General features: G+C 36.7%; 7 protein-coding genes across 8 annotated transcripts; 3 read left to right on the top strand and 4 right to left on the bottom strand.

The window, feature by feature from the left end:
* Nucleotides 1–63,006: 63,006 nt before the first annotated feature.
* Nucleotides 63,007–83,900, bottom strand: LOC6561798 (zinc transporter 2). 2 transcript variants are annotated; one of them, XM_001987948.3, is made up of 8 exons: nucleotides 83,791–83,900; nucleotides 82,695–82,840; nucleotides 78,486–78,596; nucleotides 77,476–77,596; nucleotides 73,606–73,785; nucleotides 65,269–65,785; nucleotides 63,981–64,128; nucleotides 63,007–63,607 (listed from the first exon to the last, which is right to left on the bottom strand). In XM_001987948.3, exons 1-8 carry the CDS (start codon nucleotides 83,820–83,822, stop codon nucleotides 63,462–63,464), a joined length of 1,401 nt encoding a protein of 466 aa, XP_001987984.1. In that variant the 5' UTR covers nucleotides 83,823–83,900; the 3' UTR covers nucleotides 63,007–63,461. The 2 variants fall into 2 exon arrangements, with proteins under 2 accessions (XP_001987984.1, XP_032592242.1); XM_032736351.2 differs by lacking the exons at nucleotides 82,695–82,840; nucleotides 83,791–83,900 and adding an exon at nucleotides 82,232–82,542.
* A 451-nt stretch (nucleotides 83,901–84,351) lies between these two features.
* Nucleotides 84,352–85,464, bottom strand: LOC6561799 (ATP synthase mitochondrial F1 complex assembly factor 2). Its single transcript, XM_001987949.2, has 4 exons — nucleotides 85,303–85,464; nucleotides 84,918–85,225; nucleotides 84,674–84,854; nucleotides 84,352–84,618 (listed from the first exon to the last, which is right to left on the bottom strand). The coding sequence occupies exons 1-4, from the start codon at nucleotides 85,400–85,402 to the stop codon at nucleotides 84,368–84,370; spliced, it is 840 nt and encodes a 279-aa protein (XP_001987985.1). The 5' UTR covers nucleotides 85,403–85,464; the 3' UTR covers nucleotides 84,352–84,367.
* Nucleotides 85,465–86,097: 633 nt separating this feature from the next.
* LOC6561751 lies at nucleotides 86,098–87,322 on the bottom strand. Its single transcript, XM_001987950.3, has 2 exons — nucleotides 87,032–87,322; nucleotides 86,098–86,974 (listed from the first exon to the last, which is right to left on the bottom strand). The coding sequence occupies exons 1-2, from the start codon at nucleotides 87,274–87,276 to the stop codon at nucleotides 86,266–86,268; spliced, it is 954 nt and encodes a 317-aa protein (XP_001987986.1). The 5' UTR covers nucleotides 87,277–87,322; the 3' UTR covers nucleotides 86,098–86,265.
* Nucleotides 87,323–87,652: 330 nt separating this feature from the next.
* LOC6561849 (myb-like protein AA) lies at nucleotides 87,653–89,953 on the top strand. The gene is made up of 2 exons (XM_001987951.2): nucleotides 87,653–88,399; nucleotides 88,463–89,953. The coding sequence occupies exons 1-2, from the start codon at nucleotides 88,041–88,043 to the stop codon at nucleotides 89,652–89,654; spliced, it is 1,551 nt and encodes a 516-aa protein (XP_001987987.1). The 5' UTR covers nucleotides 87,653–88,040; the 3' UTR covers nucleotides 89,655–89,953.
* A 782-nt stretch (nucleotides 89,954–90,735) lies between these two features.
* Nucleotides 90,736–95,774, top strand: LOC6561850 (venom dipeptidyl peptidase 4). The gene is made up of 6 exons (XM_001987952.3): nucleotides 90,736–90,924; nucleotides 92,950–93,044; nucleotides 93,244–94,160; nucleotides 94,470–95,212; nucleotides 95,277–95,488; nucleotides 95,553–95,774. Exons 1-6 carry the CDS (start codon nucleotides 90,756–90,758, stop codon nucleotides 95,658–95,660), a joined length of 2,244 nt encoding a protein of 747 aa, XP_001987988.1. The 5' UTR covers nucleotides 90,736–90,755; the 3' UTR covers nucleotides 95,661–95,774.
* An 8,334-nt stretch (nucleotides 95,775–104,108) lies between these two features.
* Nucleotides 104,109–105,098, bottom strand: LOC6562276 (proteasome subunit alpha type-1). Its single transcript, XM_001987953.2, has one exon. It carries the CDS (start codon nucleotides 104,998–105,000, stop codon nucleotides 104,230–104,232), a length of 771 nt encoding a protein of 256 aa, XP_001987989.1. The 5' UTR covers nucleotides 105,001–105,098; the 3' UTR covers nucleotides 104,109–104,229.
* An 8,261-nt stretch (nucleotides 105,099–113,359) lies between these two features.
* On the top strand, nucleotides 113,360–113,894 carry LOC6562277. Its single transcript, XM_001987954.1, has 2 exons — nucleotides 113,360–113,380; nucleotides 113,448–113,894. The coding sequence occupies exons 1-2, from the start codon at nucleotides 113,360–113,362 to the stop codon at nucleotides 113,892–113,894; spliced, it is 468 nt and encodes a 155-aa protein (XP_001987990.1).
* The last annotated feature ends 599 nt before the right edge of the window (nucleotides 113,895–114,493 follow it).

The raw sequence follows: 114,493 nt of genomic DNA, 5'->3' as shown, positions 1-114,493 counted from the left end.
TGCTTGGGCGTATTCAGTAAAAGTCATTATTTTATTTTATTATTTATGGATTTGATGCTTTTTAGTTAATCATCAGCTCATGTGTCTGGTCAAATGATATTTAGCTTTGCTCAGCAAAATCAATATCAATCTTCAATTGCCGTCTGGCACTTTTGCTGATTGTTTTTCATTATGTTGATGGTGACAAATCGAATCTGCCTCTTGCAACATTTGGGCTGACCATGTAAAACCAAATGATACATCACACAGTTCACTGGGTGGCTGAGCTTCTGTGTGCGTGTGTATGTGTCTCTTCTTCTTGCCTTATTGTCTTATCAACATTTATGCACCTTCAAATTTATTTCTGCTCAAACACACATACACAAACGCACAAAGTCAGTCAGTCAGTCAGTCAGTCTGTCCGGGCAGGAAGAACGGTCGAGAGTTACGCCAGAAAAGATAAATATGTCGTAAAAGTTTTTTATTTGCGTTTTATTTTTGATACAACAAATGACTAACTTGTTGGCTGACAGTCAGATAGACAAACAGACAAACAAACAGTCAGTCAGTCAGACCTTATACCCATAGCTAGCAGGTACAGCAGAGCAAGAGAAGGACGGATACGGAGAGAGAGAGAGAGATGGAGTGACTAAAACAAAGAAAGTGAACAAGCGGCGAGTGACAAGCGAGCAAACGTCTGTCACGCACAGACCGCCAGTTGCCCCAATGCGGGTGCCAACTGACTCCACCCCTCGCCCACACCCCCACCTGAGCTCTGAATGGCAACTTTAAAAGCAAAAAATGAAAAAATGTGTTTCCATTTAGCCGATTATTGTATGCACTTGAAACGAGAACTCTTTTGAACATTAAATCATTTTTTTATGATTAACTAATTAAGAAAAAGTTTACTTTGTGAAATACTGATAAATTAAATTTAATTTAATCAAAATTGTGTAATTATTCGTTATTTTCTGTTTAAAATAAATACCAATTTATTTTGAGATTTTCATAATAATATAATAAATAATTTATATATACACAAACAAATAAAACATACAAATAAAATTTAAATGAAATTACTTAACCAAATAATTAAAGCTCTGAGTAGTATTTATATCTTTCAATAATTAATAGATATATAGAAAAGAAGGATGAATTGAAATTCTTCAATTAATTGATTCTCATAAAAATATTTGAGTAAAAATTGTAAACCATATCTGGATGGAAACATGTACTAATAAATGAAGTTCATTCAATTTTTCCTAGACTCATGCGGCAGATTTACCCTCTTCAGTAGCCTTCAACTCTAATTACTAAAGCAGATGCCTCAAGAGGAACACCTAATTGTGTAGAGAGTATAACAAGTAGCTGGCAAAGCGCAAACAGCACAATAAACTGTCCTTTCTCTCGGGCAGCTTGAGAGTGCCATGAAAAGGTCAACTGGAGGCAGGAGGCAGGAGGCCGACCGCAAGTTTTTATTACGCATATAATGCCAGCGATTTGCCCCGCTCAGTCACTGGTCGACCAAGTTGGCTACATGGCATGGGGTTTTCATCATTTTTATACTTTTAATTTTTTATGCCGGGGACACAGTGACATCAAATGTCAACGAGCTGCAAAACAAGCATCAGCCAGGTCCTGGCCAACGAGTCCTACCAGCAGCCACTAGAATAAATGTATTTAAGGATGAGCGTCCATTGGGGGCAGCGACGCAGCTCAGCGCAGCGCAGTGTAGCAGAGCGCAGCGCAGCAAGAAAAATGCTGGAAAAGCGTAGCATACATTTGGGAGCCGTTGTGCAGCTCTGGTGAAAATTTGCGAGCTTGTGCGATAATAACATATGTAAGTTGCTTGTACAAGTTTTAATATGCATGTGTGTGTGTGTATGTATATATATATATATATATGTGTGTGTGTGTGTGTGTGCAGGTTTTAAATTTCGCCCCATAATCTGTTGACTGCACGAAGGCAGCGCACAGCTTCTGCGCGGCGAATACATTTTAAAGCCGGCGCTCAGACGCCACTCAGAACCTTAAATGAACTTAAAAAAGTATTTGTATATGTATGTGTGTCCGTATTTAACGCCGTTGGCAGACAGACAGGTGGGCGGGCGTGCCTGCAGGCACGTAGGAGTAAGCAGCGGCGTGGCATCATGTATCTGTGAGATACATTCGAGTTAATCGTCGTAAAAGCACTTCAAAGTCAATTAGGAGCGGTTCAAAGTTCATGGAAATTGTTTTGTTTTTTGTTTTAGTTTGTTTTACTTGGGCGTGCTTTTTCACAAATAGCAACTGATACTGTATACCCAGCCAGTTCATCAAAGTCTGTTGCAAGTAACTGGCAGATGACTGTGATTTTAAGGCATTTTTGGTTTGCCAACAACAATTTAAGAGCATTCAAAACCAGTAACTTAACGAACATCCTGTCAACCACGTCAAATTATTGTACGTCACACATGTTTAACTGTGAATTTGTCGCCTCTGCTATTTACAGTTGCATTAATTATTAGCACTTTTGATTTACGGCAGGAAAAATAAATTCAATTAATGTTTAATATTTTGACACGACTACGGTAAAGTACTCGTTTACTCCCATATTGTTATAATACATATAAAATTGACTTTATAAATGTGTGTACAATTCGTATAAGCTATTATTATTAAATGAGGTAGATTAAATAACACTTTTCAATCCACTCAATTCAATTATATACAAAAAATCGACCTGAAATTTAAAAATTACCAGAGAGTTTTTCTGCTTTTTTTTGGAAATAAATTCCAGACATAATAATTTTCTTGTTTTTAAAAACAAATTCTAAATATTCTAATACAAATTTCTTTTTTATTTTGCAGAAATATACTTCTTAATAATAGAATATATTTCTTAACAATAGAAAGTATTTCTAAATAGTAGAAATGCGAACCATTATTTTTAGAAAATACCTACGGGGTTCTAAGAAAGCATTTCCCTGAGTATGCATGTAATTAAATAATTTAAATTGTAAATCCATTTACAGCTTAGACGAAAATATATATTTGATTATTGCAAGGAAATTGGAGTAGAAATCGCAATAGAAGCCAAAAATGCATGTAATCTGCCTTCTAATTGCATCTGCCTACTCAAGTGAGTTAATCGAAACAACACTTTCAACATAGTCAACGAGGTCACAATTGGTTTTAAAGCCACATCCGAACAAATATCTCTGCTTTTCGGATTGTGCTTGTCTAACAAAATCTACAAGCCTACAAAATACCAAAAAGTCTGTGTGCAGGCTCAGCAATTCGAGCTGGATTTTTTTTTTTCATGTACTTTCCTTTCGGTAATTTACACGGTGGCAGGCATAAAGCCCACATTCGTACCCAGAGCCCTAGCATGAACCTATTTTTATAGCCAAATACCCACACAGACAGCAGAGAGCCAACCGACAAATCATATGTCAAAATCAAAGTTAATCCCTTTGTGTTATGTACAGCAATTGAAATTATGTGCTTAAGGGCTTTAACTTACCCTAACAAAATACAAATAAAAAAAATATAAATAAAAAAAAAATCACAAACACACACAAAGCCAAAACGTTAATGTTGCACTGTAGGTGGACAACAATGCCCCAAACGCAGCACAAATTGCGTATGTTACCTCCTGCCACATTCTGTTGTAAGTACACATATATTTCTGTTTTATTTTTATTTTTTTCAACTGCTGCCATTATTTTTGTTTTTATTGCGCAATACACGAAACAATCATAAAAAAGGAGGAAACAAAAAATGGAGTCGAGCGGCGCAATTTGAAACAACTGCGCCGGGCACTTGAACCCAAACGGCTGACAGTAAGCACAACAACAACAGCAACAACAACAACAACAACACCAGCCGCAGCAACAATAACAACAAAAACAATAAACAATAACAGATTTATTGCATATTTCGCACTGGTAATTGAGATTAAACAGTTCAAAAAAGCAGCCGCTTGGTATTTCATAAACCCGCAGGACACACACACACACATACACGTGCGTGAGTGTGTGTGTCCATAAGTCAACGCATAAATTAAAGGCTCATATATCGTTTTGTACGCCAGTCCAGCTTGTGCCCGCCTGCAAATCCTTCATCATTTTTTGTTCGCTTGTTTTTGTTTTTCAGGGGCTCGCTCATTGCCTTTGGCCCTGTTGGCCCGGGGTCATAATTTTGGTCGCACAACTTGTATGTAATTCGTTTTAATAATTGTCAAGTTGTTGCCTTTATTTATGACAAACTTTTATTAAATTAATTGCCGCTGCCTAGTGGCGAAAATTGTTGTTGCTATCGTTGCTGTTTCAATTGCTGGATTTGCCGCATTCGCATTTAATTGATAAATGCGTCAGGCAACGCGTCAGGCGCGCAATTGCCAGCTGTAATTATAGACGATTTGAATAATTCAATGCTCAGCTCTTGGCTCTCTGCCATTGCGTTTTGTTTACGAAATTAATTGTGCGGCCAACCGCAATGCACACTGAAACTGGGTGGAAAAAACACACTTAAATCAACGAGAAAGTGCAATACAAAAACAAAAATATTTATAGATATTATTCATAGATTTTGCGTAAACTCAAATATGCAGCTGAAGCTTGTTAATACATTATTAAGTATTTAACTGTAATCAGGCTTTATGGTATAAATGAATTAATACCATATATAACTTTTGGTGGCATCAGCCAAACCAGACCAGTTTTCATTATTCAGTACACCAAAACTAAATAATTGTTGTTAATATATAAGTGTAATAGCAATTATAATTATTTAATATTTTATATATTGGCGCAACCAGATTTTATACAATTGTATTATATTTTATTATTATTTCTAAAGTAACAAAATTGAGGTTACAAACTTATTTAAGGCACTATCCGCAAGTGCATAATCGCTTTATTAAAATTTAAACGGATCATATTAATTATATATCGAATTTAAATATTAAATATATTAGTAAAATATTTCATACTTTATGTGAGCAGAACTTTACAAATATGTATATGATTAATAATACTAAATGTGCATTAGAGAAAAAGATGCAATTAATTCAGAAATATAGCTAAATATTTTGGAACGCTGTGGTACCACTGTGCGATCGGGTTGCTTGGTCATCATCTGTTTGGCGTACTCAACTTCAGTTGTGCACTGTCATTTGCTTGATAAGCATTACATACACATACACACAAACACACACCGGCACACGCTCACACGTCCGGCCACGCCCCGCGCGCGACACGACACAGCTTGACACGCTTACCCGCTAGCAGCAACACCACCTCCGCTTCTCTATGTGGTGCATAGTTTGTCGCTTTGGCTGTCGCTCATAAGCAATTCATGTGTTTGTAAACAGTTCAATTTAATTTTAGTGCCGCGGGTGCGAAATTGCTGCTCAATTATTAAGGCAAAGAATTATTAGAGCGGGGACTCGAGACGCGACCAAAGGACTTTCGAGGACCTGGCGGAGAACTCTTTCTCCCTCGTTACCACTCCCCCCCACCTCTCTGTGGGCGTGTGTGTGTGTGTGTGGTGGCTATCAACATTTGCCTAGGCTAAGGCTTCCACAGCTCAGGACTTCAGGTGTGGTACTTTGTGGTTTCGAGGCAGTTGCACAGTTTCGCTTTAGGTTTTTACCGTTTCGGCACATAATTGCGGCAAAACTGGAAGATAAATTACCTAAACTCAAAACTTTGACCTAAGCGCCGTTTCCGTGAGTAAGATTAATGATGCGGCAATTGCCAGCCATATAAACGGCAACTATCACAGCAACAACAAGTCGGACAACTTTATGGGATTTGAATCAAGGGTTGTTTGCTGCCATGTGCGAGGTGGTTGGCTGGTGGGGTTAACTGACTCACGGGCAACAACATAATCATTTTAACAGCAGGCAACTGTGAGGAGACCAGCACCACATGTGGCCTGAACGCCCGCCTAGGTGCGAATGGGTGCATATTTATAGATGGATGAAATACTCAACATATTCATACACACACACACACACACACACACACACACACACACACACACACACACACGTATAGTAAAACAGAAACAGAAACAGATACTGTTAAAGGATACTCTCAGTGAAATATACATTTATTGCTTTGCCATAAACTTGAGTAATAAATTTTATTTTTATTGTTCAGCACTGACTCTGACTCACTGACTCTCTGACTCACTGGCTGACTGACTGGCTGGCTTAACGACAGTCGGGGCAAAGAGCAGCAGCAGATGGTCGAGTGGCCGGGGACAGAGAACTGGGAGATAGCACCTCGTTGGGGGGTACAGTGCCAAATTGGCATATTTATGGCGAAGAGGTTAGTGAAAGGCGTTGCCAAAATAGCAAAACGATAAACGACACTTCAATGAACTGAGAAGCAGGCGTGATTTATGCCACAAGAGGAACAAAATTTAAAGCGAGCAAGATTAATGCACTAGAGTATCACACGCATATGAATATTCAGATTTGATTGTTTCACAAGTTCATTAAAGAGAGTGACAAGAGTCTGTAATGGACTTGGGACACAAGCAAATCTGAATGTTCAACTTGTGAAATATACGCTAAATAAAAGCTTTATCAGCAAACTGATTACTTTCTTCTCACTCATATGAATATTCAGATTTGCTTGTTTCTTAACTCCATTAGGCAAGGAGAGAGAGAGAGAGAGGGAGAGAAAGTGACAAGAGTCTGTAATGGATTTGCCAAACATGCAAATCTGAATGTTCAACTTTTGAAATACTCGCTAAATAAAAGCATATATGTATTACCCTCTTTTAACATACTGACTTACCAATACAATATTTATTTGGTCTATGGTAATAAAAATAAGAAAAAACGTCGGCGAAGTTTGAATACTGTTGCAGACCTGAGTCGAATTGCCCTCATCAAAATTCTGCTATGAATTTAAAGAAATGAACTCTTCTTCCTATGAAAACTACTTGATTTAGAAGTCCGATGTTGAAAATTTTGTGAGTTTGCTTTGGATATCCTGATCAACATAAATGTTTTTCAAGAAGAGGTAGAGAAAGATAGAGACACAGATATCTCGTTGAAGACATTATTTCTCAAGAGAATTGAAGTGTGAACAACAAAAGAGAGATGCTGCTCGATTTGAAATAGCATTGAAATCGATACTTATATCTTGAAGGACAAGAAAATTGTCTTGATATCCTCTTGTCGATCTGAGCAGTACTCTGTAATTAGAGTGAGTCAAGTGCTGGCACGTTTTGGATTTAATTTCTCATGTGAATTCAAACCTGAAATCTGCACTTGGCTTGCCACAAATACTTCATTATGAATTGAAATGGCACTCGTGCCCTGCAGCACAAATGAGGCAGTGAGCTTAGCTGGTGTTACGCAAAATTTATGAATTTGTGGCATGATTCAAGCTAATCACGTGACACATAAAGCAGAGCGCAAAAAACCATTATTTAAATATCTTAATGCGTTTAATTTACGAGTATATGCCATGTGGAATAACATTTTTGTGTGTGTGTGTGTGTGCGTGTGCGTAGAAATACTTATTTACTCGTCTATGTGAGAATATTCAAATTTTGTCCAGGTGTATAATTAAATTGGAAATTGCGAGCGACTCAGGCAATATCTGGGCACGCACAGAACCTAAAAATACAAATAAAAAAAATGAAAATGAAAATGAAAATGAAAACACTAGGTGAAAATGTTTTTAGGGGATTTTAGCTTCCAACTGGGCATTAAATGGGCCGTCGTCGCTGCCTGCTGATTATGCAAAGCACTTGACCCGCAAACGGGTCGAAATAAAAGCAAAAAGCTGCGACTCTAAGTCGACAAACTTGTGTCGACTTATCAGGATTCTGACTGATACATTGCAGCCAACGACCGCCCTCGGCAATGTTCATAGAATGTGTGTCAATGGCTCCCTTGGGCACACATACCCACATACCTGGATAGGTGCGGGCAAGGGGCACGACTAGAACAAAGTACGCATCGATGATATGCGTGTGCCGTTATAAACCTAATTAATGTATTAAACTTGCAAGATGTGCCATGCGTCCTGTGTAACATTAGAGGGATACCCAAATAGCTGTCGACGTAAATATAAATTTATATCTATATATCTATATATATATATATGTATGTATTTGCATGTGCTTGAGCTTAAATAGCCTTAAATGGAATTTTAAATTAGGGGCAGTCATCATTTTAAATATTTACAAGTTGTTAAATAATCGAGTGTAGTACATTTTTCATACGAAAAATATAATAATGCACAGCTGTATTCATTTAAAAATATATTTCACTCATTAAATTGTTAAGTTAATTTAAACTGCAAGCTTAAATATATGTTTCACTGTGTACATCATATTTTAAATATGTCAATTACTTCATTTCATACAGAGAATTGATCGAATTAGTATGCAAAAGAAATATCCATTTCTTCTGCAGTGAACAAGTCAAACTTATATCTCAAGTCAACTATTCTAGCTTTTGATAACAATAAACAGACAATTTTCAAGTTTTATAAAATAGATTAAGCAACCTATCAAATTCCAGCAAACTGGATTAAGAGCTTAATTGTAAGTTTGCGAGCAGCCCTCGTATGTGTAAGTCATTTAAGTAGCATTTCTGTCATTAAATGCGTAAATTTAATTGGCTCTACGTCGCACGCATCATATAATTAATGACGTGAGTCAGGGCCACTGAAACTGTCAGCAGAGAAAAGAACATAACAAAACAGTTCGGAATTGAACTGAAGTGTACCGAATTGGAGAGAGCCAACATCATCTGAATAAGTCATAAAGTCTTGGCTTTTTAAACAACAATAATACAACAACAACACACACATACACACACACACACACTCACTGACAACAATAACAACAATAGCAGTCGGCAGAAATAAGCCATATCTGTTTCGCATTCGTATTGACTGGCAGTTAACATGGCCGGGCAAAAAGTTTGCTTGAGTTCTCAACTGCTAGCAAAATTGTCCTGTGCATACCAAAAAACTTGCAATAACAAACACAATTGCAACTGTCACCCATAGACACACATACACGCACACAGGCACACACAGGCACACATATACATACATACACACATGCACGCACAGGCACACTAAGAGGAGTAGTATGTATTTCGCATATGTATTTTGGCAACAATTTATAAGGGCAATACGTGCAGGGCATATGCCGGCGAGACTTCCTGTCGAGGACAAGCGATGCGATGACTGCGACTACGACTCCAGCTAGTGCAGAACATTGAGAATGAGCTGGAGCTTGAGCATGAGGACTACGACCAGGACCAAGTCCACCCATGAGAATGAGGTCGAGTGAACGACTTGGGGATAGAGCACAACTATGCAAGGTCCACGCGTGTGCATACCAATGGCAATGTTAGCAAACATTTTAAAATGGCAAAAGCGGAACTCACAACTGGTAGCTACAAATGCAACTTATGCGGAGAACCTGTCCCAAGGAAAATGACAAGATATCCGATATAGCTCGGCATGCACGACTGGGACTTATCTAAAATTATTTGCCAGAAAATAGCGATAAGTGACAGGAAATCTACATTAATGAGTTTAAGACGACAGCTGAAATAATCCATAACTATTTAGATAAGCTCACTTTAAACATTTCGAAGTTTCCAATTCGATATTATTTAATTTATTTATTATTTTTTATCTATGATAAGTCAGGGCATTACCAAAGACATTATTAAAAAAAACTTTTAGACATATCAAAGTGATTGAATAAGGAATCTTTAGGAGTAACTAAAATTTTGTATTATTAATAGACAACTAAAAATAATACAAATTATACCAATAATAGATAGTTAGAATTAGTTAGAAATGTATTAAGAATCTTTGTAAAGTTAATTATTAAGAAAGTTTAATTGAAAATTAATTTGCTTAAGCGACATTGTGCCTTACGCAGTAAAAATACAATTAAAAGAGAAGGTAAACTTTAAAATAAATAATAGAAATAAATCATATTTATCTTATCTTATTACATTCATAGTGTAATTAATTACATTCAGTTTAATGCACATTTTTAGTTAAATTCAATGTGTAACAACGTATGACTTTGGAAACCAATGAACTCCATTGTATAGATAATTCATACAGTATCAGCAGTAGCTGTGTGGAAACTTGGCATGCCCACTGTTAAGCTTTCGCTACAGGACATCGCACAGGAATAGACGAAGTCAAGTTTCTGAAATTGCTGGCACTGCGTTGGCATGTGGTCCTGCTGTTGGTTTGTTCTTGTTGCTGCTGCTTTTACACAATTCGATAATAAATATTACAAGCTAGACAACAACAACAAAAACAAAAACAAAAACAGCAAACAGTAAAGAAAATACGAAGAAAAAAAATTATAAAGGAAATTCAACATCTGAACAAAAAACACGAAAGACGAAAAGTTGCGCGCACAAAACGAGCGAAAACAAATTAAATTCGGTTTGCCGTCTGTCGTTTTCTTATTCTTATTCCTGTTCCTATTATTTTCTTTTGGTTTTTACACAAATTTTTAGCAATTACGAGGCGTAGCAGGGGGCCAAGCCGAGGGCAACAATTTGCATAAGACGTCAAAAGGGGGAGAGGCGGACAGCGTCGCATTGATTACAAGCGTGAAAATGTATTTCGAATATGCGAAGATGAGCCCAAAACCACAGTAACTACGCCAAGGAAATATATATATATATATATATATTTATTTATGATATATATATATATTATTTGATATATATGTATATCGGCGCGTTGTTAGTCTTCGCCGGAAGGTATGCTATGATTTTTGGTTTTGCCCTCGTAGAAATTGGAAAAGAGCGAAAAAGGAAATCCAAGTTTGCCTTCTGCACTTTCATAAAAATGTTCTATTGTGGCTACTAAAAGGCTTTGCCATCATTTCATTAAGTGAAGTTTATTTAATAAATAAAGCAGAGTGACTTTGAAATATTTGAAATATTGTACCAACAATTCAAAGAATTAAAGCAAAACTTAAAAGCGAAGTGTATAAAAAAAAATATGTTTTAAGAACGGAGCTAAATTCAATTTTATTTATTTATTTACTTAATGTGGAGTAATATCAGCGGGCACAGATATATAATAAATAAATATGAAATGCAGCATCTATCCTTTTGCAGCCAAAATTAAAGAAAATATATATGGTAAATGCCTTAGGGGTAATTAATTCCACAATTGGTTCAACATTTATTGGTTTTGGGGAAACCATAAAAAACCCCATCAGACAAAAAATATAAATGGGATAAATTAAAAGTGAATCCAATGAGTTGAATAAAAGAAATGGAGAAAAAAATTCATTTGATGATATTACACATTTTAAACTCTTATAGCATTAGTAATAAAATCAGATTAAATACCAGAAAATCTACTTTAAATTATTCGTCTTTAATAGGTAAATAACGTGTCTGGACTCAGGAAACAAATCGCGATAAATGTCAGAAAATCAACTTTATTTCTCAAATTCAATAAATTAAATATAAAGAAATATAATATTCATTTTGAGTTATTGACAAAACTCACAATTTTCTTCAAATAATAGTTTCAATAGAAGGCTCAAGTAATGATTTATGTGACTCCCATTTACTTAAACATTTTTTAAAAGCAGCTCGTAATGAAAATTTGTTAACATTAATCATTTCTGAAAATCGGCTTCATTCGTACAATTATAATTACTACTTCTATCATTCGATTTGCAAGTGTATCCAACCTTCGCCATATTTTGACAATAGCTTTCAGTTTCCATTACTTGTCGTTGTCGATGTCGTTGTTTTTGTTTTTGTTTTTGCCATTTTTTCCGTATGTATTTGCAGTCGTCTTGAAAAATGTGCTTTTTATGCTTCATTATGTCGCGTCTTCCTGTTGTCAGTTTTTCTTTACATTTCGTTTAACATTTGTCACTTTTATAGCTGAATGTGTGTGTGTGCATGTGTATGTAGAATATACATGGATTTGTCTGCACACTTCTACATACAAACATATGCCTCGCAGCTGCCCATCTTCATTTTGGTTTGTACCTTTTTTTTTTTTGTAGCTGCATATTTTTTTGTTGTTGTTGCTGTCGGAATTGTTTGCTTTCGTGTTTTTTTTCTGTTGCTGTTGGTATTATTGTCGCTAGCATTTCATCAACAGCTGCTGCCAGGCACTGAACACATTGCCCAGCCTCTTTACAACTTGATTTAGGGTTCAGTTGATATGTCGCCATTGCGTTCTGTTTCTGTCTTTATCTCAGTGCCTGCCAGTCTCCGTCTCCTCTCTGCCGTGTCCCGTGTCCCGGCTCCTCGACTCCCCCGTTTCGTGTGCTGACAAATGTCGTGTTCAAATTGTAGACTGAACTTGTGACTTTTGACAACGTCGCTGTCTTGATAGATAGACTGGATAATGGTAATAGTCAAGGTCGACACACATTCGCTCTAAATGCACTGCAAAATCTCAATCACGATATGGTTCAGCAGACAGATAGTTGATATGCCGCCAGTTTCTTAATTTGATTGAGATGGAATTGCCGAGTTAAAACTGATTTTGGGGACAGCTCTGATTGAATTATACTCGTATGCACAGCAATCTTATTAAATATTTATTTTTATTCACTAACTTTTTGCTTATGTGGGTAAAATGCTTGTGCATATGGGATTTATGTTTAGCTATGAATAAATATAACTTTAAATTTAGTTAATTTTCATTATTATTTATACCTATTTGTGTCCTAATTTACTGTCAAAAACTAATAATTGATACTTGTTATAATTCATTTGCTTACTTTTTTAACCACATCAAAATAAAATTGCTTTTTCAAACAAAAAACCAAAAAAAAAATAATGGAAATTCCAAGCATAAGCAAATAAATTTCACATATAGATCGCAAATCTAATTTACGCACTTAATGTTATTTATTGCGTTAAAATTGTAATTAAATTTCCACTTCAATAAATTCGCATAATTGAATCAGTAAATATAAATTTGCCATATGATTCATTACAACCATTTTTTCTTAAAAGCGAAATTTCATTCTAGCTGGAAATACAACTACTTTTACAAACTTTGATGTTGTTACATTTTTATTATTGTTTTTTTACATAATGGAATTTTAGCTTTAATAAATATTTATGACTGTAGCTTAATAATATTGGATTAGTAATAATAATAGGACATCTCGTGCAACCGAGTGCTAATGCATTTAATTCTTATTTTAAGTAAGTTTAATAAAGTTTTCTTTTGTTATATTTTGCAATTAAATTATAGCTTTAATAAATAATTCAGTAGGTTACTTAACTCACATGAAACATATTTCATATGTCGAGGAAAATGTATGCAATATTTACAGAGCTAAAAATAAACCAATCCATTCAAAAGTGTTTAGCCAAAAGTATTTTTCACTAAATTAAACATGTGCTTGGTTGATTGCCTGAAAAATGGCATGATATATTCCCAACAATTTGATGCGATTATAGTATTTATATGTTGTTGCCAACCATTGATCTTCGATGGGAAGCGGTTCGGCGGGGGTCGTGTGTGTTAAAGGATGGCTCTTAGCATTGAAACGGAATCACATTAGCGTGTTAAACTACTTAACACACATAAAAGCAGTGAGCCTGAACATGAGCCCGTAACAACACAACATCCTTAACATATCCTTTGCACGGCAGTTGAAGGGTTTCGGGCATTCCAACATTTGTAGCTTTGCTCCATGATGTGGGCGTGCCTCATTTCGCCTGATTGAATTAATCAGCTTCATTATTTTGGGCTATTAGGCTTTAATGTATTTACGTGCATGTTTCAATTAGAGCACGAACCTCTATCCAGCTGCTGGCTGCGAACAAAAGCCCAACATAAATTCCAAGACACCGATTGTCCAATTTATACACTTGCAAATATATATATTTATACATATATGTATCGTATTAAAGAAAAGCTCTTGGTGTGTCTTGGACTTGGAAATTTATGTGGCTACGTGCAAGGCATTTGGACAAAATCTCAGACACAACCACACACACACACACACACACATGCTGGGCATGTCCTGCATGTGCCAAAGTGTGCAGTGGTATTTGCGGCATGCATACATTAATGTGATCATGAAGCGAGCCATTATTGAAATTGGTTCACAATAACAAACAGACAAATAAGCAAAACTTTACCTGAATTCAAATAAATAAATATTTACACCACTAAGTCTCTTATATGTGTATATGTGTGTTTGCGGCACAGGTGAGGTATTTTAATCAAAGCCATGACAATATATTTTATATCATAATTTACCTCAAGTACCGACAGGCAAAGTGCTCGACTTGAGGGTACCCTGTTATTTAATCAAACATTATGTTTTGCTTGAAATAATGTTTATGAAGAAAAGCTTTTTTAACAAAATGTTGTACAACATTTTTGCGCTAGTCCAAATTATATTTAGGTCATAAAATCATGTTAATCAAAGAAGCCTTAATCCAAAAAATATATAGTAATATAATATTTTCTCGAAAATAAAATCTTTGGACATAAAATTGTCAATTATAGATATTCAAGAAAAGAATTTACATTTTAGCTTCTAATTTTATTTGTTTCTTATATCAAATGTGCTAAGCCAAGAACTTCCTAATATTTGTAAACCTTTTGACACATATGACTAGATTCACTCAGTTACTTTTTTTGTAAGGAGCCAATGGTGCCTGTTATGCTCTTTACAATGACTAAAGGGTATACAAATTACAATTGATGATGATGATTATGAAGATGACAAGATCATCATCAGCTGTTGCCTGCTGTTGTTCAAATTACGCAAGCAATCAATGCCAAAGTGCCGGCCCAGACAGGTAACAAAGCGTTGTGCACAACCACTGCTACAGGCACAGCCACAGTCACAGCTAGAGATACATATATACACGCGCCTGTGTCCTGAAAGTATCTACAAGATGCGCACACAACAAAGCGGATCACACACGCACACACACAAACAGATACAAGCTCGCACACATATATTATATTATTTTCAATAAGCAGTCGACATATTGATAGCAAAAGCTTTGAAATATATACACAATGCCATGGGTAGAAAATATTGAATATCCTCAAAACACACACACGCAGAGAGAGAGAGAAAGAGATAGAGACATACACACATATAGATACACAAAGGAGTTGGGAATCTGGAAGCATAAAACATTTTGAAATTGTGAAAAAATTGTATGGCTCCGGCATTGTGTTGGATTTTGTATTGTTCGTGTGTGGCCGGAGTACAAAATCTTATTGAACATTTGTTGATATGTCTAACGTTGCCGTGGGATTAGACTACGGTCTGCTCCAGAATTTCTATTATATGAGGAACGTATGGCTGGGGGGTTGGGGATGAAACGGGGCAGCTGGTTAAGTTGAGATGATGACAAAATGATACGACTATGAATGCAATTCACTAACCACAAAAAACCATTTAAAACTGCCAGCCACAAAAATATAGAAAAGATATATATGCATAAGCTGCACACGACGATGCAAATGAGAGCGTGTTTTCGACAAAGTCGACGGAATCTCCATCAGCTGGCTCTGCTTTCTCCTTTCTCCCTCTCTCTCTTTCTCTCTCTCTCTCTCTCTCTCTCTCTCTCTCTCTCTGTATCTCTCTCTCTCTCTCTCTCACTATCACTATCAGATCTGTGCACCATCTTCGATGCCACAAAACACTGGGTACAACATTGGCTTTGTTGCACAAAATTCCCCCAGCCGACCCGCGCTTTCCTCCCTCCATCTATCCATGTATGTGCGCTGTGCTTCTGCTGCTGTCACCTAATCCCCTTTTTCAATAAGATTTAAATTTGCATTTGACACATATTGGACGACGACAACGACGACAACAACAACAACAACACCAACAACGACAGCCAACAAACAACGATTGCGAATACGAATACGAATAAATATTGAAAACGGGCAAATAATAATGCAACATTTGACAGGTCGAAAATTACATGCCCTATAAAAAAAATGCATTCTATAGCTTACACACAACTCCAATTCTTCCAAAATTTACAAGAGAGGTTGAACTTTATAACAACCTAAAACTCTTTTTATTTTTTTACAACAGTTTTGAGAAATATTCCAGGCTTCAAAATTAAAAGCAATATTAGGATTCATAAATCTCTGACAAAAACTTCGTTGTGGAAATTTGCGCAAATATCTTATCACATTCATATTTATTTAACTTATTTATTTAAACGTTTCAAATTCTATACAAATATAAATATTAATAATATAAGCATTATAATTTTTCATTCATATCAAATCAAATCATGATGCTATATGCATAGAGGACAATAAAAAAAAACCAAGAAAATTTTAAACTTATTTGAAAAAAAATCTCTATTCAGAAAAATTAAATCGAAATTGCGTTAGAACAGAAACATGCCTTCAAATACAAAATGATGAAAAATGTCGAAATTAGATAAGAAAACTTGTTAACTAATTTAAAGCAAAGCCAAAGACAAGATTTGGTTTCTATTCAAAAATATTGAAGCAATGCAAATCGAAGTTGCATAAAAGCAGGAACAAGCCATTTAACCCATTCTACACAAGTGTATTCCAAAAACCATAACATAAGTGAGAATACAATGCGGTGCATGCAAAAGAAAGCGTAAAGAAGAATGGTATGCGGGGGGCGGCAAAAGGGGGGCAGGGCTTAGCAGAATGGTTGCGAGCTGCATAACTATCTAGCAGCTAGCAGCAAGGTAGCAAAAAGGGGTAGAGCAAAGGAAAATACTCGCTATTAGCATAGCTGGTATGGTAAAAAAAAAGAGCCATGGATTGGAATGACTTTGGTTAGTTGGTCGCCGGGCTGTTTGACTGCTGGGTTGCTTACTTGGTATGTTGACAGGTAGATTGCTTGGCTAGCTGTCTGACTGGTTCGTTGGTTGGCTGGTTGGTTAGTTGGTGGCAATGGCTGACATGTTATGTGATTTGATTTGGTTTCCCTCTATGCCAAAGACAGAGACCATTGCAATGGGGTAAATACGTTTTGGTACGGAAACCCCATTAGCTGACATTCCATAAGTCAACGAGCAAATGCAAATGACAGAAGCAAAAAAAAAAAGCAAACAGAAAAATGCTAGTTGTTCCCAATAGCTGACAACAGCTTTAACACTCTAGAAGGGCAATGCCATTGAACTGTATAGTTTAAGCCAATTGCAAGTTTTTCAATTGTTCTTGCTAAGTTTTCCGTCAAATAATATAATTAATTGATGCTTGGAATGGACTGTTTTGTGGAGAGACTGTACAATTGAAAGTTTATACAAAACTATACTTGAATAAACATTTTAGAGCATATCTGAATATATTATCTGTAATACAAATACAATACAAATTTTTTATATTATATAGATATATTATATTATTTAGATTTCATCTCTTTCTGCTAAATTTTAAAGTTTTGTAATTTATTTAGGAATTTATCTCATTACTCTATTTAAATCTTATCACCTTTGGGGCCAATATTAATTACAATGAATTCCATAAGGTTTTCGTTTGACAATTAATAATTTATCTTATTGCTCAGAAACTCCAGAAAAAGATGCTAAATATAATTGAATTACTAAATGAGCAGTGGACTAGACCTACTTAATAAGGGAAGGAAGCAGCTGACAAGCATGCCCAGAACCGTTTTGTGACACAGGAAGACACACTATACGGAAACAACGTAGGAAAAGAACAAGGGACATCGGCAGCAATTAAGCTGGGCAAATCAAAATCGACTTAAGCAAGCAAAAGTAAGTAAAAGGAAAGAACACAATTAGAATACTCAACAAATCTTGAGACAGCCTTGTAGACTAAGAAGTCAATCTGCCGAATTTGCAATTATGAAAAGGAATCCTTAAAAGACATCATAGCAGATTGGGTCGCCTTAGCCAGGAAAGATGTTCGAAATCCTCAACCCGACAAAGATTAGGAATTAGGCTTGGTAGAAGATCTTTAGGCTCAGAAATGCTCTACAATATATCTAATTAGATCATGAAGGCCCCAATAATAATTATAATAAATGAGCAGTGGGCTAACAATTAACTTGTTAAGCTTCTCTTTATTCAAAAAATAGCAAAAAAGAATAATAGGAAAATAGGAAATATGACTTGCATCGCAAGTTTTCTTGTTTTTGTTTATTATTCAAGGAACTTTTAATCTTAACTGAATTTAACATTCGTTGTTTCATCGTGCTTATTCATGCTAAGTAATAATAAAATTCTACAAAAAAATCTTCAGGCCCACATGAAAATGGACTTGAATTGATAGATAAAAAAGGACTTTTTTTGTGTTTGCTTTCAATAAATGGCCGGAAAACATTTTTCTGCATTTAATTTAATTTATCATTCGATTACTCACTCAATTTGAATAATCTAAAAATATTATCTCTCTCTGCTTGAATTTTATGCTTGATTATATCAATCACACTCTGATTACACATAACATTTGTGCACATCTCTTTAAATCTGGGTTTTCATTTATTTTCTTTTCTGTTTTTACTATCTAATTTTGGTATTCCCTTTCGCTCTAATTGTGTTGCGTGTCACATTCAATTTCTATTTTGTATTCAAATTTTGTAGAGATAGTTACTCAACTTTCTAAAAAAAAAAAGACGAAAAGAAAAAGTTGTCCAACATATTCCTAGTTGCTATTGTGTCTCTTGTATCCTACTTGGCCCGCTTCATTAAAAAGTAAGTCCTTTTAAATTGGCCCTGCACCAATTGGCATTCATAGAAGGAAACGCACGATTCTCTTGGTGTATTTTCTTTTGCCTTCTTTTTTTTGTTTTTTCTTTTTTTTTGTATGCCCTTTAAAATTATTAGGAGGTGTATAATAAAGTTTTATGTTTATATTCTCGTTCAGTTTAGATTAAATTACAAAATATTCAGCATAATTAACAAATAGTTTCTCACTTAGTTTAAGCTTAATTACACATTTTTCTAATTTATGTCTCTTAATCAGTAAAGATACATTTTGAGATTATGGATTTAATAGCATACAGCTGAAGTATATTTTTGCTTATCAATAACTTCAAAGTTCTACAAAATTCAATTTACTTTTAATTATTTTTCACTTGAAGGCATTCAACAAATTTGTATACAAATCTATAATTTCTCAGCATAAGAAACTAAAATTTATTTCACTTTAAGTTTAAAAAAAAGGTTAAAATTTTGCATTTACAAACTTACTATCTGAATCACTAATTATGACTATATTCAATGAAATGTTTCTAGTAGAGCAAATGACAAAAGCTACCCAATTCAGACTTACAGGGCATTTACTACTCAAGCACTCTGTAGGAGGCAACTTCAACTTGTTTTCAGTTTTCTTTTCTCTAACATCCACACACGCACACATACACACATCCAAACAATTTCTTCTTTTTTTTTGCTTTTTTTTTTGCTGTTTCTCGTGTGCCTTTCAATTTGGCCATTTGCTAGCCCAGTTAATAGAACATAACGCCATGGCTGCAAGGCCGCTTTTCCAGCTGCCTGACTGGCAGATATTTAAGGCCAGCTTGTGCTTTGGCCAACGAGAGAATTGTCAAAGGGGTAGGCAGCAATGCTTGAGCCCGGCACCACAACACCCACTCCCCTCCCCTCCCCGCTCCCTGACCCCCTGCGGCTGTTTGTCATACAACGTCGACGCGTCGCTTCGTCTGGAGGGTCAATTTCCATAAAGAAGAAGAAGCAGACGCAGAGAGGCTGCCACAAGGCGCGGCAGTCAAATATGTTAAATAACAAACTATTTTGCATTTTTATTTGACCCTCCATCTCTGTCTACACCCGTCCCCATCCCCATCCCCGCCACCGTCTCCGTCCCCGTCTTCGTCTCTTTCTTGCGTATCAATGGCCAAGCGCTGGGCATTAGGCAAATGTGAATGCGAGTGTGAATGTGAATGTGAGTGTGTGAGTGTGAGTGTGTGTGTGTATGTTTTTGAGTGCAGCTGTGAATGTGGCTCAGTCGAGCGTTTTTGAATTCCTTAACGCACATTTATGCGGCTTGTGCTTGCCACACGAGCAGTGTCTACTCAAGTCCAACATCAACAAACCAACCAGCAGAAGACCCCTACACACCACCCTCCACCCTCCATCCACCACCTACCACCCACCGCCCCTGCCTCCCTTAGCGTTTTGCCGTTTTTGTTTGCACAGGCATGTCAATTGAAATCTATGTCAAAACACACGGCTTAGTTGAGGTTTATTTATGTCGGTCTAACTCTCACCCGCACCTCTTTGGAGGGGCATGAGGTTTCGGTGGCTGATACGCTGCCACGCTGCCACGCTGCCACAGAACGGCGCCGACCCGAAACGCTTTTTTTTTTTTGCCGAATTCAATAAAAATGCAAACGCTTTTTATTTGCCTTTTCCGACATCACGTAAATGGATCTTTTGCACTATCTAGATAATATTCGATTTCCCAATTTTATTTTATTTTTTCTCTCTCGCACAAATTTGGGAAATTTGTTTGACATAACGGTTAAGTTTGGTGCTTACCGGACACACACACACTGTGATATAATTTTCACAACTCTTGCCCCAACTCACTAACTTGTCAAATGCAATAACAGAGAAAATCATTTTGAGAATGACCGGACCATATTGTTGGATATTTGATATGCGAAATGCTTCTAATTGAGTTTTATAAACGATTATTACAATTTAGTACAGATTATTAAACAATATAATAACTTATTAGCTATTGACTAGGTAATTACCTAGTCAATATTACGTTAATTATAACTTGATATGTGTTGTTGTTGCACGCTTGAAAACATAATTGTTTTTGAAGCTTCCTCCTCACTTTTGATGAGGTGAAGGCGCACTACAGATTTTAAATCTGGTGAAGACGATAAGACGGAGCAATCTGTAACAAGTTGAAATGTGCGTGTTATGTTACATGTTATGTTACAGATCTGACGCTACAGGCTTAGCCTTCCACAAGGAATACAAAAAATGGTACAAAAGACACTGAACAAACCCATAGTAGGAAGATTAAGCTTTGTATATCAGTTAAGAATATTCACATATGGCTTATGGATTTGTAAATTCCTTGTTGAGACTGAACATGTTTTTACACAATTCTCAATTAGTCTGATTTACATCTTCAACTCATATAACGCATTTGCTAGAATTACAATCCGGTCGGACCCTTCAAACATGGCACTGCACAGATCAATCAATCAGGAGGGGGTCACTCGTACTGCAACTCGTACTGTTAATCACACGCCTATTTCTTCTCGTCCTTCCATATCCATACTCATAATCATACTCGTGCCCACATTCGTAGTCGTAATTAAAAATCAATCAGCGTGTGACATAAAATTCAATGCTGCACAGCAGATAAGCTGATAGCTGATAGCTGATAGACATGGCTACTTAATCATCCCATCGCTTGATTAGTTAGTCAGTTTGTAGTTGGCCTTAATGTAAACTATTTGACTCGGCACGCTTTCGCTCTTGGCATCTGGCAGGGAGTGTCGCTCATGCCCAAATAATATATGAAAAGTGGTCAGTTGAATAATTAAGCCAACATTTGAGTGGAAATGTTTAATGTCAAGGTAATTTCATTTCAGGCTGCATTAACGAAGGTAATCTGCAAAATAGGGGCTAATTGGGTAAAATGATCTATATTTAGACGTAAGCTAAAATTATGCGATAATTCAACTTGAATTGGAAAAGATTTGCACAGGATTTTGCAAAAAAAAAAAACAAAAAACACATGAATAAACAAATATATAGTATAGTTAAGGAAATTTGAAAATCCTATTAAAAAAAAAACATACTTCACGCAGAGTTACCGTAAAATGCCTTAAAGACCGGATTTTTAACATACGGTATTATAATTCAAAGGGCAATTCCATGTATAATATCTATAAATATTTTATGCTTGATTAAACATCAAATTACTCATGCCTAAGCAGCTATAATCATTCAGAAATGAGAAGTTCCCCGGAAAAATCAGAGGTCTGACGTTTTCGTAGGCCGGCAGAGGTATTCAATCATTTCCAGCTTTTTTTTTTGTTTTTTTGTTTTTTGTTTTTTGTTTTTTTGAGAGCTTTTGTAAACGCCCACTAGACATCAAAGCCTATGTTTATGCCCAGATTTGACTGACAGTTCTTAGCTGGGTGCTTGGCAGACAGACAGTCAGTCAGTTTGTATTTATTTGCCTGTATTTATTTGTTTATGAAATGTTAATTAGATGCAATAGACCCGCCTAAAACAAGCTCACAGTTTGACTTAGACGATGCCAAGTTAGACGCTGCCTGCTTTACCCAAAATAATAGACAGCAAAATAAAAGAAATCCTTGTTTATTATAATTTTCACGCCTTTCTGCGCAGTAACCATTCCTGAGAGACTTCTGCTTTACGCCGGTAGTTTACGGTGGGAATTGAACCTATATCATTGCGATTTGGGTTGCAAACCCAGTCAGAAATTATTTCACACTCTGTCTGAGGCTACTTTAATTTTATTATTAATCGTAAATGTCTTATTTTTCTAGGAGTTCAAAATAAATTAAGAAAAAATTTATTAATCGCAGAATAGAAACATAGCCTTTAAAGTTAAAATAACATGTAAAAATTTATTGCAGAAAACGCATTAAATTAAAAGATTATATTTGTCTTGTTTTTAGAACATTTTTTATATAAATACAAAAAAAAATCTTGAAATTTAAAATCAATTTTTTGTATATTTTTCAGAAATATACTTACTGATAATAGAACAATTTTCTATATAGTAAAAATGCAAATCGTTATTTAAGGAATACTCTCGTAAATCATGAACTTGTTCAATTATTGTATTAATTTCTGTGCACAGAAAAAAAGTAGACTTATTTTTACTAAATTGTATATAGTTTTTAAAGAACAAGGTAAGTTAAGTTAAAGTTATTTAAGTTATACTCAGCATAATAGTGTAAGTGTATTTAATGCTCGTCAGTGTTTTATCTTGTTTTTCCTCTTCGTATTTATTTATATTTGCCATGGCGCTCTCGCATTGTCCAGAGGCCAAAAGCATAAACAGATCAATAAAACAAAACATAGTTTTGGGGTGAAAAACTATTGTCAAGAGCAAGGAGCAAAGACCAAAAGCAAAAGGCAAACTCCCAAATAACAACAACATCAACAACAACATCAACAACAATAGCAACAACAATAGCAACAGCAACAGCAACAATAACAGCAACAATAACAGCAACAATAGCAACTGTCGCAGTTCCCATGCAAATTTTGTTGGTGTCCCTTACCAACAAGCCCCGCCTCTCACCCCTCCCTCGCTAGACCCTAAGCCATAACGGTAGCCTGTCTATTTGTTTGTACAAATAATGTGTAAGCAGGCATATTTTTGTCAACGAGGCTAATTTCAGTCAGAGATTTACGTGACAATGGCCCAGGGCCTAGAAACAACTGGCTAAAACTGTGAGAACAGGAATTCTTTGGGAATCCTCATCCTCATAAGAAAAACACACACAAAAAAAAAAAAAAAAGGAAGCAAAGAAAAAAAATGAATCACCAACAACAACAACAACAATATAAAAGCAACAACACAAAAACAATTACAAAAAACAAGTTCCATCAAAACGCTGCTGCTTTTTGTGGGTTCCTCTCAGACTAGACGCAGGGGGTTGGCTGGGAGGGGAGGGGCGGGGTTCTAGAACTGAGGTTTGTCTTCGTCGTTTTGCGGGCAGTCAGTCAAGCCATAAAAAGAAATATAACGGCACCAAGGCAGGCCGTGAAGAAACATCAACAAACTGGGTTAGCACAAGAGAAGAGCTCTGGACAGGGGCGGGGGTGGTTGCTAAGAGGGGGCCGGTTCTATGGCGATACAGGTTGAGTAGTTGCGCAGAGTGGGCGGAGAAGGAGGCACTCCTCCATTGTTAACGGGTCCGTTTCTGCATTTTTATGTGTGTATATGTGTGTGTGTGTGTGTGTGTGTGTGTGTGTGTGTGTGTGTGTGTGTGTTGTGCACCTTGTTCTTGTGTCTGTTGCTGTTCTTGCCTCGCTTATTGTATTCCGCAATGAATGTATGACACATATCCAGCTGCCAGTGTTACAAGCGTTCCACTTTCGATGATGATAAGTTAAAGCCCAGACACACGAAGATTCAACACCTGGCAATCCAAAAAACATATATCTCAAAATGACAGCGATATTAAAAAGACAATCTGAGTGATATCAACTCGTATATAAAAGCTAAACTTTATATGACTATAATTTAGCTTAGCTTTTACCATTTTGACCTTGAGTCAAAAACAAACATAAAATAAATAATCATAAAAGAATTTATTTTAAAATGCCCGAAGAGATAAGAACTGATTAAAAGACTGTATTTTAGTCATACTTTATTTACTACTACAAATCCCTTACACAACTGAATACTTAGAATAATAGAAACTTGATCAATTCTTAAGTCTATGAATGGAGTTTATTTAGAAAGAAAATCTTCTAAATGCATTCAGAGTACAAATATCAAAATATATATTTTTAATTCTTATTGCAAAAGTAAAATTATATTTAATATATAAACAAATTCATAAAGAATTTCCTGCCTTTTGTGATTCGTGTTGATTTCGAAATTAAATTTTCCAAATAGATTCTGAGAAAAATGTAGTCATATATATATATTTCTTAAAGGAATTATATTATTATATTATATTATATTATATTATTATATATACTTATAATCATATAGGCTTATCTGCCTTTTCTGGAATTGTGTTCATTTAGAAATATAATCTTCAAAATAAGAAATTAAGCCACAATTGCCACATTTTCACTGCAGTTCATGAAACCCGAGGCAACCCCAAATGGTATTCAGGAATATATGGAAACAAGTCCAAGTTGGTTCTAATGAAACACTGCATAAAATCCACATTTCAAGATGCAACACACAGAAAATCAAAGCGTTATGCTTTGAAACAAACCATACAGATTGCTGTATAATAAATAAAAAGGCCATTTAGAACAGATCATTGCATTTGGAAAAGCCAGGCTAAGATTTGGTCTCTTGATACACACAAACACACACACACACACACACAAATTGGCACACATTTGTATACATGTTCACAAAATGCCAACAGCTCAACATGAAAGTATCCTCGTCTCGATTTAAGAGTTTCTCATTCAAAGAGAGTCACTTCCCCTTCCCCTAACCCCAATCCCCCCCTCCCAACCCGTCCCATCAAACGGTTCTGCTTGTCTGCGTTGCCGTCGCTTGTTTATTGGCTGACAAGTGCTGTGCGTCCGGCTGCGTTTGCGGAAATGAGCAAATGACTAATGACTGACCAAAGTCAGCCTGTCTGTGTGTGTGTGTGTGTGTGTGTGTGTATTTGTGCAATGTGCTTCAATTAAAGCAACGCAGGAAATTGAACTTTTAGTGAAGAGCACATAGAAAGGGGGAGAGAGAGAGACAGCATCAATCCTTACGTTACGTTACGTTAAGTTACCTATTTGGCTGCTTACAGCGTAAAGCGCGTATCCGTCAAATCCAGTTGTTGCATATATATATATATATATAGATATATATATGTATATATATATATATATATATATATGTATGTATGTATTACTAGTATTTAAGTGTGTTGATACAGTTTTAAGAGCACTTCACTTGAACACTTAACACTCACACACACAAACACACGGTTTGATTCGATTATACCGTTACAATTGCAACGCGAACACATCATTTACGTTTCTTACGCTCGCCATGCCGACAAATAATAATACGTCGCGGACATGCTACGTTTACGCTACCGCTACCGTTGCGCCGCAACTACTGTCGCGCCAAATATCAAACGTGTACTGACACATCCGCAAAACATTATGCGCATTTTATGGCCGACGACCTTCGCCGTGGGCTTCGTACTTGTTTTTAGTACACCCACGAAGCCCACGACGAAGTCGACGAAGACGAACGCCATACAATATGAAAAACATTGTCCTAGGCGCAACAGACGAGCGAACAGTGGAAACGTGCCAAAAGTGCAATGAGCAGCATTAAAATGTCATGGCAAAGAGAGCGTCGCACAGCTTAAGAGAGCTAAGGCATGCGCAGCATGTGTACGAGTGCTCTTCGTAAATAATTGCAGCTGGCAATGCTGAAATTCAAAAAACCGGACACTGATTTGACGACGCTTCACAATGAAGATGAATGAATGAGATTGTGGGAGGAAGAGTGTGGGTGGAGGGGGGCTAGTGAGTGCGTAGGTCATTTTTGTTGTTGTTGCCCCTTGACCGCAGCAGGCACCGGCCGACAGCTAATAAACTCGAAAACCCAAAATGTTTGTCGAATTTATTGTAAAACATTTCCAGAGCCCCAAACAACTAAGACTGACAAATGGCGACGCATTCGGGCAATTTGCAAGTTTAACCCCCACTCACTGACCCCTTACTAACCACTCCAAGCAACAAACCGTTAGAATGTATATGTATAAAGTTTTATGCTTGTTTTGGTGCCCATTGCATGTTTAATGCTCAACAATTTGTTGTTGTTGTTGTTGTTGTGGTTGTTGTTGCCGGTGCTGCTTGGTTTTTAATACACAATATTAGCCGCTAGTGATGCTTCAATTAATTTTTAAGGTAGCCAGCGAGAAGAAGAAGACGGAGGAGTAGATTAAGCAGAAGAAGACGAATATCCCAGGGGGAAGGAGTTCAGTTCTGTAACCGCATGCTAAGATATGATAGCAGCAGATGCCAAGCAGTCAAATAAATGGCATGCTTCAAAAGGGTGAATTTTTCACTCTTATCAAAATTGGGAAGGGGTTGAGGTTAGGGTGAATGTGGATGGGGGCTGTGGGCTTTGTTAAGGGATAAATGTGGTAAACCTTGAGCTATTGATCGAACTGTTAGTAACAAAACTGCAAGCGTAATTTAAGAATTTTGCTCCTCCAAAGAAACAAACTTAAATAAATTTTAACAGTATTAAAAAAAAAAACAAATTAAAATTTTTATTGAAACTTTAAGCGCAAATAAGGATAGCAAAGATCGAAATGGTTGCATTAAATAAATTCATTTAACACACTCAAATAAAAAGGGAAAATCAACCTAAAAAATACAAACATTTTCTAGAAAAACTTTATACTTTTTGGACCGATTTTCGTTTTATTATTTTTATTTCAAAATATTAAACAAAAAAGCTTCTGAAAGTTGGAAAGGCCCTTAAGGCCCTTACAAGGAATAAACCTGGGATTCTCAGATTAAATTTTTACTCTGTGTGTCTCTTAAGTGCCAAGTGATCATTAGGCAAATGCTAGCAAAAAGAGCGACAAAGAGAATGGACTAGAATAAGCTCTTAGGCGCGAAGACTGCAAAGAGTCTTAATTGCCAGGCGATCAGTTTTCTTATCGCCTCAGCGATGGCAAGCAACTTCTAGCAAAGAGAGAGAGAGAGAGAGAGAGAGATAAAGAGAATTAACTAGAATATGCTCTTAAGCTAGTAGAGCCTGTTGGCTATTTGGGATTATAAGGTGCTAAAATCCTATGCATGCCAAACGGCTGCATATTTTATGCTTGCCCAAGCAAATGCCGTTAGCTCTCAATCCTTAAGAGCTAATCCACACACACACACACACACACACACACACATTCGCTGGTAGTACAACAATTTCCAGTCAATTGTGTTTGTCAGCTGGACTCCGCACGACGAAGGCGATTTAAAATAGTTTTCCTCTATCCCCCTCCCACTCCGACTCCCTTACCTACATATCTGCCCGCTTGTTGGTTTTTTTTGTTTTTTTTTTTTATTTTTGGTTCGTTTTGCACCCATTGCTTGTATTTTTACGTAGTCGCTGCTCCCCCAGCTTGTTGTGGTTTAATGGATTTGCAGTTTGCAGTTTGCAGTTTCTTAACAATTCGATGTTATTCTCGCTATTCTCACTTCCCGCTTTGCGCTTTGCCCTTTTCGTGTTCAATTTTTCTGTATTTATCTCACGCCCCCTTTTCTCTGTGTATGTGTGTGTGTGTGTGTGTGTGTGTGTAAGGGGGTTGGGGGGTAATTGCTTGCCATTGTTGTGCTTCGATTGCAAAGTTGTGCGCCCAGCGTTACCAGGACTGGCCAAGGGATGACCCTCCCTCCAAAGGATTGCAATTTGTGGTGCATTGTGTGATGCATGCACCCCAGCTAAGCATTTAATGTGGATACAACAAAATCTTAAAGTAGTCGAGATATAAATATTTTTTGTGGGTGGCTTTTTTTTTTTTTTTTGGTTGCTCGAATCACAGTCGTGCACAATTGGACTAGGCAACTCTACGCACGTATCTAATTTCATTTCTCACTCTATATGAGTGCCACATAAAAAACTAATTCAAAGCGCTCAATATAATTTATATCGTTCGCCGGGCTATCTACAAAAAAAAGGACCTGCCACCGATGCTCTCAAATCGCACACAATCAGCCCAGAAAGGCCGAAGAAATTGTTGTAATTTTTATGACCCCAAAAGACACATCAATTCCACAGCTAAACCCCCCAAACCCCCCTCATCACTCGTGAGGGGGGTTTGGGGGGTTTAGCTGTGTGGCAACAAGGCAAGCAAACATATTTAAAGATGTAAGCGCAATAAAATAAAATAAAAAAAATACAACTTTTGTCCAGCGAACTCCTCACTCCTTACTCTCCATGTCTCTCCCCACCCCCCCCCCAACCCCACCCGTCCCTTTTCACCCCTTCATTGAAACTTGCCATGTTTGTTTGTTTTGCTGTTGTTTGGGGTAGTTGGTGAATGGAGAGATGGGCTCGACTATAAACTGTTCCAAGTTATCTAAAGTGTTAAATCACCTGATGCCGTCAGCATGAAATTTACGCACATAAATCTTTTAGGGCAAGCCCAAGCTCAGTCCGAGACCATCGAGACAGAGACGGAGATGGAGACGGAGGAGGAGGCGGAGGAGGAGAAGAATCTGAATGAGCCCGAAATAACATAAACCAAACATAATCAGGCCCAAATTCGAACGAGATGGGTTTGTAATGTATTCACATGGAATGCAGTGGAAAAAGAAATTTATAAAACTAAAATTTGAACGGAACTGACCTCTTTTTATAAATGAAACATATTTTAATAATAATTATAATTAATTATTACATTTAATATATTTAATAAATCCAAAAATAAACAAAAAACTAAATTTATCGTTGAGATGGTTTACTTCTTAAAGTTCACTCAATAATTCATAAATTTTGAGAGTTATCTTCTTCAAAGTTTTAATAAGTACTTTTCAGAAATTTCCTATTGATTGAGAGCCCGTACTTTTTTATGCATATTATTTTATAAATTAAAAAGGTTAAAGCTTTTCAAAAAATTATTATTATTTTCTATATATTGCCAAAAAATAAATAATAAGAAAAAATATTATATTCTAAATATTCTACTTATCCACGTTTTACTTTACATACTTACTTACATTTTTTGAGTTATCCTATTTAATGTGTTTGCAGAATTCCTTTTTGTATTTTTTTTTTTATTTATTGAATTTTATTAAACGATATGTTTTTATACGATTTCTTTCTTGTATATAATCAAAAAATAAAAGCTGTTGAGCGATATGAAAACACTGGCATAAGAGAATTGGTAATCCAAATCGAAATCATATTTTTCTTACAACCCCCGCTTTAAAAAGGTTGCCAACAGGCCGTTGACAGTGCCCGGCTCCTGTGCCAGACTGCCAACCTCTGCCAAATCCCCAAAATCAGTCCCCCTCGTCCATCGATTGCCCTGAGAAAAGGTTATGTGCGTGTTCGCAGGAGTTTGTTTTTCTTCTCTTATTTTTACTTTTTTTTTTTTTGTATATATATTTAATAGCTTTATAAAACCGCTTTCACCTGACCCGACCTGAGCGGGGTCAGCGATGAGCTGCGCTGCTTACTTTCACATGTCTGGGCCTCAACTTTGGGGCTATCATATGCCCATTGATTGATGCGGAGCGAGCGGAAGACGAAGGGTGCGGACGACGACTGGTGGCGGGGAGGGCCGATGGTGTGGCAGGGGTTGTTAAGGTGCCAAAGGTTGCAAATTGGACTGAGCAGGAAGCTGCTAAAATAGTTGGCAATTGGTTGCCATTCAGCCAACTCAGCTGGATTGCTTTGCTTTTTGGTTTTGCTTTCGTTTCACTTTTCTCTTAGCGACAACAGCGCAAAACTTTTGCACGAGTTGGCCGAGGGGGTGGTTGGGGCATGCGGAAGTTGCAGCAACTGCAGAATCAACAGCGTTGCTGTAAAACATCAGCAAAAAGTTGCTGGCATTAGGACACAAAAACAAACAGCAAACAACGACAGCCAACAACAGCAACACCACCAACAGGACAAGACCAAGCGCATTGCAGCACAGACAGGAGCGGAGCGAGGGTGGGATTGGGCATGGGAATGGGAATGGGCATGGGCATGGCAAACGGTTAATGTAATGAAAATTGTAACAGCCGCGACAATAAAAACAACATTCGATGTGGCGAACGCGAATGCGAATGCGAATTGCGTATGAAAAGAGGAACAAATGTGGTTCAAGGGTGCTCTTGAATTGGGGGGCGGCAACTAAGGTAATGGAAGTGGGAGTGGTAGTGGTAGTGGTAGTGGCAGTGGTAGTGGCAGGAGGATGGTTACATTGGCTTCCGACATTAATAGCATTGGAGGAATGGGCAAAAGTTTTTTTTTTCTTGGTCGCAAAGCGTTTTAGAACTCAACAATCAAGTCAAACGCTTAAGACAACAACAAAATGTTGCAAGGATGTGGCAGTGGGTGAATGGGCCCAATGTCCCCCGAAGAAATGATGGCAAGCAATGAGTGCTTCCATCTGCTTATGGTACAGGTTATCCAGGCAGTATAACCAGCTAAGACTCATGAAAAGCTTGGCTTATTGCCGAGCGTTTATTAACCCAGTGCTGCAAGAAAAGATTAAGTTACTTGGGGTTATCCCAATAATGATGCAGATTATTTGCGAGCACAAGTAATAATGTCTTGGTGCAAGCGAGTGCAGCAAAGTTCGAGAATTTTAAATCTATTCATAAAACTTTACCAATCGAAGAAAAGACTCGCTTCAAGAATTACAACAACAAAAAGTTATACAAATTGTTGACAAGGTGTGAATTTGTTATTCTTGGGCTCCAAACTAGCATCATCTTTCAGATGTTCCCTTTCAGAATCCACTAATTTAAATTATCTTCTTCAATAACATAAGACTGGAGCTGGTTTTATTACAAATATAATAAACACTTAGAACGGATTTTACTTTCATTTTTATGATAGTTTGGTAATCTAAATTGCATACATAAAACTTGAAACTTTTGTGAAAATTACACAATAAATTATTTGACTGATGTATTTAATAAAATGATAACAAAATACCTTCATATTATTTTGAAAGCATGCCAATTCAAATAACATTATAGTCAAAGTAAACATTTTCTTTTTATTAACAAAAACTTTAAATAATTTATATCAATATAGTACTTTGTCCCGACTTTGTATAACAAGTCTAAGATCTTCCATTTTTAATTTTCCATCGCCTTTAACATAATACATTCTTGACTTAAGATTGTAGAGTGTGAAATTCCTAATTAAGTATGTTTGATTCCAGAAGTTTAGAAATTGTCACAATAATAACAATAAATTGACAATAAAGTTTCTCAATTAAACTTTGATGTTCCATTTTTACACTCTATCTACACCTCTATCTTGTCTCGCTACATTTTCATTTTCATTTGTGGTTTAGCATAATTTCTACTAACTCTTCTCTTTTGACTGATTGGCTTTTTCTGTGGTTTTTGCCAGTCCTTGCAACAAATGTTAAATTTTACAACTAACCCGCGCAAATTTAAAAAAAAGTATAAAATTTTAAATTTGAATTTAAATGCATAACAATTTATTATTTATGTTATTTATTTATAGATTAACTATGTTTACTCGTGGTATTTTTCTGTGCCGAAATATTAATCCTCATTAAATAAGTAAATAAAATACATTAATGGCAAACTGTATCTGTATTCATTTTGAATAGACATTCGACTGCAGCGTTCCCACTTTTCTTTTTATCATAGAATGACCTCGACACGAAGAGTATATTTAAATGGCGAGCCATGATTTGGGGTAAAGTTCCCATTTTAAACTCGTATTCTAAAATGTGCCAGGTATTTGCAGTATCGTGCATAAGCCACAGCTGAGATAAAAACTTGAGAGCAGAAAGCGCTTCACATGAATGCTGAAGGATTTAACCCAGTTGTTTGTCTATCTGGTTGGAATGCTGCCCGTGAGACCTGGGGTTAAAAATGGAAGTAGAGTTAAAAATAAGTGGTCTTGCAACCTGATGGCAAAGTAGCCTTGCACAACTTGCCGACATGCTTGCATTGCTTTTGATTTTGCTTTTGCATTGCAAGCACTGCCCCTAAATGGGAATTCTCCTGACCCGACGACTGTCCTCCAACCCACTAACCCCGCTGCCGCTGCTGCTCTCTACAACAACGTAGAACAAATACGAAGAACAGCTTCAACATGCAATAAAGCAAAGTGGCGGGTTTTGAAAGCAGAACTCGAATAATAATGAATTAATTGATTACAGTTAAATGGCGCATGAGAAAAGTTAGAGAGAATGCCCCTTGCCACCAACAAAGCCATTGCTGAGAACGGGCCACATCCAGTGAAAAGCCAAAGTCCCTCTTAAAAAGCGGCTCAAATGAATGGCTATTTTGCTGATGGGTGAGCAGATGAACATTCCCCTAATAGAGTTGCATGTGCCACATGCGATAGATAAATACCAATAGAACAGACGGGCTAATTAAAATTTAATTACACATATATTCATTTAAACGGAATTTGCAGTAAACAAGCGAAATAACACACAACGAGCAGACAATCAATACCTAAAATATCTAAACTTATATATATATACGTAAATATTGCTCAATTCCAAAAACATGTTGAACATATACCAACTACACAAGCCGAAGACTAGATGCTCTTTATTTCATTATTTAACTAAACAAGAAAAAACAGAAACACAATCAAATTTAAAAGATTTTTAATAATTATATGTTCTAATATACAAAATAATATTAGTTATAGTAATTCATTGGTTGTGTGCACTAAATAAAATATTTATTTATGATGTTGCTTAAGCAATAATAAATTACATAAGCTATTATTTATTTTAAAATAATCTAGATAAAATGATAATTAGTTTGCATAATCAAACTCCAACAATAGAGGATCGATAGAAATTAAAGTTCATAAGATTTTAACTATCTATCTTCAGGCAAGGTTTCAGAAAACTTGTAATATTGTAAAGATTGTTTAATAATATATATTACTGATAATATATACATATATAATACTCATAACTTATGATACACTGGGTATATTATAAATTATTTTCAAGAAATCGTCACAATATGTTGCTGTAATTCAAGATGAATTAAACTGAATGCAACAACGCTGATACTCAACACAAGCCATTGGATGTATGAATATCGCATTATAAAATGTTAAATTCAATTGCATTATGCATTTGGCAAATAGCATTTAGATTGCCCAAGCACTTGTCCATGCAACCAATTTTGTAAATGCTTTTCAACAACACTTCATAGAAAAGTGCGCCAAAAACTATTATTTACATAATTTATGCGAAATTCTGCACTAATTGCGATAGTTAATGCAGATTTCAACCGCATTCGAATGTGAACGTGCCCCAACGCCTGCGTGCCACAAACCACAAAATATCTCATTTCCATACAAGCCATTGCTACTCTGCCAAAAACAAAAAAGAAAAACAACAAAATACTGACCAAAACAGCTGGAACCCACTCATGAAACACTCATGTGAAGTGCAGCACGTGTAGCAAATGCATTTGCATCCCCATTTGCCACATCCATATTCCCCCTCCCGATTTCCATTTGCAACCGTCGCTGTCTTCTCTATCTAATTCTGTAAACGGCACGTGCAAGCAGCAATTGATTTTATGGTGACACTTGTTTTGCGTACAACTCTTTTGCTCTTTGACTCCCTATTGGCACTTTATAAAACTACTACTGCTGTCGAGAATTTAAAAACTACAAAGAAAAAAAACAAACAGCAGCACAATGCTGTAGTGCACTAAATACCCTGTAGCCAGGTCAACTTTGTCGAGCACACACATTATCCTGCTTCAACTAATATGAAAATATGTCCCAAAAAAAAGTTAGTTTTACTTTTTGAAATGTTTATATAATCAACAATTAAAAATACATGTTTTCCATTTTTTGTGTACACTAAATAAATATTTTATAAAAGTAAGAAATTCATTTTTAGAAAATATAAGGTTATCATTCTAATTGAATGCATTTTTTCCTATATTCAATATTATGATACATATAAATTATTATTAAAAACAAGAAAAACTAAATAGATTTCAGGAATTTTTTCTTTTAAGCGCGTTTTTTTCTGAGTATTTTAATTGTATTCATAAATAAATATTTTTTTAAAAATCAAGATTTATTTTTAATTTGTTTCTTGAAATCAAAAATTAAAAAAATTAAAAAATAAATTAAAAGTGAAGAAAACATATTAAGAAGTGAGCTTGCATCGAATAACAATTTCAAAACAAATTGATAGCCATAATTAATGAATTCTAATTTGAATTTTATTTTATGTCATACACATTTCATTTGTATTTAGTAAATATGTCTAACTAGTTGGAGGGCCATTTTCATTATAATTTAATTGATTGTATTTGGAATATATGAACAAAGATTTATTGAAAAACTGCCAACAAAATATATTAAAAAGCTTACCAAATTAGTGAATAAAAAATATATTGATATGTGAACTTGCACTTGGTAATTATGTACATGATACTCATATGAATATCAATACATGTCATTTAATAGACTTAAACAAAATAGTCGAAAGTGTAGTAAATAATTGATTGTGATAGTTTCAAAAAATTATTCAAATAGTTTCCAAGCACAGAGCTCTGGAAGTGCCTCAAAGCAGGCTATGTATACATATTTTACAGAGTTGGTTGCATCAACTAAGGAGTCCATTAGGTATCTATGTGAATACATACTGGTCCGCTTGGGCCGTTTGGGGTGCTTGCCTTGATTAGATTGTCACCAAACTGACGGATGGGTGTCTGCAAGTTTTGTGTTGCCATTTGGCAAATGCAATCAAGATCAGGCTGGCCCGGCCTGTGGGGCTTGCGCAAAGCAGTTGAGGCTTTGGGTTTGTGGAGTTTGGTTACGGTTTTTGGGTTTTTGTCCCATTCGAAATGCTCGCCAAACTGGCACGCCCCTTGCAGTGCAGCGACAAAATTGAAAATGCCGCCACGCCCAGCGCATTTTACCGCTCGGCCCCCGCACAAAACACCATCCACACCCCAAATAAATTCTACGATTTGCTGGTGCGTAAATCTGCAACCAAAGCGCTTATAACAACAACAACAACAACAAGAACAACAGGAACAGGAACAACAAAAGTGAGCAACATCATCGTCCTGGTTTTGGTCGTACTACTGGGCCAAAGCAGCTGTTCGTGTGCTAGCTCAAAGGATTTGTGCGGGATTTGGGCATAACGACAAAAACGAAGCGCAGCCAAAAACAAAAGCGAACTTTGAAATTAAATTTAACCCGTGGCCATAGCTCGGCTTGTCAGACTAGGAGCAGGAGTAGGAGTAGGAGCTGGAATCGGAGACGCTTCAGCAATAGCTATAGACTGCCTGGCTAAGCTTTTTCTTTTCCACTTTTGTTTGTGATTTTTTTTTTTTTTTTTTTTTTGTAAAAATAAATTTGATAGAATTTTCAATTTAAAAATTGCGAAACTCGCTCTGATCTGCTCTAGGGCATCATCGCTTTATTGAAAAAGTGCCAAATAGATTTTTAAAATAGGTAATTTAACATATTTTGTATGCATCCATTCCACAATGCGTTCTCACCAAAACAACAACAACAAAAATGCTAAAACTACGCATTAGAGATGAAAATAATCTAATCAAAATATATCTTATGCGATACTATTGTTGTATTGAAAGATGTTAATTACCTGTTCTTATTTCAAATTAAATTTATGTGAAAACATTATTTCAAACCTCTCTTTAACCTCACACATATTTACATTCAACCAATTAGACAACAGTTTAAATACAATACAAATTATTTAATTAGAAATAGTATATTTCACGATCTTATATATTAGTTAACCACATCAATTTTAGCCAGATAAAAAGTAGTACAAATCTCGAAGAAAAAATACTTTCATTTATTATTTAATGTTTTTCAAAAATAATTTGATTCTTTAAATAAATAATACAAATTTAATAAATATTGTATTCATAATTTACAAAATTGTACAACTTTTAAAGAATATATAAATATATAAATATATAAATATATAAATTAATGGGATATATATTTGATACATCCATATTGCATACACTCATTACTTGTCTATCTTTTATATTAAAAAATAAATGCAAATTATATACAATATACACAATACTAGTTATTTGAATTACCCTTTAGCATTTTGAGTGTAATCCTTATATAAGATATGTAATATAAATCTGTAAAGTTTCTGCAAAATACATACAAAGTATAGTACACAGTATAGTCAAGAAAAATGCATTTGAATATGATGCGAATCTCGTGCCTTTTACCTTACAAGACTTGTGGAGACTAATCACAGTTTAGGGAATATCAGTTGCCCCAACAAATCACTTTTGCAGTTATCGTACAAAAATACAAAATAAAATAAACTCAAAGAGAGAGCTAGAGAAACAAATCCTTATGCATCCATAGATATGTACAGCAGTTGTCTCATCCCTAATCCGGCACACCTGGAAACGCACTCACGACTCTGAATTTCGGTTCTCGCATTGCTTCTCGCTGCACTCCCCCAATTCGATAGCTCTGCGTGTGTGTGTGTGTGTGTGTGTGTGTGTGTGTGTGTGTGTATATATATGTATATGCTGGCCTGTCTGCCGCTTTCGTTTCTGATTCCGATTCGAATCGAGTGATAGATGTACACAATTTTGCCCATTTGCATACGCTGCCAAAACGAAGCGTAACGCAGTGCCAGCAGAGAGAAGAGAAGAGAAGAGAAGTGAAGTGAAGTGAAGAGATGAGGAGGGAAGCGGTTTGGAAGATAAGTTGGAACCAGCAAAATGATTTTCATTTCAATTATTTATTGATTGATTTGCAATTTGTAACCGACCAAAAGCTGCACACCTGAACACACACACACACACACACATACACGCTCATATATATATGCATATATATAAATATATATATATCAATCGACTTACTGTTGGATTGATGGACTGGGCGCGGGCGTGGTTATAGGCGTGAGCGTGAACAGATGGGCGGGGCAGATGTGCAGCTGTGTTTGCGGCGTTGCGCATATTTAATTGAAAATGTTACCGCATTTATGAAATTGTCAATATGCAATACAAATACGTGTGCGCATACCACACACTCGCACACACACACACACACTCGCACACACACACAGACACATACCACAACAGCACACACACAATTACACATGCAGGTGTTGTCGGTACACATTTGACATATTTACATACAATTAGTTTGTGAAATGTAAATTCAACACCCACCATAAACACACGCACGCACACGCACAAACACACACACACACACACACACACTCACGCACACACACTCGCGCACAACCACACACATCATACAAAAAAAAAAGTTGTTGCAAAGTTAAATGCGAATAAAAAGTAAAATAAATTGAAAATCGCTGTGATAGCAGCAACTTTTTTTTCCGTTTCAACCAATTGCCAATGGCCCAACAATAACAAGGAATACTTTTTCAAATTCATAAAAATATAAAATATTCATTTGCATAGATTTGCCATACTTTCAATTATCGTAGTTAAATAATCATATAGGAATGCCATAGAAAATTTAAATGAACTCAGCGGCTCAAATTTTGGTTTTGTTTTAGAAATTGAAATGTATATTTTATATATTGATATATATTTTTTCATTGTCAAATGAACAATAATAATATGCTATCCAAAGTTCAAAGCAAGTAAAAAGATCATTTTTATTTTTCATGTTATTAATTAATATTTAAGCATTTAATTTTTTTAGTACGAAAAAATGTATTATACTCTGATACTGATAAGCCTTATATCTGCCACAATTATAAAGCTAAAGGAAAAATATTTAATTTCTTTATCCATTTTTAGATAGTCATTTATTTAAAACACTTTTTTGGTTTATTAACTGTTTTTCAAATTATAAGCAGATTTTTATTAATATCAATCTAAATAAGTGTTAAACACATATGATAAAATATAAAAAGAAAATATCTATAAAATATTTTACTTTTTCGATATGCAACTTTAAATATTTAATTTTGTATTTTAATTCAACTAGCATCGATACTGTTGCCATTCAAAGTTTATCTTAAAGAGCTTTTTTGGCACTTCACAACTCCATTCGACCTTCATTTATAGGCCAAAGTGGATGCCACTTCAGCAACTATGGAGCTTGAAAGTTTCTTTTCTTTACCATAAGTATGTACAATGTGCGATACACACACTTAAAGTTTAGCCACACTCCACCCACTCCTTGGCACACCCACACCACTTGACTCACTTAATTGCCTTGACTACTTGCCTTTCCACGTTGCTTCTTCCCCACATAATCTGAGGTCCAGGAAGAGCCCGGCACCGGGCCCGCGGCGGGGCTCTTATTAAATTTACAATTGCATGGATTATGTCAGACTGGGAGCAGCGTTGAGGAGCTCAGTTGTGGCTGAATGTAGCCACTTCACTTCGATTTTTGCCCTCAGCCCAGCACAGCTATCCTGCCAGTCAGTCAGTAACTACAGATTTCCTAAAGAGCTTTAAATGCCAATCAAGCGGCTGTGATTGCAAAACTCTCAGTATTAATGTCTGCATCAGTGTGTAGGTGGCTAGAATCGGGGTCGAATCCAAAGTCCGCTTGATAATTAATACATTTCGAGCGCTTTCTTAAGCGCATACACAAAATGTACATAAGTTTGATATTTGCTTGTAGCAGATACTCTGTAATTCCCAAACTCATACTATATTATTTATTTTTTGGAAGAGGCTTTGGAACAAAGCATAGCATAACCTAAGGGATTTTAAGTTAAGCTACTTTGGAGATGTGAAAGTAGTTCCGCTGCATGTGAATAAGAAAAGGGATAATTGATTGAGGTAACAATTTTAAGCTGATTTATTTATTTATTTTTTATTCGAAGTGGACTTGCAATAGTCGACATTGGAAAATAACAATATTAAATATATTTGATAAAGATTAAGATTTGAAGCTAATTTTATTGTTTACTACTTAATTTTTATTTAAGGCCGATTTGTAATAGTTGAAATCGACAATTAAAAACGAATTTGTTTAAAATAATGTAATTAATTTATTATTTTTTAAGATTTCAAAAACACAATTTCTGCTAATATTTATATTCTGAAAATGTGCAAAATTTGTTACCCAAAAAAAAGAATCAAATATAATATGTGAAAAAGCCTATATTGTTTTATATTTTTATTTTATTTCCATTTTCTATATATATACATATATTTACAATACACATAAGGTAAAATTAAGTTTTGTAATGAAAAGTAATGCAATATTTATTTATTATTTATTTATATTAATATTTTTTAATTGTGCCACCCAAACAGCCAAGTATTAAGCTGTTAACAGCGTATCATATAGTCGATCAGTGCCTATTTAATTGATATCTCCACAGCTATTACGTCTAGATGTGTGTGTAGTGATATTGCCCTGAAGCACTGGCAAAACCATATTTTAGCGCTTGTTATTTGTCTCACGTTTCCTAATTAGCTGTAGGATAATGGAGTCAAAGGACGTGTCGAGGCGTCTCTGGTTCGCCTCAAAGCCTGCAAGAAGTGCAGCAACAGAAAATGTCGCTCATTATTTATAACGCATATATAATTGGAAAGTAATTGAAAAATCTCATTACAATCTCCTTTGAAAGGCTTGAAAAATTGCATCCAAAAGCAATAAAGGGAAAAGCGATGCAGCGTCGAAACGAAGCAACTCCTCAAAACTTTGAAAGCAGCTCGGGATATTTTGCAAGCGTTGACTCGATGTCTCTTGTTCAGGATATTCGAGGCAGGATTATAAATCAATTTGGAAAAGCTGCCAGAATGACAGTGTAACGACAAGCATTGCAAAAAGTTGACTCGAACAAGCGTCTTTAAGCTGCTTTTGATACAGCCAGCAAAATCACTCACTCCTCACACACACCCCCAACTTCTAAGGTATCTAAGTATAGCTCTTTGTACAATGGCATTATGTACGTATATTCATATACATATATATATATATATGTATATGTATATATACACTTATGTATGTATGCATATAGACTGTATATATTAGTCGAAGGCGTCGGCGATTTGGTTTGTTTGCCATTAGGTTTTCAGCTATTGAATTTCATTGTGCTGCTCCCTGTGCCGTAATAAATTTAATATGGGTCATTTGTATGACATTCGGGGCGGGCATCCTCAGCCTGTGCCCCCGTTTCCCCTTAACCCATAGTAGTGCGGCCAATTCCACTGTCTCTGCCTCTGTCTTTTATTCACTTTTTGCTTTTTTCATCGTCTATCACATTGTACGAGCGAGTGTATGTACGAGGGTGGCATAATAGATTTCAGGCCTATCAGCTAAAGACAACATTACAATAGATCAACAAATTTGGAGCAGTAAAACGAACAGCTTTTCGACCGAACAATAGCAGTGTATTTAAATCAAAAAATATACCATTTTCAACGTGGGATGTGATTGACTCTTTGAAATTCTGCTATTCAAATTTAAATTTATTTCGTTTGCTTCATTCGATCTCCATTTCGCCCATTCTATTTTTCTACTTCTATTTTATTCTGCAAACAACTTTAATTACAACTTGAAAAGAAACAAAAAAAGAATATTCTTAACATTTAGTTTATTGCACAAATTATGATATTTTTAATCAGTTAATTAGATCAAGTATTGCACTAGCTCTATACAAATATGCTATTCCATCTTATCCTTGTCTTTTTCATTTTGTATCACTAGGGCAATTTCAAATGCCAACTGAAGTTAACTCAAAACAAGTTTGCTTACTGCAAATGTTTGAAAAGGTCAAGGTGTCTGTCTGCATGTCATTTCCTTATTTTCATTTGCATCTACCTCGGATCTCGAGAACAATTTCTTTGCCATTTCTTTTCTGTACATCTCAAATAGTTGTTGATTTGCCCTCTCTCGACTGTTTTGCCTGTGTTTTTTTTGTTTCTTTTTTTTTTGTTTTCTATTTTTTTGTGATATATTTTTTTGTAGTCCTGCTGCGGCTGCTAATTTTGGTTTTTGCTTCGGTTATTCAGCCATGGCAGAAAGCCCAACAAAAGGCGCAACAAAGCGTGCGCTGGGTGCTGGGTGCTGCTCAGTTGGACAGTCGGTCAGTGTTCGCTTCTCGGTTCTCAGCTTCCCAGTTTGAGTTTGGAAGTTGCTCAGCTTTTGGTTAGCCCTGCTCTCATCGATGTGCCACGTCCTTTTTGCTTGTCTTTCTGCCAATGACATGTTGCAAATTAAAAAAGGGTATGCCTGAGCAATCCTGTTGCGGTTCAGGCCCAAAGCGTTGACAGGGGGAGGCAAAGTCCGGTGACTGGATCGGGTCAAGCGGCTGATGCGCTGTACGTCCGGTAACAGCATTTTAATGATGCCCATTTTTGCGGCAAGGGTCAACAACAGCCACAATAACAAAAACAAAAAGAAAAACAAAAAAACTGCTGGCCACATAATTTGATGACAAACAATTTGAGCGTAAGTTTTGTCTTTGAAGACGTTAAAGTAACGCAAAGCATATATATAAGTATCATAAGTATATATATATATATATATAATATAAATTAAAATGCAGCAGTTTCAACTTTTGGTTTGGCTCTGCCAGCTTAGTTCAGCTATGCGACGACTTTATACAAAAACCAAGACGATACAAACATCTTGAATATGCCAGAAAAACTTTACACAGCTGCGTAATTTTCCGGAGCATTTTCAAAAGACGTTGTGGTGCTTATGAGCCAGGCCAAGAGGCCAGAGCCTCCAAGCGGAATTTAATAAATTCCTCTCTTGTAGTTTGCTCCCAAACGTGGCTTTGAAGTTGTCGCTTATAGCCACAGAATCTGTCAACTTAAGAACCGAATAGCTTAAGAATCTTAATAAACCATTCATTGGCACCTATTCGCTTAAAAGACAAATTATTAACTCATATTTCAGGCCAATTTCTTTATAATATACAAGTTGTCTTATTCATTTTAAAGTAGTTTTAACAAATCCAATTTCATTGAACTATTTAGGTTAAGTGATTGAAATTAAAGCCAAATAATTTAATAAATTGTCGAGGCAGAGATTTATTTGACCAGAAAAAGACTTTTAAATTGAAGAAACGAATTATATTTTATTTACTCATTTATTATCTAAAAAGAAAAAATAAGGAAGAAACATATTTTCTAATGACCATTTGAGCAAATGATATAAGCCAATTGAGAATGAATATTTTCTATAATATTTGATATATTATTACATTTTAATCACCAACTTTTAGGCCAGAGCTTATAAGTATTTCGTTATCGTTGCCAGATAAAGATAAATTCCAAATTTCAACTTACATAAAAAACCTTAAAACTGCTTTGACATCTTTAGGCAAGAAAAGCAATGTATTTTTAAGTCAAGTCAAGCGCAACACTTGGCATCTATTTATAAGAGACCTTTTAAGAATGTCTACACTAATAAGGTAAATATAGGATTTGTTGTATAAGTATCTGTGTGTCTGTGTGTGTGTGTGTGTGTGTGCATAGTTTGTTTGTTCCTTTTGATGTTGGTATTTTGAAAATCTGTGCACCACAAAGCCTGTCAACCATCCACAAGGGCGGTGTGATGGCTTCGATTATGCCATTTAGCAGAGCAAATAAATACAATTGTCGAATGTCGCGTCTCAATTACAATTGGACGGAGTTAGAGCCGGGGTGACTCTGGCATAACTAAGACAAACACCAAGAAAAGCTCAACGGCAGCCACGGTAGCAAGGAAGAGTAAAGAAATAGTAGATAAAAGGAAACGAAAAGGAAGGAAGTAACTTGGCAAGCAACGTGAAGCGAGAAACTCACAAGGAGCTTTGTTATTTTTAACAGCAATTTCCAAGAAAAACAACAGAAAGCCAAGGAGAACGAGTGAAAGCGTGTAACGAAGATGTGAAGAGATGCTCCAGCTGAGAAGCAAAGTATATTTGCCGCCATATTTGAGACAACATCTCGTATAAGATACGTGTATGTGAGCCTGTGAGTGCGAGTGTGTGTGTGTGTGTGTGTGTGTGTGTGTAGGTAACTCGCACAACACAAGCAGCTACGCATTGTGCTTCCGTTTCCGCTTTGTTGAATTCCACTTGTTTACTCGATTTAAGGAAATATTACCGGCACAAACAAACAAAGTGCAACACCGCCAACAGCGCACATGCAGCACGAGACTCTGCTCATTTCTAACTAGTATGTGTGTGTTTCTGTGTGTGTGTGTGTGTGTGTTTTCCAAAGTGTATATATACATATACATATACATATACATATACATATACATATAAAGCGAATAGACAAGTCATAAGTTTTTATGCTTCGTTGGAGCCAAGTAGGAAGAAATTGTTATGCTTTGAAAGTTGCCGTAACTCATACAAAAATACAACTAAGCCAGCAGAAACGAAGAATTGTGTAAACGTCGATAAAACAACGATCCGGCGAATGCCCTATGAAATATTATTGAGTACTATACGAAATTTGTGTATACTCCATCAAAAACTTGGCCTCTGAGTGCTAAAAGTTTGAACGGTTTTTTAATATCTTTACTTTAATACGACTTTTAGCTGACTTCAAATAAAAGTTAGACGATAAAAACAAGTGACGAAAATTAAAAACGTTGATATTGCTTTTTTACATTTTTAATTGTGAGCAATATGAAGTGGGACTATGCATTAATAATAGTCAAAGCGTAAGTATATTAAATATCAAAAAATCGGAGGAAAAATAACTATGGAGAATATCAGAAAAGTTCACAAAACAAAATGGAAATAGATTGAATTGAATTTGAATACGGCTATATTAAAAATAAAGCGAACGTATTACGAAAAAAATCATAATAAATCAGAATAAATCGGAATATATCGAAATATATGAAATGTGAGATGATCGACCAAAAAATTATAATAAATAATTAAGAATTTACAGTTTTTTAGGTAACTAAACACTTTTAATAATAATATAATAATTTTTCCAAAAATACCAATTAAAGCTCATAAAAAATGTTATTTGATTTTATAAAAAATGATTCAAATACATCCACTACTCAGTCTTTTCGAGTAGATTGTTAACTGTAGAAAAGAAAGTTCAAGTTAAAGATTAACGACAATTGCCCGCTCGTAAATTTACAGGCTAGATGGGAAAACCCATTACATACTTGCGCAAGTGGAAGCATTAAAGAACAGAAATCACTTCAAGGGAAGAAAAAATGAATAAAATGGGTAGAGTGTTAAATCACAGGATTGAGTGCGGTGCTGCACTGCAACAACAGGAGCAACAACAATAACAGGCAAAACACGTGTTTATGCATATGTGTGGCAGATAGAGAGTGGGATGCTGCACGGTGTGAGACGATGGGATTATTGTTATAAGTTGCAGTTGAGCGGATATTTTGCACTCCAGTGGCTACGGCCATTGGGACAGCCTGGCAAGCAGCAGCAGCAGCAGCAACAGTAGCAGTAGCAGCAGCAGCAGTTGAGGCAACAGTGGCTGCAACAGACTGTAGCAAATTAAGTGGCAAATAAACAGGACCTTCTTGAGGCCACTAAAAGATGCATAACGAGCTTTAAAGTGCTATGGCTTTTAAAAAATTTAAACGAATTTCACAATCTCATCGGGTGGCAGGGAAAGGTGGAAGGGTCACACTTTTTTCCGGTGCCCCTCCGGGTGCCCTCATGCATACTATAAACATAAAAAAAAGCCGCTTTATTGTCAATTTTAATACGCTTTTGCATTTTATGCGATTTGCCAAGCAACTTGAATAATCCTTTGCCTCTTGTCGTAAAAAGATGTGCACGAGCGGGGCGAATATAAGAATGAAATATATATATCTACATATATATGTATATATATGTATAAAAGATAGACTGAAAGTTTACGAGCGCCGCTCGTCTTGAGTGCCCTTTGACATGACATTCAACAGCTTTACGTGCGCTCGTGCCTAATTTAAGGATAAGGCGGAATGGGGCGAACGCAGAGGATGTCTGGCTGAGATTTAACCTTTTGGCATTTAATCGAATTTATGCATAAAACAAGCAGCGGACAGCAATTTACTTCACTTGACTTCACTTCAGTACAGACACTTCCGGCCGTCAGCAGCCACTTAAAAGGATTAAAACTTTCCATATTATAATGTCATTTCAAATTGACAGTGAAATCAACTGAAATCAAATACTTTCGCACGCACACTCACACGCACACTCACACGCACACTCACACTCACACTTACACTCACACTCACACTAGCACTCACACCCAGACAAGAACAGCACTCACAATAAAGCCCTGGCCATAAGATGTCAACCATATGAGAGACTCCATTTCTCGTGCAGCTAATCCGCTTAGCATTACGATAACTTAACTTTTGAGCCATTTAAATCAGTGCTCGGGCTTGTTTCGTGACTTTCGGGTCGCGATATCTGTGGACTGTGTGTGGGTTCGTTTGTTGTGTGGAATATGGGGATGGTGGACGGGGGATGGGGCTGTAGGGCTTTGGGCTGGGTGTTTGTCGGAGCATCAATTACAGAGACAGGCGGCAGTTTCGCCTAATAATGCAGAAAATGCCAAACAAAGTGTTTAACGTTGTCAATTTAACAACCTCGAGCGCTTTTTTATGGCGCACGCTATCCCTGCCCCCCACTCCGCAGTCCAACGCTTGTTCTCGCTACCTTCTGCACCCCCATTCCCCCCCAAGCTGTTGTCGCACCATCCAGTCTCCTTTTGCCCGCAACACAAACAGCCGTACAATAACAACAATGGCAATGCCAACAGCAACAACAACAATAGGAACAAAAGCGTCAACGCCGGAGAAAGTTAAACAAAGCCTCAAAGGGCACAGTGGAACAAAAGCTAAAGAACTATTATAATGAAATTATATACAGAGTTGCAAGTTTTTAACTTTACATAAATCACTTAATTAATAAGAAATTAACAATTTTTCAAATGAAGAAAAATGTTTAAGGTATATATAGTTTTTATGTGTTTGATATTTGTTTTTGATTATAAAAATTTATATCTTATACAACTTAATATGTTTTTGGTAAGGATGCGTTTGGGATTCTATAAAATAAACATATATTTCCTAACCTTTCAAATACTTACACAATCTATAAAAAAAAATGTTTTCTTCTCAAGAATACTTTTGAAATTTCTCATATTTTTTCCCGCAATGTTTGATCCAAAATAATTTGGATTCATCAAAAAAGTTCGGCAATTGCATTAATAATTAGCAGCGAATTTCTCAATTTTGGAATGTGTAATGGCAATTAAATATTTGCACACTTCATCGCTTAATTTGCGGCACTGTGGCACGGCTCATGCAAAGACAGCGCCGTGGCAGCCACGCGAGCGATACACAAACAGACACAGATACAGAGACAGAAGGACAAAGGGACAGAGAGACAGACAGACAGACGGAGGCAGCGCGGTCCATAAAGCGGATGGGTGGCAAATACTATGGCAGCAAGGCTCCTTCAGCTGGATTCTGGCACGCCGCAGATACTCTGACACACAAGCACACACACACACAGAGGCAGACACGCATTGACAACAACTGAGCGGGAGATACACGCACTGGCAGACAACACACATGTTAACATAAACGTCAAACACACAAAAGGCCGCCTCCTACGATGCCGCGGCCTAGAAATGGACCCTAGTTGGATAGTCGTTACCAGGGCCAACAGAACGTCGGATGGGTGGTTGGGTGGGTGTTTGGCTGGCTGGAGGGGCTGCAAATGTATACATATACATATATGGAAGATTGGGCATTATGGTGAATACTGTTCGCCATACATTGGCTCTAAGTGGCGCAGTTTTTGCCGGCGATTATCTTCGAAGCATTCGCAAACGAGACGTTAAGACTGTTCAATTTTGGCAATTGATTGCCCGTTTTTCTCTGTCAATGTGTGCGAGTCTCTGTGTGTGTGTGTGTTTGAATAAACGTGATTGTTATCTATAGTTACACAGATACACACACACGAGCTCACACACGAGCTCACACACACACTCGAGCTGCGAGACTGGATTAGACTGTATTAGCTGCTGCTGCCGCCTGATGACCAGCAGCCGCCCAGCTGACTACCTGCTAGTCCCCCCACAAAAAGGGGGCGTGGTCATGTAGTCTATACACTACATTAAGCTAACTAATGATGCATGCCAAAGACAACAACAACAATAGCAATAGCAACACCAGCAACAACAATCATCAGGGAACAACAACTTGAGCTCACGCAGCCAGCAGAGATAAAAAATTATGAACGAAAATCTTTAATCCACACGCACACACGCAACCACACTCTTACACACACACACACACACACACACAGACCCTAAGAGAGATAGAAAGAGACGGCAGAAGCATAGTTGGACCTGAACCTGGTACGCAGTTAATTGAAGTCATAAAAAGACAACAAGATAAACAAACAAACATCTTTTATCAGCATTTTGTTGTTGGCGTTTTTGTTGTGCGTGTGAATTGCTCTCCTGGTTTTCTCTGTGTGTTTTGTTTTTTTTTATAACTTGCTTGTTTGCTTTTTCTTAACTTTAACATTGCCTTCAGTTTTTGCTCTTGTTTCAGTATGTATATATGTATATATGTATATATATACCCTGCAAGCTAACAAATTGCTGAGGTCGTACAATTGTGTGTAACAAGAAGTCGACACATTTCATACCTCTTTAGATCTGCTGTAGTCCTTCTATATATGGTATAGTGTTGGATACATTTTTGAATTTGTAAATTGCGAGCCCATAAATATAGTGAACGTCATTCTGAGCTAATCTAGCAATTTCCCATCTAAGTGATCTCAAAAACTATAAGAGTTAGAGTTAGTAAATTTTGTAATAAAATAAATAATTCAATAATAATATTAATTAATATTTATGTTATTAAGAAATATATGTTTCCAGTCATTTAAGCAGCAACAAGGTGATCTGATAAAAAAAAAAAACAATATGACACAGATCGACTTTTTTTTATTATTTTTGGATGATTTTTTTACAATACAAATATTTATATGTTAGTCTAAAATGTATAACATCAAATGTATGGAGTCCTGATTGTGCATACCTTTCATTACAAATTTATTTATTATAGCGCAAAAAGTGAGTTAAATAAAATTAAGAAACAAATAAAAATAAAAATGTAATTAGAATGTCCCAAATCAAATTAATGTAAAATGCATTAAGTAGTTGAGTGTTTAATAATTATTGCATTTCGCTCTTCAATATACCCTACACACAGCATTCAGTATATCTATATTATTTTATTAACTATCCAAAAAAAAATGTAGTAGAGATCGATTAATGAACAAAAAATATACAGTATGCTCTCAAGTTACTTAAGATGTGATTAAGAGGCATATCTTAGTCAATCAGCGACAACTTAACCATACCCACTTGATTCTGTTTTGTTGTCGTTCGTAAAATGATAAGGACGATTTGTCATGGTAGGACACAGATATTAAGTTGCATTGACGGCAATTTCCTCACTCTCCCTCTCACTCACTCTCTCTCTCTGTCTCTGTCTCTCTCTGGACACCACTTATGGATATTGAGTCGTTTCAGTCATATCGACGCTTCATAAAATTTAAGTAGCAGCCTGCCAGACTTCCATGCAGTCGATGGCATCAAATTGAATTGGTTGGACCCTGAAGTTGTCAAGGATATGGAAATTATTACAATGACAACGACCATTGCTTATGGCTGCTGATCAAAGGAAAAGGGCTCACTGCAATGCATACTGCATAAAAACGTTCGCACAAAGGAAACTTGCGTAAGCTGCAACTCAATAATACAATGCAATATATATAATATGCTTTATAGTATAAGTACCATGAACAAACCCACTTGCACACTCATCATTCACACACAAGCACACACGCACACACTGAGAGAGTTGTGTAAGTATCCATATTCGTATTACATACACAAAGAGACACCTCTACAACATAGTGATGTGAAATAAGTGAAGTGAAAAAACTGCTATTGTATCTGTACTGTCATTCGAATTCATACCTTTAACTTTAAAAAAAAGTGCATTAAACAGCAAATTCTTAAATATATATACGGACTAGATAATGTTCAAAATATTACATATATTTTCCATATTTGCTTAAGAGCAAGATATGCTACAGTTAAGATTCAAGATTCACAAAGTTGTTTGGATTCAGAGTTTTCTATATTTAGCTAAAGCTAATACTGGCTATAAATATTACCAAATATTTATTTACTTATACTAATAAAATCTTTTAAAAATACGTTTTTAAGAGATACATATAAATATAGCACAAACATATTAATATTTCAATAAAGCTCCCTTAAGAGGTACTATTCCAAAGAATAAACTGTCTGATTTTCACAAGCACAGCAAGAGGAACTTGTGGTTGTATCTAAAGTTATTAAAGAGACAAGATTTTTAAGTATATTAAAATATAAATATTTGTATATATTAAAGATGCCTATGTGGAACGAAATATTAACAAACAAACATTATTAAACAACGACACTAAACGAACATTGTAGCGCTTGTTGAGCAAGGACATTCATAAATTCAGTTAAGAAAACACTTTATCAACTTGTATGCACTTAATCTAAAAACTAAGTCTCTTGATTTTGCTTATCAAATTGTTGTTTCAATAATTTCAAACCCAGATACCAGACACTAATGTAATTGTGATTGTTGAACTGTACTCATCTCTAACACACATGCACACAATAAATATGCAGTACTCATATGTATGCAATTTAAGGGAAACAACAAATGGACGAGCTGAACATTTTTAGTTGCATTAATTATTCAGAAACCTCAAAATGGAATAACTTGTTTTACACAAGTATGTACTCCATATTGTCGGTTTGACTGCATCATGTGTCCAGGACTCAGACACACGAGCACTCATACACACACACACACATAACTCCCACACACCACATCGTGTATACATATATATATATATAGGACAACGTTATTATTTTTATACTGTTTGCGTGATGCCCTCCGGAAAATGTTGCATGTCCAAGCAGCCCAAACATTCGTCTATGCTCGAATGTGAATTGCAGGGCATGCATCAAATGTGTGCGGCATATTGGGTCAAATGAAAAGATGAAAGACATTGGCCCGAGGCACTGGCGGGCAAATATAAATGTGTGGTTTATGTGTGTCTATATGCATTCAGTTAAGTTGATACCACATCATTGACAGACATCATCCCAATGCAAATGACATTCCTTATTCGTTTTTCCTCTTTCCAGTTGCAACAAGAGTAACTTTCAATTTAAAGGAAACTGTTGCAAGCAATATGATTAAAAGTCTTCTCGCAATGATTGGATATTAATTTATACAATTTATGCAGATAAGTAACTTTTTGAATTATGTAATTTTAAACATTTTTCTATTATTTTAAATAATTCTAAAAGTAAATAATGAATAAATGAAAAAATATTATTACGATGATATACAATATTATTATTCTATATCTAACTAACAATAATCATGCTGTTTTTCCTTAACTAATATTTAATATTCCACAAAAACTGACCTGGATCCAGCAAAAAACATATTTAAAATGTATATCTATAAAAATATATGTAGCATCCATTTGGAACATGCTCCTTGACCGATTTATGAGCATATTAATAAATATTTGTAGTTGATGCTTCTTCATTTATAAATATTATTGCGGCAGCGCATTTAACAAGTGAAACCAACTTAACCAATGGCGTGGCATACCGCTTGTCATTGCAACAAGGAAAAACAATTGTTTAAATGTTAATTAAAAAATAAAATCAGTAACAATTCAAAATGCACTTTGTTTAATTAGCGCTTGTCGCATCGGCTCAAGTGGATACTGCTCATTGTCCATGTCGGACATGAATAGGCCTTTAAGTGCGCAATGAGCAAGCAAATAAATAGACATACAACACACACAACAAAACACAACACAACACACACAACACCACCAGCCACGCCCACCAATTATAATGAATATACTTTGCTGGTGTATGTGAATACAAGAGTATATCAAAGTGTGAATGCTGCCTGGCAGCCAAACGATAATAATCTTCATTTGCTACCCGTTTCAGTTGCCTCCAACTCTCAACTTAGTTTAACTCTAACTGTAATTTAGGGGCTGTGGGTGGGGAGGAGGGGTGGATATGTGTTTGCTTGTGCCTGGCTAACATGTCCCCGGTCCATTGTTGTGTGGCGTGCTGTCTGCCTATGTCTGAATGGTCGGCTGGCTGGGACTGTTTCTTCTGTGTGTGTGTGTGTGTGTGTGTGTGTTCTCCGGCAATTGATGTAACTGTAACTGACCAAAACGTCGGACGTCTTTTTGGTTGTCTATTTACAGCTGTGATTTGTGTATGGCTGTGAAGTTGGTCGCCAACCCCAATCTCTGCCCCACCCACTCAAACTCTATGCTTATCTCACTAATTGTCAGTTTAACAGCATAACTGTCCGAGTTTGATTTGGAGTGGGATTATGATTATGCAATTTCAATTAGTACCGAATAATGGCCATAAGTACACATAAATCCCGACACAGCCTATAGCTTCTGTTATAAACTTTTATTTGCACATAATTCGACAGCAGCAGCATAACTCAAATTTAATGTTTAGAAACTCGATACAATTATCAATATAGTTGCAGTATATGACTTAAATAAAATAAATACTGAAAAAATTAATTAATATTCCAGCTGGTTAAATAAAGATGCATATAATTCAAATATTTCTTATTGTTAAGCAAACAATTTAAAATTCTTGTGCACATTTGTTGTACATCAAAATAAGTTGGAGAATTTGAATAAGTGCTTATATTTAAGCGATTCCTTTTAATCTTCATATTTCTCATACCTTAACAAAAGTATGCTTTCTGCTCCCACTTTCTCTTAACTGTTTTACTACTACTTATTCTTTGTGTACTCTATAATAGACTTTATCATTTAATCAATTCATAATTCTCTATTTATAACAGTAGGAACTCTATTTTATACTTCTTGCCTCGGGAATAATATTTTTGCATGCTTTTGTGGATTTTCCTTTACAATTCAACCATGGAAACTCTTGTCACTTTTACTTTCGATCTGATTGGTTTTCTTTTGGACCAAGTTTTGTAATAATGCACATTCAGAAGTTTTAATTTTAATATCCGATAATATATATATATATTTTTTATTAATTTGTATTCTGTGTCCGCTGCTATTGGGCGATATTAAATAAATATATATATAAAAATAATAACTATTATTATTCAATCTTAAGAAAAATAGTTCACACTATTAAATCCAAGAAAGAGTTTCAGGGAACAAAATAACAAATCAAATCTTGTAGCTAGACTTAATATTTTGGCTTAATGTTATATAAGAATTGTAAGACCCTAATTAGAGGCGCTGAAATGCTTAAGTAAATGTGTTTAAGGATGCTATTGAAATTGCTAAATGAAATGGATCGGATAAGGCAAAAGTCTGCTCAACTACTTGGGTGCACTGATGCATCTTTTAAGCCTGACAGGCCCAATATTTTAATTTCTAAATAAACTTTGTGGAGCGTTTTTCTTCTTCTTCTTTTTTCGTTTTTTTGGTTGACGTGTCAAGAGCAGCAGACCCAAAAATAAACAGGGTTATCAGAGCCTCGGCAACCCGAAAAGCCCTTCAGTTAACTTTCCTTCATGTTGTGCGCAAATGAAGTGATGCAAGAGCGTGAATGCATGGAAAGTGTGAGTTTGAGTGTGAATAGCGAATGCCGAGTTTGAGTGTATTCCAGTGTGAGTGTGTGTGTGTGTGTGTGTGTGGGTGTATTGTTGTGTATGTGAGAGCGAGCAAGTGTTTTTATTAAAACCAAATGACAAACTTTTGCCTGCAACACAGCAGCCCAGCCAGAGACCCACAACGAGAGCCAAACCAACAACGTCAACAACAGCCAAAAGCTAATTTACTCTTTAGTTGTTTTGGTTACTTTATATATGCCATGCCTTGCCCTTCTTTCCACCCAAACCCAAACACCAAAACGCAACCCCAACCGCCCCCATATGCCATAATGGAAAAACTATTTCTGCGAAAGGAACACAAATGTTGTCAAAAAATTGTGTGAATGCTAAAAAACAGTCAACACCCAAGTGGAGCGGGAAAATAAGGCTTGGGTGGCGAAGACCATGTAAAACAGGAATGGCAAAATAGCATAACAAATAAAAAAATAAAAGAATGAAAAAAACAAATCAAATGTGTGAACTTTAACACTATTTACCACCGAAAGAGTGTGCACGGAAAAAGTTTATTCATTTAGTTGAACGAGCGCAGACGGCAGTAGCCAACACATGCAACCCACTCGCAACCCTGACTCCAACCACCAAATCCACAATTCATTCAAAAAGGGAGGAGGAGGAGTGGTATGGAAAGGTACAGATAAGGATGGCAAGTGCATTTCGAGTTCATTTTGCGCACAAGCGCCATACAAGTGGGCTCAATTTAAATTACTTACAATATGGCATGTAAGCTCATTAGAATGACAGACATAGATGCACATACACATCCAGATCCAGATACAGATACAGATACATATACAGATACATATACAGATACAGAAACAGATACAGATACAGATACAGATACAGATAGAGTTGGAAATAAGAACGCTATATATATGCAAAGGTAGACACAGTGCATTTGGCTTTAATGAGCAGTTTGAACAGGCAGTCAGTTGGAGCCCAAGCAAATGAGGCGTGATATTAATCAAATGAATTTAAAACAAAAATAATCGGCGAGCATTGAAATGCAAGCTTAATTATAAGTACTTGGTTAAGGGCAAATAGGATTGAAGTGTTTGGCTTGGAGTGGTTGTGTAATTAATGCATGTAAATAAATGGAAGTAAATAATTATAGTTAAGAGAAATTAACAACAAGATAGGAACCTACTTGCCATACGTTTGTAGTATGGAAACATGATTAGAAACACTTTTAGTCCAGAATTCAAAGTGTATTAGAAATCAACCCCCTCAACAACCCTTCAAACTTGTCATATATCTTGCTGTAAACAGTAAATATGTCTGAGCCGACCAGGTCGAGTGACTATATCACATAGCTGCCAATGAAATAGTTGGTCGAAAGATGAACTTTTGGCTGTGAGATATATGCGATTTTATCGATTTACACTTTTGAAATCTTCGCTTTGACGATTATGGGGAGGCCTTAAAAACTTCTTGTGGTTGCTTAAAGGCGGCTGCCAGTAATATTCCTACCAATTGTCTAACTCAAAAACTGCGAAAGATATAACCATTTCAAATTTTAAGGGGCGGTGTGCCAGTGGCTGGCTGTAGTGGGCGTGGCATACGACAATTTTTGAAGGACATCGCCAACAATCTACCAACCAAATTTGGTAACTGTAGCCTTGTAATTATGGGAGATATGTAGCTTTATGGATAAGCGAATATCGATTTTTATCGATTTCCTAGCACTCCAATTTTTACAGGCGGGCACAGACCAATATATAATCCAAGTTTCAAGTCCCTATCTCTAAGGGTGTGGAAAAAAGTTGCGTTCATACAGACAGACAGACGGACAAAACCAATATACTACGACACCTTCGGTATCAAAGTATAAAACATGTATTTTAGCCAACTTTACGCACTCCCTTAAGGAAATTCCCCAACAAGGAAGGAAGCGAGAACTGAAGCCACTTTTAAAAGACAATTTGGACATTTTATATGTTGTGTTGTCGCAGCCACTCGTTACACGCTTTGCGCTCGACACTGTCAACTCTATGACAAAGTCATTAAAGCACCACACCCAACCACACCATGCCACAACACACTGCACAGTGAACCACACAACCCACCGCCTTTGAGTGCCAGTTAAGCAGCGTCAGTGCATCCGCACACAACAGCAGCAGCAGGAGCAGCAGGAGTTTCTTTTGGGCCACTATCCAGAATTCTCACACGCCTGTGCCTGGCAGCGGCCGTATGGTTGACACCACGTCAGCGGTGCACAATTTATGTGCGTGTGTGGTTGGTTGGTGGGTGGGTAAACTGCATTGCCCGCCCGCATCGAGTGCAGCAAAAAAAGAAGAAAAAAAACGTGAAAAAGGGAAAAGGGGAAAGGGAAAGCGCTTTGCAAAGTGCTCGCGGACTAAGCGGGCTGCCACACCCCTGACTATTGCAGCCCCTGCGGGCCTTCTCTCAATGGGCACAATAAAAACTACAAAATCTGTGGCCAGTCAATGCGGGAAGAGCCAGTGAGCTGAGCGGTCAGCTCTTTGGGGTTTCGCTACTGCTTGATGGAGGCAGCTCGCAGTTGCTGAGTGTAGAGCTTGAGCGGGTTAATTGTTTTTTGCTGACTGGCGACTGTAGACTTAAAAAAAATCAAACAGAACAAAAGGAAACTGAAAACAAGTGAGCACGTTTCCGTCGGCCGACTGAGAAATACTCTGATACCATAAGTTATATCATCTTCAAGAATTACTGATCTTTGAAGGAGATTTGTCTTTAAAATTGCGATAGGCTTTTGTGAATTTTGGGCTCCAATTTGGCGACTCTTGCTTTCAAATTGTGTGACATATTTCGATTTATCGATTAAGAAAAGTATTGGTTTGGGCGTGGCAATTGCATTTGTTATCGATCTCTTGGGGGAGTTACCAATAACATATTCTCAAAATTCGATGACTCCAGCTTACAAATTGTGGCAGATATGCGCTGGGCGTGGCATATGCCGATCTGTGAAGGACATTGCCAACAACCTACCGACCAAATTTGGTAACTGTAGCCTGCGGGAGATATGTGGCCTTATCGATTTGCAATTATCAATTTTATCGATGTCCAAGCAATCCAATTTTTACAGGCGGGCACAGACCAGTATATGCTCCAAGTTTCAAGTCTCTATCTTGCTTTCATACAGACGGGCAGACAGCATAACGTAGATTGCAGAAAAGCGAATATACTATGATATCTTCGGTAGCAGAGCATAATGAAAAAACGAAACGAAACAAAATCCTCGCTGAGCTTTGAATAAGTTTAAGCAGCGATGGCTTCGGGGCTACCCGCAAAATATTGGCTTAACGTGTGGGGCGTGTTATATATGTATGTATGTATAGGTAGTATTTTTTTGAAGTGTTGGCAATGCAAGCAAGCCGTTTTCAGTTGCCAGCTAGGCGACAATATGCGGTGGCTCAGACAAAGCTCGAACAGCAACAGCAACAGCATCCTGAAGAGGCTATGGGGCATGCTTGGTGGTTGGGGCAAATAGTCGATGCAGTCCTAGTTCAATTTCAGTTTTTCGCATGTGCTCTACACAAAAAGTTGCGATTTGAGTTGGAAACGAACATGCAGGTAATGCGAGCCACTGTAGTTGGGATTTTGGAAAGAACCTTTAAAGCCTCGAAACTTTTACTAATGTCGTGACATAATCAAGGGTTTCTTTTCTCTACAACTAATTTGTGGTAATTTCCGTGTGACCTTAACTAAACAGTTGTATTTCTTTCTAAACAAAGCCTAATAATAAGTTTTGAAATCCATATAGCATAATTGATATTAATTACTTAGAATATACAATTTTAATTATTATTTGTGTTACATTAGTTAATATCAATAAATATTTGATTTTATTCAAGTTGAAGCTTTAAAATATGAACTGAGAGGCAAGAAGTTAAGAATTTTTTCTGAATTAAAATTACTTTATTTCTTCTGCCGACAGAAGCCCAATTGGCTGAAAGCAAGTTTTAAAGGCCATTGAAGCAAACTCAATGAGCAAAAGATACTTTGATCCATATAGATAATTATTCTTCTCTCTTCTGTCCACATTTTGTTCCTAAAAGAAATATATTTAACATAAAATCTTCGAAGGAAACTCAATAAGCAGCACAGGGAAAAAGAAAGAAAAAATGAAGGTATAATTTTAGTGATTAATCTGACCACATTCAATAGAATGTAAGCTATTTGACTGCATATTCAAATGAAAGCTATGTGCACTTAGATCATTTGGAATGCTGGAAATTGCATGCAGACCATAACTCAAGTGATTTCAGCAATCTTCTATAGTCGTCTATGCGCCATCATATGGTGTTCCATATTTTTTCCTTCGCGTTCAACTGTGCTCATTTTTTAGGCACTCGGCTGCGTTGCCTTCGCACATGTCCCTGAAGCGCATTTCCTATAAATTTTTGACAATTTTATGCAATTGTATAGTTTTGTAAAAGTTTGCTGTAGCTATTTTTCGGTGCCGCTGCCACACAACCGTAGTCGTTGTGGCATTGTTTTTAACAACAATAACAACCACAAACCCAGCAGCGGCAATAAAGAAGGCACAAACAATGCGGCAATGGAAGGCGCCACGCCCACCGTCCTGCAGCACCACCGGCACCACCAACGCCAGCTGCACCACAGCGCTCCAAACAAATGAACTCGAATGTTCTTTTACATGCGTTCAGTGTTTATTGTGTCATTTCCTATTTTCTGTCCTAAGCGAAACTAGAAACTTGCCCAAAATACTTTTTTTGTTGTTATTGCAGTTTGGCTGGCAACGTCTTCATGGCCCCGGTGTAACCACGCCCCCGTTGTGTTGCCATCGATTCCCATAAAAAGCCCTCGGATTAAAGTCTACATAATTCATTGCCACAGGCGTGGCACGCGCCCCCAACCTCAAACAACTTTAATGTGCCATTGAAATACGAACTTCAAAGGTGATTGCTTTGAAAAGTTGCTTGATATGCAACTATTATAGTAGCTATTAAATTTATTTACTATTCATCTATTATCTATTATGCAAAACTAAATTTATAATTTATCCTTCGTCTATTTAATTAACCAATTTATTAATCTAAACTTTCGTTATACTTTGAGGCCCCTTTTTTATGACATTTATATTGAAAATATTGATCGGCCTATTGAAATCATATAAAACATTTATTTGACAGAGAACAAAGAAGACCACGGCAAAAATATTCAAATTGACTCAACAAATAAATAATAATATTGAATTGATGGAAACAGATTGCTAATAAATAATATTGTTTAATATAAGATTGATAATACATAGTCAAATCTTATGATGCAAGGAAGAATAATGTATTTGAATAACTAAATAAGTGTTAATTTAAATAGATGTGTTAGGATCGAAAGTGACTTGCTTATAAAAAGTTGCTTGAGGACAATAACTAAATAAAACATTATTTAGTATACTGATTGAGCAATCAAGTTTTGGTAATTTAATTATCTGTACAGAAATCATAGAAAATGAATTTTCTATTTTTGTCAAGAACTTTAATTAAATATATTTTCCAGAAATAAATCAAATACGAATGAGTTGCCAACACAAATAGCATAGGAATAGCAGCTGTCACTCTGATTAAATAAAGTAGAAACTTTTTAAGCCGCTTTTGGTCAAGTTGGTAAACCATAAGAATTAAATTTTGCACATAATTTGCGAGAGATAGAAATAAGAGTAGATCGAGTGTACAATGCCGGAAAACATTTCATTGCATATTTTAATCAAGGGAAAATTGCATTGAAAAATATTGTTAACAATAACAGGCAACGGCGCCATTTAAATGTCCTGGCCAACATGTGACGACGACGACGACGTCAACGTCGACGCGTCGTTGACCAGCGACAATTAAAAGTTTTTACTAGCATTCAAATTTTTCAATATAACCGAATGCCCATGGAACCAGACCCGTAACTGACCACTGCCATGTTAAATAACAAAAACAACAACATGAACAACAGCATCAGCAAAAATAAAAGCGAAAGACAGAAAGCCGCGACATTTCCATGCAGTGCAAAGAGCGCCACAGGCAAGTTGCCAGAACCCCTTTGGGACAGGCAGTAAAAAAAAAAAAAAATAGCAACAAAAAATTAAAAAAGCGAAAAAAAAAAGGAAAAAACGGAAAAACAAACGTATTCGCGGCCCAATGTAGCTGGGGAAAGTGCCAGACCGCCAGGCACATGCCTGCGCGCAATATTTGTCTATAAAAGGAAGCCGTGACAACTGTAAGGGATACCAGCTGGGCGGGCAGGCGGGCAGGCGGGGCAGAGGTCACTGCGAATGGAATTGCAAATAGTACAATGCATGCGTCGCGTTTACTGAATATTTAGCTTTAAATATAGCCATAGATTAAGGAAATTTACCAAGCCATAATTTAACTTATAAATATACAGAAGAAAATATAAAAAAAAAATATAAAAAGAACAAAAGAAAATAGAATATTTAAAATGTATCATAATGAAACCGAGGAAAAGTTCCTCGAACTCAAATAATAACAAATCGAGAAAAAGTTCTCTGAACAGAAATAAAATAAATATTTATATTTGTATATATACATTTTACATACAAAATAACTGAAAATCATTAAGTAATATTACACAAAATAATACACTTAGAAATAAAAGTTTGACAAGTATAATTAAATTAAAAAAATAAACATAATTGTTAATTTATAAAATAATTAAAATAATTTCTGATAAGATTACTGATTGAAGGCAAAAATCGAGCTTACATTGAACAATTCGCCTAATACTTGGCTATATCTATTCAGCTTATCAACCTAATTCATGTCTATATACATCAACTACATATTATTAACTGCTTTTATAATACTCGCAATACTTCTACTTTTCCACGTCGCTTAAAAATTTGTTAATTGGAATGCATTTTTAATAGGGAATAGTAAAAATGATGTAGTAAACAGCTTCAAAATTTCATTATGCATTTATAATTTTGTCAATTTTTGTTGTTGCTGTTGCTGTTGTTTATCTGGTGCAAAGTTCGAACTGCCTGAAAGTTTTTAATGAGCAGCGACGATATTGGACGTCAACGGATATGCCGACGTCGACGTCGACTGCGCAACTGGGGCTGAATGCAAGTTGGTATTGAAAACATTGCTGAAACTCTTGCCAAAATGCAAAGCAAGCAGATAAGAAATGGCAAAGTCGAAGTGCGACTGAAGAATGGGTAAATGGCAATCAGAGCCTTCGTCCGCGAAAGTGTTCAACTTTTTGGCGCATTGTTTCGCAGTCAGATTTTCCATGTAATTGTCTCATAGATGAGTTAACATTAAGCGGACAACATGGCAACCGAATTTGGTCGTCGTGACCCCTTTTGATTGCTATTAAGTTTTAAAAGGCAGTAAAATATATGTTGCACATATATATAATACATACCCTTGCAGAGCGCATTCCCACTTTTATTAACTAAATTGAGTAATTCATAAAGAAATTTAGAAAATTAAGTATTATAATTTAGAGTTATATAATATTTAGTAGCGCGATGTTGATAAATTGTTTTAACATAGGAAAAAACTCCTATTTAATGTCGTCTAAGAAATGTCGATACAGAAGAATATAAAAAGTTATAAATTAATTTAAGTGAAATTAAAAATAAATAACTTTAAATATGTTTTTGGTGGGCTCTCGGTTAAATCTTTTTATTATCCATGAAGACGAATCCCGAAATTTATTAGAGTCTATAAACTAAAACTTGACTGGAAGCATGGAAAAATACCAAAAAATTTGAAACTAAGTAGACTTAAAGCTGGTGAATTTGATTGCGGATATCTTGAACCAAATATTTAAAATTACTTAAGAGAAATATAAAATAGTTGTAATTAAAATAAAATGAATTTATATGCAACATTAATCTTAACAACATTTATAATAAGGTAATATATAAAATATATATAACGACTCAGTTATAACCAAGTTAAAAGAGCATATTGTACGTCAAAGTTCCCTTTTAATTAGTTATAAATGTTGAGTGTTTTGCGTATTTAATAACTTTCTAAGCGCTCAAAAACGAATATAAACAAACATTTGCACACACACACAGACACACACACACACACACACACACACACACACACACACACACAGACACACACACAGACACACACAAACACGCACACATACATATAAACGCACATTGCCAAAGTGCGCTGCGGGCTGCTTTTGATCCTGGTTTAGCTTTGAGCTCCCGTTACGAGCTTTGGCCGCAATGTGTTAACGGCATCTATTTGGCTAATGACTTCGACTAATTGAAACATTTAATATTAGTGTAGGCAAATAATATGATGCCTGTGTGGGGCTCTGTGTGCGCCTAATTTCAAAGGACATTGCATTACATTTGTGTGGGTCAAGGTTAGTTAGCAGTGCCGCTTTAGCAGCTAATAACTTAAGGCTAGGCGCTCGGCCTACGTCTGTGTTGACGTTGTGGCGTGCATTTCTGACGCAGCGATGATGCACAGTTGCTGTCGACTGCGGGTCAAGTGGCACCCAAACTCGAAAGCCGCAACGAGTGAGTTTCTCACTCACATGAACTAAAATTCCTAAATATTCCACTATCCTTGCGCTCTCATTTTAGCACTTGTCAAACTGCGCCTGCGTCGACTCGCCGGGTCTCTCTGCCCCAAACCGCTACTCGGACTCTGAATGATGATTACTGCAGTTTTTTGGCCAAGACAACAAGTTTATAAGAGGGGTGTGTGTGTGAGTGTGCGAGTGTTGGAGCTGACTAAGAATTGCGGTGGCATTGCCACCTCCAGGCACGCTTGAAGCATACAAAGCTGTCAACAAATTGACGCCGATTAGGGAAACGTTGAACGGGGGGCAACCTTGTTTGTTGGCCACGAATTCAAACATAATTTCAAGCGCCGCCAGCGTCGTCGGCGTTTGACGCTTACGCAATGTCAAATTATGCACAGGCTTTTCGTGGGGACTGCGGTCAGGTTCGGTCAGGTTGTTGGCCAGGTGAGTCGATGTGGCCAGCTTAGCTGCCCGCTTCATAAATTGGTATTAGCGGTATGCTATGCATATATAGAGAGATGGCTTGTGCAGCAGGACACCTAGTTTGCGTGCCTGCCTACCTCTGTGTGTGTGTGTGTGTGTGTGTGTGTGCCTGTCTGATGCAAATTTTGTGCAACGCTGCCGGCAGCTTAATAACTTTTATGCGTGTTTGCATATCGCCAACGCATCGAACTCTTGCAACATTTCCATCACATACACACAAATATTTTACTACTAATGTACACTGGTGTCAAAAGCAGTGCAAAGCAAAGTGAAAGCGAACGATTGCGTTTTCAAATTGTTCGACAAATGACAATCAAGCAGCATATGCTAAGCTGTATTTATGTTAATTTATATAAACAATAATGCATATCTTATAATTACATGCAGAAATCAGAAATGACTTAAGCAATTTACATCCAAAACGACACTGTAGACTAAGAATTCACTTGGAAATCACATTGAAATTTCAAAAAGGAAGCTGCATTTCCCTTATCTAAGCCAAATACAGTTTCTGTATGGGCCGCTCTACATAAATTTCTTAAACTATTTATGGAGCACAAATATGTATTTCATTTAAAGATACTGCTGCTGATAGTCAAATATAAATAAGAATATAAACCAGTGATATTTAGACCCCTGATATAAGCCATAGATGAAGCTTATAACTACTTTGTTGCTAAATGTCCTGAAAGTTGAAAGTTATATAATATATTTATAAAGATAAGACAAGTGCAGATTTTAGCTATAGTTAATTTGTATCTGATATTTGGAGCAGCTAAAACTAATGTAAATTCCATAATGTTTATTATGATATCTATCGATATTGTATATGTATATGTGGCTAGTATACTTGTTACATTTTCGTATTACCATTTTTAATTCCAGTTATTATTATTATTTATTTAATTGATATCCATGATGGGAACAAATAAAAATGAAACACAATATTAAATATATTCTGTAATGGTTTTTACACACACATCAGACTTTCATTTATTAAATTTGATTTGAAGTATTTCTAATTTGTGTTATGCAACAAATTAGATAGAACCACTGTGTTTGAAAATATGACAAAATGTTAAAATTATGTGACGCGTGACGGAAAACGTGGGGCATTATGTTTAGGATCGTTATCTTGTCTGGCCTAACCAAGTTGTGATGGCTGAACACAGCATTTGTTTGCACTTTAAATTGCTGGGGCGGATGGGCGGAAAAGTGGATGATGCATGATGTTGCAGGATGGTGGGTGATTATCGCTAGATAGATACACATACATTTTTGTTATCGAATGTACGCTGTTAATAGTAAATAACATGCGCATGTGGATGTGGTCTTTAGGTGCTAATTTTGTAATTGGCCAATGAAATTGAATGAACTGCAATTGGGTTGCTTTGCTTATGTGTGTCACTTGGCCGGCACCGAGCACTGGTTGCAGTTTTCCATTTGGGTCGTATAGTCCTCGATTTGTATGGTCGTCTCAAAGAAATTGTAGCGCAAATGTACCGCCGAAGTAGCCGCATCGAGTATCTGTTTAGCATTGGCAGTGTCTCCTGCAAAACAAAAAAAATGAAACGGGTTGGGTTAGTTAAGAGTGAGCAACGATTAGCGAATACGACAATGCTGATAACATTGATGGTCGTCGCCCTGTTGAAATTGGCCACGCTTAAAAAGCCATTTCAAAAATAATTAACCTAATTGCTTGCGCTTGCCGTGGACATGAAGCAATGCGGCTAACCCAACACACAACAAACAACAACACAGCAAACAAAAACAACATCCGTGGATCCATTGGGATAATTACCATGCAGAGTACACACACACACACACACAAACAGAATGAGAGAGAGAGAGACAGGGAAATGAAAACACATGTAGATAGTAAAGCCCCCCCCACTTATATGTTGATACCCGGCGGCTACTCACCAATTGCCAAATGTACAGATAGCGCCACTTTATTAATGCTCAGCGCCCAGATGCGTAAATTGTGTACACGCTCGACGCCTTCGATGCGCTGAAATATCTGCAGAACCTCCTCATAATGCATATAGTTGGGAGTACCCTCCATCAGTACCTACAAATAACAAATATAGAATGTTATTCAGCTATATAAGCTTGGATAAAGGGTTTGCAATCAAAATTAAATTCCATTCAATAATATAAAACACATTTTAAATGTTCCACTAACTTGACTAACTAATGAAAGGATAATAATAATAATTTTATTTACAATTGTAAATATTTGTTCAAGTTAAATACAATTTGTACAATTGTACTGAAATCTGGCACTAATTAAAACATTAAAACATCCTAATTCTAACAGAAACTAAAATGCAAATTACACTTTTAACATTTATTAATATAAATTTGCTGGTCAATTTTATTCGAGATTTTTGGTGTTATGTCAACCAAACAAACACATTTAATAGTTATAGCAAACTCGCAACTAGCCTTTATTGTTCAAAATATCATACACATTTTATGAATTTTTAACATACAAATGTCAAATAATCAATATTTATTAAAGTTCACTTTTAATTAGTCTAGAAATATAATTTATTACTTCAGAGTCAATTTCCATTAACAATAATCTTATCAGTCTTTAGCTTCATCAAATTTTCATTCACTTTTGCAGTAGCATAAAAATTGAATAACTTTTTGCATTTGCAAACGTTGATATTGAATTGAATGGTATACAATGCTTTATACAAAATGCTATTCAAGGCAAAGTTTGAATGGCATGGTTCAATTTCAAAACTGAATAAAAACTATTTTTTTAAATGAATCTTTAACTTTGGATTAAAATAAATATGCAGTACAATGAATGAATAGAGAACCTCAATTGTTATTGTTCAGTTTATCCATGAGTTCTATTATTCGAAAAGCAGACTTAAATTTTAAATTTAAACAAAAATAGTTAGTCAAATTAAGGCATTTCATTAAGTGTTCGTACAACTTTTTAAAAACTAAACTTTCTGCGCCACAAATGTAAAAATAAAATACCGAGGAAACTGAATAAAAAATAAATAATTGCAAAATATTTCATTTTATTTCGCTTCCTGAGTCTGAGTCTGATCTTTTTTAGCATAAGAATTCAATTTAATTTCCAATTTGTTCAACTAAATATATCTAAAAGTCCATACAAGTGTTTATTTAATATTGTCTAAAATTGATTGTCAATCAAAAATTGAGTGAAACTGCAAGATTTACTCACCAGCAGCGCATCTTTCATAATTGTAAACGTGGTGAAGAGCACGATAATGGAAAAGATGAATGTGCAAATCGGATCGACAATTGCGTATTCTGGCCAAAAGTAGATCACACCGGCGGCCAAAAAGACGCCCACACTCTGGATAACATCGCCAATTACGTGAATGAAAGCGGCCCGCACATTCATGTTAACTGCCTCGCGACCAGTCTGACCACCATGATGATGGGCGCCCGGGGCGGTTTCCGCCAGGACGGCGGCTATTTCCAGATCCAGTCCGGTATCCACCAGCTTGGCATTCTGATACGAGTAACTGGGCAGCCCTGCGCCAGGAAGTTCCGCATCCTCTGGTTCGAAGGCGATGCCGCCTTCAATGCGCCTCGTCGGCGAGGCGGCGCAAGGCGTCGATGTGGCATTCACATGAGCTGTGACCTTCTTGGATGTCTTTCCGCTCTTTGATCCGCCGTGGCTGTGACCACCGCCAAGGCCGTGGGAGTGGCCATGCTGCAGCTGTACGCCCATGCTGCGTGCGGATGAGAAGAATTGCGAAAATGGTTATCGAAATTGAAAACGCTGTCAAAAATATTTAATATACTTGAAAATGTGGCAGACCAGTCGCAAACCCCAACCAGCGCACCCCTTACATCCTAGGTATGCCTATATACCAGCCACAACTGTAGCTGCCTGCATGCTTCATGGCCACGATTGTTCGGCCGCAAAACATAAACGAAAAGAACAAAAACCCACACACAAAAACTATTTTTGGGCATGCGGCCGACGCTTTTGCATTGTTTGGCATTTTATTTCAACATTTTAATGTAGCAGCCGCTGCACACTCAAACAAACAAACACAACTCACTGTGCACAGTGGCATCAAAAATATATATATTTTTCTATTGATATTCCAAAATAACTTTCCATAGTGACACTGGAAATTAATTGACAGCTAAAAATTGTAAAAATGCAGTGAAAACTGAAAAATGTTTCTTCATCGGCCGTTAAATAAAGCATTGCAATCAAAGTCAGTAGAAATCGAGAGAATTAAAATGTACTCCAAAATTTTTAATACTCTTAAACACACTCGGAAAAAGCACACTGAATTTTCTGTTATTTAAGGTGCATTTTTCGAAAATTTAGAAGTATATTTCTAGTTTCCGGAGTGTTTCTTTTATATGTGTACACAAATTACGTCTTTCTTTTAGAAATACTTTCTATCATTAATAAATAAGAAATTATTTGTGAATACCGAGAAACTGTAGTTTTCTGGACGACTTTCTAAAATTCAGGGCTGTAGTTATATTTTAATTTACTGCAATTTCTGAGTGTAGCTAAAATAGAAATTAAATATAGAAATTAAATCGAAACTTCACAAAACTTTCGAATTTGGCACACTGTTGCCCCGTGGGCTAGTGCTCTGTGTACCGGAAGGTGTGCGAACCGCTCGACCGCCCATTCGACTAGGTCCGTCCGTCCGTCCGTCCGTCAGTCCGTCAGTCCGTTCGACTCGCTGCTGTGTGTCCGGATGCACCGCTGCATGCAAATACAAATGTATTGTTGAAAATGGAGACCGGTTGCTTTGACCAGCCATCCTCCTCCCAATCCCTCACCCACCCCCAACCCAATCCACACATTGCCCAGCTGCAATATTGGTCCCTTAGTCCCCTCAGCTACACCCCTCCTTCCACATCAGGCTTGTTGGCTGGCATGCATCAGGCAGTTAATAGCTCGGCACATTGACTTTTTATTCATTTTAAATGCTCCGACATTGCAGATTTATGGGTTTTCTATTTTTGGGGTAAAAAGACCAAAAGACCAAAAGCCCCTTCGACCAGTGGACTGGCTGGCTGTGGCTGTCGTTCGTATATGTGTGTATGCATCTGTGTGTGTGTGTGTGTGTGTCTGCTTGTATGTGTGCGTGCAGCTCTACGCCAACTGCACTTAGCCGGCTTTTTTGGAAAACAATGCAACTCTCCAGGCCGGGCATCAATAAATAAACTGGCATAAATTACGCACAGGCCAATGGTAATACACAGACACACACACACTTACATAACACACAAACACACACAAACACACACATACACACACACAGCAATGTGGACAGCGTGAACGATGTCGATTTGCGGCTAATTGACGTGACGGCACAGTTGACCCAAAGATACCAGCGTGCAATCAAAACAAATGACTGCTGGGGATTGAAAGTGAATACCCCAAATCTCAAATGAAACAGTTCGTCAACCAGGCAGACAGATAACAATATGCACAGCACTCTCTGCGCCAACAGTAAACAAACGAACGTCAACCTTAAAGTCCAGTCTGGAGTTCAAAAAATGTATTATTATTTAGTTTATATTTTGATAATACTACTTCTTTTCGAATTCCTAATTCCAAATAATTTTCTTGCATATGCAATTGTTAAAGGGGCTCTGAGCTTGACTTTAATAAGCGCTTCAAAAACATATATTGCAAATAGCATTTGCAAAACATTTCATTTTATTTCGTTGCTGAGTCTGTGTTTCTTCATTTTTATATGCTTGAATTCGGGCCACTTGAGAGTTACGAGTATCTACTGAACCTGAGCTTGTTAGCCTGACAAGTCAATTTCATTTTCAATTTCTAAGACCAGGCACGCCAAATGCGGCCATAATTTGTCAAAACAACAAAAAGAAACACAAGAAAAAAAAACAAGAAAGGACGACTTTCTGGGCGCGCCGAAGATTGCATGCCCTTGATATCATTAAAAATGCCTGGTATCACTAATTTAATTTATAGAAGTACGACGCTGATCATTTTTTATGTCGAGTAAGTTTGGCCAGGATATCAGGAAATAGCACGAGCGCATCTTTCAACCAATACTGAAGTAATTATGCTGTATGATATTCGATGAGCGATTCAATGCAGTCGGCTCTGTTTTATGTAATTCCCGGACACTGCTAATGGTAATTAAAAATACACATACTCTATGTGATCGAAGACGTCTCCTTTGATGCGTCACATACTTGACCACAAAATTATAATATCCTCTACATGGTTACATATAATAAAGCACCTCACTCCACCCTTCTTTGCTGCTGAGATTCGGTCGCAGCGCAAGCGAACGACGCGTTGATGGGCACTAAATAAATTGTACAGAGCAGGCAGGGCTTTAGTTACTGTCCCTGTTTCTCGTTGCCTTTCTTCTGCTCGCCCACACTCGGAAAAATAATCAGCCTACAATTTGGAAAAACCTGATGATTTCATTTTATGATCACAATGTAGATTTTTCTCGATTCTGAATTTACAATTTCTAATTCATAATTTTGCTGTGACACAAACAATTCTTAATTTGGTAAGAATGATTTTAAAATTCTACTTACTACTAAGAGAAATAATTTGAGATATTTGGAAACGCTCTTCTTTTAACCTAAATTAGGTACAATTTCAGGTTAGTCAATTTGGGGGAAATCGTTTAAGTTTTATGAAATTTATATACAAAATATAAAATTTGAAAAACCAAATTTTTCTTACATAAATTAATTAAAATCATTTTGGAGCTGTTAATAATTGAAAGAAATTCATTTTGTCGAAAAATATTCTATCTTTCAGGTCACATTTTGTTTCTGAGTGTAGTTGTGTACTCATGGTCTTCGCAGCTGTGGCTACCACCCGTCACGCGGTCAACAACAGCAACAACAACAGCAAGAACAACAACAAGAAAAAGAGCATTGGCTGCATGAAGGTCCTGGGAGCTGGATTCAATGCGGAGCACATACGCTTTTTGACTTTGAACATCCGATTGCCAAGGCATTTTGCAGGACGCGGCCAAAGCGCTGCTTCCAGCTTTTAGCGAGACGCTGCGTGTGTGTCCTCGAGCGCAAAAAATGCCAATGCTGCTGTTGGTGGTGGTGACGGTGACGGTGATGATGGTGGTGGTGGTGCTGCTGTTGGTAGATTCCTAGTCATCTGTCTCGCTCCAACCATTTGGCGCCCCATTGTTGTGCCACACTGCGTCGCTGTAATTTGTAGCGCGCAATGAAGCATTTCCCTTGATTTTGCGGCATCTTTACTCGCCTCGTTAGTGGCCAACAAACGACAGCAGCCATGACAACGCCAACACTAGCAACAGCACCAGGACCAGCATGGACAAACAGTACAGTCGGACGGACGGACGGACGGAGGGACGGACGGAAGGACGGGCGAATAGCAGGCAGGCAGCAGCAAGCTCCCTAGCACTGGCAATGGCAATGGCAACTTGCGCCAAGCAACATGTCCTGATTTAATTGACAGGAACATAAATATTAGCGAATATCTTGGGCTGTCTCTAACCCATACCCAACCGCACACTTCTATCCCGCTCGCTCCCTCGGAGTGTATGTGACTGGGCCACGCGGTACGGCGGAATGTCGGAGCATGTCAACCGGCTGAGCAGCTCGTTAAGCTGTCGCCCCATGGAACCGACGATGGGCCACGTTTATTACGCTCCTCTTAATGCACATTTTACAACCGAGTGCTGTTATTTACTTGCCCCGCATTGTGGTACACACACCTCGTCCACTCCATTCGACAACCAACCAACCAACCAATCAGCTAGTGCAAATCAACCAAACAAATATCAAAAAGAGTTTTCATCAATTGATACACGTAAAAACTATTTAAATGCATTGATTCACTTTTGAGGCTTAAATCAATGTTAATTAATTCCACTTGCGAATCAGTTTAAATCTTTAATTAGTTAAGCGCTTCAATTAATTGATTTATTTAACAACTTTCAACGTTTTGCAATTGATATTGATAAACTGTTTTTCAGTACGCTTCAACGTCAATAAAAATAATTCACAATGTTTTTATATATCATTTAACTTTGAATAGCCATGGTAAGATATTATTATCTAAAAAGTGCTGATATGAGCTTATCTAGATCTATTCTAGATTCTAGAACAATGATTAATAGAGTGCTCAAATACAGCGAAAAATATTTTATTAAACTACTTTGGTACAGATTCTATGAAGTTCTTTATAAAACCAATTAGCAAAAAATAAGACGTCAACTATTTTAAATAAAATATGTATTTCTAGTTTTTCGCTGTTCAAATTTAATTTAAAAGACAGACTCTGTTTAGTATTTAAGCTACTCAAGAATCTCAAAGATTTTCTTGTCTTGAAAATGCATTTTTTGACTTTATTTTTAAGCTGTTAAAATTTGAGATCTTGACAAAGAAGGTGAGCAGAGACAAGCGAGAATTACTTTAAATAATCAATTCACAGCACACATCTTCCACTAGATTCTAGCACATAATGTTGCTGACTGATCCGCCACACGATTCTTATCCATTCTATAATGCTCATTCATAAAAAATAAACTTTGGCAAGTACTTCATGTCGTGGAAGCCCCGTTTCCCCAAGTGTAATGCATCAAAAAGAATTTCACTGATCTGGAGCTAATAGATCACTTTCACTCAGTCAACGTAATCTGCGTTCGCTTCGTATTTTATAATCAAATTGAGATCTCAATTATATCAACTAACCCAAAGTGTCGACGCTCTAAATTGTGCAAAACCCACTTTGTTAGCCACACTTTTTGTTACGCTTCTCCTCCACGACACCCACCCCACCCCAACCCACCCCAACCCCCTTTTACTCTAACTCAACACACCCACCTCATCATCATTCTCATATTTCAGCTGGTTGCGCTAATGTCCCACCTGCCATTTACGGTTCTAGCCACGCTTTTGTGTGAATGCGTAAGAGAAAGAGAGAGTCCATGTGTATGTGTGAGTGAGTGTGTGCTAATGTGTGTGTGTGTGTGTGCTTGTGTATGTGTGTATATGCGTTCCTAATGGCTGTTTTTAACGATGTGGAGTCGCCGAGGTTGCCGCTTTAAGCTGCCGTTCCATAGAGGCTTCAGCTAAATCCAACAAGAGCTACGCGCAAAAGTTGCTGCTTTGCTGCTGGATTTTGCTAATTGAACTTAAAACTCAAGCAAACTTCTAAATTAAACTAACTAAAAAGACTTTAAAAAGGATTCTCTGATAGAACAATAATAACTATTATGAGTAGTTCTTCAGTCGATAATAAGTTGACTATGCAAGCAAACAATAGTAAAATGAAACGTAGCACACGATTAAAAGGTGAAGTTGCACACACTTAAGTAAATCGATCTAATTGTTAAAAATGATACAAAATCACTTAAGAGTGTAGACTTCTTTTTAACAATAACAATTTAATGATTTATTATATTGATATTGCTGCTAAGAGTTAGTTAATTCAAACACAGATTTAAATACAAGCAAACATGTTGCAGTTCAAAATAAAATCAAGATCACATCAACTATTTTGATAATTATTTGTAGTTATTATATATAAACTAACTTAAACTAAAAACAAATCTGATAAATTCTCAGTTGCATATCACCTGTTACACAACTTCAACATAGCCTCTGCTTAGCCACTTCCTTTTCCCTTTACACGGTAACATGCAACATCAATTGAAACAATGAGATCGCATAACGGCAAAAAGGTGGCCATTTAATATCGCTGTTCGATGTGCAGCCAAACACGTTCGGACAGCTCAAGCCTCAGCGTTGACTTGACTTTCTTTGCTGATGGGAAAAGATGACCCCCCCCCCCCCATCTCCTCTCTCTCTCTCTCCCCGCCCAAACCTTTGCTGGTACGCTGACCCTACTGGTCAACTGCCAGGACCTCTCGTCCCTTGGAGTGCGCGCAAAAAATCACTTGGAAAAGTTGCTGTTGCTGCCGCTGCACGTTTTTCACAATCAATTCACGTAATCAAACAATTCAAGTGGCAAACACTGAAAATGCCAACGTCAACTGGAAAATTTGCGCTACTACCAACAACAACAACAACGATAGCATCCAAAAGAAGAACGAAAGGACGTACAACACATACACACACACACACACTAGGAGGAGCATGTGCCGAGCATTGAAACGTTTCGATTTATGCGCCAAAAACTATGCTTCGACAGCCACATGAACAAGCACTAGAAAGAACGGGAGCATATGCGGAGGGGGGAGCGGGGGCAGACCAAGGTGGCAGCTACAGTTGCAGGTGCTGCATACGACGCAATCAAAACAAGCGAAGGCAAACAAACTTTGAAATATCCGACGAACATGAAACACTCTATTTCGATTAAGCGAACAATTTCAATTTCAAGTGGCGAGCATCAAAACAATCAATCAGAAAACTGATTTTGTTTAAAACCACTTAAAAAATGTATAAAGTCTATTGAAAATCGATAAATGCTTTTTTTCTTCAATAAGCCAAATTAACACATTAAAGCTGGGAACATATGTGTTTTCCTATTTTCAACCATGGAATATTTAAAGAATTTGTTTAGCAATTGAGTCAATCAGAAAACTGCAATTGATGAATTTTTTGAGCCACTCGAATCACTTAAAAAGTTAGTCGAAAATCGATAACAGTTGGCATTCTTCAATTAACAGAATAATACCACAATAAAATGTTTATATTTTAAATGTTTTTTTCAGACTTTTGATAAAAATTATTTAAAATAAATTCACTGCAAGTAAAAACATGCAAGTAAAAATAAAACAAAATAAAGCGTTACTTTTCTTAGCCTCTCAAAAGTTTTCTAAATCTATTTAACAGCATTTTCAGTCAAAGATTTCTCAAAAAATATTATCTTATATGCTAAAATATTAAAATGTAAAAGTCTGTAACTAATTTGTAAAGCATAACTGAACTAGGCCCGAGATATTGGAAGAGTGTTATAAAATTGCTGATCGAAATAATTTAAAGGGCTAAACAAAATATGAAAGCAAAACGTTCCACTTTCAATTCAATTAGTTTACAACTTTTCGGACAGGTAAATCACATCGCAAAGTTATTAAACTCTCTAAAATAAGAGAGGAGAAGAGCTTCGCCTTGGGAGTAGCCCAACACAAATACAAAAACAAACACAAGCAACAAAAATCGTCACCGTAGTTGCAGTCATCGTTTGCGTCGCTTTTGCCGTTTGTTGACGCTAAAAAATTCGAAACTTTTGTGGAGAGAAAAGTTGTCGCTAAAATGTGGAGAAAGTTACCGCAACAACTGGCGGATACGCCTCGAATAGCCGGAATGTTTGGTATACGGAATGCCCTGGCCTGGCTGCTTGGCTGCCCGGCTGACTGTGTGCCAGGATAGTTGCATTGTTGACCCATTTGCTGGCCCATTCCCGGACAAGTTGATTGCGGCAATTGCAATTGGAAAACTGCCCAAGGGAGCTTGGGCCAAAACTGCAGGCAACCAGTCAAACAGACAGCCAGACAGCCAGACAGACAAGACAGACAAGACACAGAGACAGAGATTTAGACAGCTAGTGCACAAAAACGGTACTTACATGACATTAACCAAAATAGCCAGGCCCGATGTGATCAGCATGATCTCGGCATTCACTTCAAAATCTCCACTAATGAGTCGTCCAATTGCTAGCCAAACCAGTATGCCAGTGATGACCCAGATCATAAATACGGAGGCCATTGCACCAATCACTTCCGCACGATACCAGCCAAAGGACATTCTGTCAAAGATAGCAAACGAGTTGATTTAAAACTTTGAAATAAGTTCATGTGAAAAGTTTGTGATTGTGTCCAAGATAGATGAATAGATGGAGTGGGGAGAATTAATTTAGAGTAGAGTAGAAATGCAATTTTTAATGAGTATCTTTACTAGTTATAGTTTATCATATCATTTTTGGCACATTATAAATATTCGAATTGGCGATTAATTTCAAAAAATTTGTTTTTATTTTAAATATCATTTTTATACGAACACGAAGTATTAAAAAATACTCGCTTTATTTAAATTAATACAAAATATTGGCATACACAAAAGTGCTTGAAAAATTCTAATTTTCACGAGAAGTATTTTAAGTCAAATCGTATAATATATATATATATATATATATATGTATAATACAACTAACCTTCCCCAAAATAAAAATATAAATATATGCATAAAAATCATAACATTAAATCAAATGATAATGCAATTTCCATAAACATACCCGACGCTGGCTCGAGGGGAAACCGGAGGAGAAGAGGGAGGCGAAAGGGCGGCATAAAATTAACATAAGTTGATAAATGCGCCCCAAAAATTTGTCAAATGCCATTTTAATTTGAGTGTCTCGGGTTTTTAGGGGTGCGCCGTGTGTCCAACTAGGCTAGGGTGCCGGCAGGCAGGAGGAGCAAGGACACACAATAGGGGGTTATGGGTTTGGGTTGGGTTGGGCTGGACAGGACTGGACTGGACTGGAGTGTAGCGAAGTGGAGTGGGTTGTGCTGTTGTCTAATGTAATGAGCGCATTGCATGTACGGCGTGTTATTTTGTGTTTTTCTGGTGGGTTCAAAGTCAACACCTGGAGGGGGGTGGGGAGGGACCGACGCAGGTTCAATTAAAGCGCGGTTCGCAAGGGGCGCCACTCTCGTTATAAAATTGAAATAATGACAAACGCCAACAATTTTGCCAGCCTGCCAACTAAAGCCACCGCCCGCCCTGCCGCTTGCCCGTCCCGTTTCTGTGTGTGTGTGTGTGGCGGGCAGGCTGCCAGCCTAAATAATGCGACACACCGGCAGCCAACAATGTACAACAAAAATGGCGAGCAACGAATGTCTCGCCATAATAATACAATTTAATTTCCAGCAAACATCCGTCGACCCCTGCCACTGTCCCGCCGACAGCAGATTGTGCCAATGTGTATGGCGTGCTATATATTTCTCTATGTATAATATATATATATATATACATATATAGTGCAACTGCAAGTGCAGCCATTTGCTTAATGACCGCCTGCCGACTCCCTGGTGTCGGTTTCTCAACGCAAACTGGCTGCTGGGAGCGTTGCCAGCGAATTTGCCACCTTATTCGCTGGCACATTGGTCTGGATACTGGCCAAATTGAACATCAAATAGCCCAAAGCACACATCCCATATTAGCAGTTCATTTGGTTGCCTTTCACTTCCAAAAAGAAACCAATTCAATAACAACGAATAGTTTTCAAGGTCGCTGATCATAAAGGAATAAATTAATTATCTACGTAAAGTTTTTTTTTATAAAAATGCATAATAAATGATGAAAATTGCTCTCTTATCTACAACATCAGTGTTTTGCTGTTATCTGTCTTAGTAAACTAACAAATAATGAATCTCAACTTCCAATCCAAACATCATACAAATTAGACTTGGAATTATTTGTAGATCTCTTTGAAATTTTTAAAGAAAATTTGTATTACTCTTTCATTCTAAGCGATTCTTCCATTAATTATCAGGAGCAACACATTTTTACTTAGTAACCAACTAACTTGTTTAGGGAATAGTGTTTATATTATTATTATTATTATTATTACTTCTTACGTAAGCTTTCTAATTTATAGATCTTAAGTTCAACTAATTGCGCACCAATGTGCATTGTTTTGTGTTCAGCATTGCTGCATTTGCCTTTGCAATTGTGCAAATGTGTTTTGTTTTGATAAATTAGGCTTGTCAACTTGGCAACGGCAATGGCAACTGCAAGGCTTTGAACCGCACCAAGAGCAGGCACGCAGGCAGGCAGGGGCTGAGTGCAGGAACACCGCACCAGGCTGAGGCTTTTAACCAGCCGCTTCACTTGCAGCAGGAGCAGAAGCAACAGCAGCAACAGCAGCAGCAACAGCAGCAGCAGCAGCAGAAACAACAAAGTCTGAAGCAACGGCAGAAAATTTACAAAATTACCATGCAACACGCTTGAAATTGCAAAAGTTTTTCATTATTCACTTTGTGGCTGCAGTCGAGTCGAGTCGTCGAGTGAGTGAGATTTTTGCATGAATGAGCAGAACGTGCCGGGCGGCGTAGCTCACCAGCCAACAAGAGAACGAGCAACCAGAACCAGAACCAGAACAAGAATGAAAATGCGAGAACGGGAACGGGAACAAGAATAACTACCAGCACGAGCACGAGAACAAGATGGATGCAAAGCACCCACTTCATAGTTTTGCTTTAGAGGGCTGGAGGAGGTACGAGGCAGGTGGTGGAGCGTGGAGCGTGGAGTGAAGCATACGCAGTTCCCATAGACCAATTGAAAAATGTGCAATGGCCAAATGTATGCGGCAAAAGCAGCCAAAATTACAAACAGCAATAGCAACTACAGTAACAGCACCAGCAGCAGGCAGTGAAAATTTGGAAACAGGCTTTGCGCCTAATTAGACGAAGGCGAAGAGGGACCTGGCAGCTGCAGCCCAGACGTAGTCAGCCAAGCGGCAGAAATTATGCCAAAAGAAAGAGAATAAGATAAAAAAAATACTTGGCAAGAGATCTTGTCTTACTGGAATACTCTCCAAACACTCGCGAAATGCTCAAGCTCTATAATATATTAGGGTTGTTCAGAAGAACAAAAGAAAAAAATAATTTAATAATTTAAGATATATGAAAGACATAATTTAAGATATATGAAAGACATAATTTAAAATATAAAAACAAAGTTGACAATTTAGAAAATGGTATGAATGTGAGTCCTTATTACAAAAATGACTTTTACTGAAAATTTGTATCCAGAAAATATTTTTTTAAAATTGTAACTCAGTAAAGAATGGAAATCTCAAGAAAATTAAGAAATGTGGTATACAATACTTTCTTAAGAGACTAAAAGTTTCAATAAAAAATAATGTTTTAAAATGATTTCAATACATTTAGACGCGCATATTGAATATGGTGCTTATAGATATATTTAACTTTTATTTTTGATTAGGGGCACTATGTAACTTTTTCATTAGTTTCTTACTGCCATATTTACGCACATCTCGTAATTTCATTGAATTGAAAGTTTTGCAAAAGGGACATGCTTGAATAATTCTAGCAATTACGCTCCGAGTAATATTCGGTGAAATGTTAACAAAAATTCTTAAATATTTATTTGTTGCCATCTACACAAAGAACTCTCTTAAGGACTGCACAACACAGACAACTTCATGAAAAATAAGCATTTGACTGCTCTCTTTGGTAGTTCATTCAAAAATTGTTTAACTGCTGGGTGCAGTTCGAGTTCCGCATGGGAGAACAGACCAAATTTGAGCGCCGTGTCAAAAAGTAGTTGGGAAAGCACGCAAAAGAAAAAAAAAGAAAAAAAAAAGAGAAAAGTTTACGGTTTTATTGATTTCCCCTCGGTTGTCAAAAGGCAAAGACGAGTTACAGTCTGCCTTATGCAGTTTACGGCAAGTGTTTGGGTGGCGCAGACTTACCGTTGCGTGGATGGACGTCCGGCAATCCAGATGGCAAACAGTGAGATCATAAAACTGGCGAAATCGGTGAGTAAGTGTGCAGCGTCTGTTGCTATAGCCAAGCTGTTCGATAAAACGCCACCTGTGGGACAGATGGGACAGAGTCAGTGTGTGTGTGTGAGTGTAAAGTGTAAATAAATGCGCAAAAAAAAAAAAAGAAAAAGAGGAAAAAAATTAACTTGCAATCTGTGGAAATAGGGCGGCACAAAGACGTTGCCAACCCGTCCCCAACCCTTTAATACTCTTCCAGTTTCGACCGACTGCCGCCATCATCAAATGGTTAGCAAAACAGCGAAAGGGAGTTGCCGCATTCAGACAGTCAACAATTTCGATTTAAGGGCAAAGCAAAAGGACCAGGGAAAACACATAGAAAGATTGAGGGAGAAATAAAGAGTGAGAGTGAGAGAGAGAGAGAGGGGGAGAGGGAGAGGGAGTGGAAGGGCGCAGAGGTATGTGGCCAACGGCACCGATGGCACATTGTAGGTAATTGCAAAACGATTAACAGCAACAGCCCAAGACTATGGCGGAGTGGAAGGACTAAGGACAGTTTCGCATTTGCAGCGCTTGAAAATTAAATGTTTATTGTATAGCAGCCCACTCCAGTCGCTACCCCCCTGGGCGTGTTGGGCAAAGACAGACAGTAAGCTCTTCCGTTCGCCATATTGTTGCACTTCCGGTGCTCAGTTTTTAATCGTCTCGTCGTCCTTCTTATTTAATTTTTTTTTTTTTTTGCTCCTTTTTGCCTGCTGCTGCTTTGTTTGACAGACATTTTTTTATCCAAGCTTTTCTTTACGTTGAGTTCTCTCTCTGAGGTGACCGAAATTAGTTGAGGGAATTCGAAGCAAACAACAGCAGAAAAATCAAAGTGAAATGCAAAAATGTAAAGCAAAAGGCAGCAAAACAGCAACATTGGACAACAAAAAAAAAAGAAAGCAATGCTGCTTGCCTGGCTGCTCCCGTACACAACTTACCCACAATTTCGGCAACCATGAAAACCATACACAAAACGCTGGCAATGATCAGCTTGCGACGCGCCTTTAAGTCCACGCCCTCGCTGCGAGCACGGTGACAATGATCCCGAACTGTAAAGAAACCAACAAGTTAAAGATTGCAATTAAAACAAAATAACAAAGGTAATTATAATAATAATGATATTTGGATCAACAAGGAACAGGATAAATAGTGATGCAATAGCGACTAAGACTTTTCTATAGGAAAATGAAAGAAAATTGTGGAAAAAACGCAAATAGTAATTTTTATTTTAGTCAGCAACAGCAACAGTAAAGTAAAACATATTTTAGATAAATATATTATGTTAAATTGTATTCTTAAAAGTTACTTTAATATGTCTGGATTAGGATCAACATTTTTAAAGTTATTTTTAGTACTAAATTTGAGTAGAAACTATAAAATAAGGATAACCACATAACCAGAATATTAATTTCTGTTTTCAGGACGATATTCAATTTAGTGCGATTTACTCAAAATTACAGAACAATTATTTTCTGAGTGTAGTAAAAATGTTTGAATGGCTATCATGAACAAAACCTTAACGATATACAATTGTTCTGATAATCAGCTTGCGTTTGTACTTTGCAATTTAAATAGTACACTCCTCTTACAGAATGCAAAAAATACAAACTCTGCTCAAACTCTACTTAAGAAAAAAAGGAGCAAAGCATTTAGCATATCACTTAAAAATTTGGCACTTGCTGGAAAAGGCCAGTGATGACAATTTTACAATTGTATTTCTTGCAATTGCATATAATTTTTTATTTCTTTTTATTTTTATTCTTTGCTTACTTTCTCCGTAGGAATGTTAAAAATATATAAACTGGACCATGCGGCGTATGCGATGCAACATTTTGACCCCAGGGACGCTGCATGCAATACTCGTAGCAGCACTCTCTATCTCTCTCCCTCTCCCTCCCTCTCTCTCTCTATTACCATCTCCCTCTGTCTTTGCTGCTGCTGCTCTGCATTCTTTGTGTGTTTTGCATCCTGCTCGCTTGCCATCTGTTATGCCGTTTACATATTTACAAAACAGGCATTTAAATTTATTTAACATGGTACGTGAATAATGACCACCGACGCTGTTTGCCTTGGTTCCCATGCTCCCTTCTCTCCCCTCCAGATCCCCTTCTATCCCACCCATTACCCATCCGCCGCGCAGTCCCTGTCTACGACACACACACACACACACACACACATGAGAGCGCTTGGACCTGGCTGCTGGTCCTGGGTAACCGGTTTTGGTGTCAGTGACAGGCTCGCTCGCTCCGCTTTCTCGTTTGGCTAGGAGCAGTCTATTAAATACTTTATTGCATTTGTCGCAGCCGTATTTCATGCTTTGTCATTTCCGCTGCATATTCTTTTTGAACACCCCACCGCCCCAAACACTGCCCCCCAAACTCCACAGACTGCCCCTTCTTGTTGTGCAGTTTTTCTTTGTTCATTCCCCACACACACACACACACACACAGACAGAGAGAGAGAGAATGTGCATATGGTTCGCTTGTAGTTTGCTCGTTTGCGCGGTTTCTTCATTTGAATTCAGCACAAGGACATCACCTTCCTTTGCTCTTGCTTCTGCTCCTGTTCCCCCTGAATCTCTTGTTCTGTCGCAATACTTGCCAGAGTCTTCGAAAAACTCCTACTGTACAATGTGCAGTAACAATGCCAGCAGCGAAATTAAATTCCAGTGCATAACCAAGGCTGGGGCCAGCTGCACAGGTACGAATTCCCAATGCCACATGAACATTTCACCTATTAGACCCGCACAAACACAACACACACACACACCCACACACACACAACACACACACCCATACACAGTTTGCCGCTTCAGCTGGCAGCTGCTTTCTTTTGTAATGCTTCTTTCGTCATCGTCATCGTTGCATAAAATTCATCATACTTGCAATTTAAACAACTCCGATTCATCTGAATCTTTAATTGGTTCACCTTGGTCCTTCTGCTGCTCCGCTCCTCATGTCATTTGCCATCTCCAGATGTGCAAATGTGGCATGCCACTCGGAAGACATCGGTTGCCATCCGCGTGCCTCCTCACTTGGCATTCATTGAAGTCCCTCGAACGCCAACAATACACACTTTCTATAAATTATTTATTGGTCGAAGACACCTTACAAATTGCGTATAATTATATGCAAACACATATATTGGAGGAATCCGTCGAAATTGTTGACTGGACTTTAAGCAATGTTATAACTATTATTATAGGAATTGTCCTGTAGCGGCTATATAATAATTAGAATTAAACATAGAAAGCAAAACTAGTTTTAAGATGTTAATTTTGAGAATTAAATAGGAGGTTATCCTAACTTTGTGTTTAAAAGGGGGAATAGTGGATTGTATAAGAGATAGTAAAATATATTCAGGGGATCAGTTTATAAGACTTTTTAAACAAGACTTTGCACTTCTTTAAATTGTGATTTATCTGATATATATGTATATCTTTAAAGTACAAAATAGCACAAATTTTTACATCGAAATAATGATTGTTTAGTATTTTAAGTATTTGATTAAATAATTGCTTGTAACCGATTTTACAGGGTATTCAGCGTATTTACACTTCTTTAGCTCGGAGAGCTGGAATAAATCCATCCCAGACTACAAGCCAAGTGTGTCGTATCTCATACCCATTCATTTTACATTTTTTACAGGGTATTCAGCGTATCTTGGCACATGCTACCTTCACACTTCCTTAGCTCAGTGAGCTTGAGCAAATCCATGGCACGGAGTCCAAGCATAGCCAGCAAACTCAACAGCAACAGATGAAATACAATTGATAACTATTGTCGTTGATATTATTGCCAGATAGCGATTCGAGAGATGGTCGCAGCTGGATCGCGTTGCAGGGGCAGCTAGTTAGTCGCGTTAACAGTTTAGCAACATGCTTGGCTCATTACTGTTGTTAGCTGATTAGGCAACAGCCGAGTGTCGTCTGCTGTGCAGTTGATGATATTGGCCGGGAGGCCGAGGCTGGTGTTGGGAGCAACTCCGTCTAGACGGTGATGTAAATGTCATTTAAGGTCGTTCGCCTGCCAATAAATCCAATCAGGCGCCAAACGAAACGGCGTTCCACGGACATGCCGCATGCAGCATGCAGCATGTTTACTTATCGAAGAGGAAATTAAACTCCCGAGTTGATCGAAACTGGGAGCTGGAAGCTATTTATGGCTTGCGCTGACCATTTTCCCATATAGAAAAATGAGGCGTTCATTTATTTGGCAGCGTTGTCACACGTAACTTATGAGCCAGTTCTTGGCAATTTATGGCATGTAGCAATAGTCAGGCAGCGGTCCAAACATAAATTTTGATTACAGCCAAGCTGCCACATCTGCTTCTGCTGTTGCAACCAATTTGCGACCAAGTTGAAAACCATCAACTGATTGATGACAAGACGCCCGTGGATTTTGTGGCCAATTCGAACATTTTTCTGCTGACTTATTTTGGTTCGTGTACGATTTTTCACATAATATTGTAGATAAATATGAATCTCAAAATGTATCACTAATTTTAGCAGCAAAATTTAGATTGATATTTAAACTAAAAACTAACTAAAATCGTGATTATTTTATAGCGACTAGCACGATGCTAGCTTATCTTAATTTGGCACGCGCCCATCTCTAGGCTCTTTCCATATTGGAGTACGTGTGAGCGAGGGGGTGGATGTGGGGTGTTAGGGACACTTTCTCACCGTAAACAGCAGGCAGATGGACCTTCTCCAGACGAGGCGGCGACTTTGACATCTTCATCGTTTTTGTTTTCGTCGTCGTCGTCTGTCGATAAACAAGGCAGTCGTCATTCATTTCCATTTCCGTGCCGTCTGCCAATTAGCGCGCTTTCCGGGTAATAACACACAAATTGCGCAAGCAAAATATTTTCGATTTCCAAACTTAAACTGAGCAATCACAACGTTCAACAACAACAGCAACAATAATAGTAATAAGCTTGACGAAAAATGCTGTGAAAACTAATTTTGCCGTTACTTGTTCGTTTCTTTTTCTTTGTATGTTTGTTTTTTGCTGCAAAATGCCGGTGCCTGCTGCGTTTACTTCATAATTTATGAATAACGGCAAATCGCTGGGCGCTGATTGAAATCGACACGAAAAGTGCCCCTCTACCCCTCCCTCTGTAACGTTATTTGCATATAAACTAACCTTCGACTTCAACGTTGTTGGATCGGCCGTGTAAACAGAAAATCTGCGAAGGTGCTGGTATCGGCATATTGTTATTGTTGCCATTGCCGCCTCCCTCCACGGACTGCTGATGCAGCGTTGGTGTTGTCCCGTAATTATTGCTGCGCCTGCAAATGTGAGAGTGAGTGAAATGGTTATATGCTGTATGTTAATCGAATGATCAGGTATCGATACTGCAATGCTCTTGATTGTATTTTTTTTTGCTGCAGATGGCGCCAGGATAAAAAGCACAAAAGGGAATTAAGCCGCTTGATGGCTGCCAAGTGCGGTGTTTAACTTTAATACAATGTAAGCGCAAGCCCCTCTCCCCTCTCCAAAGCACTGTAAACGAATGCACGTAATGAGCAGAGGGAATAAAAAAAGGAAGCACATGAAAAGGGTTTTTTTTTGTTTTTTGATAGGTGCTAAAGCGAAAAACTGTAACGAAAAATTCAATTTGAAGTTTTGTTACTTAAACCAAACTATGGCGACTACTTAATGCCACTCCCCTCCCCCAACCATAGCCCACCATCATCAGGGCACACGACAATAGCGCGCACACACACATGCATATATGTGTGTACGTGTGCGTGCGTGTGCGCTTCTATTTGATGTGCCCGTTGATAAGTTTGCTGTATATGTGAGTGGATAGGGACGGAGGGGGAGAGGAGTTGGTAATTTTTACTACGGAAAGTGCAAATGGCGCTAAACTACTTGCTCTGCAAGTTTGCAACGCAATTGCAGCAACAGAAAGGAACAAAAAATAGAGAAGCTAACAAAAGAAAAAAAAGAAGGTAAAAAGAAAAAGACTGCGTAGCCACTTGCACTTTAAACTCTTCCCTTCTTGCCGTCCTATTCTCGCACACACACACCTGCAGCGGCGACAGTTGCCGCTGATCCCACGCTCTTTGGCAGCAGTCTGTCCCTTTCACGCCTATTTAACAAATCTGCAGCTCATTTGGCGACTTGCCGACGCCTTATGTTAATTTATCCAAGAATTTTTTTTTTTTTTAGTCTTAAGAATTTGCACAAATTTACAATTCCTTTTGCACCCTTTTTATCCCTCATTTAAACTTACGTCACAATTGGCGTATCTTCAGTTCTATTCATATTTAAAGACAAACAAAAAAAATGAACAATTAACACAAAACTTGAGCTGCAACTTGTCAAGGGAAGATCTGAGAATAAACTGTGAATTCGTTGCTTATGGGTGATGATCCATATCAGCAGAGGCTGCGATAAAAATCAAAGCAAACAGCAGATAACTGACAAGGCTTACAAACGAAAAGAACAAAAAACTGTACATTTGTGCATAGACAAAGAGAGTCGTGTGCACGCAGACACACACACACATATACACTTATGCAGTAGCGAAGAAACGTAAGAATTAGAGAACGAGATAGGGAGAGGGGGTCGTGAAGCACACTAGCTGCTTTCTGATTTTCTTCAATGGTAACGTCTGCTTTGCCTGCAAAACGGGCATTGTTTACGTTAGTGCAGTGCTGATAAGATGAAAGTGTGTTGAAAACTGGCGCCGTGTCAAGCAGTGCAGTGCAGTACTTGAACAGCTTGCTGGTGTTGCCAGATAGCTGTAAAGAGAAGAGGCTGGTTTCGATGGTTTCTAGCAATTTAAAAACGATTTAAGTCCAACAAATCTATAATAGTAATTTCTCTTTAACAAAGTTCTCAGAACAATTAAGATGCACAAAGAGCACAGCGGCAGCCAAGCGTGCCTGCAATTCCTGTTGACTAAAGTCGTGAGCCCACTCGACGCGTCCCCAGAACTTCAGCTGATATTCCTCCTCGAGTCGCGATAAGGCAACTGCTCTCTCCACCGATAACATTTGTTCAATAACGGCACACGCGAGCACAATCGATTTCAGTGTGTCCACAGCAAAGACGAAGCCTAACAAGAAAAGAACACTGATTACATATGCCATTTAAAAGGGATAAACTGTTACCATGCAGCGTTTCGAGGTTGTACGATTGAAAATGTTTAGCAATTTTCATTCTATCGTCTCCGGTGACCTGAGGCGGTGTTATGTTATTTGTCTTTTGCAGATTGGTCTCGAAACGCTGATTGAACCAGTCAATCACTGGATCCCACTCGTTGCACTGCAACTCTTGCAGATCCTTCTCGTCCTATAATTAAAAATATTGAATAGAAAAACGTATCGATTACTTAATTTTGCTTGCTTTACTCACATCGTACTGGAAGAGCACTGTATCAGTCGCTGCAAAATTCAGCAGATAGTTGACCATATCAGTTTTGGTGAGTTTATTGGGATTATCGATGGCCGTGAAGCATAACGCCGAAATGTGCATGCGAGAGCGCTCAATGTGATCCTTTTGGCTGTCGAATTCGGTGGCAACTGCAATCGCCAGTGGCTCACTTTTAACTGTAAACAACGTTCCATTTGGCGTTTTCAGTTTGCGATGATCCAGTGTCACCTCATAGCCCGCATCCGTGCAGAGTACGTTGGTCGTTTTGTAGAAACGCTTCGGCGGTGTGGCTAAAATGTATCGATACATTACATTCATGTACTTATTGCCGGTTGTTATGAAATCTGCCTATTTTTCTTCAGCTTACCATATTGACGCACTGCAGTCAGCGTTGGTTTGTGCCATTTGATTGTGCGGCTGCTTATTCGCAGCATGCGAATTGTATTTGTTATTATGCCAGTACTCATTTTAATAAATAACTCTGCAAGCTAAACAATGTGTCGAACGTAATGCGTTGAAAACGGCTCGCAGAGTGACCGTATTCCAAACACACATAAATACCAAACGAGATGGCTTATAGAGAAGTTGATTATATTAGAGTTGAGGGCGTGAATTATGAATGTCATAAGTAAATTGAAAAAATAAGTTATTACTAAAACTTTTTTATTGCTTCGTATACAAATGCAAAAATAATGAAATATTAGAAAATATATTTGAGCTTAAATAATAACCCCTTGTCAATTTCAAAACAAAAGATTTTCAATCAAAAGGATCTGGTTTAATTAAAATTAAAATATAAATCTCTTGTAATCTTTTCGTAAGCACTTTCTTAACTACTTTATGTATAAATAATCGAGGAACGTAAAATAAAAAAAAAAATTGTCAGATCATAAGTTTTCATTGGAAGCAGCTCGAAAATTAATTATAGATTCATTTAAATTTCCATAAAAATAATCTTAAGATACGCGCCGATTATAAAAGCTAATTATTTAAATTTGCGATGACCTTTGAACAAAATTGATGTTTTTGAAATATGAAATATAAGAAAATATATTGTAAATGAAGTAATAGCCCCTTGTCAATTTGAAAACAAAAGATTTTAAACCAAAAGGACCTATAATATTTCGTAGTATTTGGTTTAATTATAAATTAAATATTAATCTTTTTCTAACAGATTTTTTGTGTAATTAAAGAAATTTAAATAAGAAGTGAGCGCTGGAGATCAAAAAGGTTTCTTTGGAAGCAGCTCGAAAATAAACCTCAGATTCATTTCTATTTCCATTTCCGTTAACGGAGATAATTCTAACTTAAACTATGATTAAAAATCAATCTAAATAGTTCCTCGCTTGACGAGATACGTATCCATATAGTTGAGCAGGACCTCATTCCGGTGCAGGCAGCTGTCCAACTTCTGCTCCAGCAGCTGGTACTCGCGCTCCATCAGCTTCAGATCGGCCAGATCCATGTCCCGCTGCTCCTTGAGTAGCTCGTTCTCTTTCTGCAGCTGCTCGATCTGAGCAAGCGTTATGCTTCCCGATCGCGGCATAATCATGCGACGACGCGTCCGTCGCGAATAGCACGCCGGATTCGAGTCCAGGCTGGTGGACGGCGACTGCTCCGAGGCTGACATCGGCAGCAGATGTGGCTCCTGCTTGATGCGATTCGCTGACATCAACGGGAAGCGTTTCTCCTCGGGCAGTGTTGGAATTATATCCAGTTCCTGTTTCACTTCAGTCTTGATGTGGGCGTAGTGGAAGGACAGTGGCTGCTGCTCTTGCTGCTGCACATCGAGGAATGGACAACCATTCGGATCCTGTTTGAATTTGATGGTTTTGCAATCATGGCGACTGAAGCGGGGCAAGTTGGTCAGCTCCTGGCGCACATTCGCCTCCAGCTGCTCGATGCGTTTTAGTTCCGTTTGGGCAACGTTTGGGGGCGTGGCGGCCGTTCCACCCGTCTGGAACAGGCAGTCAATGAGCGGAAAGAGACGCCATTCGGATTTATACTGCGGATCGCTTTCTAGCCGACTGCGCTCCAATCTGAAACAACTCCATTGGGTTCCTTTGAATGCTATTTATTGTGTGCGTTTTACTCACAGGTATTTGTTGCGATAGCTGCTGATACGACGCCGCACCTCCTGCTTGTTAAGCCGGATGCGATGCTGCTGCAATCCGAAGGCTATTTCTCGAAATATGGATAGATTCTCCGTGTAGGAAGTTATTTCGTGCAGATGCTCGCGCCACACTTTGACGATGGTCGCCTCCTCGTAGGAGGTGTAGTAGCGCAGACGCATGTGTTTGGGACCCCGTCTCACCTTCGAGTCGTTTTCCGGATCACTCATTTTGGCCAAGTTGTGATTTAATTCGTAGTACAAAAATAGTGGATAAATCTTCTAATAGAGATGGAAATTGGCTGTGAAACGCCAGAGATGATGAATATTTAATATCGATAGCAATAGAATAGTAGTCTTAGCCGATATTTTAGATAGCGATTGATTTTACTCGTGCTATGATCGAATATATGTTAATGGCCGATATTGTAAGCAACTACATTAAATAAAAATGATTTTATATTATCTCTATATCTCTCTATTTATATATATCTCTATCATATGTATCTTTTTAGTACACCCCTTTTTTAATATGTTGCTAAATTTTTCTACATTTCTGATCTAGTATTTTGGTGTATTTAATTGCTTGCCCGCCAACGGTTACACTGTTCTGGGTACAAGCATTGTTGTGGATGGGCCATTTTAGCAGTGTACAAACAATATCGATGTTTACAAGCAAAATCGGCTGGATTTTAATTTTAATGAGCAGCAGTCTAGTAACAATTAATGCCAATATTATTGTGTACATTTCTGCATTAATCCCCAAGTGAGGAAATAAGTCAAGTTGAAAAAAAGACTGCAATCGAATTGCAATTATCGCTTCCGTTGCCTAATCGATACTCGTAGCCATCCCTAAGTGTTGATTTTCTAAGCGAAAAACTGAAGCTTCTGTTGAATAAATGCAGCAAACTGTTTTATAAGCGAGCTGGAGTGATGCAAAGAAGAGCCAAGTGAGTAACGCTTCGAGACAATAAACCAAGCCGCGCATCGTTCGCATGGACTACGATAACTTGTCGTTGAATCTTGCTGTCGGAGCTGGAGGAGGAGGAAGCACTGCGACCGGCGCAGGAGTAAATAATAAGAAACCAGAAGCCAGCGAAGTTGATGGGAATATGTGCGGGAGCCAGGAGCTGTTGGAGGTGAAGGCCAAGGAGAAGGCGCGACGCTATTGGACGCCCAGCGAGGAGGAGCGTCTCTATGAGATTTGGGGCCGGGAGAACTGGCGTCTCACACGCAACGGCAAGAACACCATCTTCTTTGGCCAGTGGTCCGAGGAGTTGCGCGAACGATACGCCGTCGACGTCAAGCCCGAGGAGATACAAATGAAGGTGAATCAGACGAGGGCCAAATTTCGGTAAGTTGCTGATGGAAATTGCTGGCGGGGAAGAGTAAATTTATATTTGGTTTATCCTTATAGGAGTGTGAAGAAACAGCTACAGAATGATCCGTCGAGTTATCCGATGCGCTGGAAGAAATATGACATTGTTAATCGGATTTTAAAGAACATACACAGGCCGAAGAATGCGGAACCGTTGCCACCCGATGTGCTGCTCAACAATCGGGATGTGTCGCCCCCACGCGAGGAGGAGCAAAATCAGCAACAGCAACAACAATCGCAGCAGCAGCAGCAGCAACAGTCTCAACAACAACAACCGGGTCAGCAATCGGTGCTCAATTTGACAACGGAGTCGGTGGGTAATAATTACTACAACAGCAACAATAGCAGCAACAGCAACAACAGCAGCAGCCACAATAACAACAATAACAGTAATAATAATAATAATAATAGTAGCAATAGCAACAACAACAACAATAGCAGCATTAGCTTCAATACGGAATTGTTCACGGATCAGTATGACGATATCAAGCAGGAATACGATGATGAGGATTATCGCTCGTTGCCATTTCAGGAGCAGATGCAACAGTATTCACCAGCCGAGCCCAGCCAGCTGCTCGAGCTGCAAACACCACAGCAACTGCAACAGCAACAGCAGCAACAACAGCAGCAACAGCAGCAATTTCAACCTGGCTACGAACTGAGCTATGCTGTTGGCAGTGGACACCACAACAACAACAACAGCAACAATAATAATAGCAGCAACAGCAGCAGCAGCAACAATGTTGCCTCCACGTCGTCGTCCATCAATCATCAGGCCATTACAGCCGTGGCATACATCAACAGCACCAACAACACAATCAGTGTTGCCACCAACAACAGCAATGGTGCTGCGAGCATGCAACCGCCCTCGGTTGTTGCCACCAGCAGCAGCAACAGTTGCAATGCTCTGGCACCAACACCGACGCCACGGAAACGTGGACGACCCTTTGGTTCGAGTAATCCGCCGGCTGCTGACTCCTTGGAGTCGCTCTACTTGGAGGAGGTGCGTCGCAAGAATCAACTGATGGCGGAACAAACGAAAATCTCGCGACAGCGCCTCGAGCTCGAGGAGCGTAAGGTGGATCTGCTGCAGACATTCTTTCCCAAGTACTTGGAACAGCAGGCGCACATCTTGGCGCGTGTCATGCAATTGCCATCCCTGCAACAACAGCAACAACAACAACAACAACAGCAGCAACAACAACAACAACCGCCTCCACCGGCAAATTAAAATCACCTTTCAAAACACGTGCATAAATTAATAAATATATATCCCGACTCCCGTGTAGCGTTCTATGTTTACCACTTAAACTAGACTTTAAGACTTAAAAAAATAATAATAAGTTGTAATTTTGTAAACCTAAGCAGCATTCGACGAAATGATTTGATTTGATGTTGTCAACATTGCTAACATGTCCTCACCACATATATAGATTTATATATATATATATGTTTTCACCCGTAGTATCATCTTTCGAACGAACTCTGTTTATACTAAGCATAATTCTAAATAAAGATTGTAAAATTGACTGCTAATTGCTGATTAACTAAAACTTGGGAAATTGCCTAAGAAAACTTTTCCGATTGAATTCTTAAAGTATTCTCAATAAATTAGAATTTGATTATATTTATAGCTTTTATATTTATTTATTTTTTTATATGTTAACTTAACGGTTTTCAATTCAATCAATCACTTTAAATGCAATCAGTGAATCATTTGCTTCGCATAAATGTAGGAAATGTATTTATTAACTGGTGATTTTACTTGGCAAATAATTTCCATTTTAAATTAGTTGTTATCGGTAACGTGATCGATAACAAGTACCGATAACACGTAGAGTACACCAACACTGCCGCCTTGTGTGTAACTGTTCCATAATAATAAAGTGCGGTGCGTCGTCCCACTTGTTGATCGTAATACCCTGTAAACAAAACAGTCGAAGGGTGACACTGTTCAATATAATGTATGAATACAATAGCTGCTATTTTTTAGCATTGTCTGCACCAACATTGCAGAGACGACCATACTGTGCAGCATTTTATAAGTAAGAAATTCCCATTCAAAATGTTCATTTATATACAGGGTGTTTTAGAGTCGACTCTGCTGCTGGCGCAACCTGTTTTCAACTGTCGCCGCTAATTGCTGATTACCATTGATTTTGAATTCAGTTGAAGTTTAATTGTGCCGCCGAACGTTGGTGTTTTTACTATTCAACGGTGAAATCGCGAATTCTTCTCACTTCGCATTTGCATGTAACACCTTTAGAATTGTTTGTATTGTTTGTGCTTGTTATTGTTGTCTTTATTGTTGCTGTTGTTTTTGTGACGTGAAATGCTGCATGTCAAATTGCAATTGCTGTTGGCTTGGGTCGCGGGCCTTTCCGTCGCACACGCTGCGATCATCAAATTGCATGCGGATGATTTAAAGACACCCTGGGAATTAACCGAGGCGATTTACGGCACCGCCGGCCTTCGTGGCTTCAACGGCACCTGGATAACAGGTGAGCTGAGTACCAGTTGTTGTTGCTGTTGTTGTTGTAGCACATATTTTTGATGCCTTTGTGATTTCCTGTTGAGCTTGCTATCAACTCGTCAATTCCCCCTTGACTGTGCTTTCCCACAGAGTTCATTCTGTGTGCGTGTGTGTATGTGTGCGTTCATGAAATTCCCAGCTTGAGATTTCTTATCAAGCTACGCCGACAATGCGTGTGCTTTTGTGGCCTGAATAGCGAAAATTGCACCGAGGGTCGTTTCCCTGTTCTGCATTTGTATGGGATATATATGTATATACATATGTGTGTTCATGTATGTAATTCCCAAGGCAGAAGTTAATTATTTGTTAAAACATGTTTAAATCACAATTTCGTGTTCATTAATGAGAACATTTGCTAATCTGATCTATATTATGTATATACATATATATTCCATAGAAGAATAACAAAGAATAAAATAAGTGATATTCCGCATTTTATGTTGAATCATAAATTCTTATTTTTCAAAAATATTCCATTTTCAGTTAATTTAAGTTGCCTTAATCACGATTTTGTTAATATCATTTCGCTCAATCACGAGTTTCACCAGTAAATATACACTATCTGAACGCACTAATAAATAAGAAGTATTTGAATTGCCAATCGTATAACAAAAGCCAGTAATCTTATTTACCTTATGCCTTATCTTAACGTGTGCAATCGAATAACGGTTTTAGATAGCCTTTAGAATCTACACGTTAGATAGAGTATCTAGCAACGATATTGATTGTATTTTAATTGCCTGCTGTCAGAAATGTCAACATAATATTTGACTATAAGCATCACTTGAGGTGACCTGTTTATGAAGCTCAAGTTCCAATGCTAAATATATTTTATTGTAGTACTACAAAATAATCAAAAACAGGTTTCACAAGTATTGTTTATTTATAATACTCAATGTAGTTATCAGGCTATACCAGCAAAAAAAACACTTTTTTTTCTGGTTTTCTAATCCTCTAACCCATTTTGTTGAGATGCAAAAATGATTCAGCACGTGTAATTTAGCCTAATGTTACCAATTTGAATCATTGCTAATACAAACTTCTTAAATCAACATAAGTTGTATTAAGTTAAGCACTTTTTCAGTTTCCGTCCAGGGCTTTCAGCTGGGCACTTGCCAAAAAGCCAATTATATAACCATCCAATCAGCATTGGTAATTGAAATTTGGCATGCCTTGTGGCCCAAACAATAGAAAACGGGCGAATAAAAGAAAACAATAGATTGACTAATACCATAAGTATACGCGGCTACAATTCTTTAAGCGAACCTAAATTTAAAGTTTCTTAAATTTTAAATGGCAGCTGTTCACAACATGTGTGGACATGAGCCGGATTCCTTCCTCCTTCGTCAATAATATTAATGCGGTTCATTAATTTATATAAATACTAGCAAGTTTAATGTTTAATTGTATAATCATTAGTCGAGTTGATTTTAAATTGATTTAATTGTCTTTCTTTAATAAATATGCCTTATCAATTTGATTTGAAGTTTAGTTGTAATAAAGATAAAATAAAAGAAATAAGTTGGATTTTTTATATAAATTTAAAAGCGGTTGTAGTGATTAAGATTTATATAGCAACTTAACTATTTTTCTTAAATTTCGTAAGAAAATTATGTTTTATTTATATATTCTATAACAGTTAACCTTTTTTTTTTAAATATGACTCTGTGTTTGGTGACCTATTTTTATAATTAATAAATTTTTTTAAAATCATTTTTTAAATTTACAAATCATTATTTATTTTAATTTTAATTTTATTAATTATAATACACACAAAATCAGTTTTACTTAAGTATATTTTCTTGATTTTTATTAATTCGTTTTTTGTTTGTTTTAATTCAACTTAGTACGCAAAACACATATGTTTATATTTTCTTAAAATATAAATATTTAATACAATATATTATATTTTGTTAATTAGACACAGATGCCATTTGGTTTGTGTCTTTTACTTAACACAGCTAATGACCCATTAAATTTGAATTATTCACAGATGAGGAGTTCTATTATACTGCCAGCGATAGATCCATTCACAAATTCAATGCAGCCACTCAGAAGGATACAATTTTTCTGGAATCCACTTTTTTGGTACTTATTAAAAATTAATTAACATATATTTATTTATTCAATTATTGGTTTTATTTGGCATAAAGAGAAATATAAACAAAATCAAATATATATAAATGGTTTTAAAATTGAAAGAAATTTCTAGTTAACATTTAAAATGTAACAAATTAAATCAAATATAAAATATATATTAACTAATAGTTATTTTTCACATTTTCAGAACTCTTATACAGGCGCCACATTTACGCTCTCGCCGGATAATACGAAAATATTGGTGCGTCACAATTTGACGGAGAAGTTCCGGCACTCGTACGTGGCGCAATACGATGTTTATGACATTGCCACGGATGCGGCGATAAAGATACACAAGGGCGAGAAGCTGCAGTATTGTGGCTGGTCACCACTCAAGGGCCGACTGGCCTATGTCTACCAGAACAATGTGTACATACATTTCGCGGAGAACATGGAGATAGCCATCACGGAGGATGGCAAGGATGGCATTGTCTACAATGGTGTGCCCGATTGGGTCTACGAGGAGGAGGTGCTGAGCAGTGGCAGCGCTCTCTGGTGGTCAGCAGATGGCACCAAACTGGCTGTGGGCTTTTTCGATGATACCAAAGTGCAGACCTTTAAGTATTTCCTCTACGGCGATGGTGCCAATGCGTATTCGCAGTATCCGCACGAAGAGGAGCTCAAGTATCCGAAATCGGGCACACCCAATCCGATTGTCTATCTGCGTGTCTATGATCTGACCGACAATGATCCCAATATGAAACGCATCAACGCACCTGTCGATATTGTCAGCTCCGATCACATTCTCCAGAATGTGGTCTGGTCGAATAGCAGTCATCTGCTCATCACCTGGATGAATCGCCGCCAGAATCTCGCCTCGCTCCAAAGTTGCAGCCATTTGGGCGTCTGTGCGGAGGTGAAGCGCATCGAAGAGCCCGACGGCTGGGTGGCCATGAGCACACCCAAGTGCCTGAAGGATGGCCTCAACTGCATCTTTGTCTACTTCATCAATAACTGGTATCAGGTGTGGAATCTTGACCTGCTAACGGGCGAGAACATCTGGAAGAGTCGTGGCAGATTCACTGTGCTCAATATCTATGGCTATGATGAGGTCAATGATAAGCTGTAAGTGTACACAATCTCGAGAAGTCTCACGACTGCCCAATGCTCTGATCTCAGTATAACAATATAAATATTAATGTAGATATGCAAATCTAATCTAGGAAATTTGAGGCTCATTAACAACAACAATAATATTTAATGTATTTAATTAATGTCAACTAATGTACTTATAAAATTAATTGGTAGAAAAGCGAAATTAAGCTCAGCTTGATTTTGGAGTGAAAGCCTAAATCATTTAATCAAATTCTATCTCAAGACAATAAGAAATCTTTGATAAACTTGAATATTAATGAATTTGTTTACCTATTGCAGATACTATCAGGCCACTCAGCTGGGTGATCCGGCGCAATATCATGTGTACAGCAACGACTATTGCCTCAGCTGCGATCATGTTGATGTCGATGGCGTTGAATGCCGCTCGGCCACTGCCACATTCAGCAAATCCTACTCCTTCTATACGCTCACCTGCAACGGACCCAATCCGTCATATACGGAAATCTTGAAGGTCGACACGCCCAGCAATAAGAAGCTCATCGACTGGGAACTGAATCCCGCTTATCGTGCCAATTTGGCGAAAAAGCTGCGTCCCAGCTATAGATTTATTAATGTCGCTCTGGCAGATGGCAGCACTGGCATTGCCAAGCTGGCGTTGCCACCCAATTTCGATGAGAGGAAGAAATATCCCATGATTGTCGTTGTTTATGGTGGACCCAATTCGGTGCGCGTTACAAATTCTTTTACCGTTGGCTATGAGGCGTTTGTTACCACCACAAGGGACATTATATACGCCTATATCGATGGGCGTGGCACTGGCAACAAGGGCAAAGAGCTGATGTTCTCCGTGAACAACGATTTGGGCGATCATGAGGTGGAGGATCAACTGTTTGTCACCAAATGGATGCAGGACTATCTTGGCTTTGTTGATGCCGAACGCACAGGCATTTGGGGTTGGAGCTATGGCGGCTATATGACAGCCAAGACAATCGAAAAGGATAATGACCGCATCTTCCAGTGTGGTGTGTCTGTGGCGCCAGTTACCTCCTGGCTGTATTATGGTAAGAGCTGTGATTTCCCCTCAATAAGCATGGTTATTTAATGTCATTGTTCACTGCCTTATAGACACCATCTATACTGAGCGTTATATGGGCCTGCCAACGGTGGATGACAATCAACTCAAGTATTCTGAGAGCAGTGCCTTTGGAAATTTGGATAACTTTAAGACACATGACTTTTTGCTAATTCATGGCTCCGGTGATGATAATGTCCATTATCAACACTCTCTGCTGTTGGCCAAACAACTTCAAAGAGCCGATATACTCTTCGATGAGCAAGTGCGTATAGTATTCCCAGCTTGAAATAAATCGAACAGTAAATCAATTTTATTTATTTTTTCAGACATATACGGATGAGAACCACAGCATTGGCAATGCTCTGCCACATTTATATCATACCATTGATAAATTCTGGATCAACTGCCTTAACTTGAACATAACTGATGTCTGAACAATGCCAACAGCCTCTCTAGTCAATTAAACATTTTATTTTTGTAGATTTTTTAACAAGCTCGCAAACTACGAAAGTCATTTAAATTGTTGCAATATAGATATTTATATATATATATATATATATATATATATATATATGTGTGTGTACTTGTACCTTGTGTAAACATACCAACAAGTAGATGTTAAATGTATTATATTGTAAAACAAAACGAAAGAAGTCAACACTCTAAGATTTTACACATGTGCACATAAATACCTGTAATAAATTCATTTTAACATTCAGTAAGAATGATGTATTTTGATTGTAATTGAAAAGTTGAGGCTATAATGATCATAACTGAATATTTTACACATTTTGCAATTTGAATTTTTTCTTAGCCGAGACATATTTTTTCTGTTATTTGAAAATCCATTCAATACATTACAGCTGGTAATATAATTTCATCGTACCGAATTGAAGCAGTCGTCTAAAGTATATATATTCTTGATTAGCAATACTTTCCGGTTTCACACAGCTATTTTCGTCGGTTTGTTTATCACGCTTTTCACTGTTAAAGCTATCTTGATGAAATTTGTTTGTGATTTTGTTTTATTGTAGCATTGATTGCATTTTAAAAATCCATTATAAGTTACAGATAATATAACATTCAGGAAGCTCAATAATAATGACCAGAGAATTGTGGCCGTTGGCATTTCACGGCATCCAGTCGCCACAATCCCACATTGAAATAAAAATTCTGTCAGCCATTTAAAAATATTGCATTTTTCAGTACTCATAACAAGTACTCATAACAACAATTATGCCACCGCCCACAAAGTGCTTAAAGTGGTTTAAGAATACAATTTATACAGTTGCAGTCCAAACAATGCGTCAATGAAAATTGTTCGCAATTAATGATAGTTGTGAATTAATAAATTGAGCAAGATAATACAGTATCACGTTCGTCATATATTTTAAAGCCGAAAGATAATTCATAAGAGGAGCTATCTATTAATCCGATGTGGATCATGAGTGATTTTTCATATTTTTTTATCACTAAAATTCAACTTTTGATTGACAGTGCTTTTCAATTGATATACAAATTTTATATATATTTTTTTATTTATTTATTAAATGTGAACTAAAAACAGCGCACATTTTTAAAAAAATCTTAAATAAAACAATTTGTAATTTAATTCAAAATTGAAAAGCAAGTTGGGAATAAAATATTGCAAGAATATTGGAAAGCCAGAAAAAATAGTCTCCCGAATATAAGCACAGAATTAATGATTGAATTATTAATTATTGTATTTTGCAGATATATATGTATACAATGTATGATGCAGATATACAAATTTTCAGATTTTCATTAAAATTATATAATAATTGTTTTGTATTATAAACATTGAATTTTCAAATGGTGAACTGTTCGCGCAATTATTTAAGTTAAGTATTTCTCTATATTTTCATGTTATGGTTAACAGAATGAGCTTTCTTTACTAGAGCCCTCTAGCCGAGTATTAACTTGTATTTGTGTGAATGTGTTTAGAATTAATAAAGCACAAAAGAAAATGAAAGAATTTAAAAGGAGTCTAGAGCATTTTGAATGTTCAATTCGAATTAATTTTGTCTTCAAAATCTACAGTTGCGGCTGACAATGATGGCTATTTCAAATGCATTGCACACTATTTTGCGAACGTGTCTCATATTTTAATTATATTGAGGCTGATAAAGTGTCAACAGCATCAGCAACGAGGGAAACATAAAATGCCGACTGAATATATTATTGTTGCAAGCCTCCATTTTACAGTGACAATTTAATTAAAAAAAAAAACAGAAAAGAGAAAATGAAAAGAAATTATACACTTGCAACAAGAGTCCACTTGTTCATTTCAAAATTTCATTATTCATTTACAAAAGAAAAATAAAGTTAAAACTGACGGACTAAAGAACAGACAGACGGAGAGACACTATCTGGCAGACCAATAAAATAATAATATCAACCAAGGGTATAAAAAAGAGAAGAGCCTTTTACGTTGAGTAAAAACTAATGAAAATGTCTCACATGCAGTGATTGCTGAAAAATCGCAGCTTTAACACCAAAAATCGCCCAATGGCATTGTAAAAGTATCGGATTTGTTTGGAGTTTTTTCTTCTTCATTATTTTCTCTTTTTTTGTATTTGTCGACTTGTCACACGTTGGGGCAGCGATGCATATCTAACGCGACACCTAAGGGGGCACAGGACGTTTCACCAAATTCAACAGATTGAAAAACAAGTCAATAAAATAAAGAGCGAAAAATCAACAAAAGAACAGCGAAAATCACAAGGCATAAACGTAAAAATCAACCTTTAAAACGATTTGTTGTGTTAAAAATGAAAAGAAATCAGATTAAGTGGTTAAATGAAATTGGTTTAAAATAACTACAGAAAATATAAATGATACATGTTTTAAATTAGCATTCCATTGCCGTTAAATTTACAAAAAAAAAAAAACAATTTGTATATTTAATCGGCCAAAAACCAGTTCAATTTATTGATACCCAATGGATTCGATTCATATTGTGGCAGTTTTCATCTGAATTTTATTGCTTTTGTCGTTAAGTCCTCGACAAAGTTCGTAAATAAGTAAATATTTGCCTCACTTCATATTTCAACCCATTTTTTTAAATTCCTTTGAAATATTTTCAAAAGTACATACACAGAAACCATGCCGCAGAGCTCATTCCAAATTAATATTATTGATGTGTTTTTCTGGTCGTGTTCATTCATATGTAAATGTGTTAGAGGTTTGAAAATAGGATATGAAAAGGAAAGTGCTGAGGACCAACTCGAATGATAGATGTTCTATAAATTTATAAGGAGCTAATGGACTGAGAAAGAGATAACATAAATGTAAAAGTTTATCGAAAAAAAAATAATTTAATATTTATGTTTAGAATACATTACGAAATTTTTTTTTCACTTTATTATTTCTTATTAATTTAGTGTCCAACAGCCCTTAGTTTATTTCTGGGTTATTCGCTTCAATATTTCCTTGCGCAGAATTTTTTCTACTTTATTTTAGATAGCTTCAAAGCATTGATTTTATGACAAATATATATATTTATAAACATTCGATACATTCCCAATTACTACTCACAATTTAGTTTATTTTCTGAACTGTTGTAAAGTATTGCTAGAGCTCTTAAGCACCACTCAATCCCTTGCAAAGCTACCTATAGCTATTCATATCGCTTTTTTATGTAAAAAAAGAAAAAAAACCCATAGAACCAACTGAACAGCTGCCAAACCCGCAGGCCACAGAGCATACAGAAGGAAAACAACAACAATGGAATAAGAAGAAAAATCCTTTGATATACATTTTTTTATTCTAAGAATTCTAGCTGGAGCGTATATGTATATTAGCCAACTAAAAAACGTCGAGCTCTTTGGCTTTTATGGTGGCAAATCAATCGATTTCTCGAATGCTATCTTTAAGCCATTTATATGCAAGGCAGGCAATTGTAATGTTTTGTGGGCTCTCAAATCGCTTATAATAAGCATACGGCTTGTGGACTCCAAGCAGCAATTTGAGTCGAGAGTTATTTGGGAATACATCGCGTATGCGTAACATGCGTTATACTTGTACACACATAGCTCAAGGTATGCTCTACTAAACTTATTGTTGGCTGACTTGCAAGTTTATCGTTTGCATTTAGCTATTCGAAAAACGTGTTCAGTTATTCTACTTGTTGTTGATTTAAAAGACAGAGTTTTTAGCAAACACCTGTATGTTTGGTCTTTCATTTATTTAACTTTAATTTTTCAATATATTCTTCATCATAATTTGCCCAAATTAAATGCAACAAATAGAGCAAATGAAAAGTTCCTGGGAAATTTGTAGCATGAAAACTTTGTAAGTTGCTTCACTCGAGAAACTTGCCTAATAAACAACTTAAAACTCAATTATTTTAATTGCAAATATTTACATATGCACAAGTGGCTGGCACAACAAAATCCCAAACTATATGGTGAAAAGTGAAAAGCCAGAGAGATTGGGCGAGAGAGAAGAGACAGAGTTTGGAGAAAACTTTGCAAGAAAGACAAATGCGAATACAAAACCCAAAAAGTGTTTAATTGAAACATCATATATGTATGCAGTGCAAAACTTAAACTTGTAAACCGGATAAAGATAAAACTTTGCGGAAAAACTTAGCGATCATAAAAGGCGAGCTGACCACATTTTAGGCAGCGGCAAGAACATGTACAAAAGAAATTTTCCCGCATCCTTTTTGTATATGAATTTTTTATATTTTTTTATTGAATTTCGTGAGGAAAATAACAATTTGCACAATCATGACAAAATGTTGCACATGTAGGGGAAAAAAAGGAAGAAAAAACCAATTGCAACTTGGGCTCTACATCAGCAGCCAACCCCACCCAAATCCAAACCACCCATTCAACGACCCAGGCGCCATGTGTGCACGTGCTGGTATAGCTTGCAGTCGGTGCCAAGTGGCATGTTGCACACTTTGACCCCCGTCCTCGACTAACCCACATTGAAGCACTTGTCCAATATTCTGGCTCACATTTCAATTGAATTGTGTGTCTACCACTATACTACGAAATATTTGCACTTTATTGAAGTTTGTTTTCAGGCGCGAACTCAATTTGCGCGTTTGTGCTGCCAACTTTTCGGAAATGTTGCTGTTTCTTTGCAAAGTAACCGGAATCAATTAAGCTACATTTTGCCAGACAAATTTCAAGCAAGATACATTTCAAATACTTTTCGCAATTAATCAGTTTTCGATGGAATTTTATTGTAGTCTCATAATTGAGTTTGGATATTTAATTTTTTTTATGCTTTAAGAGTGTTAATTAATTCGTATCGAAAATTAAACTGAAATGTAAAATAAAATTGTCTTATAGATATTATTCATTATAATATTTCAAATGAAATTAATTTCAAACGTTTTTATTTGAAGAGTAAAATAAAATGGCTTGAATTTTCCCATTAATTACAAGTTGCATATTCAGCTTTGACTTTTCCTTTGGCTATTTGTTATGCAATTTCCTTTTATTTTCAGCTTGACTTTTCATTCTGCGGCACTCAAGAGCTCGTTTTTAATTAAATGGAACTCAATTTCAAAACGGTTTGGTTTCAATAAGTTTCCCAGTAAGAAATATTTAGAAGTCAACCGTTTCCCAGAATCAGATTCTTTTTTTTCTTTTGCTTCTGCACTCAGATTGACGCTGTAAAAACTTGGTCAATTGCATGTCGGGCTTTAAACTGGTTTAAGATTTATAAAGTATAATGTGCAATGCTTTTAAGCTTTAATTCTCCGTTTAGCGTTAACACATAATAAATTGACAGCTAAGCAGTCCCTAGAGGGATGCTTAAGCACTTGAGCATGCGTATGTTCGTGTGCCAGGGCACCTATAAAATAAATTTATTGAATTTATATATAATATAATTTATTGAGCCGCTGCCGAGTGTTTTAACGACACTTGGCAAACTTTTAATGGTGCGCTTAACCCAAAAACAAGTACAAACTGCGTCCTATATCATTTATTAAATTATGGCTGCTGCGCATAAATACGTTTTAACGGGTAGTTGATTATATTCATTCATACTACACACACACACACACACACACACACACACACACACTGCCTACCTTTCTGCTCCATTCAATATTCATATGCTGCAGCATAATTTCCGACAAAATAAATCTGCAGACCAGGCGAACGAGCTGCGCATAAATAAACAATCATAATAAATATGTAAGAGAGATGGTGCAACGACTAGAAGATATCCTGTACAGCTGCATTGAGTGAATTGATTTAGATTTAACAAGCGTAATAAATAATAATGAAATGTTAAATTTAAAAACAATCTGCTGCTTTACATAAGAATCATCAGAAATATGTCTGAGATGATGTACAAGTGAAAGATATCCTTTACACACGCTTAAAGTGAATTTAATGTGGTATTTTCTAAATTCGAGATTTATATAACTATTTTATTAAAGTATAATTATATATATTGTAGTACAATTTTAATTTTAAATATACAGTGATTTTACGTCACTCACATTATGGAAATGTGTAGGGTATGTTTTCTTGATGCTGAGGTTGGCTAGTGCTGCAAGTGGAATATTTATGTACCCACCTGTTTCTACTATAGTATTTGTTTATAAGCTCTAACGGTATGTTCTGCGCTGCTTTGCTCATTGTTTATGCTGTGTGGTTTGCAAATCTACGAGCTGCAAATATTTAATTAACGAAATTAGCAGCGAAGAGTTGGAAAATTTAGCTTGATATTTGCTTAAATAGTTTTTAATAGTTTGTAGCTCTTCAAAACTATGAAGAGCATAATTTACCCACCACATCTCAACAATATTAAACTTTAAATCTCATCAGTTCACATACAATAAAATCAAGAAGTTAAAATATAAGTTGTTTTAAAAATATTCAGTTTGTATTTATTTGTGTTGGACACGTCGAGTCAATCCCACTGATTGCTTTTAGTTGCACCCAAAAGAACAGCTGCAAAGCAAGAATAAATTCGCCAAAAAAAAAAACAAAAAAATGGAAATGGAAATGCAGAGACAGTTCAGCAGCCGCAATTGACTTTAACCTCAACGGAATTAAGCAACTGACAGTGCTGGCCAAAAGTTTGACTCTGACCCGCATTCGATAGGCTGGCGTGAAATGCGGTTTGGTGGCAAGCAATCAAATTTATCTCAATGATTTTTTACAGTTCGCTTCGGGGATTTATGTGTTAAGTGGCATGTTGCACTCTGCGCTCGACTAACCCCAATTCTGAATCACGACTCAATCGAATTGTGTGTCGTCTATATTGAAGTGTGTTTTCAATGAGCGTAATTGTTATGTCAACTTTCCAAATTCATCGCAAATTTTGTGGTTACATCTTAAGCAGTTCCCGGAATCCCATTGAATGCTTGAAGTTCGACCCAAAAGGACAACAACCAGCAAATTCGTCAAAAAGGAAAAAGAAATACAGCCACAGTTCAGTAAATCGTAATTGAGTGAAACCTCTACAGTGCTGGCCAAAACTTTGACACGCAATCGAAAAACTTGCTGGGTATCACATTAATCTGAATGATTTTGCTTGCAGCTTTCTTCGGGGATTTACGCGTTAGCGAAAGTGCAATAATAACAACAGGCTCAACAGTTAACACCTGGATTAAATCATGAAATTTATAAATTAAAGATTCAAATAAGATCAACACATGTCGATGATAATGAAATAATATGCAAATATGCAATATATACAAAAATAAATTACATTTATAGTCTTTATTATTATTATTGGGTCCCCTTCTGAGCCTATAGCTCTTCCATTAGCCATTCCATTAGATCTTTGGATTTATAGTCTTAGAATATTTAAAATGTCCTCCGTCTTTAGCTTATATATTTATCAATATAAAAAGTTTCAGATTTCTGGCCAATACATAAATAAATGAATTTAAAATTTGCTCTAGTATAAATAATTCCGTCTTCAAATTATTACACTTTCGCCTCATTAAACTGCGTAGTTGGAAGTCACTAGTTATGCTTGGAAAACCAAAAATGTAAATGAACACATACTCTTTAGAAATATGTGTCTGTTGGTCTCCACCCTAGCCAGATGCACAAGATGTTTACTTAAATTCGGCCAACTCAGAGCAAGAAGCGCGACAAAACATCATGTCCTGTAGGAGGGAGTGGGGTAGATAATTTGAAGTGCACAATGTAAGAGACACCGTCCCCAACGAAATTTACACACTAAGCAGACGACAAACAAGGACGCAAAATTGCTCACTTAATAGTTATACTCAACCCTGACATTTGTTTTTGTTGTCGCTCATATTGTGGTTAAGTTTTGGTTGCCAGTTAAGGGAGCAGTCAAATCCAGGGCTGTGCAGACAGACGGCTAACAACTTCACGCTAAATTTGCGCGCCAAGAATATAGCTGATCTACAGACTCCCCTTTCTCCGACTTACAGAGGGTTCTGTCTGTTCCTACCGCTCAGCATCACAACCTTAAATACTTTGTTAAAGTTTTATTGGCCCATATGCTTTAAAGCATTGAGCGTGGGTGCAGTGGGCAATTGTGGGCGTCTGCTTGCCATTTGCTTTATAAAGTTTTATGGCAGAGATTTTGTTCGTATGTTTATCCCACACTGGCAGACATTTTAATTGGCAGATTATGGCTCACTATAGTCGGTTTTCAGCGGGTTTCCAGTTAACGGACAACCAAAGCATTAAATTGATACTTTTAAAACGCTTACAGAGCATTTCACAATTTGGTGTGGTGCTTAAAAAAAGCTATTTACAATTAATTGCTATTTTAATGATGTAACTATAAGAACATTAAGCTTAATATATTATTTTAAGATATGTTACCAAAACATTGCATATTTTTTTATATACTACGTAATTTTGGAATAATTAAACAGAATGTATGACGAATTTAAATGTTAAAATTTTCTTGGTTTATTTTTAAGTTCTCTTCTGGCATGTTTCTTAAATGATTTACATTTATTTTGAAATATTTAACCAAAAACAAAGTATAATATCAAAACAATTGCAGAATTTGTTAGATGGATTGATTTGATTGATTTTCATCAATTTCTGTATCTTGCGAACTATCTGGATTAACGGCAAAAAGACAGAATCTTTGATATGATTCTACTTCTTCATTCGTAAGTATTTTGAATGGATGTTCTTTGCCTACGACTCCAATAGAAACACGCATTTCATCAGTAGTGAAATGGGATTGGTGAATGGACTGAATACCATGGCAAATCAATTCATCCTTGGAGCAGAATGGGAATGTCGCCTTGAAGCGATCCAAATAAGTGCGAGCCGATTGAGCCCGGCTTCCGATGGCCATTGCCTTGCAATTGAAAACGTTGGCCGACGGCATTATTTGCCAAATATGGCTACCCACTTCATCATATCCGGCTAGAAGAAGACCCACTCCATAGGGCCTGCGGTCATAACGTTGCGTATTCGCTTGCATCTTATTGCCCAAAGTCTTGACCAATTTGCTAACCGGATAGGTTGTGTCATACGAATGCCTGAAAGCCGTGCATTCTGTACGCAAATATGAGGCCAACTGGCGAGCATCGGATGATAGGCCAGATAATGATATGCCCACATGACTATCGATGGATAAGATCTTTGGCTGCAATACGCCCATCTCGGTATATGGCCTATGGAGTCCCACAAGTACTGCGAAATCTTCACTCTTTAGGCCAACTGTGACTGTGCCCTGGTTAACGGCTTCCATTGCGTATTCAACCTGAAAGAGGCGACCCTGGGGACTCCATAAGGTAACATCACTATCGTATTGATTTCGAAACATTTTCTTATTCAATTTTCCAGTTAAGATAAGGTTTGAGGTGAGATATTATATTCAAGTTCAAAATTGTAACATTTTTGAACTGATTTCAATTTTGCAGACTAATGAAAATAATGATGGAGAATTACTCTTTGAAGTCAGATTAAAAGCAAACTCTTTTTTCTTGATATATTGCTGTAAAACTGGAAAAAGTAGTCTAAAGCTAATGGTTGATATTTTAAGTATGCAAATTTTAACTAAAAATGAATTAATTAATAAATAAATAAATATAGTAAGTGAGTATACTTACTTACTTATTAGTTATATTTTGTTTAGAGTATGTTCTATATTTGAGATTAATGCAGATTTTTACATCAACAAATTTTATATGTACAAAAAACTGGAAGTAAAAAAATTACTTCATTTGATAATGTATTTTATTTATGTTCAACTTTTTACTTTCTAGTGGTATATATTTGACTTATTATTTTGGGTCCTAGTCTCTATTTATATATGTCACCGTAATATATTTAGTAGATTATTTTTATAATGATTACTGAGATTGTGCTTAAAAAATTGAATTTAAATTTATTAAAAAAAACTAAGTACCTTTAAAAAATGACTTTGAAACAATTTCTTACTCGCAATTGCTGGAAAGGTCAACAAGTTTAAGTATAGCAGCTTACACACACACACACACATGCTCAGTGCACAGAAATTCAAATGTGGCACATGTACAAACTATTTTTCACACAATAAAATTGCGGCATAGTTTTTTACCCATGAGTTAAATTTCCGCTGTGGAGCCTGGCGAACAAAAGGCGCTCAAGCAGCCGCAACATTGCGCAGCTAAAATAAATAAACACACATTACACACACACACACACATTACACACACACACACATTACACACACACACACACATACACACACACACACACACACACACACACACACACACATTTGTCATGTCGCTAGACGTGTGAAATTTCGCGCCTTCCGTTTGACATTTTGTGGGACCGCCGCGTCGCGTCGCATTTGCATTAATTTCATTTAGGAAATGCGTTGAGCGCGAAAATCTTAAGAAATCACAAAACTTTTAATTCAGGGATGGGTAATGAAAGTCCTAACTGAACTAGTTCCTTTTATCGCACATACCCAACATAGGCCGATCTAGTAAAGTATGTTTGACTCGCCTAATAATGTTGAGCAAAAACAAGACAACAATAATACATGTGTGAAAGAGGTTATTAAAATAGTAATATTTTGTAATAGATAATTTTTTTATCATTATGGAAAACCTAGAAAAAACCAATCAGACCAAAAATATGATAAATTAGTTAAGTTGTGATGGTAATTTTGTTTACTATATTTATATTAAAAGTCAATGCGGGGAAATGCCATTCATTTAATACATCGCCAATTTTGACATATTTGTTCAATTATACTTGATAAATTTAATTTTAGAACTGTGTTTTGTTTTATATGTATAGACATAATCAAACCATAATCTGATTCATTTAATCCAGCTCTAATAATTTATATATTCCATCTCTGTCTGTGCTTAAATTGTGAAACTTCTTCGTATATGATTCCCAGACGGCAGCAGGTAGTTTGAGAGAGTGAATGGGTAAGAAAGTTGGCAGGAGCAATTTATAAACCTTTCAACACTTTGACGTTTATTTGAAAATGGTTTCACAGACGTGTTATACGCATACCGACGTTAGCATTTCCTCGACTTTTGGCATAATTAGTTTTAATTATGCCTCAATTGTAGCTTGCTTTGAGCCAATTGTGTGCAGATTTTCATACGTTTCAGCTTTGTGAGTGGCCACAAGCCGAGCAATAAATTTTCATTTACCCCAGATGTGTTGTCAAATACGATTCTTGGCTCACATTTTCTCACAACTGTCAGTGTAACTTTCTGATTGATATTTAACAAGGCATCTTGAGAAATTCACACGCTTGAATTTTCGTTTAAGTTGTACTGTGAAAACTTAAACATTTCAGCGATAAATGTTTAATGAGAGAAAGTGATATTACACTTTCCGGTTACAATGAAAATCAGAGCTTATCAACATTTTAACGTCCACTTGTCGTTAGCTAATTCTCTAAATAAAAGCTTGAGTTTAAATTCAATTAACAACAGTTTTCAGTAGCTGCTCGGGTCAGTTTGACGACTCATTTTAGCAAAATTAAAACAACACATCAAGGGACAGTAATTCAGCATTCTCAATTTACGACAAATGGGCAGCATGCCGCACCGATGCCGCAGTGTGGAGTCCCACAAATAGCACGCAACTGGGGCTGGCTGGCCAATTTGCATGAGATGCCATTTTTCAGAGGGCGTTGCATAATTTTTTGGTGCTGCCGCAGCTTGCGCCCCTAAAATGTATGCAATGGAATCCATTAAAGAGCCACATTATGCGCACATTTTGATGCCGAAACAGCAAACGGCGTTGATGCTCGGCGTCAAACACCAACCGCCATGATTGCCATTAAAAGTTGTGAAGCGTAAAATCAGTTTTCGGCTTAACTCAAACTTTAACTTCAAAATTTTGAACATTCACTTTAATCAATGCAACAACAAGAAAAGCAAAACTGCATAATTTTCATAAATTTATGCTCTTTCCTATAAATACTTCAACAACTAATTAACTATGAGTGAGATTTGTATCTATGACATTTTGTGTTAGAATCTGCCTGAGTTTTCTTTTGATATGTGCTTGGATCAGATTGCCTAATGACTTAACTTTAAGATAAGATACAACAAGTGGGCTTTATTGAATGGATTTCATTTCAAGTTTTGGGTGTTCCCGAATCCAAGCAACATGTGTAAAACCTATTCACAATTTAATAAAATCAAAAATCTTGGGATTTTCTCAATTCAACAGATTGGATACATTTTGCCTTTTAATACAAGCCAGAAGTATATTTTTTAAAATTTAAAGTTAACTAAATATAAAACTAATATTAAATACAACAATTATCAAATTGTCAACAACGTATTCAAGTTTAATAATTTTTAGGAACTTTTCGCATTTCTTCTGATTGCAAATTATTCACATTTTTTCTCTTCTTTAAAAAAAAATAGCGCTTAACTTTTGAATTTGGTTGCCAATTTACATTATTATTTTTGTATTCCTTTTACAATTTTCATTTATATGTTTGAAAATTGGTATTTTCTTAACTTTTTTGTCTCATAATTTGTTGACAATTCCTAACTGTTTTGGCTACTTTGTTTTTATTCTTTTAAACCGAGAAATATTAACTAGCAATTAAATTTCAGGCTTCGCTGGCCGTTGGAATTTAAAAGTTTCGGTCGTGACATCTGTCCGGAACACAAGCTGGAGACGCCGAGCAGCTTAAGCAGCCAACATAGCTCACAATTAGTTGTTCACTTAATCCTCGACAAAAACAAAATAACGCAAACAGCAACAGCGACAAGGAGATGAAACTGTCTCGTTGGATGCTAAGAAGCGACAGTTTCGATTAGGGGCGTCCAGGATAAGAAGGAAGATTCCTTCTCGTATCCCCTTCTCTTCTCTTCACTTCAGTCTACTCCATTACACATCACTTAACTCAGTAATTCCAATTCAAGGACTTTTGTATACATTTCGCAGCTTAAACGTTTAACAATTAGTTGCAAAATGTTTGCCAATAACTGTAAATGACACTTGCGGCTTTAAACTAAATCTGCTTTAAATATCCCTTTATAAGCTGTTGTGCATATTAATCAATTTAATTGGATTTAGTGCTTGACACTTGGGTCTCTCTGAATACAGCCAGCAACCGTTTTACTTAACTTTAGTAATTGCTGTTTGCCTCAATTTTTGGAATTACTTAACACGTCATCTTTATTGAATTTTGTCTGGCAGCTTTGCTTTGTGCGACGGATTTGAAATGGCCAGTTAAATTTGCAGACAAACAGTATTTGGCTGGCAGAAGCACAAAGGTGATTGCGAGCTAGAAGGGGGTTGAGGAGCTTATAAGAAGGTCATTTGGGTTCTTGAACTTGAATGCTTGCATGCCATTTTTAAATAAGAGTTAATTTTAATTTTTTTTTTTAACTTTTTCGTTAAATGAGTCTGTACATATATAGTCTGCATCTCATAGCAAGAATTATAATGGGGTTAGGACTATGATTGTGATGCTAATTAATTTATTTTTATAAATATATTAAATATTATACATCTTTCAATTTAATTCAAATTTATTTTTATTTACTTTTCATTAGACGAGCTTAAAAACAACAAGAATTTGAATGGGGATTATATCCTTTGTAGCTTGTTAAACTACTTTTGTTTGCTTTTTGTATACTTTTAAAACCCTAAAATCTTACTTAAAGTTCAAATCGATATTTGAATGTTGCCCATTGAACAGTAATGTTGTCCTGAGCACGAGCGCTTAAAAAACAGATGTAAATCCTTAAAAAGTCACACCAGCATTTAGAAAAACTTGTCTAACTCTTGCCACAAGCGCAACGTCTCATTTGTTCATCTGACGACAGCAAAATTGTGGCGACGAATTGAAGACTATCTTTAACGTGTCCTCATAGCCGCATGTGCCACGTCTTCAATACTGTCCGCCTCTCTAAATATAGAATGCAGCAAGTTCACACAATTTCAATAAACTAAACTCCATTACGTCAGCACGCGAACTATTTTATTGGGGTTTTTAGATGGGTTACAACGAAATACGGGTGCAATGTCTTGGCAAATATAATGTATATTAAATAAGTTGCATGCCACAATGACTTCTGGTTGTTGTCAGACAATTCGTGTTGCGAGTATGCTTTTGGATTGTGCCATAATATTTTTATTTTGGAAATCCTTATATTCGTATGCTATTATTTTTATAAAAGCTTAACTACTTGTGTACAAGTTAAATGTATATTTTTGCTGCACTACGGCAACTGGCATATTGATGGCTATGTAAAAGCTTGACATTTATTAACCGTTGGTCCTCAGACAAATGAGCAAATAGCCATGTTAAGCATCACTCATTTAGTTTGTCATTTGTCAGCCCCAAGCTGCTTGGCGGCGCTTTTATTGTTTTCTTTATAACATTTTTCTTCTTTTGGGCGAATAAACATTATTATTTTTTATCCCAGCTCCTATGTATTCTTGGCCATTTGTTGTACATATAGAATGAGGATTGTCGCCTGATGTGTTGTTTTAATTTCTCTAAGTGAGTCGTCATTATAATATATTGTTAACACGTTAACTACACATATTTTTGGCGAAAACTAAAAAAAAAAAAATGGTATAATTTATTAATTAATTTATTAATCTTACGATTTGTTGCCCCTTAGAACAATTTTCCAGTTTTATTGATAGTTATAGGTGTTGTAAGCTTTTGGAAAATATAAGTTAAATTTGTCGATTTTCTTGAGTTTTTATATATTTTGGCCAAAGCTTAATGTTTTTTAAATAATAATATTATTTTTATTATTAAGGTAATCCGAAATAAATAACACTTATTTTATTCACACATTAATTTCACTTTTTTTTAAATATTAGCGCATTTTTATTAAAATCAAATCTAAAGCATAAATCATGTTATGCATAAATAAAGAGTAGAAGCAAGGACTTGTTCATATTATTATTGTGCGACCTATTTTTATAATTGACAAACACTTACAGTGCAAACATAAATAACTTTGAAGGTGTTGCTGTTTACTGTAAAATTTGTAAAGCAAAATACAAAAATTTCAATATTTACTTATTTATGCAAAAGCAGTGAATTGTATTTAAAGATTTGCCTTTGACACTTTTGGGGTTGTATTTTGATTGCAAATTCCTTGGCTCCCCAAAAAATATATATATTATATTACCAGTAAATTTTACGACTAGCTTACAACAGACTGTTCTTTCTTTTTTCTTTGCCACTTCCAGCAATGAAATTGGAGTCAGTCTAGAGCTTAAGCTTATCGAATTGTCAGCCTTGCTTTTGGGCATTTTCCTGCTTTAGTATGCATTGGACTTAGTTGGGACCATAAAAATGATAGCCCTCAATGAACATTTGGATAATAAAAAGCCGTTTCACTGACTTAAATTATGCAACAGTAAATACAAGCGGCAATTTTATGACTAGCCATGTTTCTGATATTGTCGCAACCTGAGTAAGACCGTGCTTTTTATCTTCAGGCATTTAAGTGGATAAAAATCGATGCAAATTTAACTAATTGCAGCACCAAAATACTGTCTTTGACTCATAGCTCATTTAACACAGGATTTTCCAAGAGTTTGACAAATTGCATGCCACACATAATGATGGGGCAGGGCCAATCGAGCACCCAGCGGCATGCAACAATAAATCACGCTGGCTGAAGGATTTGTGTAGCCTGACTTCAACCAAGATGAACTTAATGACACAGTCAAATTGCAGCGTGGCACACAATACTCAGTCTAACCCTCCGTTAGTCGAGAATATTTTGCATAATGTTTCATTTTTGTGAGCAGTCGAACAATGCAGTGATTGTATGCCTATAAATTGTTTATTAGGGCAGCTTTTCTGCGCCAAACAATGCCAAAGGCATAAAATTCTCAGTAAAAATGCCTGATTGTGGCAACTTTATGAGTTCCAGGCGAATTCAATACATATTCATGTGTGAAGGTCTCAACGAAGCATATGCTGACTGGAAATATGAGCGAAAGAAAAAAATACTCATAAGTAACTGCGAACTTAAAACGTATGTTATTCAAAAAATAAGGAAGAATAAATTTAAAAAAAAAAATAGTAAAATATGAACGGTAAGCAAATAACAGAAAATCTTTCTAATACCCAAATAAATGTATTTTTAAAATAAGATACAAATTTTTGGTAATGAGAAACAAAGAATGTCTTTATCAATGACGAAAATATAATCAATTCAAATCAATATCTGTCTAACTAGGTGAATCCTAAGTTTACAGTATCATGTGAAGAGACCGGTGACTATTCTAAGCCTGTTCTTATTACTTGCTTAAATCGTTTCTCATTATAGCTGCCTAGAAGACATTTGGTTTGTTTTAGACTTAGTGCCTCTGCCCAGCTGGATTTCAGCTGTAGATGCTAATTAAAATATATGAATAATAATAACCCCTTAAAGATTAATGGTAGTTGCTTGCTACCGTTGCTATTCAGTATCACAAAATGTGATCCTCAGCTGTGCTTTTTTGTGGTTCATTAATGAACAATCTACGCTAAATACGATTCTGTCGTTGACTAATTAGCCACAAGACCACACAAGAACCCGAATCTATTAGATAACATAAATGTCATAGGTTGAATAATATATCATATGTCAAGGGCGACATGTAAAATGAACAGAATTTGAATTAAATTTAAACGAATTTCAGCCAAACAAATTGTGCGCTTTGTTGTTGGTTTTTGTGTCTGTTGTATCTGACTTTAAAGTGCGTTTTGGCACCTGTGACAAGGATACGTCATTACGCACAATTGATTCGCTAACAATGCACACTGCGCAAGTGAAAAGCGAATTTGCTATTGTAAAATTGTTTAAAACATTTTTTTTTGCTCTTGCAGCAGCTGCTGGTGCATTTGCATTCCATTTACAACTGCACTTTGCCAATTTGGCTTGGGATGCTCAGATTGCACACAACGCTCGCCATGATTAGTGTGTGGTGAGGTATTTTTCAACCCTCTCGGCTATAGTCTTTCCCTCCCCTCTCCTATCCATTCACACTCTCTGGCCGGTCAATTGGCACTACGAGTTGTCCGTTTGCCCTTGGTCATAAAATTGAAAATTCATTTTGCATGTGCAACGCCCACAAACAGCTTTTGTCATCGTTGGATTTCAACAGACTGTGCAATTTCCGCTGTCAGAATGTTGAATTACAAATATCACACATCTTTATAGCCATATGGAGCAAAACAAACACTCCTATATAATCCATTGATTTAACGTTGCTTGAAGTTGAAATTGGTGCATTTTTCCATTTAAAATCAATTTTAGGTTATATTTTGAGACACTTCTTTAGACGTTAATATTAAATCCAACATTGGATATATAATTCTTTTTATACCCATATTTAATTGATTTCATTTAGTTTGCCTAATTACGAAATAAAATTTGAATTGTTCAGAAGAACTCATTAGTGTATCGGTTTATGGCTAAGATGATTCTACTTAGTTATGTCATACAACAATTCGCGACAAAACATAATAAAACACATTTTGTATGTTCTTAGACTATATCCATATTCAAGGTTGGCTTATCAAATCGACACTTTTTTTGGGTGCTCAGTTAGATAAGCAGGTGTTATAAATATAAATATGTCAAGGTGTGAATATGTTTGCTGAAAATAAAAAAAAATATAAAAATGCGCTGCAAAAAGATTTTTGTATTCAATTGTAAGTTAACACCAGTACCGCTAAGATGTCTCATTTTATTCATGTGGTAAGCTTTAGGACTAAGCGCGATAAATTAAAAAAATTATACCTGAAATTTGTGGTTTTTGTAATAGTTCATAGTTGTCGCCGCATTGATCTGGCAGCTGGACATAGTGCAAAGCAACTGTGATGTGTGCCAGGCCAACGATGCTGCCTGCGTCAATCAAACCTCATATAAATTGTGCTTTGGCAAAAATATCCCGAATAACGATCAGATATTCACTTGCCCCGACGGCTTGGTCTGCACGGATAAAGCACAAATCTGTTTCCAGCGCTCCGAAGTGCCAGCCAGTTGTGGCGACAACGACAGCTGTGGCCTCTGCAACGAGAGCAAAACATTTGCTTGCACCTCCCGCAACACATTCTCCTTCTGCTTTGGCGCCACCAAACCCACCACTGTGAACGGCACCTGCCCCGCAGGACGCTTCTGCGATGCTTCCGATGTGAATATTTGCGTTTCGACAGCAACAGCTAACTCAATCATATGTCATTTGGATAAAGTGCCGGAATCAACTGGGTAAAAAATCGCTTGTTTTGGATGCTATTATAACTAGTTTTAATAATGGCAAAGATATTGTTAAAGTGTAAAAATTTCGGACTTTAAAAATGTTTGCTAAAGATTAAATTTTGTTTAATTTACATAAATTGGTGTTTGTTAACAAAAAGTAGTAACCCATTAATAAATACAATGATTTTGTTTCTGTAAACTCTTGGGTATTATATTTGTCTTTCTATTTTTAATACGACAATATTTATGATCTCAATCTTAGGACGGTAATCAGGTCGGGACCCCTATATTATTGGAATGTACGAATTAAAAAGAAATGTCCAATTAAAGAAATTAAAGATCTAAGAAAGACCAATTTGATACTATTTAATTTGAGATTTCATATCTTCAGATTCAAATAATAGTTATATATATATGTCTGGCCTAAGTGTGTCAGCCTACCGGGCTGACAGCCGATATAACCTAACCTATATATATATGTCGCCCTTTAACCATAATAGTTTTACTGTTAAATAATAATCCATTTCTTTATTTTTTAATAAAATTATCCATAAAATTCTATAGCTCACACACTCACACAAGTGTCCAAGTGCGGATTTCAACTATAATAAT

Source organism: Drosophila grimshawi, unplaced genomic scaffold, assembly GCF_018153295.1.
Source record: "Drosophila grimshawi isolate 15287-2541.00 unplaced genomic scaffold, ASM1815329v1 contig_1377, whole genome shotgun sequence".
NCBI classification, from domain to species: Eukaryota; Metazoa; Arthropoda; class Insecta; order Diptera; family Drosophilidae; genus Drosophila; species Drosophila grimshawi.
Note: the sequence above shows the minus strand (reverse complement) of the source record. Positions and strands in the feature narration are given on the sequence as shown.

Coding starts and splice junctions, on each gene's coding strand:
- LOC6561798 (XM_001987948.3), bottom strand. CDS start 83,822: ATGAATAGAACTGAAGATACGCCAATTGTGAC. Junction 77,597..78,485: donor CATGGTTGCCGAAATTGTGG/GTAAGTTGTGTA, acceptor TCTGTCCCACAG/GTGGCGTTTTATCGAACAGC. Junction 63,608..63,980: donor ATCTGTACATTTGGCAATTG/GTGAGTAGCCGC, acceptor TTTGTTTTGCAG/GAGACACTGCCAATGCTAAA.
- LOC6561799 (XM_001987949.2), bottom strand. CDS start 85,402: ATGAGTACTGGCATAATAACAAATACAATTCGCATGCTGCGAATAAGC. Junction 85,226..85,302: donor GACTGCAGTGCGTCAATATG/GTAAGCTGAAGA, acceptor GATACATTTTAG/CCACACCGCCGAAGCGTTTC. Junction 84,619..84,673: donor CAACCTCGAAACGCTGCATG/GTAACAGTTTAT, acceptor TTTTCTTGTTAG/GCTTCGTCTTTGCTGTGGAC.
- LOC6561751 (XM_001987950.3), bottom strand. CDS start 87,276: ATGAGTGATCCGGAAAACGACTCGAAGGTGAGACGGGGTCCCAAACAC. Junction 86,975..87,031: donor AGCTATCGCAACAAATACCT/GTGAGTAAAACG, acceptor GAGTTGTTTCAG/ATTGGAGCGCAGTCGGCTAG.
- LOC6561849 (XM_001987951.2), top strand. CDS start 88,041: ATGGACTACGATAACTTGTCGTTGAATCTTGCTGTCGGAGCTGGAGGA. Junction 88,400..88,462: donor CAGACGAGGGCCAAATTTCG/GTAAGTTGCTGA, acceptor TTATCCTTATAG/GAGTGTGAAGAAACAGCTAC.
- LOC6561850 (XM_001987952.3), top strand. CDS start 90,756: ATGCTGCATGTCAAATTGCAATTGCTGTTGGCTTGGGTCGCGGGCCTT. Junction 90,925..92,949: donor CAACGGCACCTGGATAACAG/GTGAGCTGAGTA, acceptor AATTATTCACAG/ATGAGGAGTTCTATTATACT. Junction 94,161..94,469: donor GATGAGGTCAATGATAAGCT/GTAAGTGTACAC, acceptor TACCTATTGCAG/ATACTATCAGGCCACTCAGC.
- LOC6562276 (XM_001987953.2), bottom strand. CDS start 105,000: ATGTTTCGAAATCAATACGATAGTGATGTTACCTTATGGAGTCCCCAG.
- LOC6562277 (XM_001987954.1), top strand. CDS start 113,360: ATGTCTCATTTTATTCATGTG. Junction 113,381..113,447: donor TGTCTCATTTTATTCATGTG/GTAAGCTTTAGG, acceptor TTTTTGTAATAG/TTCATAGTTGTCGCCGCATT.